This window comes from Scleropages formosus, chromosome 15, assembly GCF_900964775.1.
Source record: "Scleropages formosus chromosome 15, fSclFor1.1, whole genome shotgun sequence".
NCBI lineage: Eukaryota > Metazoa > Chordata > Actinopteri > Osteoglossiformes > Osteoglossidae > Scleropages > Scleropages formosus.
Window position 1 is genome coordinate 18,313,527 of NC_041820.1, and position 140,954 is coordinate 18,454,480.

General features: G+C 48.4%; 6 protein-coding genes across 22 annotated transcripts; 2 read left to right on the forward strand and 4 right to left on the reverse strand.

The window, feature by feature from the left end:
• Window positions 1-24,762: 24,762 nt before the first annotated feature.
• brf1b (BRF1 general transcription factor IIIB subunit b) lies at window positions 24,763-74,682 on the reverse strand. 2 transcript variants are annotated; one of them, XM_018727636.2, is made up of 20 exons: window positions 74,570-74,682; window positions 74,398-74,466; window positions 73,591-73,821; window positions 64,634-64,753; window positions 62,823-62,996; window positions 59,945-59,976; window positions 58,682-58,754; window positions 52,585-52,734; window positions 51,430-51,523; window positions 51,137-51,263; window positions 50,914-50,953; window positions 50,684-50,776; window positions 49,568-49,852; window positions 36,681-36,742; window positions 36,430-36,511; window positions 36,103-36,158; window positions 35,603-35,862; window positions 27,672-27,723; window positions 25,875-26,028; window positions 24,763-25,697 (listed from the first exon to the last, which is right to left on the reverse strand). In XM_018727636.2, exons 3-20 carry the CDS (start codon window positions 73,772-73,774, stop codon window positions 25,660-25,662), a joined length of 2,076 nt encoding a protein of 691 aa, XP_018583152.1. In that variant the 5' UTR covers window positions 73,775-73,821; window positions 74,398-74,466; window positions 74,570-74,682; the 3' UTR covers window positions 24,763-25,659. The 2 variants fall into 2 exon arrangements, with proteins under 2 accessions (XP_018583152.1, XP_018583153.1); XM_018727637.2 differs by having other exon boundaries at window positions 64,673-64,753; window positions 74,398-74,682.
• On the forward strand, window positions 54,215-57,974 carry btbd6b (BTB (POZ) domain containing 6b). Of its 3 annotated transcripts, none has more exons than XM_029258319.1 (5): window positions 54,215-54,293; window positions 55,549-55,840; window positions 56,124-56,214; window positions 56,296-56,414; window positions 56,574-57,974. In XM_029258319.1, exons 2-5 carry the CDS (start codon window positions 55,638-55,640, stop codon window positions 57,604-57,606), a joined length of 1,446 nt encoding a protein of 481 aa, XP_029114152.1. In that variant the 5' UTR covers window positions 54,215-54,293; window positions 55,549-55,637; the 3' UTR covers window positions 57,607-57,974. The 3 variants fall into 3 exon arrangements, with proteins under 3 accessions (XP_029114152.1, XP_029114151.1, XP_018583154.2); XM_029258318.1 differs by lacking the exon at window positions 54,215-54,293 and adding an exon at window positions 54,777-55,226; XM_018727638.2 differs by lacking the exon at window positions 54,215-54,293 and having other exon boundaries at window positions 54,777-55,840.
• Window positions 74,683-75,297: 615 nt separating the features above from the next.
• Window positions 75,298-82,516, reverse strand: zfyve21 (zinc finger, FYVE domain containing 21). Of its 4 annotated transcripts, XM_018727560.2 has the most exons (8): window positions 81,689-82,516; window positions 80,052-80,102; window positions 79,550-79,718; window positions 78,823-78,898; window positions 78,378-78,469; window positions 77,951-78,004; window positions 76,986-77,116; window positions 75,298-76,653 (listed from the first exon to the last, which is right to left on the reverse strand). In XM_018727560.2, exons 1-8 carry the CDS (start codon window positions 81,812-81,814, stop codon window positions 76,618-76,620), a joined length of 735 nt encoding a protein of 244 aa, XP_018583076.1. In that variant the 5' UTR covers window positions 81,815-82,516; the 3' UTR covers window positions 75,298-76,617. The 4 variants fall into 4 exon arrangements, with proteins under 4 accessions (XP_018583076.1, XP_018583078.1, XP_018583074.1 ...); XM_018727562.2 differs by lacking the exon at window positions 77,951-78,004 and having other exon boundaries at window positions 81,689-82,512; XM_018727558.2 differs by lacking the exon at window positions 75,298-76,653 and having other exon boundaries at window positions 76,666-77,116.
• A 65-nt stretch (window positions 82,517-82,581) lies between these two features.
• Window positions 82,582-112,142, reverse strand: klc1a (kinesin light chain 1a). 9 transcript variants are annotated; one of them, XM_029258540.1, is made up of 16 exons: window positions 108,109-108,131; window positions 105,760-106,021; window positions 105,238-105,468; window positions 104,383-104,461; window positions 103,174-103,405; window positions 102,556-102,643; window positions 100,300-100,401; window positions 98,594-98,767; window positions 97,988-98,087; window positions 97,449-97,501; window positions 96,243-96,310; window positions 95,777-95,885; window positions 95,293-95,454; window positions 89,763-89,893; window positions 86,580-86,646; window positions 82,582-85,473 (listed from the first exon to the last, which is right to left on the reverse strand). In XM_029258540.1, exons 2-16 carry the CDS (start codon window positions 106,018-106,020, stop codon window positions 85,408-85,410), a joined length of 1,923 nt encoding a protein of 640 aa, XP_029114373.1. In that variant the 5' UTR covers window position 106,021; window positions 108,109-108,131; the 3' UTR covers window positions 82,582-85,407. The 9 variants fall into 9 exon arrangements, with proteins under 9 accessions (XP_029114373.1, XP_029114372.1, XP_029114374.1 ...); XM_029258539.1 differs by having other exon boundaries at window positions 104,383-104,464; XM_029258541.1 differs by lacking the exon at window positions 86,580-86,646 and having other exon boundaries at window positions 104,383-104,464.
• Window positions 112,143-113,093: 951 nt separating this feature from the next.
• Window positions 113,094-123,324, reverse strand: coa8 (cytochrome c oxidase assembly factor 8). Its single transcript, XM_018727489.2, has 5 exons — window positions 123,077-123,324; window positions 115,231-115,428; window positions 114,355-114,418; window positions 114,109-114,199; window positions 113,094-113,643 (listed from the first exon to the last, which is right to left on the reverse strand). The coding sequence occupies exons 1-5, from the start codon at window positions 123,206-123,208 to the stop codon at window positions 113,535-113,537; spliced, it is 594 nt and encodes a 197-aa protein (XP_018583005.1). The 5' UTR covers window positions 123,209-123,324; the 3' UTR covers window positions 113,094-113,534.
• Window positions 123,325-123,832: 508 nt separating this feature from the next.
• Window positions 123,833-129,458, forward strand: bag5 (BCL2 associated athanogene 5). Of its 3 annotated transcripts, none has more exons than XM_029258230.1 (3): window positions 123,833-124,295; window positions 127,880-128,713; window positions 128,879-129,458. In XM_029258230.1, the coding sequence occupies exons 1-3, from the start codon at window positions 124,273-124,275 to the stop codon at window positions 129,417-129,419; spliced, it is 1,398 nt and encodes a 465-aa protein (XP_029114063.1). In that variant the 5' UTR covers window positions 123,833-124,272; the 3' UTR covers window positions 129,420-129,458. The 3 variants fall into 3 exon arrangements, with proteins under 3 accessions (XP_029114063.1, XP_029114064.1, XP_029114062.1); XM_029258231.1 differs by lacking the exon at window positions 123,833-124,295 and adding an exon at window positions 124,302-124,392; XM_029258229.1 differs by lacking the exon at window positions 123,833-124,295 and adding an exon at window positions 124,591-125,035.
• The last annotated feature ends 11,496 nt before the right edge of the window (window positions 129,459-140,954 follow it).

Genomic DNA, 140,954 nt, shown 5'->3' on the forward strand with positions numbered 1-140,954 from the left:
CTGCCATGATCCCTCATTTAGAGGAGGTTAAGTCTCTCTCCATCATGGTTATTTTTTCCTCCCTCCCATGTCATTCCAGGGCAATTAGGTACAGTCTCTGCAGCCGATCCCTATCTCCGTGCAGCCGCTCGCTCTTGACAAGGTGTCCCTTGCCGATAAGGTGCCGCACGCACGCGGCAACATTTACATACGTGAGGGTGTGAGATTTAAATGGAAATGTGGGACCTCGCCAAGGAAAACCACGGTGCTTTTTGGGGAGGGAAGCAGAGCTAAATTCGGGACAGCGACTGCACTGGCAGATGTCTCAGAGGTGTGAGCTAAAAATGTCCGTCAAGTGGAAATACAGAGGCTGGCACCGACGTGCATCAACACGCATTTCATTTATTAATTATTTTAAATCTTGTTAGGCTGAAGCCGGTTTTGGAATCGGTCTCGCAGAGGCAGACGGGACCCGGTGCCAGCTCTGCTGCCGCTCCATCGCGCCGAGCCCTTCCCCCACCTGGATGCGGAGAGGCCGACGGCGGGAGGCCCAGGAGAGCGTGGCGGCGGTTCTTTCTGCGTGAGCGCTCTCCAGCGGCAGGTTGCCCGGCGATCACGACGAGAGGGCTGCGATAAGCGGGGAACCGCACCGTGTTTCGGCCCTGAGAGGGGCACTTTTTCGGGCTCTTGTAACACTGAGGACAACGTAGCTCCTGGGTTACGGGTCCGTACGTTGGTTCGAACCCTGCTCCGTCCGTGTGCAGCTTGCATGTTCTCCCCGTGTTCATCTGACTTTCCTCCGGGTGCTCCGCTCTCCTTCCGCGGTCCGACGTGTTTGATCGGAGGTGCGAAACGACATGTTTCAGGCATTTCGGCCAATGTGATTCCCGTGTGAGTTTGTGTTACATTACTTTGCTGTATAAATGGGCAAATCATTATCGATAGTTTAACATTTAGCGTTAGCATTTAAATATTACTCGATAATAGCAATTGTACTGCTTCGCAGAAGAGCACATTCTAAATGAATAAATTTAAATGTAATTAAGTCTGAGGGGGCGCGGTGGTGCAGTGGGTTGAAGCGGGTCCTGCTCTCTGGTGGGTCTGGGGTTCGAGCCCTGCTTGGGGTGCCTTGTGATAGACTGGCGTCCTCTCCTGGGTGTGTCCCCTCCCCCTCCAGCCTTATACCCTGTGTTGCCAGGTTAGGCTCTGGCTCCCCGCGACCCTGTACGGGACAAGCAGTTCAGAAAGTGTGTGTAATTAAGTCCATTTCACACCAAGCATATGACATATACAGTGTGTGACCATTTTTTCTTCCATTGTTCCTGCATTAACAGTATTTTCCAGATGCCATTTTTTGAAGGTGACAGGTTCAGGGTTGAAGTAGTGCTTTGCAGAGCAATGCTTACCTGAAAATCTATGGAATTCTTAATTTGTATACTTAGTAAAAGTCAGACAGTACAAAATGAATGCAACAAATCAGTGTATGATTGATATATTCAATTACAATTACTGCATAAAAATACCGTCTTGCGCACGTACGTGTACTGGAATCCTTCTTCAACTCCAAGTCTACATGTAGGACTGAGCCCATTTTTCTGTCTCAAGTGAAACCTATTAGCCCAACCCAGCCCTGCCCATCCATGCTGTGCCTGCTCAGTCATCCATTAGGTAAACCGGTCAATGACGGAGTCAAAACGTGTTTCTTGAGCAACGTTGTAAAGATGATTTAGTCCCCAGCCGACCTGTGCAAGATCCGTCTTGTCCCATTGGCTGTAGGGCTCCAGATTTCACCTGTCACTCACGATTCTCCCGATGCACACGAAGACAAAGAAGACACGCTGTAGCAGTGCAAAGTGAAACAACAGTGACGCGGGCAATCGCGGTAAAATGGCCCGAGACATATTGGTTTCATGGACGCCGGTGTGAGATCCATGCCGTGTTGGTCACTACGCTGGTACAGGGGTCCCGTGCCAAGGAGATGTGCGAAGGAGAGGTGGAGAGACACCGGTCAATTTGTTGCGGTCTCCACAATTACTGCCACTGCTCTGATTGCCACATGAATGTTTAATGTGCCCAGTGAAGTAACATCCATTTATAATTCATCGGCTTTCTGTTGCGTGACATCACTTACAGCCACTCGCAATGCAACTGTTTAATGCTAATGCTTGTTTCTTTTTAAATTTTTTATTTGCGGTTAAGCATATCTGTTCCTCGGGAAAGTATAGAGGTAGGTGTTCATCACCTTTTCGTTCATCCCTTTCCGAAAGCGTTTCGCAGGAGAACAAAACGGACTGCGGCATCGAAACAGCTATCTTATCGGTGGATTACGCCTTTGTCATACATCATTAGCATCCGTCGAATTCCCGTTCCGCATCGCCGAGTTGGGTTTCCGGCACGCTTGCCTTGTCTGTCCTGCCAGTGCAACCCACGGTGACGCGAACACATGAAGCACAAACACAGGGTGAGTCAGCGCAGTTGAACTCTACCCACCGGTGCCCATCCCATATACACTTAACGTGGGCCTCAGATATGGCTCTTGGGGCTTATATAACCCATAGTCTACCCAGCTGGCCAAGTGCAAGAGGAGCAGATTGGGTCGAGGGTTCCTCAGGCTCAGCACGTACTCTACGTGCAAAGAAGCTCGGAGCGTTTCTCTTCTAATGAAAGTCAGAACGTCCTTCCGGAGCCTCTCCTTTCTTCCTTGACGAAGGTTTCCAATAGATTCTGTTCACTCACACCTTCGTTCAGCTCTTCGTTCGACTTCCCGTCGGCGCCACCGTCTCTCTGATTGAGCTCTTCGGGTCAGGTCATTTGCCCAAGGTTTGAGGAGCGAGGTCATAGATCAGCTCCCTGAGCCACAGATCTGCTGCCTGGCCACTCGAGAGCGTTGTGGTTCGAGTAGCTGTACGTGTACAGACGCGTGTTCGTCCTTGGACCAATCTCTCCGTGCCTGTACCAAGTTAACGTCACAATACGCGTCTCAGTGACACCGCGTGCGAGTGCCATGTGGTGCAGCCACATTGGATCTCCCAGGGAGCCCGCGACAACCCCAGGCCCATCTCCCCTCGTGCACTATTTCTTTGAATCGAGTTGTGGGAGTAATTTTCCATTGCAGCAGCGACTGCACCCCCTTCCTCTCTACAGAGACAGCATCCCTGGAGACTCAGCTGCTGGCTGGCTTGGTTCAGGAGTTGCTTTGTATTCAAATGAGGAAATTAAGGCATATTTCCAGCGTGAAGAAGAAGGAGTTAAAATGCACAGGGTGCCTCAGGCCTCACGCATTGTTTGAATGTCCAGGAGTCGACTCCTCCGCACTAACTGCTCCATGTAGGTTGCCTCCGCAGGGGCCTGAATCTGATAAACTGCGGATGGGAAAGACAAATCAATGCCACGGTGAATCAGCAAACCAGCACCGCATTAGTGAGGTGTTGATTCACTCACACGCACTTTTCACCGCGGAGAGCCTCGGTTGACATTACTCCTAAGTCTCTTTGCTCCCAGCGAGCACTTCCTTATGGGAGAGCAAAGGAAGTCACACGAAGCCCTTGTGTCACAGCGCTCACAGGATTACCTTCGGGATTTTTCGCAATTGCCAAACCTTTCAGTCGCTTCACGCTGTTGTGCATTTGATCGCCATCGTCCCCACATCGTAAGCATCACGAAGGGATCTCTTAAGGGTCCTGCTGTAATTGCACGCTGTCTGCTGAATCTGCACCAACGTGTGCTCGACATGAACAGCGTGGATGTGCGATTAGGTGAAAACAAATGTGTTTTTTTTTCCCCCCCTTTGTGGCAACCTCACGTATCTAGAAATTCAAGAGAAAAAAAAAAAAAAGCAGTTAAAAGGCTTCCAACCAGGTTGGTGTCACGTCCACGCCCGCAACTCAGTCAACAGCACCTACCCTCTAAAAGACACTCCGCAACTCCCAGACCTTTGCGGAATCTCGTCAGGGACAACCGCCCTTTCCCGTGACGCTTCGTTCACAAGCATCGCTAGCTCTTCGTTCACGTCCTCCGTTTTTGACTCTTCGCTTCGTGTCCTGACCACGTCCACGGATCCTTGTTCCTGTCCTATTCGCCATTCGACCGACCCTTCGCTAGGTCCCCAGACCTCGTCCATGGATCTTCGCTCTGACCCTGACCGCCGATCGACCGACCCTTCGCCTGTCCCCGACACCCAGAACTCGCCTCATCCCTCGTCTCCGGACAAACGACGCTGCACTTGGGTCCAGCCGTCCCAGGTCCCTATGTTTCGCGCGACAGCTGATAGGGGTAACACAAAAAAAGTGAAGCGCCGGAATATCTCTTGACGGTGCGCAGGATCAGGTACGAGGGGGTCTTCAGCGTATCTGCAGACAGCCAGACAAAACATTTCCTCGTGCAATTCACCGACTGTGACTGAACCTGACCTGTGCGGGGGCATCAGGAAGGGGCAGATCCTAGCGCGCTTGCTGGAGTGTAGCAGAGCCAGTCGCGTTTGCGCGATGTCCCTGTGACACCGTGAGAGACACAGAGGGCCTTTTGATTGCTTAGACATGTTTTCTCTTCTTAGTCGTTAAAGACCAGCCACCAACACCCCCAAACTCTTGGTGCGAGATTGCACAAGAGTCATAAGATCATTTCATATATTGATTTCAGACTCCATCATAATACTGATTAAACTGCCAATCCCACTGAGGTTCGAGTCCTAGTTATAAATTCCATTATCGGGTCACAGTCACAGTCCTAGTCCCAGTATAATAACACTTGGTTTCACGTGGACGGAACTGTAATTGTTTTTTTTTTTTTTTTTGCTGATGTGGTTCTGAGAGAACCGGACTTCCCGGTGTTGCGCTGCAGCAGAAACAGAAGAGCGTCGCGCCCCTCCCTCGGTCCCTTCCCATCGGCAAAACGGCTCGGTGTACCGGTGGCCTCGGTCCTAGTCGGTCTCCGCTCGCTAATCACACGCTTCGGAGCCGCTCCTGGCTCAGACCAACCCGGGCAGCCACCGACTGTGGCCGAGTCTCATTTGGCTGCTCTGAGCCGGAGGTGGAAAACAGAGCCCCCGAAATGCTTTAGAGCTGCACTCTAACTCACAATCTGCTAAAAATGTTTGACTGCACATCAGCCCCTCGCTAGAAATGCTGCGCGAGTGCGAATCTCAGAGGGCCGGCGGTTTCGCACGTGTCCTCGCGCAGCGGACGGACACGTCGCCGGAACAGCTCTCGCGGGTCTGAGGTCGGACCGTCGGCAGAATTTGGTTTCCGCTCGGGTTTGTTGAAGCCTATCGGCTCGGCACGTCGGGTCCCTCCCCAGGGAAAGGCAATCGTGTTCTCCACGGCAGCAATATTGGCAGCCCTGTGCGCTACCGGAACAATAATGTGAAAAAACCCGACTTGCGAGCAGAGCAGCCGTGCACTTCTGCAAAGCGTCCAAATGCACTGTAACGCTTTGAAAACATAACTAATTACTGCGGCGGCAAATCCCCTCGGGCTCCGCTCGAATCAATTAGCCCATGTGCCGTACGGGTGAGCTCAATCCATTCTCCCTTTCTCACGATCCAGGGGATCTGGGAAGCTCCATCCACCGCCTGTGCCTCCATCCTTGCGCTGCAGCTTAATTAGCCCCCCTCCTCTTTCCTGTTGCACCAGAAAACGCCCCTAAATGAAGGGCTTCTGCTCGGGGTTCAGCTGCACTACTGCCCCGGATACCTACAGCCACAGCAGGGCCCCGCCGAGCAACACGCCGTGTAATCGTGCTGGCCTTGGTTCTCTGGCAGAGGAAAAAAAATGCTAATCAATAAACTTTGCAAATATTTGGACATTTCGGCAGCATTCCCCTTTCTTTTTTTTGCCTGGGTGGTGGTGTAGGGGCCACACCGATCGTTGTCTCGGGCCCAGAGTGGAGCCTTTGGCTGGGAAGCAGATGAGCGGATGAGCAGGGAGAGAGCAGTGCCGAGAGCTTTAGTGGTTTGGGTCCAGGAAGGGAGCCCTGGATTGCCTTAGATGGCCATTCTCAACCCAGCAGAGACGCAACCAGGTGTTCTGATGTTACCCAAGCCAACGGAGACGTACCCCCGTGTACATACACACATTGATAGTGCCATACCAGCGCTGTTTTAAAATGTTTTATTTCGGCGAAACCGGAGCCGCAAAAGAGCCAAGTCCATCGGTGCCTCAAATTGAAGGGCCCCCGTGTCGGGGATCCAGCCTCTAGGGTCGTTTGTACCAGCTTACCTGGTACCAGCCCTTTACCAGCCCTTTCGGAGTGACAGAGCGAAGGAGCACGCTCGCTCACGGCACAGGAGACGGCTGCCGCAGATGTTTGACTTCCTGCCAAGTCCGTCCCCGCACCTGGGCGCACCTGGTGATGCCCGCTGTGTGAGCAAAGAGAATGCAGGCCTGCGCTAATCACCACTTGCGTCCTTCCAGCACAGCATTCTGACCTGCTGTGAGCGCAGTGTGCACGGGAACATCGGCTGAAGTCTCGCCCTCCGCACGTGAGTCGATCATTGAGCGGGCGGCTGCAGGTGTTGCTAAAACTGTGAGAGCGTCCATTTGCAGTGTGCTTAGCTGGGTGATCCGATACAGATGCTATAAAACACACACACACACACACACACACACACACACAGAATCTGAAACTGCTTGTCCCAAGCGGGGTCGCGGCAAGCCGGAGCATAACCCAACAAACACAGGGTGCAAGGCTGGAGGGGGAGGGGACACACCCAGGACGGGACGCCAGTCCATCACAAGGCACCCCAAGCGGGACTCGACCCTCAGACCCACCAGAAGGCGGGATCCGGCCAAACCCGCTGCGCCACCGTGCGCCCCCTCTGTAAAATAGAAACGCTCAATATAGAGGGCACCCTACCCAGAACTCAAGACAAGCAGTCTTATGGCGTGCGATGCATGGAGACACAGACTGGTGTCTGTTTGCTGGTCTTCCACTCCGTGCTGCTCAGCCTCGTGGGAACAGTCTAAACAACACAAAAGTACGCGAAGCATGAAATTGTCCTTTGTGCTGTCCGCTGTGCGTCAGCACAGGTTTAGCATGGCTGCGGGGCGGTTGACTCAGTCCTGACAGATATACCTCTGATAAAGAAATACGCAGCTGGGCACAGACCTGCTCGTGTCCCAAAGGTGAGACACTCTGAGATCTCAGGATATCATTAAGAGATCTACAAATGTCTGCGAGGACACTGACGAAGTCTGACGGGGCATGCTGAAGTTAAAAAACGCTTCTTACGATACGTACCGCATGATAGGAATGAGGTGAATTCATTTAGACCAGACTGGAAGCGAGGTTGTGCTTTAGGTCAAAAACACTTCTAACACACAGTCCAGTTCATGGGTCCCTGCTACCGGTTGATGTATCCTTTTCAAAATTCTGGACCGCTGAGGCTCCAAGAGGACAGTACACAAGAAGCGCCCCTGTGGCTTTCCTCAACTCCTCCTCATCCAACGTCCCAACTAAAATTAAAGACTTTCTGCCCATAATCCAAACAAACAGGTCCTGGCATGGTATGCAGGGTAAGGTGGGCAGGAAACGTAGTGATGACTGTAGGTTGTGCCCTTTAAAGCATAACCGCAGGGAAGACAAGAGCACAAGTGGCCGAGCAAGTGGCGCAATAGGTCATCATGGGCTTGAGCAGTGAGACATCTCTTGTCCAGCTTGTACCTGGTCCATCCGCAATGGAGAGGTCCATTTGCGCTGGGCAGAGACGGTGACCGCTATGCCCTGCCCTCTTCCCTCTGTACAGCACCCCCTTGCCTACTATGCTGTGTTCCAGCCCCCACGATGTTGCTCAGACGGATGGCACTGAGCGTGCATGTTTACTTTCGCACCGTTTGAAACCAAACGAGCAGATGTCTTCACGATCGCTTGCAGAATATCAAAAAAAAAAAAGCGCCCATCTGATGACCAGAATACCATGGAAAACGTCCTGAGCGGAACTTCTTGAAGCAGTGACCCCTGTTTCGCTCGGTCTCTTGTCTCCCTTCGGGTGGTTTCGTTTTTGGGGATAGCTTTTAGAGCCATTGTCCTCATTTCTCCAGTGTCGCCCCAATGGTGAGATAAGAGCGTGACTCACACATTCTTACGCTCGGTGACCTTGGCGTCTCCTGCCAATGCAATTTGCTGTGCTCTACTCTGAAGGAGCACGGCCGCAAGCAAAGCCTCTGGGCTTTCAGGCTCCACTCGACCACTCCACTGCAGCGCTGCTGGTTACGCTTCGCAATCTGGGAGGCTCGCTGGGACGGACCTGGACTCCTCAGGGGTCCGAAAGTGATTGGTTTCTACTGACAAACCCAGAAGTGAAGACGTAGCAGACCATATTCGGCAAAAGTTGCTTTCGTAACGTATTCCCTCCCGTGACCTTGACACTCAGTCCCGTCCCCCTACCCAAATGCTCTCATCCGAGGGGCCTGCTGCAGAATCGGAGGCAACCAGCAGGCCTAGTGCAGCAGAACTGACATTATATTGCTCCACCTCGATAGCTTTTGGTGAAGATGTTGGGTTTTGGCTCTGGGCCTCCTGAGAGGTCGCTCCGCATTAGTGGCGACTCGGGCAGTCACCCTCCCTCGCTCAGATGCTTCCTGATTTTATTACTTCTAATGGAGAAAGGTGGGGGTTGGCAGGGGGGTCGTGGCTCAGGTGGTCCTTGCACGAAGCGGTACAGATGGCGCTCTGCACAATCCACCAGTAGCATACCTCCCTTTCCTTGGCTGGGGCTGCTCTTTATTTTTTAAAATTTGTTTGTTATCTCCACCAAAGGTAGCACATATCTATTTTTTACAAGCTGTCACCCCGCTGCCACCCCACTGTGCGTTTTGATGTTTGCCGTCACTGGTTTTCTAGGCCGTTACGCGAAAGATTTTTTTTGGGGAGGGGGTGGATGTGCGCATTCTGCCGTGTTGTCGTATGAGATCCCCAGAGATCAGCGTGAGTTGCGCGTGTAACAATGGCGCTTAACCAGAATCGTTCCACAACGTATGAATGGGCAGCGTTGCAAAGTCGCGCGAGCTAGGCGCGCCGAAGAAGCGACGACACGTTTCCTCCATCCCTGCCAATGCTCTTGAACGCACACCTGGCGCTCACAGCGGTGGGCTATGTGGTAACTGAGTTTTGACAGCCATCGCAAGCAGATGTACCAATAGAGATAACAAGCAGCGATGCTAATTGGCTCCGCGCACCCGCCCACCGTAAGCGGACCCCAACAAAGGGACATGTCGGTGCCTGTCACTCAGCCGTCACTCATCTTTAATACCACGAGCCCCTTTGACCCGCTGCGAATGAGCATCGCCGCTAAATAATGCATAAGGGAGTGAGCTCCGGCTCAAGCGGATGGGTTTGGACACGCTTCCTTCTAATATGCTAAAGGAGGCAAGCAAATAGACTCGTAAAAAAACGCAATCAGGGGCAGAGGCTTTGAAGTGCGGCGAAATTTAAATGAGAGTTTAGACGAGCGTGAGACTAACCTGACGTTACCCTCCGTCGGTCTCGCGCCGCTATTTCTGCCAATCTGCGAGACAAAATTTAATTGTATGTGTCACGTGTGATACATACTAATTCGAAATGTTAGGTCGGTTCACGCGGGCTGCTATGGAACACATCCAGGTTAATAGAAACAATAATGGGCCGTTCAGCCTCCCAGAGCTACGACAGAGCTTTCAAAGAGGTTTCGGGTGACATTCCAAACGTCTCAAATCTGCGCTATTAAATATTGATAATTGCCATTCATTCGTCTTTTCGGTTTTTACACATCATTACCTGTGGAGGACAAGTATAAATGAATACGTTTCTCCGCTAATTAGACGGACAGCTGAGTTGGAACCGTCACCGGCAAGCAGATCGCCCTTTGTGGGAGAAGCGGTCCGGGTCCCTTCGGTTACGGCCTCGTTCTGAAAACGGAGACTTTCCTTTATATACAGCCCCCACAGGGCTTCCTGGGCCATCTGCGTTTCTGCGTTCCCACTTACATAACCGCTCTCTCCCTTCCAGTCTGCCACAGGAAGGCTCTGCCTGTTTATGCCACTGTCATGATTCCCCGCAAAGTGGGAGCTGATACGAGGAAGTCCTACGTGCAGCTTCGTAAATTAGAAACGTGCATTTAAATGGAAAATGTGGTCTTAAAATACGAACGGAGGTCAACGAACGCAAGCCAGTTCCAAGCAGGGGCTTCGAAGGCAACAGCCATTAACATGAGCTGGACCTGAAAACGGGAAAAGGGCACCGTTACAGAAGAGTCACACCCGTACTTCAATCGTCATTCCCGCCCACAGGGTCATCGTCCAGGATTTTTGGCCGGGAGCGGCGCGGCAAAATTGGCACATTACCGCCACCGTTGCACATGAAGACCGGAGCGTGCAGCCAGAGCCTACGACAGACCTGGGAACGGCTAAATGGAGGTGCTTGTTAGGAGGGGACGGTTCGGCAGAAGGGTCACACCTAGGGACCCACCCGTCTCCTTCCTACACGCTCTAAAAATAAACGGAAGTCTGCTTGTTAAAGACACGGAGCGATGGATTGCAAAAGGGCGGAAAACATGTGGAACCTGACAGCTCATATTTTGGAAAATGTCAGGAGCACAGCCAGACACTTTGTGGGTAAGCGTCTTGTACCTCTTTAAATTGCAAAGCAGACATACAACAGCATATCTATCAGCATCCATAAATACCAGCTGTTAGCATATTTATGAAAGCAGGGAGAACATGGAAGCTTTGGGGACGTTATCAAACACCTAATCCTCCAAAGCAGGTTTTTAACCGAACGGCACCGTGTTCCTGCGTGCCGTCTTCCGGCATCCATGGGAGGGCTTGCGTGTAGGAGTAGGGCTTGTTGATGGCCGGGCGTTTCGCTGTGTGCTGTGAGCATGAGCGAAACGTTGGCAGAAAGGCCAGCAACAGGAACGCTGCCATCGTAGGCGGCCCTGTTCGGGAGAAACAGCCACGAACGCAACGTGTGTTTTTCTGCGATTTTGCAGTCATTCGCTAAAGCACCTGGGTGGACACGTGTCAGAAGGGTTTCAGACATTATCTCACTTTTGTTACACTCCACAGAGCTTCTGCTTCCTTGGGTTTTAGAGACAACTATATATTAAATATGCCCTGACATGAGGTATGGAGGAAGGCTAACTGTTCTGCCTCTCCCGTCCTCGCCTTCCGTGTCCTCCTGTCTTGCTCTTCTTCTCCACCTCTAATAGTGAGGAGGGGGTACACAACATGTCTTCAGGAGCCTGATCATTCGAGCCCCAACCCCAGATTAGATCCTGTGATGGCTAAGTGAACCTTTCTCCGGTTCTTCAACCTCCTACCCCAACGCTCTACGTGGAAGAGCCCGTGAGGCTACCAAGAAGACCGCGGGTCCCTTTTGGAGCTGCACCATCAAACTGCTGAGGTTCAGACGTGTGGAAGGAGAGGTGTGAACAAAATAACTCAGCCCACACTCTGCAAGGGTTTGGATCGTGTGGTAATGTTGGCACGGCTGTGAAGTCAGAGGTCACGCGCAATCTGAGACAGGACGAGGGATTCTCCATGCCGTCTTCACCCTGAAAAGGTTTGTCTACGACGGCAAACGAAGCAGACCGACCCCCGGATTCGCCCCAGGAAATGCTGGAGGTGGAGCTGAGGACACGCCGCAGCTCCTCTGGAGAACTTGTAAATGTTTACTGGCGCATGCTTCCTCCTCTCCGAGACACCGTAAATCCTTCAGCCATGCCAGACGCTCTCAAGTGTGATTCAGCGTGGGAGAAGATGCCACAGCACTGTTGGCTCATGGCTCTCACTGATGATTTATCATGTCTGAGCAATGGAGGGCAGGGGCATGTCCAATCAGGCCAGGATGCAGCTGCAGCACTCCCGGTAACAGAGTAAGGGGGGCGCCAGGCTCTGACGTGAGACGATGGCATGCTTTTCTATCTGCGTTTCACCATCAGACAACTGTCCACGGCTTGTGTTGCTGTTCCCACACTGCGCTTCCAGAGCTCAGTCAGCGGCCTGAGAGCGGAGGCTCACAAAGCAGCCGATTGTGCGTGTGATACAAACAGGGATAAGCACACCCACCACATTTCTGTCCTAGGACCCAACGGTGAACATATGGACTTAAATGCTCCTCCTCTGCTTGCACTTGACATGACGCTTGCCTAGAGACCATGTAGCGAAGAACGGGAAGATGCCATACGGTTGAACCCATACAAAGCGAGGGATCGAAGCATGGCTGTGGTTTGTAACAAAGCACAATTTTCCAGCGCTTGATTCATTTGTTATTTCACACAGGAGCCATGAAACACTTACATTTATGCATTTAGCTGATGCTTTTCTCCAAAGCAACTTAGTGTTAAGGTTACAATTATTCACCCATTTAGGCAGCTGCATAATGTTCCTGGAGCAATTCAGGGTAAGTACCTTGCTCAAGGGTACTACAGCTGGAGATCAAACCCACAACCTTTGGGTCCAACAGCAGAAGCACTAATCACTGCGCTACTAGCTGTCTCGTTCAGCACTAAACCTCTAGATGTACACCTGGTTGAGGTGGCAGAGCGACAAGGGATAACGGACACCTTCGCCTCATCACAGTGCTCACGGTGACTCCAGACATGGTACAGTGAGATTGAGACCTGTGTGTGGTACCTACACTGTACTCACTCCATTTATTCAAGTCCAGCATCTCTCAACAGCTTTAATAACGGGATAGATTTCACTAAATTGTGCTTATACTGCTAATTTACCTGTCACTCAGAATCCAGAGTGAGGCATCACAAAGCATAAAGGAATGCTCTTTCAGTGGGGTAAACCAAACATTTAAATGTGACTTTATGCACTTACAGTTCAAATTGCTTGTCGGAGGGAAGGAAGGATTAAACAAGTACAGAGCAACAAGAGCACACAGACACGTTGAGTTTGTTGGGCGTGCTTGAGCTTCCAAAGCATTTTCATTAGTGAACTACTTCCTAAAGTGATATAGAGAAGGGAGTTTGTGAAAGTTTCCCCCTTCACCCAAATGGTTACCTTCCAAGGACAATACCTTCATCTGTCATTTTGTGGTTATTCATACCTGGGCTGGGATGACTGTCACGTGGTGTTGAAAGCCAACTTAGAGCTGGTCACTCTGAAAGATCTGCTTAGACGGGGGTGTGTGTAGCTCGTACTGCCAGTGAAATGAGCCCTGATCGCAACGTGCAGGCATCAGGCAATAGGCAGAGTGGTGTGAGAAGGTGACTGGCTGGCCGCAGAGCGGACTCAACCAGGGCTTGGGACGACTTGCACCAACTGCAAGAGCAGGAGCTCCCACAACTTCCTCTGCTGACGTGCCCCTTTCATCCTTTCTCGACCCACACACATCTGTTTCCTCACCTTGTTTAACTCAGCAGCAAGGGCGTGCTTTCCCTGGGCGCCCCTCGTACCGCAGCCCCAGGTGTCTTTCCAAGGCTTTCCTTTCACGTGCAAACTCCAAGACCCTGTTTGCAAAGGTCATGAAGAGGGTAGGGCTTTAGGTGGGTGAGGTCACATAACTCATCCTGAGACAACAGGAACATCCTCATGGGAGGGGGGACTTCAAATGGCCTGAGAACTGCCAGGCGGTTTTAAACTGAAGAGCAAAACACTATAGTACGCATTACAAACAAGAGTCCAGGTGCTAAGAAGAGGGTCAAGAGGTAGCGTAGCAGTTAGCGGTGTTGCCTTTGGACCTAGTGATCACAAGTTCAAATCCTCCGTCCAGCAGTAGCACCCTTGGCAAGATACTCACCCTAAATTGTTCCAGTTAAATTACCCAGCTGTGTAAATGGGTAAATAATAGTAAGTAACATTGTAAGTCACTTTGGAGCAAAGCATCAACTAAAAGAATAAATGTGATGTAACAGAATAACTCATGAAGTGCTTGTTATTAGTGAAAGATGAGAGGCTGCTTAGTGCTACATGCACCTGAGGTGGCTCCGTCACACCGGCTCCAAAAGTATCCTTATGTACCCTGCAGCCGCAAGCGTTGAAAAGTGAACCTCACTGATTGATCTTCTCCAATGGAGAAGTCTTCTGTGCCTGTAAGAGGAAAGCACTCTCCAGATTGAAGAGCAATAAAACCAGCATCGTTAATCCATCTCATTTTCACCCTGAGCTTTCCTTCACTGTGTATTTTAGCCATATAGCTGCACTTTAGGTGGGTTGGTCCAAAGGCCAGGTGTGCAATTTAGAGCCATCTATACATTCCACCTGCAGCAGCACTGTGGCTCTTACCATAATTACAGGGCTCTGCGACATTACTGGGGCCTAAGAAGTCAAAGGTTACCCTTTGCCTGACCTCCCCCTGACCTGCGCGCACACAGCCCCTGTTGTTTCGCTTACCGTCTCCCGGTTAGAGGACAAGGGTGCTGCATCTCAGTGGGTCTGGACCGAAGCCACATGCCTAGGGACATGACATGGGACCAGCTGAGGTTCAGGTTTGGATCTGATTACTTCTGCAGTCCGTGGTTAATCGGGGAGGGAGGCGGGGGTGCAATGACAGAGCTGCAAATACTCCGCGGGGAATCTCCACTGATGGGGGTCAGCGAACCCTTAATGAATTCAATTACGAAAATGAGCCCATATATCAGAGTGAGCAGGAGCTGCCGGCAAACTCATTTTCGCCATGCCGGAGAAAACAATTCCCGTTCCTCCTCCCCGCATTTGTTGAAGATGAGCGGGCGGCTGACGGGCAGGATGGATGTGGTGCGTCTAGGCATACTGGCCGCTAGGGACCAAGCCCTAGAGCTCATCCAAGTTCACCGCGCAAGGCAGGCAAAGCCTCGAAGACTCTGGGACGAGAGCCAGGGAGCCCCCGCAACCTCAGCCCAGGTAAAAATGCACGAAGCAGGGGGAACGTCCCACACCAAGCCTCATGCTGCTAGACACTGACTGCGGGCGACCCGGGGTGATGGAACTATGAATACTTTCATTATTTGACAGAAACAGCTTGGGGTAATCATGTATGAAATCATTTGTTCCAAGGCAGATTTTTTTTTTTATTTGGCAAACGCTTATTTTTCACCACGCTGCGAGGCAAAATTGATTGTCTGACTCGATAAGTGTTCCACTGTGACAAAAGCAATACAAAGGCGAAAAACGTAATCCCGAAGAGCCAGGGTACAGACTGCATGTATGACTCCATAGAGCGGCCTACTGAAAGGCAACCCGGTCCAACTCAAGCCCAGCTTTGGCTGATGGAAGCACAGCTTAGTGAGCTCCTGGAGGTATGTGTAGAACTCCTCCACTCACCCTGCATGCTCCCATCCCGTTAGACCATCACCACACCAGAACCATCTTACAAATGCTAGGAGAGATCTCCCTCCCTCCTTCCCTCCCTCCCTTCCTTCCTTCCTGCCACTGTATGCTGCCAGGCTGCCGTTGTACGAGAAGACTTGTCTGTCTTCATCCTCCCACATGGCTTCCTTTCAGAGCGCATTCTCCACACTGTTGGTTGCCCGTCTCCAGCCCCTAGCAGGGAACGCTTGGTAAATGCTCCTACAAGACCGGCTGGCAGCACTGGTTCTCTTGATCCCCGCTTAAGGACCATGAGCTGTCAAATCCAGCCTGGGCCTGCGGGTCATGTAGGAGGAGCGGTCCAAGCGCTCAGCTTCAGTCTAGTAAAGCCTCAGCCTGGAACGGTCTGCAGCATTGTTCATATCAACACAAGCATCTTCCCTGTAGGTGGAGCAACTCACTACGAATCTCCAAAAGCATGGGTGTATTATATTTCGGCAAAACTTTTTCACACAAATCGCTTAAATAGCTTACAGCTTTTACGCATCACCCATTTGCAAGGGTGCAAGAGCAGGACTCCTCAGGGCCTTAACTCAGCAGTCAAGTCAAGTTGCTGAAACCAGTGCCCTCCAGTTCTGGTGTTGGTGGACTTGGGTATATTGTGTTTTCAAAATGACATTGCAGTTAATGTGTCTTGACTGCGCAGTTGACTCTTTGAGTGGCACAGATCAAATAATGTTAAGCTAAAAACAGTTGAGGACCCACGGTAAATTGCGCTAGTCGCCGAGTTCACGTAATAATGAAAATGTTCAATTTGTGTATCGCTTTGGCTTGGAATTTCAATGAACCTGTGATTAAAATGAATGAACTCCATCCTGCTTAGGTTCCACTTAACAATCATTTAGATCAATCAGTCCATTTCATTTCAATTCCAATTCATTCTGCCTTTACACTTCACACATAATAAAGTAGGAATATGTTTTTTTAGTACAAACACATAAAATAGTTCTATAATATCCTCAATATAACAAGAATTCCCCTATGCAGTCTTCATTTAACATGATTGCAGCCTTAACAAGTCAACAAATAGTTTCTCGTGGGATGGAGCGATTTGTTTAAAGAGTAGCTTAGTGCAGACAATTAAGAGTTTACCTTACACACAGGGGCCCTCCAGGCCTGAACTGCTCATCTATCTAGTGCAGGTTTGACTCTATGGGTTTTCACCTGCACAACTGACAAACATGAAGGTTCTTGGACCGGTGGACCTTAAGGTAGCCTCAAAAATTTGCACACCCACAGAAGAACATGAAGTGTAGGGGTGATGATCATCCTTTAGGTTCTACATCTGAGAATCTCACACTGGTCCAGGGATGTCCATGTTAAGTGCGATGTTTCACTCACGTCATTGCTCTTAATCGCCCAGGAGAACAAGCTCAAGAACTGGGAAGCCTCAAAAGATAAGCCTCAGTGAGAACGGGTGCTTTCGGCTGTGGGAACAGTTTATTTGCCTCCCTTTTATGGAGGCATCAATATGCTGGAATGCAAGGAAGATGGGAGAGAACAAGCTTGCTGGCGCCTCTTGCATTCTTAGCAACTCCATATAGGATGGGCAGAAGCTCCACTGGTAGCTCCTTCCCTGGGATTTCTGTGCCATTTAACTCAGCTGAAAGCACCGCTCTTGTCATGGCACATGTCACGCCAGCGGAATCCGTAATAGAAAATTGTAGTTGTGAAAATCAAAGCGGCGGAACACAGGCAGCACTTGCGCATTAATGCACTCTGAAACAATTACCTATCGTAAACCTTTAAACCTTTGGCAAGAGCACAAGGCAAGACATTGGTAATAAAGGACAAAAAAGGCCGTCAGGGAGCCATTACCGTCTGCTCTAACAATCTATTAAGCCAAAACGGTGTGTTTGGTGACCAATTTTTCACCGGTCCACGGGGGGAAGGGACGTCGTAATTAATAGCCGAGGTGCAGACAGGCGTTAATCAGCTTCTTTTCCGGATGCGGGCCCCTGCCATCAATCAGCGCACCTTTGGGGGCCCCTTTGTGCCAGAGCCACATGAGTCGGAACCTTGCCTCGGGATACGGGACTGCTGCTCGTACATCTCTCAGGCGACTGGATTTAACCCTGATTATTCCAGCCCAGATTGATCAGCTGGCCTTTTGTCGCTCTTTGTTGCAATGACATCCCCCTGGCCCTCCGCCTCAACAACCACGATGAGTTTCTCGTACCAGTCAGGGGTACAGCGTCCTCAACTTCATCGCCTCCTACCCCCTTCGCAGACGCTCAAGATGCACCATTGGTGAACACTTTTGCGTGGGATCCTGAGGAACCGATAACACGAATGTGTATTTTCGATGTCTGGCATCTATATGTGCAGATATTCGGCACTCCAGTCAGTTATTCAGATTAAACCTGAACTACTTGCAGGAATTCAACATGTTTTCACATAAAAAAAAAACAAAAAAAAAAAAAACAAAAATAAAAACACTACAAAGAGTGGTTGGAATCCAAGCAGAACATCATCATCGTCAACATGTGTATCTGAAACAGCTGAAGAAACACGGCCAGTTCTCCGATGACAACCATCCCTTAACTGCTCCTCTGTTTTGACATGAGCAAATCAGCATCTATTGTGTGCTCTGGCATCTTCATGCCTGCAAGCAGAACCAGCATGGTCTCACCTTCTATTCTGTATGCCTGTTCAGTCGCACTTTGAGCACAGAACGTTGGCACGGTTAGGGTGCCTTCTCACATGTACAACCTGAAATCAAGACGAAGCTAGATTTCACATTACATGAGGCACATCAGTTCGCGCTAAGCAAGTTCTGCTCTCTGAAATTCACCATATTGTTGACAAACGAATGCAAAGAACATCCAGGCAACAACAGAACCTACGAAAAGAGGCAGTTCCTTGTTGGCGTCCTAAATTACCCGTGTTTCTGTTCACGGTCTGTGCTCTCTAACAAGCACCTGACAGTTGTAACACCAGCTTTGCACATTGATGGATGGAGCATGAGGGTGTTCGTTGTGGGAGGGGTGGATTTGGGAGCTGCTGAGATCCACCCACACAGACTTGTAGGGGCTCATAAATGCCGTGTGCAAGTTGACTGACTGCAGCCATCATGTTCACCTGTTCTGCCCTTGCAATGAAGGAAACGGACGTGTTCAGACTACCGTGCCCTGAAACACAAGAATATATGGACCTGCAGTGGAGCGTGTGGCTTTCGCAGTTTTGTTGAGTACCACAGGGTCAGTCTCATAATAGATGATGGGATGAATTATGCCTGGTCATTTCAGTTACTTAGCCTTAAACAAGTCAACGGTCTTCAACACCACTTTGCAAAACAAAGTATTTATACTGTGACCATTCATATTTTTAGAAGTAAAAATTTACAGAAAAATATATATTACTTTTTTTTACTATAAATGTCTGTCACGGTGTCATGGAAGCCGTCGGACCCAAGAGCGGAGCGTACGGGTTCAAAAAGGGGAATCCAAAAACCGTGGTCACAAGACGATCCAAGGGTCACCGATGTGCAAACGTAACCGGAGGGACAATCCGAAAGCAATAAAACCGTGAGACAAGCAGGAGATCGGGGAAACCGTGAGGTCCAGAGAATAAAGGGAAAGGAGATGGGAGAACAGGGCTGAGGATGGGAGGAACAGGAAAGGTAAGGATTCAGGAAGAACACACTAGAGCGATGATCAAGGCTGAACAAAGTTCCACGTCTGAGTGTGAAATGGCAGGAAGATTCTATGTGATGAACTGTTCATCTGTTTGACTGCCCTTGTGGCACCCTTGTCTTCAGTGGAACCAGTGCCAGGGCGCATCTGCGCTAACTCCCTGCCTTACACTGTGTACCTCTTTGTGTCGGAATTTGGACTATACCCTTGCCTGACCTTCACCGTTTCTTTTATGATGTTGGGAACGTATGAGTGACTAAGCAGAGCCAAGCCACGCATCGTTTTCACACCTTACTGGACTGTTTCTTTCCGTCCTAAACTGGACTAGGGAATAACTTCTGATCATGCAGCCGACACACAGTCTTTTTGGCATAAATACCTACCTTTTTGGGGGCAGGCTTGAAGCACTTTGTGGTACTCTGAGCTTTGGCAGAACCAACAAAGTATTTAACCTACTTGTTTTCTTCTAGTTACCCTTATAACAACATGGGTTCTCCTTACTGTAACGGGGTCTTGTTGAAAACCTTAATGAAGGCAAAATGAGAAATCATTTCCAAAGACACTAAAGTGCTTCATTTAAAGTTCATGACACTGACCCCATGACTGGTGACTTATCTGTAGTGGACTCCATCTATGGTGAGATGTTTCTGTGGGAGAGTAGACCTCTTCTCTACATCCTGTTCCACCCCAATCTCTCCAAGTGACCTTGGAGTAAAAGACACCAAGGCGCCGGAGGCCTGCAGACCCACAGACTAAAAGTGTGACGGCTGACTGCTGACTCTGGCCAGGATGGATCGAACCCTTGCTGATCCATTAGCAGTCTCAGGAAAACCATGTGGGCACCACGTGCACAAAAACTCATGCTCGGTTTTACGTGAGTCTCAAGTGTGCGTTACCGTTACTACCCTCTGCACAGAAAATCATCTGCATTTGAAGAGGCAGCTCACGTTGCACGAGGGAGAACTTTACAACGAGGTGGTTAAAAACCCTTACGACGTGTAAAGGAGAGCCGGGAGCCAAACGCGGAAAGCAAAACATGCGCGGAAGAAGAATTAGTCTGGGAATGCGCCAGCAGCCCGTCATTATCCCCAGGACAGAGTTCGCACCGCACTCCTGCCTCCACCTGCAGCTGTCAGAGCGAGAGAATGGAGTCACGACCGGCACGAGCTCCACCCTGCATCCATTTGTGTTCAGCGGAACGGGGAGTCGAACACATGAAGAAAAATCCCCCCGAGCACTTTGACATTAGACATCTTTCCACGAGGCATTACGGGAAAGCGCAACTTGCAAAAACTGCCGTCTTTCCCCTCCCACGGACACGCGGCACTTTCTTCGCTCGGCGCACCAAGCGACTGCGGTCGTTCCGCGAAAAATATTCGGATTCCAAAGGTCTACAGGAGGATATCGGCATCGCCGAGCAACTCCGCTACGGCTTTTGCACTTGTTCAGCGGTGGGGTGAAGAGCTGCAGAAAGGGGTGGAAATTGCAAATTCCTTTAGATGAAAGCATCAGCTAAGCAAAAAAAAAAAAAAGCAGCTCATGATGAATAGGTTCAGGCACGGGGCCCGCACGGCGAGGACAGCTCTGCCCGGCGCCCTCACGGAGACAGGCGCCACCGGGCTGCCAACATTTCGTCGGCCGAGGAGCCCGAGCGGCGCTGGGATGACAACTCACTTTGAATCTCTTAAGCAAGAAGGGTGTGTTGGGTTACATTTTGCTCTTCCGTGGCAGAATATAGGGATATGTTTTGCAGTGCGGGGGGGTACGATGGTGCAGTGGGTTTGACTAGGTCCTGCTCTCTGGTGGGTCTGGGGTTCGAGTCCCGCTTGGGGTGCCTTGCAATGGACTGGCATCCCACCCTGGGTGCGTCCCCTCCCCTTCCGGCCTTGCACCCTGTGTTGCCAGGTTAGGCTCCGGCTCGCCGTGACCCCACGTGGGACAAGCGGTTTCAGATGGGGTGGGTGTGTGTGTGTGTGTGTGTGTTTTGCAGTGCCCCCCCACGGCCAGATTGACAGAGGAACAGCATCCTACAGAAGGCAGAACCCAGATGGAGATGCTCTATCGGTGCAGCTTGGCAGAGCGACAAATAGCAGGGAGAGGAGAGCTCGAGCTTTCGTTCCTAATGGGCAGCGTTGCGCCCGAGCGCCTCAGTAGCTCGGCCGCCGTCAGCCCCGGCCCGAGACGCAGCCTCCGTGTGCCGTCATGGCAGAGAGAGGGGAGATAAACACTCGGGACACCGTGACTCCGGCTTTCACTTCAACAAGCACGTCACGCTGGAGACGGGGTCCTCGGAGCATGTCGGGCGCTGCCGCCGACGGAAATCTTCTCGAACGCACGCGGTCGCCGCGCGTCTGGAGGGCAGCTGCGGAAAGGCCCGCTTCCCCGGGGAGAGAAAATTAAGAAGGACGTCCGACAACAACCTAGCGGGGATCTCGCAGCCGCGCCTTCGCAGCGCAGCCTTACAGCAGTTCCGCTTTCAAATGCACGATAAGGGGCAGAAAACGGGAGCTGGGTCCTGATCTTCTGGTGCTTTGAGGAGCATCGCTTAAAATGGGCAGGGCGGCGATAGCTCGGAAACAGCCTTTGCTTCTCGGTTACCTGACCCGCGTCCGCCGTACGGACAGCAGCGCCACCGCTCTCCCCCACACCTTTTCGGTGTCACGTTTCCCCCACGCCGCTTGATCCGGGGCTCGGAAGAAACTCGAGCCCCTTCCATAGCGCGAATTAACTCCCCGCACACACACCCTGACACCAGATAGCCTTGAAGAGGCAGCAGGAACAGAACTGCCGTCACGTGAGCCTCGCCAAAATGAAGAGTCCATTACCGCCCGTATGCTTCCAAAATTGAATTTTGCTTCCTCCATTTGGAGACTGCGGGTTTGCAGCTGCTTTTAGCAGGTAATCGCATCCTGTTGGCCGCACTAGCCAAAGTCTCCGAGGCTTGCTCCTCAACGTGCCCTGAAACTTCATTTCAGGAGCCTTTGTATCACGCCTGAGAAGCAGATACAGCAGCCGGGACTTCCTTCGATTATGAGAAATAGGCTACGTGTGACTTTTAGGCGTGTAATTCAGAATCTTCGGCTCTGATGAAATTTCACACCTTGGGTTCGGCGTCCTGTCGAGAGAGGGCGGGAGGAGAGAGGAGGCAACCGGTAGAGGAATGAACTTCACATGAACAATGGCACATAAGAAAGTGACATCACGTGGCGGCCCCCCGGGCTCACTCAGAATCCGTGATTCACCGTCCATCAGAAGGCGGAGGAGGTGCAACTCAAGCAGGAGAAAGCACCCCGAGAAACCGTGGAAAGGGAGGGAAGAGTCAAACCTGATCATCGATGTCTGCATGCACGTGACATGTGAAAAGCTGCATTAAAAATAAAAGATGCTTGGGGCGTGACCGATCTGGAACGCAGCGAGACACCGGGAGACGGTGTAAACAGCGATCATCTGGTAAACTAATTGCTGCAGCGTCTGAGTTACGCGCGCTGGGCTTACCTAAATTATACACCACCCTTGCAGATGGATGATGTAATGGTGGGCTGGGACAGCCTTGGCGTGTTCCTTCTCCCATGACAGCTGTGCTGATGCGGGGGAGGGGCAGAATTACATGGAAGTCTGGTTCAAATGCCAGACAGTCACCGGTCATGGATTCTCATGAGTTGCCCAACGTGATTTGACAGTAAATCTGAAGCTGTCGTAAGGAGATACAATTTAAAGCACATCGTCTGAGATTTTGCTGCAAACCTGCACGTGTCAGAAATAAAAGTGACAATTTTTCACCTGTACAATTACCTGTAATCTCTAACGACAGGTTTACCATCAAGAAACCGCAATCTGTGATGCTAGAAACGTGCTGCGATTTACAATTTTACACTCCCAAACACGGACCACATTTGCTGTTCCCATACAAAATTTGACTATATATTTGATGTCCCTCTTATCACTAGGATGTGGAGGGCTCAAGGCAATCCTGCTTACAGAATAAATAATAAAGGAGATCAAAGAGGGTCAGACTCCTGGTCCTGGAGAAAGGTCATAAACACAGGAGAAATTTGGGATCGGAAAGTAACGCCGATGAGGGAAGACCTCGGGCAGATCAGCAATCACCTTCCTAATGTCTGCCCCTCTGGTGGAGTCATTAGAAATGACATTTCTCAGAGGACTCAGCATACTTCAGCTTGGAGGTTGATGACCAGCTGGCCTGTCACCCTAACCCTGCTTTACAGCTGATTTCTGCTTATATCTCACCGCAATTCACCTCCTGAACCCTCAAGACCCTCTCCTTGGAAAAGGGCAGGCTGCCATGCAGCAATACGGAGAGTAAAATGCCAGGAGTGCGTGTGCACGGGATGAACAAACTCGGCTTTGATTGTTGTGCAAAAGAGTGAGCGCTGGGGGAAATCGCCGCTAGGATTACAGAGTGGTGCTGAGGCTTACAAAAGGTCAGCATCACGGGGAAACAGGCATTTTGATTGGATTTGTTTTTAAAATGAGATTGAGAAGTATGAGAAAAGATGTCTGCATTGGGGAAAAGATCAATCATGAGCCTTCAACAGCAAAAACTGCAGAGGTCCATGGAGATGCATTATGGGTTGGGAATGTTCATTGTTCTAAGTGGCCGTGATTTCCAATTAAGGTGATGGGGGTACCAAGAATTCTGCCAAAAAAAAAAAAAGGGGGGTTTGAACAGGTGTATGTCAGGTCTTTTCCAGGCAAAAACATATCCCATTACTTCTTTGTCATTTCAAATGGAAAAAAAAATGGAAGCAACAGTTTCCAAGTGATGAGCAGCCAAGATGAGAGGTAAACTTCTGCACAAGTACGACTTTCTGACTGCCTTAGTCTGATGCACAACGAGAGAGAGAAGAGGTCAAACCATAGAGAAACTACAGTGCTTTTCATCCAGTAACATCAGAAGAACTGTTTGGTACATGGAGGACATTTACATCCACAGATTCCCTCTGCATAACCAACAGGGGATTAGAACAGCCTGTAAAAAAAGCTCACGGAAGACTCCTGCAATGGAACTTCAGCAAGAGTAAAACAGTATTAAGGACCGAGAGTCTTCAAAAAGCCAGACAGTGTTAGGGAAACATGCTGTAGGTACTACAGGACTAGTCAGTCATATGAAAAAAAAAAAAAGCAAAGACCACAAAACCAGGTCTGTTGTATAGTCATTTTTTATTGAAAAATATCAAAAGGAAGGTACTTCAGTTAAAGTGAGACAGTATTAAAACAATGACATTTAACATCTTTAGGAATGGGCACCATAGCTCTCTAAACGCAGAATGCAAATATAAAGTTGAAACATACTACAGACATAAATATTTTTATCAGTACGGGTGTATATTTACAGTACATTTACAATATGTACATCATCCCCTGTGTTTGTAAACGTCATCGACTCTATACAAAAATAAGAGACACAGAGAACCTCTACATCCGTAAGTCCGAATACGTTCTAGGCGCGCAACAATTACGACTAAATAAATAAATTCTGACTGCAACAACTCAAGTGGTATAGTGGGCAAAACAAAAAAAGCTGCCAACAGCTCATTAAGAGAGCTTGGAATACTACCTCAGTCCCAATGGCTGCGTCTCACATGGACAATGTCAGCATAATCTCACAATAATGTTGAAACAAGAAATAAACAACTAATTCTTATCCAGATCAGACCTTTCCACTGAGATTACAAATTTAAAGCTACATCATTTTGGCTCCAATTATTAAAATTTGCCACTATGTTTTAGAAGCTGTCTCCATAAAATGTACACCATCATCCGAAGTCAACCTGCCTGAGTCATACTTGTAAGGAACACGGGATCTGTAGCTTTGAAAGAGGTTCTCAAAAGACCGTGAAATGTAGGGGGGGGGGGGGGGACAGTACTCCTCACAGAGTTTCTGCAAAGCACAGAGGAGTATGAAACAGCTTGTATCAAGGTCCTGCTCCGCTTGAGATCTGGACACCTGGACATCATTATCAGTGTCGTACAATGGGGGGCAGTGGTGTGGGCAGCCTAGCAATGCTGCTAAGTGGATGTGATGGGTGACTGCTCTCAGTTCACAGGGGCAATAGCTAATAGCCCCTCTGGGCTGAGTGGATGAGCCTCGTAGTATGGATGCTAGAGCAGGCTAATTTTAGAGGTCATTTCTACACTGCCTCACTATAATTAGTCAACAGAGAATATTATGGAATTACAGGCATTGTGTACGCGTGTGTTTGGGAGTGCATGTAACACTTTTCCCATCTCTGTTGTCATTCAGTTCATGAGATGCACTGACAAGGAAACCCCGGAGAAGTGGAACGTGTCTTCCCCGAAGCAATGCTTTGCCACTGCTGTTTACCACGGTGAATGGAAACACATATGCAGATTCCGACGTCTGACTGGGTCACTCCTCGTACCTGTATCGTTGGTGCTGTGAAACCCCATTACCCACAAGGCTGCTCAACAACTCATCAATACCACTGAACTGAAGCTGGCAGACAAGTGTTTTCTGTGTCTCAGGCAAGAAGTCATTGACATCACTGCCATCTGACGAGCTAAAACACACTTGTTCTTTTCAGGAAGCACCAATACCATGCTTTCCAGAGGCCTCTCCTTCCCTCTGTTTGCCTCTGATGTCTTTTTGAAACACTCCTCAGAAGTAAAAAGCACAGATCCAGTTCATCTTCTGAAGTCCCACTTATTCATCAGCCTTGCTTTCACACCCCACGTGGTTAAAGGGTGGCAAAGGCACACAGGCAAACTGATGCAACATGTTCAATCCACCACTAGATCCCTTCGTCGTCATCAACGTCACATCCATAATCTGGAAAGAAAAAAAAAAAAAAAAAAAGGAGTGAGCTGTCACTGTTGAAATGATACTCTGAGTACATAATCCGACTCCCTGACTTTCACAGGGGGGCAAGGCCTTAGAGCAGAGGCACTGGACTGTAACGTAAATGGCTTTGCGTGTCTGTCTGGAAGGTGCAACTGGCTCACAAACCGTTGCCTCCCATGAGCTGCATGGCGCTGACACAGGGCTCTTCGTCTTCATCATCTTCTTCATCCGGCACATCCTCATACACCACCGGGCCGCTTTCCACCACCACTGGTTGTGAGACTTCGGGGGTCGGTGTGGGAACAGTACTAGTAACCCCCTGGTACAGGTTGAACAATGGAGAGCGTTAACCCCGTACGTCACAATATTTCATTTTACAACTTTAGAAGTGAGCACCACGTAACCTGCACTGACTACTGAAGTTGCTCTTTTCTGTTTCGAGTCAAACTAGCAAATAGCATTTTTAGATCAGTGCAGCTATCGACAAAATCTCAATCAGGTGAACAGAGCAGCTACTGTTCTCATCCGAGTAACTGCCTATGATTGTAAGTAGTGATCCAGAGCTGAAAGGTGGGCAGGAGGGCTGCACTGCAATAAAGGTGCTTTCAGCTCACCCTAGTAGACTGTATCAGAAGGGGAACCCAGGGGACGAGAGCGCAAGAAACAACACTAATAACCGAACCTCAGCTTTCCATCTAGAAACCACAAGACGGACAAGGGAATATTCTATCCTCGGTTCAGCTGAAAGCTATTTTTTTTAACCGGAGGAAGCAAAAATCCTGCAAGAACCGAAACCCAAAAATCAGAACCCACCCCTCCAAATGAGAACCAATCAGAAGGCTACACAACTGGGACTCGACTCTGGGCTGTGCCAGTTGGAAGGGGTATGGGAGCTGGGTACTGGGCTGCTTAAGGCGCTCTCATGGCAGCATGGGATTGCAGTCATGTTTAAAGCTGTTCCACAGGAAACTGGAAGCAGCTCAAATGTACAAGCCAGGGGGACCTTCTGCCACAAGAGCTGGGACAGTGCTGATTCAGGTCAGCCTAATGAACTGATTAAAAACCCATTTCTCAGGGAGCTGGAGCAGCCAGGCCACACTTGAACAAGGCTATTTAAAAATGCACCAGATCTTTCCACCATACGGTCGGACAGTTTAAAAAAAATGTAACAGCAGGACTTCTAACACTCTTAACCAATCCCTGAATTTGGCAGAGCGGTTTCAAAAGTGAGGTTTGTTTTTGTTTTCTTTTAAAATCATTTCAAACATGCCAGCTGAATACAGAGCGCTTTTTCTCGTTCTCGCCCTTGCAGGAATAAAGGCAACATTATGTAACACTGGCTTGCTGTTCATTCAGCTGCAGCCAGTTGGAAAGCCTCCCCCCTTCCCCTCAGAAGGACCTAGGAGGTGGTGTGGAGGGTTGCATAGCAACATGCTGGTTTGACCCCAGCCTCTCGTGGCGGTGTTTTCTTCCTGCTACGTGTGGAGCGAACCCCCACTAAGGGCTGCCAGCATCGGAGAATGCAGCACAAATCTGGCAGACTCGCCTCCTCCATGCAGAATCCACACCCAGCACAGGGATACATCTGTCACCTCAATGTCGTGCTTTTCTTAAACGCTGTTTTGAGCAGAGCTGAATGAGAGGATGACAATGCCTGCCATGACTGCTTTCGCTCCTTTGGCACTCTTCGCTGCTTGCTTTACTTACACGCTATAGGAAGAGCAATGAACAGCAACCTGAAGAAAATGCCCAACTGTGTAGGAGCAGTGTCGTCAGTGGCTAACCTGGGAACCCAGCCTTAATTTCCGTAAACTCTACCCTAAAACACTTTTTCAGCAGAAGTGACAGCCTACACTGAGCACGACTCCTCATTTGTGTGTTTCATGGGCTCGAACATAGTTACCATTATGACGCCGTGTTACGACTGAGAACGCACAGGAGGAAGGAGGGACGGCAGCTCACCTGGTCCCCAGCAGGCTTCTTAATGGTGGGGCCTGAAATCAGTGGTTTTAACCTGAAACAAACAGAGCACAAGCAGAGGAGTCAAAGAAAATCCCATCATCACCTCCACATCATACAATAAAAGCTGAAAACTCCTGTAAGGTATTTAAAACCCTCCCCTCCCACTAAGTATTAAGAACCAATTCATCAAAGACCATCAATTCTGAGACTTAAGGCCCATTGGAGCTGACTGAGCTTATATCTGCTAGAAATGATCTTGTCACCAAATAAGCTTGCTAATTTAAGATAAAATTAATCTGGAAAGATAAGAGGGTTAAAAGATGCCGTTCCCCCCAAAATGTTATATTTTTCACGTCCGTTCTCAGGCACAGCGAACAGTGAGTATGACTGCTACTTCTGGGAAATAAAGGTAAAGCAGGTGGCAAATGCACCCACCGGCAGGCTGTTTGACACGGGACGATGTATCATAAGCCCTGGATATGGGCCGCACGTCTCTATTGCTCCAGCAGTGCTAAGAGGACTCCAATGTCTGACCAGATAACACTAAAAATTAGGAGAAGAATGGAAATGCATGCAGGAAAAGATGGGGTAGAGAGTAAGGTAGGAAAAGAACACAACAAGCGCACAAATGAGTGCGCGCACGCACGCACGCACACACACAATGTCACACAAAGGTAAAATCTCTAGCAGTTCAAATTAGCATCTCTCTCACAGACTCCCTGGCGAGGCTTCCCCGAAGACTTGCTGTAAGTACTTTACACAATGATAAGGGAAACTGCATTTAATTAATCTGCTCAGGAGGAGGAATGTGTGTAGGCACGCGGGCAACTCCTCTGCCTTTGTCAGACATCATTAGGGAAACATCCGACGTTAGCCGTCTGCCAGCCGTCCCTCTCCCCCACCTCTGCAACAAGGAGCTCAGCACAGCCTACAACGGCCTGCTGACGCACCACGGTCGTCACCGACACAGAACGCGAAGATAAAGCACGCTCGGGTGGCTTCTGGAGGAACAGTGAGCCACGCTCCATCACAGCAGAGCTGTGCCCAATTGTCACTGTATTAATGCTTCTCTTTTAAGGACAATGTGCTTCTTGTTTACACTACGAAGGACACCTTATGTGTGAACAAGAAGCACATTGATTGGTGGAAACTATATAGAAATAATGACTAGCGACTATATGAAGACCTCAAACTCAGCTGTCAATCTGTGGCCACATTTTTTTTTAAAATTTAACCACTCTGACGTTTGTCATCTCCAGGTCACACAGAGACAAACATACAATTGTCCCAGTTCTCCAGCAGACCCTGGCAGGCCCACTTCAACAAAACTCAATCTCAGATTAAAGCCTCCTATTCATGCAGCAATGCATCCTGGGATCGACCAACACTTGGCAGGACTGCATGTTGCCAGAGCCAAAAGGATTGATTGTTGCACTTCCCCCAGCTACTCGCCTCAACCAAACACTGACACTATTGATTTTTAAACGGCTGTTTTTCCTCACACTGGATTAGAGGGAAATGTTTAAAAGAAAACATGTTTAGTTTGTATAATAACAATAATAATAATGGTCAGTGAGACAAAGGTCCAAAGCAGAGAGAGTTGAATAATGCCAGTCCCCTTATGGCTGGTTGTGGGAAGGTCTTAAAAAGCCCTAATGAGTAAAACACGCAGCTGTGACATGACAATTTTACAGGAATCGGTGGTAGAGCAATGATGCTTGCGAGACAGACGGAAGACAGCTTGTTTCAGGTTGCAAAGTTGCACTCGAGTGCCCCAGCAGGCCCGTAGATACCAGTCACTGAGCAAAAGTCAAACGTGGAGTGGCACGTGAACTGCACAGCACAGCCCTTCATGAAGCCTGTTTGAAAACACAACGCATGCATCCACATATTCTGCTGCCAACTCGAAAACGCAGAATCGTAACGGCCTCCGCAGCTGAACGCGTCATTCCTCTCCTCTTCACCGCAGACGCATGCAACACATTCCTTTCTTTTACCATCTCGAAACAACAACGCAACTAAGCAAGACAGGTCTGTCATCGTGAATGGCATCTGCGAAGCAGGTGCTTTTAAATGAATCTGCATGTGGCAGCCTGGTGTTCATCAACAATGTCACTGGTGGTACCGGGGGATGTGGACAACGTTTCAACGTAGCCTTGGCAACAGCCATGGTCGCCACCAGGTGACCCCTTACTGGTACCCCTTTGGCTCTAAAGGCACAATGAAGAAATGAGTTCACAGGAAGATTAATTTGTCACTTTCAATGCATCATTGTGAATGGGTTCCTCTGGGCCTCCGTGCAAGTGTTATAACCTTTATCAGAATACCATAAAAGGGGTTGGTGTTAGTGCTTACTTATCACCCAAGTTGTAGGCAAAATTAGTCTAGTGAGATTCTCTTTTCAAGTTATTATTTGTTGTTGTAGCCACTACTGGAGTCCTAAGGGAAAGAAACTAATTCTCTCTATCTGATGGGTCACTTCAGTTCCTCGCAATCAGTCTTCTGTCTAATTGTGGCTCTATTATTTTGATAATTACAGTCATGTCCAATCTTCCCCTGAGTTCCGATGGTATCAGCCGACTGAGAGAAGGCGTTTATCTCCATGGTAACCAATCGGATGCGGGTACGCAAGGGGGCAAATTGGTGGCAGTGAGGAGAGACATTTAGGACTGCATTTAAAATCCAACTGGAAAAAGTAGGGCAAAACAAAGGCGTAATGTCCTGCTTCAGTGATTTAGCTGATGTGTTTGTTCAGGCAAGCCCATATGGCACTGCATCAATAATGCACGTCAGCTTATTCTGACACATTACAACAACGCTTTAGTGGGGTCAGTATAAGCTGATGACTGTAGACTGAGAAGACAAAATGCAACTCTAAGCATGGGGTTATGAGTCTGGTTTCATCACCTATGATGATGATGAAATATTGAAAAATTGCACACACATGTATGAACCTGCTTTTGAACCATCCCTTCATATCTCACTGCCCAACACAACATCATGGGTCACAGTGGTTCCCATCACAGGGTTGAGAAACACCACAAGTGTGTCACATTTCTGTGCAACTTAAGCTCTCCAACTCTGTGAGGGACGTGCCGCACAAGCTCCTTGACCTGCTGACCCCTCCAGATTAAAGAAGCCCTAAAGCTATAGATGTTAATAAGATATCCTGTGGTGTAAAAATTCTGACAGGTGACAGAGAAGGTAGTGCAAAGATTACAGCTGAAACAGTCCCACCACTCTCCCTCATCCTGCACGCTCAGTCCAGCTGAAACACAGACAAAGATTCACATTTTTACCAAATCAGACAAGGTAAGACAGCCAGGAGGCTATGTTGTCCTGGTAAAAATTGAAAATGGCATAACCTTTATAAAAGAAATGCAGCCTGGAACACAGTGCGCTGCCTTTCTCTGTACCGAAAACTTGAGCACACAACACATATATAGACAGATACAACCTGCCCTTCACATCCAAGCAAGAGAAGCACTGTTGACACCATCCCTGTTGAGCAAATACAAATGTAGCCCCTCTTGCAGACTACTCATTAAAATTAGCCATCTATTTGTGGCTTGGACATGATCTGTGTCATTTTCTGCCTGTTCATCCTCCGTTGTGGGAAAATAACTTGAGAGCATGAGAGTAGTCAGACAGCCATACTACGTTCAGGACTTTTTTTTTCGCTCTGGGGGTGGAAAAAATCCATCTTTGACCTAATATTAATTACTGATTTGTAGCCTCAAACATTTGATGTAGGATAGAGGCCAAGATATCAGTTCAGCTGAAATTTTATCCAAGTAAATTCTAATATCTAGGAAAAAAAAAAACAAAAAGCCAAAGGCTTACAGATTCCTGCTCAAACCCAATAACAGTAAATCAGAACTGCACCAGAAGGGAACTGTTAAAGATCTTCTAGCCACCTGACAAGAGGACATTTGAGGATGGGCGACCAGTGTTGGAGGGTAAAGGATTTAGTGGTGAAAGTTGGGTTGTGGGATGGAACTGGGGCGGGTAAGAGCTTCTGGTGTGGATTTTCCCTTCACCGTCAAGTAGATTGTTTGAGGGGCAGCAATTGTTTCAGATCCCACCACTGAAAACTGGACCATTGTTAACCGCTCTGCTCACTTGGCTTGGAGCAATTGTTTTCCCGACTGTTGCTTCGCAAATTAGGGGAAAGAAATGTCGCAGACGCTGTTTGCTTTAAGGTCTGCCACTGTGCCTTCATCTTGAGCACTGTAGACTTAAACTTGCTCAGTTATACAAAGAATGGTTAAAAATTAAATAAAGAAGTCGCCCAAGAAAGTGTTTAATTTTTTTTTTAGCGTGTGACTTCGGGAAAAATATGTGAACCTGTAGAGAGGCAAGTTCACAAACTGCATACTTTGAATTGGATTCAAAGGTAGCGGTGTATTGGCCCTGAGCGCTGCTCGCCTAAGGCAACATACGGCTCTATTCGCACCAGGAGTATTGTTCACGCCAGCAGGAAGCAGCTCCCGGGCTCCAAGAGGTGTCCTGCAGACAGACTGGCCCCCGGCACAAAGATAAATCACTGAATCCACACAAAGGGCCAAAGCCGTCCCCAGGATGGCCAGGCACCAAGCACCACGGTGGGCTGAAAACCTCAACCCATCAGACTTTAGGGCTCTTCATCGTTTAAAAGCACATTTCTCTCCAATACGCCCACAGAGACAGCCTTCCGCATGTGCGGCAAAACAAATGTTTCTGATACACCCAAACCAGGGAATCATCACTGACCACTCTTCACATACTGGACTTGCTGAAAAGGTCTTAAATTTTAGGCAGATTGATTCCGTTGCTCCTGTTTGCGTAACCAGCATTGCTGTATATTAGGAGGCACTGGGTGTTAAGCGCTTTTGTACTGCACCCCTGTCACTCGCAGGAAAAGTCATTCATGTTTTTCTCAGTGCTGTTCCATCACTGTTCTTCAAGTCCTTAGGACTGCCTCTCAGGCAATGCATGGAGAATGAGGGGTGAAGTTAAGAGAAAGGAACCTTTTGTTACCCCATAACAATGGTCCACCAGAGCGTTCAGCAGCTATCTGTGGCCAGCTAGAGAACCACCATACAGGACTGCAGTGTATTACTGATTCTCTTCTTTACCTAATTAAGAATATGATGGAGAGTTAAAAAGTACCCTCAATATTAAAAAGCTGGTTATTGCAGATACTTTTCAGAAACATCAATTATAAAACAGCACTGCGAACGACAACATATAAAGTTCCGACCGAACACTAAAATTCTCACGATTTATTCTTTTTTCTGCTCGGTAAGTTTTACTAAAGAAATTCAGGTTAGTACCTTCATCGCAGATCCTGCACCAAGAGTGGGGATTTAAACCTGAAGCCATTTGATTGTTAGGCAAAAACAACTACGCTAACCGTCACCTCTTACTTTCTATCCAAAGCAACACTGAAATCACCAAAATCATAAAATCAGAGATTGTTCAAATATAATGCATGTACACAACTAGTGTGTTAACTACCTTTTTCCAAAGGTAACACTACCGTTCCAACAGGCTACCCCAGCAAACCTTACAAAGGGAACTGGAACCTTCTGCCATGCTACTTGTGTGTTGAGAGGGGTAGAAAGATCTCACAGGGAAATGACAGAACGTCACTTTTCAAAAGCAGAATCAGCGGGAACGAGATCTGCAGCAGAGCTAGCAGACAGCAAACCTTCTAAAATGGAGTTTATAAAAGGCAATCGAGGCGCGTAGTTATTTTAAGGTCTGCACAGAAAATCTCTGAAATTCAGCCTTAACAGGAACTGCACGAGAGGCATTAATGTTTCCTTCCAAAATAATTTTGAATTCAAAGCAAAATTATTTGGCAACATAATATGCTGAAATTTTTTTTTGGGGGGGGAAGAGACATTACCCTGCTAACCTTAATGAGATTCTAAACTGTAATTCAAAGGCAACCGCTGCCACAATAGTCTAATTGTTGAATATTAAGAGGCAATTTTAAGCCTGGAGATTAAGTTGCTGTCAGAAAGAAAGAAAAGACAGGCCAAGAGACAAGACAAGAAAGAAAGAGCTATTGAGGGAGGGTAGAAGAGAACCAGGTCATTCATTGCTCCAGTCTGTGTGAAGGATAGAAATGGCAATCAGGTGTGATCCAGGGTGCAGGGCGAGGCAACCTGAGCGAGTAGCTTGTGGCTATCCCTCCGTGCTGAGCCGAGGGGAGCCGTGTAGAGGACAGATCCGTTTAGTCAGCAATGCAGACAGCTAAAGCCCAGCTGTTGCTTCCAGCAGGAACCAGAACAAAAGTTACTGCAAGTATATATATCTATCTACACACACACACGCACACGAATCTCCCAACTTGTACGTAAGAAAAACTTACGCAGTCAAACCTTTGTTGCTGCAGCCAAACTGGTCACAGAGAAAAGGGGGGTGAAAGTCTTAAAATAAATTTTAGGTCAGATTTACACTTCAAAAACCTAAAACAGACTGAACCGTTTTTGCAGCACAAAATATGCACACTAGTTTTCCAAAATTCAGGAACGAACCCTTGTGCGTTTTTTTTTTATTTTTATTCAAATAAAATAAAAAAAAAAAAAAGGCTTTCAATGAGGGAGCAGATGAAGGAGAAGAAAAAACAACACTACAGGGCAATTATCTTGGCTATTTCTGGAAGAGTGCTTCTCCATCCTTGCCCGGGTAGAGGAAACACAGGGCCTCTGTTTGGCAGCTGGCTGGGGAGGCGTCTGGAGGATGGAGTGTTGTGAGGTGGGGGCTGTGCTACGCTAGGCCTAGATGGGAGAGCTCCAGGTCCGGTGCTGTAGAGGCTTGAGGTGACAGAGGGAAGATGTGGAGGGGGGTCCACACAGACAATGCTTCAGTGTACCCTCGAGCACAATGGGCTCACTGTCAGGTCCTCACGGCACTCTCCTTTCAAAATGCAACACCGAGGGCAAAGCCTCGGCGTCCTTCAAACACCTTCCTTTACTCGCTTACTTGAACCTAGGGCTGCAGGCTGTTAGCCTCAGAAAAAATCCATTCAAGCTTTGTTACGTGCCTGAGAAAAAAGCACAAGGGCTCACTTTTCGATGGACAGGTTACACACTTTAAAAGCCTGCATACCTGTTCACATTGAGTAAAAAGCAAGTGTTGTACATATGGTATGAATGATTCAGTAACCCTTCCAGGTCTGCATTAATGATTCATTGTGGGGGGGGGGGGGGGTTAGAAACTTAAGGAACAGAGTTATCTGTAGAAAATCCATTCTTAAAAGCAAACAAGGTTTAAGGTGAAGATAAAAGCTATGTCATGGATAGCGCAACAAGTTAAATCAGAAATGTGTTAAGTGGATAGTACTTCTGAAGTATTCGAACCAACACTTTCCAAGGTGGGGGGACAAAAATGGACATACTAACAGTATTTCCCAGTAAAGTGATTCAAACGCTGGACATGGCTCGTTCAAAAAGCCAAGCGGCAGGGGTGAGAAAGTTATATTTGGGAGAGGGGGGCGGTGGTCTTATCCTTTGGTTGTCCCCACAATGACGAGGCCACGGAACTCAGCTGAAGCCCTGGAACCAAATATCCCTGCTTGCAATCTTAACTGCTGTCTCATTGGCACTCCTTTCACAGCTAAATTTACACACAGGACAGGCTATTTTTGGGCTGGCCACTCAAAGTCAGCACAGGGAGACAAGACTGGGGGTGCTGATGGTCAGGAACAGCAAACTGGAACCAGATGCTCTTATGATGTAGCAACAACTCAATGAGAAGAGTCCTATTACTAACCACCACCATGATCAGAAAACTGACAAAGACGGAAGTCAGTGAAGTACATGTGACTCTGCAGCAATACCCGACAACGCACAGTAGAGCGCAATACCTGCCTAAATCACCCCTGACCTTCCAGGATGCTATGAAGTCACACAGGCAGGCATCACCCAACCCACTCCTACCTCTTGCCCATGTTGCTGACTTGGTTCCCAAGGCCGAGGGCTGCAATGTTCCTCTTCCTGCGGCTGGCCAGCCTCTTGCTGGTGGGGCTGGTCACCGCCTCTTCAGACTGGTGGCTTGGGCTGCAGCCCTTCTTGTTGAGGTCACGCAGAACATCATAGTTAATTTTGCTGGATATCTTTTTCTGTTCCAGCATCTTTTCAATGGCTTCTCCTGCAGTGCTTGCGCGAATGGGTTCGCGCTTCTTTGGTGGCCGCTTGGGCTGAAAGAAAGCACAGGAGTCAGCCATGTCATGTTTTAACATAAAAAAAAGTATTCAGTTTCTGTATATGTCAAAGATCTCTACACCTCATTAACCCACAATGTGCAGATGCATCTGCTATCAAAATCCAATGTGAAATTTAAGTAAAATCAACTTAACATGTAGTAAGACTGTACTGCGACAAATAAGTCATATGTCAGCAGAGAGCAATTGTAACATGTTTAACACCAGGCCCTTCACCTTTTGCTCCTTGTATATCCCAAGTTCCTTCTCCTTTGCTATCCTCTCCTCTTTTTCTGAAACACAGACAGGATTTAAGTGCAATAGAAGCAATTAGCAGGAGGAAGAAAAATGAACACGCTTCACTTCTATCTACATGCCACAGGCGTAAAAAGAGAACTCCTAATGGTAATAGACATATCCCTTTCAACTGCAGACTGAAATCTGGGACTGAGCAAAGCATATCAAAGAGATAGAGTGTGAGAGTTCTCCCAATTCTCCGCAAACAGCTAAAATTAAAGTGGTACTCAGTTTTGTGTATAAGGGATGTGTCTTACTCAGCAGTACCTTTTTGCTCTTTCAGGTAGTCTGCATTCTGCTTCATCCACAGGTCCGTCTTAATTTTCACTTCCTTCTCATTGAGGATATACTACAGAGAAGGGCAAGAAGCTATGACAAGGGGAAGCATGTTCTAATGGAGCTTAGTTTCTAATATCAAACATCAGAGGGATAAATATAGTCATGGAAGAAACATGAATCAGATTCCGGGTCACAAGCTCCACACTGGACAACTGTGGCAAGACAGACCATCAACATACCCTCTCGATCTCCTCGTCATCGATGCCGTTCAGGTCCAGCTCTCCGTGTTCAGAGTTTTCTTCTGTAACCGGTAGGACAAACAGTCAAGGACAGTTATGTTTGTTTTCCTTCTCAGAAGCCTGTGCCCCCAGGCGTGACCGAGATTGTTTCAGACATAATGCCCAACAGGTAATTCACCGGAGAACTCATTTCAATACCAATTGGAAGATAATCTTCTTGCATGAAGACCACCCTGCTTTCATATATTAAAAACTGTATAAAGAATGTCACAAGTTTTATCTGTTAATTTATGCGTTACAGGTCCTTATAATATCGGCTAATAAGCTTAACAATGAATGGATATGTTTTTAGGATCTCTTCTCAATTTTTAAAATTTAATTGCGATTATATCGTGCACTAAGCGTTGGAGAAATGCTGCTTCAGAAAAAAAAAAAACAACACTTGAAAGGTACACCAATTAACATGTTAATGAACAAGGTGGGGGTCCATTTATAGTTGTATAGAAAACTGTTAATGAGAAGTGACTGTACAAGGAAAAAAAAAAGACTTCAAAGATTATTCACCATCAGGAAGAAAGAAAGAAATGAGATTGCAAACCCAGAACAGCTAAAGGGAGGGGGGGAAAAAAAAAAAAAAAAAAGCATTCACCTTTGTGCGAAGAAGAGGACCCCATTACATATGCTAAAGTTTACACAAGGATTTCTCAGAAGTGTGTGATGGTAGCATATTATGCGACAGGTGTTTCCAAACCTAGAATTAACTTGCTTGTGCTCAAAAAAAAAAAAATTCAAGTCACTCAAAATAAGTAAAAACTCATGTTCAGAAGTGCAGGAGACTTACAGAGACATTTTGCAGCTTTCAAATGCTGTCAAGGCCTCTCTGTCTGCTGCACCTTTCAAAACACCCCCTGGAGTCTTGTGCCTCATGCAGAAGCACCCTTTAAAAGTAGTTCTGTGTGCAGCGAACACAGATTTCTGAGGCAATTAACAGCAAGACAGGTGTACAGGTGAGGAAAAAATAAAAAAAATAAAAAAGTAAAATAAAAATACTGCTCCGCTTTGCCACCATGGGGGGTCTGCAGTGAGCTGCATGAATCGGAGCCAGGATTGGGAACTTCAGCAGATGCTCATTACCAGCCTGATCGAATCAAAGAGCCCTTCATCCGATCTGCTTGACACCACCACATGGAAGCTCACCTTCCAAATTTCTCGGCGTTTCTGAAAAGGCTGACTAGCGGGTGGAGGTCGGAGACATGGGCATTTCAAGAATTTGCTTGCTTGGGGTGACTCTTGGTGCAGATCAAGGAGGACCAGGAGAAACAAAAGGAAAAAAGCTACATAAGACCCACCAAGAATGATGGAAGGAGGTCACAATCTCTGAGCCCTGTCGCCTCCCACAAGCCCCTGCCTCATGGCTTCTACCTGCTACAGGCTCCATGCTAATGAAGAGTGGGGAAGGATCAGGCTGAAACACCAGTGCAGAGTCAACGTGGGGAACTGAATGTACGGGAAGATGAGTATGAAAACATCAACCTCTAACAGAATGAGTACAGTGACAGAAGCACAATTAGCAGTGCAAAAGAGAAGCTCACTCTAGTGAAGGATAAAGGTAAAGGACAAGTGGGTGCATCCTACAGAGAGACAGTAGCCAGAATTTCTTCCCTGATGTGGGTTGAATTCCATGTACAAGTTCCCAGCCGAGGGGTGTAATGGCTCCCAGTCATGGGTGTTTCTACTGTATGGTGGTTACATTACATTTACATTTATTTAACAGACGCTTTTCTCCAAAGCGACTTCCAATGAACTCTACGTAGTGTTACCAGCCCACACACCTTATTCACTAAGGTGACTTACACTGCTAGATACACTACTTACACTGGGTCACTCATCCGTACATCAGTGGAACACACACACTCGCTCTGTCACTCACACGCTATGGGGGAAACTGAACAGCATGTCTTTGGACTGTGAGAGGAAACCAGAGTACCCGGCAGAAACCCACGCAGACGGGGGGAGAACATGCAAACTCCACACAGGCTGAGTGGGGATCGAACCCACGTTCTCTCACACCACCCAGGCGCTGTGAGTGCGACTCGCTGTGTCACCGTGCACAGAACCAATGGAATTCATTACTCCACCTATACTGTAGAAGGCGATTACACAGCTTGTATTGATGTGTACTTAAAATTCACAATTCTCAACAGGTTCTCCGACAGCATGTTAGCTTCAGGACAGAGCAGCCTTTCCTCTTTCCAAGTCATCTGTGCTATCAGTGCAGTTGCTGTCACTTCTGCTGCTTCTCAGAGAGAAGTGGTGAAAGGGTAAAACACCATCGCACGTTTTAGGTCAGTGGACAGAAGAGGGCCCAGAAACCCGCAAAAAGATTGCAGAGCAGAATTCTGCAGCGAGAGACTGAGACACCAGGCACAGAGAATACTGGAGGAAGGGCCCCTGAGGGACAGATGGGGTGGAAACTAAAACAAACAATCTCATTATGGTGTACTGCTGAATGCTCTCCTATACCATACAATCTCGTAGCAACTGCTGAAGCCCCTTCCTTTTTCCTCCCGAGCAGCACTGTCCACTACGCTCAATCTACTTGTGCAACGTGTCAAAACTTCACACACCCCCTGTTGCCTCTGAATCTGACTTCAGCTCTCCCAAAATGGTGACAATCGGAGCACAAAAAGGGTGTCTGCACCGGTGAAGGAGAAAGCTGTGTAAGGTAATACCTCGGCAATCATCGGGGCTGGTGAACGAGGACAACAGTCACCAGCCGTCAACACTACATCAGAGCTAATGAGATGATTGAGGCGTTACTACAGACTGTTCATTTGCCACCCATGAGAAGACAGTGTGGACATAACCGCATATCACCGCCTGTCTGAAGCAAGCAAGCTCTTTAACCTAACAACAACTGTAAGGTCAGATGTTGCGCATCCTTCATGCCAGTACACAAGGGCCTCAGAAAGCGAGATGTGCTCCAGCCAGGGCTGAGAGACAGCACGAGCGAGCGACTCGTCCAGGCCCCCACAGCACTGGGTGTCTTGGAGGAGATAAAACTGTATTACAAATTGGAGCAGGAAAAACAAGCAGAATTAATTTGCATCTCTACCATAATCAGGGAAGCCAAAGCTTCCTCCACTGGCATACAAGGCAAATTAGGATAGCCATTTAACGGTAAAGGGTGATGAGGCGTACATATAAATTAGGTATTATAGGCACTGTTAAGCTTTGCTGACGTATTGTGTGACAGTTTTGCTCTCTTACTACTCAGTACCAGCAATAGCAGCTATACAATACCATACACCACAGCAATATAACAATACCAGCTATACAACCGAAAGTTTTGCTGTTTATGTATATGTATTTACATTTATTCACGTAGCAGACACTTTTCTCCAAAGTGACTTCCAATGAACTCTATGTAGTGTTATCAGCCCACACATCTTATTCACCAAGGTGACTTATACTGCTAGATACACTGCTTACACTGGGTCACTCATCCATACATCAGTGGAACACACTCTCTCTGTCACTCACACACTATGGGGAATCTGAACAGCATGTCTTTGGACTGTGGGAGGAAACCAGAGCACCCAGAGTAAACCCACACAGACAGAACATACAAACTCCACCCAGACTGAGCGGGGATCGAACCCACATCCTCTTGCACCACTCAGGCGCTGTGAGACAGCAGTGCTACTCACTGTGCAACCGTGCCGCCCAAATATCCCACCTATTTAGATATATATGTTCACGTAAATAAACAAATCAAATAAACCATACATGCCGTGCTTGTTTCATCATGGGGGCTATTTATTCCTCACTTTGTACTTTTCATTTCTACAAGTTCAAGCAGTTCCTGTTTAATTAATGGCCAGCCACGGTAAATAACATCCCAAGTTGGTGCAACGGCCAAACGCTGTCACGACTCCAAACCGCTTTTTCCAAGGCCAGACGTAAAGCAGTTCAAACTGCGCAGTTTGTCAGAACGTTTCCGCCGTCACACCGGGACTCTGTGCCAGATCAGCTCTCATCTGGGTTCCGTCGGCCGGTGTGGAAGACACTTGTCTTTGGAGGCTCTTTCAGGACCGGCCGACATCTGTGAGAATGCCGGCACTTTCATGTGGGCAACAAAAAGAAACAGTTTTCACAGATTCAAGTTCACACTGTGCTCTTCGCCTCTGGGGAGGACCCAAGCGTGAACCTCCCTGCCCCCAATCCGCCAATTCCTCTCCAGCCCCCCGCCGTTCTCATCTCAGATTGAGAGAAGGCCAGCAACTGGCCCTGAGAATCGATTCGACAAGCAGCGAGTTCCGGGCCCGTGCTACTTTCCTCAGCACCCACCCCCGGAGGGTACAGCGAGGCCCCTTGCAGAGGCAGGCAGAGAAGGTGTGGGCAGGGATTGCCGCAGGATATCCTTCACAAACAGCACACACAGGTGCTCTCAGGGAGGTGGAGCGCTGCACGCACATCTGAGGGACAGATTCTCTCAGATTTGTTTCAAACTTCAAGATCCTGAGCAGAAAAATAAAATTATAAATATATATATCAGGAGACTCGTAAAACGGAGGGGGCAGCTGTGCTTGAAATATCTCTTCTCAACGTGAACAAAAGGCTCCCTGTCCCTGACACTAAACGCTCTGCCTGTCCCCGAAGGGCTAAGAAAGCCACCCATCTGATGCTTGGCAGCTTAGATCATCACGCCAGCACAATATGAAATGAATCACACTTAGTTACTTATTTAGCTGAAGCTTTTCGCTAAAGCGACTTACAATGTTAAACTACTTAGCTTGATTTTACAGTTTTATTTCTTTTTTTTTTTTTTTAAAAAAAGTGATGTATAAAGAAATATCAGTAACCTGCCCCTTCCCCCATTCCGCACTGAACTAAAAATACTACTCCGCACATAGAAACACACAAAATGACCTTTCCCTTTCTTCAGAAAGCCAAGAGTAGAGCACCGCTTCCGCGGTAAACATGAGATTTTCCCCCCACCGGCATGGCGGCTAGGAGGGCCTATTAAAACGCCGCTTGCGCACTTCGGCTGAGTCCCAATGGCCTGCTCGCCCGTTAAACCACCTGCTACTTCCATCCACGAAGTCAGTCATGCCGGCAGCATGTTTATTGGTGGAGGCACACATACCCATGGATATCTCTTAGGCTGAAATCCCTTGGGACAGACATCCCGCTTCCCCATACATCACCCCTCTGACAGGCCAAGACCTTTGGTGGATGACTGAACAGACTGCACTGACATTCTTTCAGTCACCCGGGTTTACATCAGCAGCGGTCATTACAAGTTAACATGGCAACCACTTGGACCGATGTCACGGCGGTCTGCACCCTAAGAACAGATTCTGTTTAAAAACATAAATACGCAACCCCGCAAAAAAAAAAAAAACGAGAAAGGCCCCCTTACAGTTCAACAGAATTACTTAAAATCATGCGTCTGTTTCGCCGACCGGAATCAGCGCAAGAGTTCTTACATTTCTATTTCTCAGAAAGACACGGAGTCACTCTATTAGTCACTGTATCAAATTTTAAGGAGTACCAAAAGAAAAAGGAAATGATCTAAATACACGACCTGCTCATTCAACATCCACAGAACACCCACTGACCACCTTTCACCTACTGGTAACTGATCATACGAAGCGTGGGGGTGAGTGACTCACTGCTTTTTCAGGATGAGCATCCCATAACCTCTGATAAGGTCCCACTTCCACAGCCCTAACTTGAGTGCAAAGTGAAAGCTGGAGTTTCAGACACACAGGCAAGAAAGGACACCTTTTAAAATATGACACAATCTGTTAATTTATTTAAGTTTGCCAAATTATTTCAGCTGAGCTGTAAATAAATTGCATAGATGTACAGTTACTTGCTCAAAAACAAAGGATGGAAAGCACATGAAAGTTGAAACCTGAGGTTCAGAAACACTATAGCTATTGTTCGAAATGAGCTGTAGGCCTAAGCTAATAGTCTCAAAGGTTTTCATATTGCGTGGGTGTGCTCTGCCCTGACCATTGCAACACATCACAGCTGCTGCATGCATGCTCACGTACACAAAACCGTTAGAGATCTTGTTGACTTTGTCATTCCTGACAGTAAATGCTGAATTTGATACTGTGATGCTATAAACAAAAAGCAAAAACAAACTAGCTTCCACTGAGAAGTAAAATATTTTCCCTTTTACTCTTTAAATCTCATAGATGATAAAATGATATGCAAACACCCAAAGGTGAAATGCAATCGTCTGAGACGTTTAATTTGATCTTTTAGGCACACATATATAAAAAGAAATTCTTATTGGAACGCTATCTGTTTATGATGCAAGTTTTCCATATCATTTATTAGCGACAGCACCACCACGTTCAGATGGTCAGCTTCATGCCACAAATAATCGATTTCACACATCTGTTTCCTTTCAGCAGCTCCTAAAGCAACCACCAAACAGAAAAAAGTAAACACTGCGAAAGTTTCGCTTTTACATATTTAATGCTGTTTTCAGTATGATGCACATGTTATGTGACTTCACATTTGCAATGTTTAAGTTCTAAAGTTGACGAAAATACTGTATGCGGAGTGTGGGATTTTCAGCTCTGACCATTAACTATTCTCCGGCATTGCACTGAGGGGTGAAAAGGCCTCAATGTCCGAGCTAAATTATCTGGAGAAAACAGCCAACTGTTTGGGCCCTCAGCTCATCAACAGGAAGAAAGAAAGCAGTTTAAGGACTGCAAGCTGAAAATGAGCCCAAGCATGTGTGAGGTGGTTTACCCGAGTAGCCCCCCAGGATGCACTTTCCACAGCTTCATGTTCGCAGCTGGACTGAGAGCCAGTGGATCCCTTGCAGTAGGCAACAGGAGCGACAGAGAAAGCAAGTGTGGTGCTGGTAAAGGTCTCCTCCTTACAGGAGCTCCAGTGCTGCTCAGGGAAAGCAGCTGATGAGCGATGTAGGTAGGGAGCAGGGCCGGAGAGCTTGGTTGGAGGAGAGCGGGGTGGCTTTGGCCTGCTAAAGCGGACAAAGACTCACAGTAAAGAAATCCTACGCATGAAGCCACCTACACACAGACACACACGCACTGGATAAATTCATATTACTCCGCAGCCCTCACTGTTCACAAATAAACAAGGACAAAATTGTTGCTACACACAACTGCCAGCTGAAAAAACCAGACTGGTGCACAATGGGGAGATCCACTGGAGGCTGTCTTTCCAAGGAGCTCACGCTGTGCAGTGAAAGTAGTGCAAACTGTTGAGAAAAGTCGTTTTGGGATGTGGAGCCATGAGGGTGAAGAACAAACAATAAACGTGCATGGGTGGGGGATTAGCTTTACAAAGCAGTACAAATGTCACATTCTAAGCTGTTCTAAGCTATTACTCTCCCTACACTACCTAAAAATGATAGTAAATTATTCTTTCTGCTTTGAAATGTACCAGGGTGTATAAACCAGCCTGTCATAATGCAGCCCCACATTTTTCCGTGCGCCTATCAGATGGAACCACAAATTAAGGACGTACAGCAGACCACAAAGGGTTAAAAGCTGTGCCAACTGCGGCGTTCAGAGCCATGTTTTTCCCCAGTATCACGCTCAGATGGGTTACGCTCCTCCACACTTGGCTGTCAACTGTGAACATCCTGTTCTCTTAGTGCTTCACCTCGGGCCAGACAGCGATCATGTTGAATCACGACTTGCTCACGGAACCCATGCTAGCAATTACATTTGTGTTTGACTTGAGCCAAGCTATGTCACCTTGATGATGCGTCACCACAGAAATTCTCCCACAAAAGCAGCTTGATTTTGTACACAACCCATCGAACAAATCACCTGTAAATGGCCACAGTGAAGCCGGAGTAAGAAGTCCGCTTTGATCTGTGTCATGGTAATCAGACTGATGGACGACTTACATTTGCAAAAGGCAGAAGGCAGCTAGTGAAATCTTCCTCCTCTGACAAAAAACAGACCACGAAAGTCATTACTTCTGTATGTCAGCTGTAAGTTTAACTGCAGATGGAATATGAACCTGACTCAGAGTAGTGACTGCACCATTAACAACCAGGATGGGTCCAAGTCATGTATTATTATATGACTGCTCAAGGATTATCACTTTCCTCAGAAGTTGATGATCTAGTGTAGAAGTTTCTGAAATTACACTGTTCACTGTTCCAGCCCTTTAATAAATTCCCACACTGACCGATAACGACACTGATTGCACAGACTGCCTTGCTCACAGCTAACAGGAGTACTCCTCTTTCATGCGTTAAACCTACAACCCTTCGGCAGCTGAAGTCCGGTGGCTTTTGCCATCACCAGAGAGAGTTTCTTTTCTGGAAAGATTTTTACCACTGCGTTCTATTTGTGCCAGTTTTCTAGCATCTCCCACATCCAAGGTTGCAATACTGGTTCAAGTGGGGGACGGAGGAGGATGGGCTGGAGGGGAGAAGGGCCTCTGCCTCAACTGCAGGCAGGATGACCTAGAAACGGCTTCAAACGAATGCCTGTCTTCTCTGTGGCTCTTTGCCAGCGGGACGCCAGCAGTGCCGACAGAGGGTCGGCGTGGGAACCCACGGTTCAGGCTCAGCGCTTCTCCGGCTGTCTCCTCCTTTCACCCCTCCCCAAAAACCGCACCCATCCTAGCACCCCACTGTGGCCACCGGCTTGCAGCTGAGTGTGGGGGGTGTCCACTGTGCCATCTGCTGGCCCACACCCACCTCAACACCACATCGCTGCTTAGCAGCTCTAACATAGCACCCCTACAGCTCCTCCTATGAATAATTTACAGCATCATTTATAGCCCCAGCTCAAGGGAGGATCAGTGAGGTTAATCAGTCAGAAAGGTGCATCATGAACAGTAAGATAAGCACAACACAAAATACAACACTCCTACAACTGGTAAAAGAAGGGGAAACAGCACCCCAGCAAAGCAGCTTGTTCTGAAATCAGAGCTGTAAGAAGGAGTACAGACAACACAACCTCTTACGTAGCGTCGCAAAGTAAGGCCTCGACGTAAGAGTCCACTTCATACATTGGGGAAGAGTGATGCGGGGTAATACCTTAGATCAGGACAGACTACGTGAGATGCCTGTCTCTTTAAGATGAGACAAAGCCAGACATATGGCAGAGCCCCAGCTGTGATGTCACAGTAACCGAGCGACTGTACAGCAGCTGCCTAATTACATCATCGCAGGATCTGGGGCCTGCTGATCATGGCTGCTGTTTGTTCCTGCACCTGCAAGACCTGTTTACACAAAAAAGTCCAAAAAGAGACAGACTTTAACACTTTGAAGCACTGCACCCTCTAATGTTTGAAAATGAGAGGGATTCCTAGCTGTACAACTGTTCATATGTAAGACAGATGGAGGAACACCAACCAACCAATTTAGATAACCGCTCGTCCCAAGCAGGGTCGCAGCGAGCTGGAGCCTATCTCGGAGATATTGGGCACAAGGCTGAAGGGGTGGTGGCAGTGGGGCACACCGTGGACAGGATGTAGTCCATCGCAGGGCCACAACTAGGTATCCAGGCACACAGCCTGGAGAAGGTACCGGAGCAATTGCAGGGCAAGCACCTTGCTCAAGGGCACCACATCCGGAGGCGAGGATCAAACCGGCAACCTTCGGAGCCAAAGGCAGCCGCTCCAACCGCGACGCCACCAGCCACCTCATGGAGGAACACAGTAAAAACAAATGAAGGAATAAACATATAGTGAGCACAAATAAATGGCTCACTCAACAATGCTGACAAATGAAGAAATCGCACTAGAAGACAACCACAGCAAAGCCTCAGCACTAGTAACTACAGCACTCTTTGATTTCAAACACTGAGCTCTGGACTTCAGGGGGAGGTTTCTGCTGAAGAGTAGTAGGAAACCAGCAGCTGCTACAACATGTGTAATTTGGGGGAGAGGGCTGGTCAAACATTTGAGCAGAATAAGTCACATGGCAGCGACTGCCATGTCATTAGTCCCACCAAGAGAGAAATTACAGCCGACTAGAGCAGTTCAGAGGCAAAAGCTAATTATATAGCAAGGCTTTCAGCTTTCATTCAGGTGACCCTCCGCAGCTACACGTAAGAGAAAAAGAAAAATAGAGCCTGAAGAAGGGAGGGAGAAAAAAAACTGCAGGCTTGGGTTTGTTTTCATTGCTCTACCTTTTTAAAAATGCTCTCATTAGCTGCTCATTTACAAAGCAGACATACTGGCATTGAGGAAGCCTGGGCTACTTACAGCTAAAACAAAAACCCAGAAGACCAGGGTTCCAGCTAAATCTGGCCTCTCCTCTGGAAAGTTGTCTGCTTTAAACGGCCACTGAGAAGAAGGAGGCCGAAAGCAAGAGGCACTTTTTAGTGTGTATTCAGGTCAAACACATATAGCACTGGCATCTTGCCTGAATGTCTTGAAATAAAGCTGTCAGGAGTGGACTGTCAAGGCCTAAAACAGTGACGCTCCCTCTGGGGACAGCCATCGAGCGGAGGGACAGGTGACCCCAAGTGCTGGGCTGCTGTGGGGTCATACCTTCTGGGCACTGCCTGGATCCTACATGCTGGCCTGAGGAAAAGCCAAGCTGAGGTTGGAAGGTGAGTGAGGTGAGATCCACACATGGACCCAACACGGGAAGTGCTTAATGAAGCCCGCACTCCAAGTTGCATTTTGACTTCAACAAAGTGCACTGTAATCTTCTACACAACTCACACAAATAAGGGGCGTCTCACAGAAATCGCACCGATGAGAATTTTTTGTTTTAACGAGATAAATTTACACGGCTTCTTCATACAATGGTTCAGCTGTCGACACACAAGGTCAGGACTACCGTTTTGCGGCCTCCACCTGCTTGAGATGGTTATGCTGAAAAGATGGACATCGGATGTGTGCCGTTATGCGATTATGGGCCAAAACAACTTTTGTTCAATTACCTATCACTGTTATGGCCTTCTGGTTTGCCTTGAGCCAGGCTGAACTGCTTCTTTGTCTCACATGAGAAACCACCACAAGCCATTTAGGGGCCCTATAAAACTGTTACCTAGTGACAAGTCCAGACATCTTTAACTTGAACCTGTGACACTTAAGGCATCCTGAGGCCTAGTAAGAGGTGGTCTGGGAAGGGGATTTCAATTTTGCCAATTAAAGTACAGCAATTCACAAGGGAACTCTTATTTACTTCACCGCAGTAGTCGGGCAGCAAGGAAGGACTCAACAAACATGCCTGTCTTGGGGGAATCAAATCCCCCAACCCCCCACCCTCAAGAAACCCCCCACTGCAGGGGTGGGAGAGCCAGCGCTAATCACAAGGTACGCCTTCAACGGCTGCTTCAAAGCCTGAGTGGGGACTTTGAAACTGCGCTCCTGGCAACGGAACTCTGAGCCCAGTCGGGTCAGGACCACTTGCAGGGCCTCTGCAAACCGACACACAGAGGCAGAAACAACACGGCACTGCGCAAGAGAACAGGCAGCTACATTTAGTGCTCTCCAGACATATTATTCCACTCTGAAATCATGAATATTCAAACACATGGATACTGATACCGTGCATTAAGAAATGAGGGCAGGCAGCTGCAAAAAAGATGCCAGACAAATGACTGAAGTGTTGAACTTGGGCAATGTGCAAGAAATTCAACTATACTTTTACATATCAAATATACATTGTTTTTCATTTCAAAATAAAGCTTCCGTTTATATTCACAAGACCACTAATCGCATAAATGTCTATCTGCAGCTTTATATATATATATATATATATTTTTTTTTAAAGAAGCTCTGGTAAAACAGCTTAACGGAGAAGCAAATTGTGATGTGAGCAGTAGATTTTTTTTATATAGATATTTCTAAATGCACATGATTTAGCTGATATCAAATCTTTAATACTCGATATTTGCCACGGCAATGAAACTCACCTTGTTCAGCATTAAGCTTTCCTAGGTACTGAAAGCATACCTATCGACATACAATCCATGCAGGAAAACGTGAACCGAACACTGCAGACAACTACCGGCAGGGGTTAACCCCAGTGTCTATCGTCAGCGTGCTAATTAAGAGGAGCATATTTCCTAACTTAATGCGGCCCACCATCTCTTGACGAAGGAATGCCAAATGAGAGTCTGCCAAGCCTGCTTGCGCTGTTTACTATGCTCCGGAGGATGAAAATGCCTCATTTCTTTCCAGTTTTATTCAGGCACATCTTACTTCAGAGATGTCAACTGCCAGGGGCACAGTGGCACAAACAACTAGCATGGCAGTACACGCAGCTTGGGCTTAGCACGCGTTCCCACAGTCCACCCCACTCAAAACTCCTTAGACTGCAGGAGAGTTAGAAGGAATGGAAATACGGTAATATAAACATGACCATTGTAAGCATTAATTTGTTTAAACTGAGGGCCACGTTCCCTAATGCTTAAGACGTGGTCTTCATTAATGTGCTGCATATAAGGCTTCATGAGAGCCCTAAATATTTGCTCAATGACATTGGTAGACATTTAATTACACTGTGCACATTTTTAGGGTTAGATGTAATAAACATTTTTCATATGGCTAAACAAATTCAAGCCATAGATCCTCCTCAACCACCATGTTCGAAGTGGTCTGCACTGTCCAGAAGAAATAAACCTGTGGATGTGCAGCTTCATATACAGGCACAATCTAACTGCTCACTTACAGTGTCAACGTTCACTCTGTAAGTACCTTCTGCTCTGTTTTTGCTTAGATTTAAGCATTGACTCACCCAATAATAATCCAGTCCATTTCATTTAAATGGGCCTGTTGAGCAAAGGTTGGTTTAGTCCAAAGGGTGGGAAAAAAGCGGCAGTTACCGGAGATTCCTAACTTAGAAATGCAGCAATAAAAAAGTGAAAAGAGAAAGGCCAAAGGGAAAGTGGACCACACGTGCTCACCGTCCTCCTTCTCAGCGATGCACTGCCGTATTGAGTCGCTGAGTCCCAGGCTAGCAGCAGTGGGCAGGGGGCCTAGCAGAGAGGCCAGCGGCGGTTGTCTGGATGTGGTAGGCTGTTCTGACTCTGCTCCAGATTCCGCCCCCGAATCTGCCTCGTCCTGCTCAGACAGCAGCTCTCGGCAGAAGTCCTTGTTCAGGTGTTTGGCGGCAGCCACCAATTCCTCGTCCTCGCCATCCTCGTTACCAGGAAACCCAGAGGCCACGGAAAGCGTGTCGTCCTGCGTATCTACAGTGAGGTGGGGAGAGAAGGGAAGGCACAAGCTCTGAGAAGCTCACTTCAGGCAGTCCTCTGGAGAAGCCTGTGGTGCGCTTGCATGCAGAGCCCTCTCCTAGTTATACAACAAGATCCACATTTGCTCTCTGTATGCTAGTCCCATGGCTCCGACAGAAGCAATTCACATTTTTATTTCACTTTTGTCGCAAGTGGAAGCACAACAGCAGCATTTACATCACAGTTTGACTCACTACTGCATTGAAAACGGGGATGTTCGGCATATGCAAAGAACAGGCCACTGGTAAAAACAATCCCCTGCTTGACATTTCACTAAATAGTACTGCATAATATCAGTGTTGCCATGAGTGATTAAGAGCCTCATTAAAACGACCCTACAATGAAGCTTTAATTAAGACGGGGTAATTTTCTATAGAGCAGAGAAAGCTGCAGATTCCACCTTTGGGACACAGTTGCAGGCAAAATAGATGTTGAAAGGCTTCATTAGTCTTGCCTTTGTAATAGCATTGTGAAGAACCTACCTCCCAACTAAACTGGCATCAAGACGGCCAATTTACTGCTGATAAAACCATGTTGAATGTACAACAGTGAAGTTTCAGCTCTTTGTTCCACAGCAGAGGCAGATGTGGCACAAACACAAGGCTGAGATGATTGAGTGGGAACTAACCCCCCCAGAGCTCCCCTTCTCCTAACTTCTGCAGTGAGCAGTGACTACTGGGAAAGAAGGTTGGAGGATCATACATTTACAGGAAAAGTCTGAGGAGAAAGGATGAGCACGCACAAGCACGTGCGCGCACATAGACACACGGTCCCTCTGTGGCTTACCTTCCTTGGTGTATGAGGCATAGATCCCTTTTAACTTGGGCCTGCTGTTCTCCAACTCCATCTCAATCTCGTCCTGGTAGCTGCAGATTTCCCCTGTGGAGATGAAGCGTAGAACCCGCTGACACCTGCTGTTGGTATGCAGAGCCCGTTTGATGCATTGCCTGCCTTTAAGTCCATTTGGGGCAGACAAACACTCATTAATATTCATTTTCTTAGGTAAACAAAGTTACCTTGAACTTCATCAATCTTCTTAGCCAGTTCTTGTTCCAGCTAAAATAAGCAGAATCAGTTAAGATGAAAAAGTGAGTGAGTGCGCTGCAAGAGACACAAATTAAAGTCAAAAGCTATTGCTTCAGCTCCCAGGTGAAAAGGACACAGGGGCAGGGTGAGCTACAGGGAATGCACAAAGCCAGTCAACACCGGGGCTGCAGGTACGAAAAAGCAAAACCACACCTGCTGCAGTCGGAGTTTCCTCTGCCCGGCCGTAAAGGAAGGCGGATCGCATTCCTGCTCCAGGTCTACTTTCATGAATTCATCGATGGTCAGCTGACTGGTGGGGGTGTCCTCAAACTCAGTCAACCTAACAACATAATTGAGCATAATAACCAGCATGCTCCCAGGACAACAGAAAGCTGGACCTGCAGATCAGTGGGGGTGTAATGAAATTATAATAACAGGGGAAGGAGAACAGCAGCTACTCTCCTGCTGCAGCACGGCTGATATCCCACCACGAACCTACCGCTCACCTCTTCCGCAGCGTGGCCTCGCACACCTTCACGACCCCTATGACCTCCTTCACAGTGCGGCGGAACTCGTGCATCCGGGCGGCCACCAGAAGAGCTGAGGACACACACGCTTTCAAGATCCATCATCACAGCAGGCTTCCCTGCCTCTGCTCTCACAGAGACAGATGCATTGTAATCAGAAAGTGTTACACTAACACTAGGAAACACCGGTAGGAAGAAACAAAAAATGGGACTAAATGCTGAAATACACAAGGTAGGTGCAGTAAGTCAACATTGTACAGAGCTGTACAGCTCTCAAAATCCTGTTAAAATCTATGTCTGCGAAGCTACTTCAGTTACGGTTTACTGCTAAAACATGCGTCCTTCTGTTAACCGAGCAGGTTTCTGTGATTTTGTGGTTCTTCCAAAATCTATAGTTGAAACACTGAAGCAACACAGAAGGTTATTGACCACGGCCATGCAGACAAAGCAATGAATCCCAGATACACAACGACCCACTTGCACATTAATATATAATATACAAGCATTTAGCAGCTCTCCAAGTTCTCACTGCTGTGTAGCGGAGCGCCACTTTACAGCGGTGTATACAGTACCACCTGGTAAGAGTTCACAAGCTCGGTCAGAATCTATGCATTTCACGGCTGGCTTTCAACACAACATGCCATGACATTTCCAGAAAAACTGCTCACTTTATTCTGTTGGGGGGACCCGTTTAAACTTTCCCTTCCTCACTGTAAGCGGATGCTTTAAATGATTTATGACAAGTGATTAATTATTCAGATACTGCTGCAGCGGAAGGCCCACTGTGGACTGAAAGCCCAGTGTGTTTCTTCATGTACAGAGGCTGGATGCAGCCTGGCAAGCCTCTTACTCCATCATATACAGCGGTGGGTGATGCTGTCTTGGACTGGCCTGCACAGGATGATGTATGCTGGCAGCACAGAATGTGTTCATTTCTCATCTCATAAAATAAAACGTTCGTATTGTTCCTTCACAGCACCAAATTAATGCAGGCTCTGAACATCCATTTTGTCACAAAATTTCCATCACTGCTGCTTATGTGGTTGTTTGTTCATGACAACAATCGTTATCTGGTGTATTGCCGGCCTGTTGTCCTTGCCAGCCCTGGTAACAAGGCATCTCGGGGGGACATACCTGCGCCACAGAGCCCAGATGGGCGGCGACCTGTGTGCATCCAGTCACGCTTCATCCTTTGCAGCAGCCGTAGCGCTGTCATGGAGACCTCGTGGTTCTTGTCCCCAAACTCCAGCATGTGGGCAAAACGGGGGATGTAGAGGCAAGGATCTAGACAGGGTAGGGGAACAGCAACAACCCTGAGAAGGACGCAGCCATCTGCCTGCACCTGAAGTTCTCCCACAAGTAATATCCCTGCCCCGCTCTGCAGGCTACACACTGTAGAGTGCCACATGCAATGGGATTCATGATAGCAGTGCAGAGGGTTATTTCTGTGTATTAGACAGTTTTACCCAGCACTCATCTCCAGATGGAGGAGCTGATCACTTTAAACCCTGCAAAGTCCACACTTGTAACACTGGGATTAATTGTAAACCCAGAATGACTTTTTCCTCAAGATGCTTAATAAAATGTCAAACGCCACTTGAATTTTTACATTCAAATATCAGGTTGCTGATGGCTTTTATTTGCTGTCAGAAACTACCCATGTTACCCATTATAATAAAGTCAGCTGTATAATATAATATTACTGTCACTGAGACTTTACTCTGAAGCAGAATACAGAAACAGTGCAACTTTTACTCGCCGGACAATCCCTAACATTAGGAATGTCAGCCTCCATACCAGTCGGCACAATTCGTGCCAATAACCCTTCGATATGTGCTCTTCGACAATAATTTCATCATGTTCCATGAGAGATAAATTCGGAACATTACGAGTCACGGCACCAAAAAAGTACAGCAGCAAAGCAGACACATGAAGGCAAACCCAAAGACAAACACACAGCACAAGTGCTTTCATCTCCCAACATCACTGTACCATATCAATACAGAACATGATGTAATAAATAAAGACAGTATAGGATACTGTAACAACACAGTGATCTCTACAGCCGGATCATATCTAACCCCTTTGACGTTGGTATAATTAATTGTTACTTTGCATATAAAAACATGTGAGCAAAAAAAAAAAAAAAAAAAAAAAAATCAGCCCCCTCTTACTCAATCATTGCGAACGAACTGAATATTCCCTTTGCTGCTTCTTTGATACACAGATTGAGGGGATTTAATGAGGAGTGTGTCGTGACACAGGGGCACCGATGGGTACTGGCTGCATTCAAAGCGCTGCTGTTTTCAAGTGCTACCTTCTCTTAGGCGCGGCTGTGATTTTTACACCATTTAATACGTAGTCTAAGGGGAAAAAAAAATGTACTCGTATTGATGTTCATTAGGATGTCCGAAAACACAACGCCTTCACCACACATTTTTGACCCGACTGGGACATTTTGTATGTGTTACGTTATTCTTTTTTCACCCCAGTGAGCACCATAAAGTTGAGATTAAACGTATGTTTGGTGTGTGTGCGAGAGCCTGTGGGCCGAAGGCTGGAGTTGTTCTCGGTGTTACACGGGACAGCGCTCGTGCGCCACACTGTAAACCCTCCACCACACACACACACACACACACACACACACACACACACACACACGGTAAAGCCCCGCGCAGGAGCCCTCTGTCGGACGGCTCTGGGATACGGCAAACCCAGCCCCCCCACTGCCCTATCACCCCATCTGTGGATTTAACATGGCTTCTGGCTCCGTCCGGTTCTGAGGAAACCCAAATGGGAGATTTTCCCCGTGAGGTCTTGACGTGACGTGTCAGTTGCACAAGGTAAAGCAGAGTGTGTGTGTGTGTGTGTTTGTGTGTGCGCGCGCGCCGAGGCTCATCCTCACAATAAGGCGGCTGGGAACGCGCCTTTTGCGCTCCCGGGTAGCGACCCGACTCTGGAAATGTGCTCGACGCCGGAGACTGCGCTTTAATCTTAGAATCGTACTTCTACTGTTTGCATCACTAAAAAGCCACATCACCGAGCTGGGAGAATACAGTGTGTGTATTACGTGCGTAAAGTACGTACAGTACGTACTGGATCGGGAGGACGCTGTGCGGACTGACTGGAGCAGAACGTTAAGACCCGCAACATCTCATCTGTTTCACTTATCGATGAGGAAACTTTTAAATTGTGTCTGATAGCCAACTACAGCCTGCTGCCCGCGTACTGAAAGCAGTGACATCATTAACGGGCGCTGAAACGGAATTATTTGCCACAGACGCAGCCGTTCCCTCCTGTTTACGTTCGCTCGTAAACTACGGTGCTTCGCTCGCGCTCTGCAGTGAAACGGAGCCGAGGGGACGGCGACTCGGCCACAGGGGCGGAGTCTGCGCGGTACTGACGTCAGACGCGCCCGCGCATCTGATTCGGTGGAGACTCGCAGGGTATCCGCGAGCACGACGCAGCGAGTGATCCGACGGCGTCGACGGAGGAGAAAAGCGGCGGGTATTGTCGTCGTCATTCAGACGGTCAGCGAGCGCTCGAGTCCCGGGACGGAGGCGGCGAGGAGCGGGCGGCCACGGAGCCACATATCTCACGGTCCCGGGAGCACACTGTTCTCTACTCAAATTTCCATTTAAAAAGGGAATATAAAAGGGCGCGCGACGTCTGCGTGGAAGGATCATGCGATGAGAAGGAGAAAGAAGCGCTCGGGCTGAAGTTGGAATAATTCCGCCGGACGGATGTATTCATGTTGCTGTTTAAATGCATTCAGGGTTGGTAAAGACCTGCAGACCTCAGACTTACAGGCTACAGAATGTTGATTTTTTTCCCCCTACCCTTATACGCACTTGAGATTCTTTAAGGAGAACACGAAAATTGTATCCGCTAGTCGAATTTCCTACTGCCTAAGTGGATTTTAACCACGGAGCGTTTCGACACGTCATCCCTCATCTCCGAAAGAAGGACGCCTCGCTCCGCTCGCTCCTTCGGTTCTGTAATAATTTGGTTAAGGACCTGGCCCGCCGATGCCAGCGGCCCCAGACTGCCTCCATGGCCGCATCATGAAGTGTCTCACTTTCCTCCTCTTCCTTCCAGAAACGCTCAAGAGGTCCAGGAAGAGCGTGAAGCGCTCCGCCCGCCTGCCAGTATGTTATGAGATCGTGACTCTGTCCCTGAAGAAGAAGATGGCCGCGGAGCTGTACCCCGCGAGCACACAGACCAGCCTTCCCGCCAGCGGCACGAGCCTCAGCGCCCCCGCCAAGAAGAGCACGCTCCCCGTCCCGCACGCGACCCGCCCCACGGCCACGAGCGCCGCGCAGCAGAATATCAACAACAACAACGTCGAGACCACGAGCTGGCAGTCCGCGCACCCGACGCTGCGGGAGAGGTGGCTCATCATGCTCATCTTCACCCTCCTTTCGGTCTCCCTACAGCACACAGCTGCGCAGCCTCTCTCTCTTTCTCTCTCTCTCACACACACACACACACACACACACACACACACACACACACACACACACACACACACAGAGAGAGAGAGAGGGGGGGGGACCACTGATGGGATGCTAGTTACTGCTTAATTAAGGCTGTTCACACAATGGTGCATGTTTGTTGGGTGCTCTTTAAAAATAATAAGAAAAAAGTAATTAATATTGGCAATGTCGTTGCAGGAATGCCTTAATGTTCAACAACGAGCTCATGGCCGATGTCCACTTTGTTGTCGGACTTCCCGGAGAGTCTCAGAGAGTTCCGGCACACAAGGTGAGCACGCGCCCAGCATCCCCCACACGCGACACAGCAGCGGTGGCTCTGACTGACCCTCTGTCTCCTTTGCCCGTGCAGTACGTGCTGGCCGTGGGCAGCTCGGTCTTCTGCGCCATGTTCTATGGAGACCTCGCGGAGGGCGAGTCCGAGATCCACATCCCAGACGTGGAGCCAGCTGCTTTTCTCATTCTCTTGAAGTGAGTGCACTATACGCAGCATTAACGTCGCAAGTGTGCATTTAAAGCGCAGCCTTATTTTGAGACATCTGAGAAAGGTGTCACTGCTGTCTCCATTATACTGTCATGATTTGTTTTCATTAACACACAGCCTTCGCTCTCTTTCATCTTTCTCTCCAGGTATATGTACAGTGACGAGATCGACCTGGAGGCGGACACAGTGCTGGCCACTCTGTATGCAGCCAAGAAGTATATTGTGCCCGCTCTAGCGAAGGCCTGCGTTAACTTTCTAGAGACTAGCCTTGAGGCCAAGAACGCCTGCGTGCTGCTGTCCCAGAGCCGGCTCTTCGAGGAGCCCGAGTTGACGCAGCGTTGCTGGGAGGTCATTGACGCCCAGGCTGAGCTAGCGCTTTGCTCGGAGGGCTTCTGCGAAATTGACCGGCCCACCCTGGAGATCATCCTCACCCGTGAGACCCTCAATACTAAGGAGGCTGTGGTTTTCGAGGCTATACTCAACTGGGCCATGGCCGAGTGCAAGAGACAAGGGTTGCCTGCCACAGCGCGCAACAAACGCAGCGTATTGGGCCCAGCACTCTACCTGGTTCGCGTGCCCACTATGAGCTTGGAGGAGTTTGCCAATGGAGCGGCCCAGTCTGATGTTCTGACGCTGGAGGAGACGCATGACATCTTTCTGTGGTACACGGCAGCTAATAAGCCCAAGCTGGATTTCCCATTAGAGCGGCGGAAGGGGCTGTCACCACAGCGCTGCCATCGCTTTCAATCCTCTGCCTACCGCAGTAACCAGTGGCGTTACCGGGGCCGTTGCGACAGCATTCAGTTTGCTGTGGACAAGCGAATCTTCATTGCAGGTCTGGGTCTGTATGGTTCAAGTGGCGGGACAGCTGAGTACAGTGTCAAAATCGAACTCAAGAGGCAGGGCATCACCCTGGCCCAGAACCTGACCAAGTTTGTGTCGGACGGGTCAAGCAACACCTTCTCGGTGTGGTTCGAGCACCCGGTCCAGGTAGAGCAGGATGCCTTCTACACGGTCAGTGCCATCTTGGATGGAAATGAGCTGAGCTACTTTGGGCAGGAGGGCATGACAGAGGTGCAGTGTGGGAAGGTGACGTTTCAGTTCCAGTGCTCCTCGGACAGTACCAACGGGACAGGAGTACAGGGGGGGCAGATCCCAGAACTGGTGTTCTATGCATGAGTCCTGCAACCGCACCCATGTGTCGACAACATACCACTCCTCTTCAACAGGAGTGCCAGAACTTCTCCTTGCCTTGGAGTAATGTAGCAGTAAAACACTCTGGAACTAAGTTTTTAAATGAAGGAATGCTCTTCAACTATTTATTTAAAAAGACAACAATAATCAATATGATTTACTATTATTATTATTGCTGCAGCATGCAGTCCAATGTATAAAGTTGTATTGCACTTGTAGTGGACACTACTGTTAGTGCATTGTGTTTTGTACTTTTAAAGCCAACTGTATACAGCTTGAAGCTGACTGAGAAATGAAATGTTCTGGATTAGAGCTCATGAACTTAAACCATAAAAAGTTTTTCTGTGACTATAGTTCCAGGTGTGGCTGCTTGTCGATCTCTACCACAGGGACTGAAGCGAAATGCTCAACCGACCAAGATAATTGTGTCTTCAGTTACGTGGTCTTTATCTACCAGAGTCGGCCACAATCAAGACTTGTTTTGGCTCCATGTTAATGCCACCCATCTCTGCTCTAACTTCAGTAATGAATGAAGCACAAACCAATTACAGACCAGATTGCCTGGCTGAGCATGGAGAGGTTCCATTTAATTCTTGATCAAAAGGGAAATAATAAAGCCTACTGAACAATTTAAAATGCCAGTAAGACCTTGTGAATCCAGAGAATACTACTGATTTCCTGTTAAACTGAATTCATGAGGAGACAGGCAGGATATTCTCAATAATTTACTAGGTCAATGTCTTGTGTGCAGTTTCTACATTTTGAAAGACAAAGTGGAGCTGCTGTTTGCAGAACTCTCAGAACACAAATCAAATACTCTAATGTAAGTAAATACAGATTAAGAACATCATAGAAACGTTAGCAACATGCTGCCCTCTGTACAAACAGGAAAGTACTGCATTTCAGCCCTCTAATTTTTGTCTTACCCTATAGGTTCTACTTTGTGGCACACTGTTACCCTCATACTCTGGCTGCATTGAATATGCACAAAAGACAACAAAGAGTATGTATAATCTGAACTTCATGGGTAGAATGGAAAAAAGACATTGTAGCAGATTACCTATGGCTGGCGCGTTGATGCACAGTTCCCTGGCCAACAAGAGGAAGGTCCGTCCCAGAACATATACGTTCACCTGTGGGAAAGGGGACAAAGAGCCTGGTCGGTAATGCAACCAGAATGGAGTATTTAATCATATCTGCCTACCTTATTCTGCTGTGGTTGTCAGAAGAGACCCCTCCACAACACCACACGTGGGTTTGAATAAAGCGTTGGAAATAAAGTGTGGAATCAGACAAGGTGGCTTTTTTTTTTTTTTTTTTTTTTGCATAGTCTGGCACAACTGGAACACAAATAAGAAAGTCTCTTAAAAGCCATGTGTAATTACAAAACAATACCTGACTGAGCAGCACACTGAAGTGAGTCTAGTCCAATATCAGTGCCATTTACACATTTCAGAGCAGTATTGCTGTTGGGGTGTATCTGACAATGGCTAACCCCTGGAACCCCTTCTTCGCTGGGCAGTGTAGAGTTGCCCAGGCAGCAATGGGGTCATAGCCCTGTAGCCAGGATGCTTGAACTGAACCACCCTACTGTCTGCCTGGGTGGGGCTCCACTTGCATGGGATGGATGGAATATTTTTGGCCCCGCCCAGTCCAGGGCCCCTCAGATGCTCGTGGAGCGGTGGGGGTGTTCCCCTTGGACAGCTGAGGGGAGTAAAAATAAGCTGCATGCCAACTGAATCTCTCAGAAATGGCCCCTGCTGAATTATTCAAGTTAAAGCAGCAGACAAATGCAGGCCTAATTTTATAGGGCTGCCCATAGGTGTTTGGCCTCAGCCTCACATCACTTGTATAAAAGAGAAGATGTTGAAATGCAACGTGGAGTTTTAACACCGTGCAGGTGGTTTAAACAGGAGTCGATGCATTTTTCCAAAGGCGTGTAAGGGATGGCACGCTTCATGATGTGTGGCAGTGACTACGGTCTGAAAAACTGAAAAAATTAGCAACGGACAGCTCCCAGGGATAAAGCGCCTCCAGATGGAAGGTGCATCTCAAGGTCGGAGTCATTGCGTGATGAGGGATCCTCATCGTAAGGATCGGGAACATTTCAGCCTAACAGAAAAAAACTATTAAAACTGCCTCTATTTCTGAAATTCAGAGAGAAATTGGCACCGGAAAAACAGAACAGGCACACATTATATGTGGCTTGGTGGGGTGTTGCGTTACTATTTATATTATCATTTACTAAGTCTTTGTCCATTTTGTAAATTATTTCTTTTAAGCACACAGTGTCTATGAAATAGTGAGCGAAAGAAACGCTTACCTGCAGGAGGTCGCTCAAGTCCAGCAGCATATCTGCAGGGGAGTTAAGGCTAAACCAGCCTGAAGTTAAAACCATTCAAATAAAAATCGGATTGGCGCCGGGGTAGGTCGTCTCCATGGGCGACATGCAACCGCCCTGCTGAGGACGCCTGAGGACTGTTGGATGAGCGTGCAGCCACGCAGGGCCGCCACCAGTTTCCCCTAAGCACAACATTACTTACACCTCTTAACAGTTATGCGTCAAATTTAAGAGGAGGATTTTTAAATACCGTGTCACAGACTGTATGTATGTATGCGCTGATGTCTATTGTCTGCCAAGGCTGAATTTCCACTGATCAATGAAACACGGGAACCTGACGAAGCAAACAACCCCTCCTTTCCTCTGGGTCTTACTGCATTAAGCATAATGAGCCAGCTGTACATGGGAGGATGTGTTCATAGGCAGCGTTTTTAAAGGCAGCGTTTACTTTGAATTCGTGACACTTTCGGAAGACGGCAAACAACACTCAGACGTTCGGTCCCAGGTACGAGCTGGAGCACAGGCACTGTGTGTCTAGTGGCGATCAGCCCTTTTCAGCATTCTCAGAGAAATACCGTTCGCTGTGTTAGGGCTGCTAGCTACTGACCCGGAGCCCATTATCAGGAAATGCACGCTCCCGGTGCACTGAGAAATCACCCTCACAAGTGGGAGTTACTCAGCCTTATAAACAAACCTGATCAACCGGGCAATAGGCACGTTGACTCTGCTAATGCTGCTTCGGGGGCATCTGTCTACTGGCAGCAGAAGGGGACGGGCTGCCTATAAGAGGACGCAAGGGTGGATGGTCACTCCCCTCGTAGCCTGCTAGACATGTGAATCCCATCTCCAGACTGGAAACCTCCAGCCCAAGAGCCCCCGCAGCTGTGCAGTTTGGAAGACCAGGAAGGGAGGCTATATTTACCCCTCCCCCTCCCTGGGGAAGGCAGCGCCGTAAACAGTGCAGTGGGAAAGGCCTCCCTCCACCCTCTCCCCTCCAACAGCCCCTGATCCCCCTGCTGTGCCTCCTTCCTGTGAACCTCCTCTCTGGCACAGTAACTGTATCTCCTACAGACAAAACAGGGGAGAGAGCAGATAACACAGTCCAACATGTGGGAAAAACAGTTTAACCACTCGCCAACGGTCAAATGGATAGGCTCCCAGAAACGGGCGGCCGAAACAAACCCACGGGACAAATTCTCAGAGAACCGTGTCAACGGGATCATTCACAGTCAGCTGGTCCACCTGGAACTTTTACAATTAATTGGGCAAACGAGTCTCCACTATGGCGCGGGGCTTCTGTGGGGCAAGGCTCGCCCTAAACCCACTATAAGCGCTTCAGCCTCCATTGAGGCTGGAAACAAAATAAGCCTAACCTCTCGGGAGAGGTCACACCCTCGCACACTTCCTGTCAGTGACAATACAACAATCGGTGCTTTTTGGAACCACAACACACACACACACACACACACACACACACACACACACACACACACACACACACACACACACACACACACACACCAGGTCTTATCCGTTACTCTGATTGCTCCTGGGGTAAAGCGCCCCGGCTGGATGACCCTGTCTGGCACACAGATCCATACCTACTCAGTACATACACACATGGGATGGCTCTTAACATCTGTCCGCACAGAAGCACGGCAACACTCTTGTAATCCTCTAGTCAAATGACGTAATAAAGTTCTAGCCCAGTGCTTATCAATCGTGGTTCTGGCAAACTACCTTTTTTTGTTCAAACAGTCTCTAATTAGTCTTCATTCCACGCACCACTGACTAATTGCTCATCTTAAACTGCGTAAAACTAAAACATTATTTGCGCACTCTATGTTTGGTATCTGTTATTGAACCCCTGTAACGGTGACAAATTAAGTCGCTATGTTCTCTGCCATTGTTTTAGCCATGGTAACACTGCCATCCTGAAAAGTACCAGTCTGAATTAACCTCCCATCTGTAGCGTCTGCAGGGAGACAGTAGCAGGACTGCGATTAAAAAGCCAACATATCTGCTGTTGTTTTGCAAGAACTGGGATCGACACCTCCCACTCCTCTACTCATCCACATTCGTACCCCTACCAATCTTCACATGCACGCTGAATCTTCACTACCACTGTAAGAGCTAGAACTATATATTTATATAAATTTCTGTTTTGTTTCATGTACGTAAAAAAAAAAAAAAAACTGCACATGGAGCAAGAAAATATTATAGTTGTGTCGCGCGTATGCACGCACACACACACCTGGGATAACCGCAAAGGGAATACATTAGCCATCTTTTGTGCCAGAGCCTGTAAAGTGGTCTGAGACATGGGGCTACATGTCTTCCCAACAGCAGGCACAGAGACCTTCATCTGTGTCACCGCTCTCACTCAGACTCTCTGTGGCCAAAGCGTAAATTCATTACTCCCAGTCAGCTCATCAAGCTGCCCCCAATTGTACTGGAGGCCTGGCTGGGGTAGTCTGGGGGCAGCATCCAGACTGGGGTCTTTGAAGCCACAAGCTCAAAAGAAGAGGTTGCAACAGACAGCTGACTCGCTCCTTCATTGTCTGCAGGACACATCCTGCCTCTCAGCCCTGATTCATGCCACCCGCTGCCACCTGAGTCACTGGCCACACACGGTGCAGTTATAAAACCTGGTCCTTGGGCTACTTCATCCTTATTGTGTGTGTTGAACTGCATCTATATGAACAACTGTACAAAACTCAGACAGCATGAGAAGAAGAATGCACTGAGTGAACGCAGCACTAAAAATAAGAAATAAATTTAAAAAACAAAAAAAAGAAAACAAGAAAGTTGAGAAGGCATGTGCTGTGCTGCCCCCAGCTGGCCAATCCGGAAAAGATACGAGGTGTCCCCTCTGTCCTGCATACCAGGTAGAGGCAGGCAGCGATCACGTGGGCCATCTTGCGTCCACGTGTCAGATGCTTGCTTACGGCCATCTTGAAGAAGTTGAAGGCAGTGTCCAGGCAGTGCTGGTTCAGCTGCAGCTGGTGGCCCAGGTTGTTGATGTGCCGTTTCCCTGGTGAGAAACACACACACACACACACACACACACACACACACACGCCTCTCAGTAATGATAATAAGCTCTACACATCCTTTTACAACAAGCCCTCGTTCCTTTGTCTACGCAGATGTGCAGCTGCACTTTGTATTTAAAGCAAGCCGGGCAACCTTCCCTCACAGGTGCCACTTGTTCGGTTCCTGCTGACCACATCAATACACAAGCGCGGTTCACCTGAAACCGTGCCCAAGGCATTACGAGAGCTCCGTCTCTATTCCCGCTGAGCCACGTAGGAAGAATGTGCAGGAAGAGATGGAGGCGACACTGCTCAACCATGTGCACATCAGCTCTGAGCTTTATGTGCTGGACACCACATCGCCAGTCCTTCAGTTTCATCTGTCATTTCATTCATGTGCTCACCACATCGCTAGGTGCAAACAGAGCACGCTGTAATACACTTGTACACTTCTGGCTCCACATGCCCTGAGGCCTGCTTGCCACGTGACCTCACTCCAATGATGTCACCAACAACCACCAGGAACCCGGGAGAACCACGTGCTCGGATAACATTGGGCTTGGCGATAACAGAGCTGCCAGCATGACTCTTGAAAGCCGGACGTGCAGAAGAAAGGCCATTCAAGGTCTGCCGTGGCAGTACGTTCACGTAAAATGATGCTCTGCGATTACACGTGCTTCTAACAATTACCCTGCATCTATTTAAATTCTCTGTCAGAATGGTTACTACATTGAATCTAAGGTCAAATGTAAATATAAAACAAAGCCTGGGAAATCGCTGGTCTCCAACCCCTCCCTCTTGTTATCACCTGCACTCCCTGGGGGGGCTCAGTAGCAGAGCTCACTGGGGGAGACTGGTACAACAACATGCTGACTGGCAGAAGCTGCCCTCTGGGGCTGCAGCCTGTCTGACAGACTTCAACTCTACAGGTCGGCTTGGTGCAGATGGGAAGAGGCCACTGCAGCTCCACTTCAGCAGCACAAACCCTGATAGACTCGCAAAGTCAGCAGGCACAGCTTACAGCTCTGTTCACACCATTAACGCACTTAAGAGCACCCCCCTCTTATTAGCACTACATCACCTAGTGGGTGGGGGTGGTGCACGAGTTCTAGCACCAAGAGCTGTTCTCAGTAAGACCTCAAACCTAACAATGGGCTGACATTGGAAATACGTCTCACGCACACACCTCGGTATGCCTCGTGAAGCTCTGAAACAATGCTGAGATCCACGCAGATGTGAATTACTGCCTTCAGCTTTTGGCAGAGCAAAGCACATCTGTTCGCACAGGGTCACGTGAACAGGGATCGAATGTCCTGCTCATACCTCACATGTAAATCTTTCCGAATTTAAGAACAAGTCACTGCAGCTCTTGGTACAGAGAGCCCACCCACACACCACCTGCACACGCAAAAAGGTCACGGGTGAGAGTGTGAATCCCAGTACGGTACAGGTGGGCCTTGACAAGAACACGTGACAGTGAGAGGCAGGAGCGAGATGTTGTGCTCTTACAAGCTCATGGCATACAACAAAACCACATCAAGGCATAACTGACCAGCAGGACAACAAGCCAACATTTTAATAGACATTAGTCACTGACTGAGATGATTAAGAGGAAATGACACTGTCTGTTGCTCACTGAAGGTCTTCATGAGGGATAAGCTGATGAGACATTCACCATTTTGCAGAGTCTGAGTGCGGGACTCTTTTCCAATGCTGGTGTGGAATCCACTTCCAAGGACCGGTGTCTTGCCTGTTCCTGTGGGACCAGAACACAAATGAGAAAATTTGAGAAACAAGGACAATAACAAAGGGACAGCAGACAGCATAGCAAGAAAGCACATGGACTTTTAATTTGAAGGTTGCTCTTTCAAGCCTTACACTCTACTATAGGCAGTAAGGCCTCCAAAAGCCTTGTTAACACTGAAGATCTGAAGCTTTAGGAGGGTAAAATGCATTATAATCACCTCCTGGATAATTATATTTTTTCCTTCAACAGCATCAACAGGACAACAATGAGACAATGGGAGGGATGGCTTATCTAGAACCCTGCTCTGTTTACAGCTTTTCGTGTTACTGCAGCAACACTGATCTTGTGCTGCCCCCTGCTGGTGTGTCAGGGGGGCTGCCACCATAATAAGGGCCCAGATTTACATTCATGTTACTTCATTTAGCAGATGCTTTTCACCAAAGCAACTTCCAATGAACTCTATGTAGTGTTATCAGCTCACACACCTAATACTCACTGAGGTGACTTGCACTGCTACATAGAGTGCTTACAATGGGTCACTCATCCATACATCACTTGAAGACACACACTCTGCCACTCACACATTACGGGGGAACCTGAACAGCATGTCTTTGGAGTGTGGGAGGAAACCAGAGCACCCAGAGGAAACCCACACAGATACAGGGAGAACATGCAAACTTCACACAGACTGAACAGGGATCGAACCCACGCCCTCTCGCACCACCCAGGTGCTGAGAGACAGCAGCGTCACTCGCTGTGCCACTGTGCCCTGCTTATACAACTCATGCTGGGTGGTTAATAAAAAATGCCATCACAAGCACAATGACTACATCAGTGACAGTATGCAAAAATTATTTCCTTTATGTGTCATGTTCAAGGTTCTCTCGGTGACCTGAGCTGACACTACCTACACTTCCATCTAGAAAAAAGCTACGCAGTTTTAATAGAGCAGATGCCCATAATGTCATTGACCTCGGTATCATCTAACTGAACACTACGCTACATACATATACTGTACATACAAACGCAAGGGGTCGATTTACCAGTTTATTTTTACATGCATTGTCTTCAGCTAATTCCTAACATGTTTACCCAGCAAGCAGACAGCTGTCAGTAAAGCGCACTCACGGAGAATACAAATGTGTGCCTGCTGTGACTGCTTTAACTCTCCTCTAGCAGTTACAGCTCATACCTGGAGTGCTTGTGTGTAGTGACCAGTGACAAGGTAAACGGTACATGTTTATGGGGTGAATTACTCAACAATCAAGACTGAAAAAAAGTTGCTGGATACAATTTTTTTCCCCCTCATCACTTTAAATTAGTTTCCATTTTTATTTAGCTCAGAATTAACTAATTAACTTACAGAACCAACCCTTGTATAGATCGAGCGATACTTGTTATTAAGCTTTTACTAATTACAACTTAGAGAGCAAAACAAACTGAAGTTCTGAAGAAACTTCTGGTCTCGGCTCTGTTTGTAATTTGCGGACCCGACACACCATAAAGAGGATCATCCCACATGTCAACCTTTTGTAAATCTTATACTGAACATCTGTCATGGGTCAGACTCATCAGTGGACATAAAGGCACAAACCACGAAGACAACGTGAAAATGTTTCTATTCTGGACTGAAACACCAAAAACTGTCTTTCTATAACCTACTATGGCAGCACGGAACGGCAAGGAGCCCCAACATTTCCACCTATTCTCCTGACAAAGCTTACAGACAGTTGTTTGTAGCCTTCTATCCTGATTTTTTTTTAATTATTTTAAATGGTTTATTTTCTCAAGACATGTTTCAGAACTCTGATCATGTCTTTTGTACTCGGGCTCAATCAGTCTGCAGAAGCAACCCATGACAGGCGCTCAGTGAGAGGAGTTAAGCAGCAGTCAGTCGGTCGGTCGGTCGGTCGTGCTGGAAGGAGTCAAGGAGAGTCCATCTGTCAGTCTGCCGGCACATCACTCAGATCATTCAACAGAGAACCGAACTCAGAGCAGCCTGGGATTTGCTCATTCTTTGTATCAGCGGGCGCCAAGACGTCTCAAATGGAATGTGAGTCAAACAGAACGCCGCCGTTAGATGTCACAACTGGAAAGAGGCACAAGGGGTTTCTGCAAACCTGCTCATGTTGCGTAGCATCAAAAGGGCGGAAAGTTCTCGAGCAAGAGAAACCTTCTGGTGAAGTCGACACGCTGTTCTCTGTGCCTCCAGATGGAAACAGCTGAAAAGAGCACAGCATTCGTGGTCGTACTCTCCTAACAGCGAACGTTAACCACGATATCATTTTCGTTTGTGCCCTCAAGAAGAACTAAATGCTCCTATGACCCTGACCCCACAGTGCTGGTTGAGCATCACACACCCGACCCCAAAAACCGTGAAACACATCTCATCTCCGCAACACAACACGTACTGACACTTGTAACGGCAGAGAGTCACAGAGTTCAGTGACACCGAGCGAACTGTTGAGCCCAGCGAAAAGTACACTAAGGGCAACGACGTCATCTGCAAACGGAGAAGAACACATGAGCACTGTGTGAAGTTCACCAGACCAGTTTCGACACCGCCAGAACAGCACTTACCACAGAAATAACTCACAAGACGAGTCTGCGTAGAAGAAACATTTATTCGTGTCCCAGAAAGTCCCATCAGCGCAGAGGCAAGACGGACAGCCATCGACACAGGAACCTGGAGCATACTTTTGAGCACTCACTTCTTAACCAAAGGGTCTTGGGGTTCAAGCCCAGAGAGTGACGTTACCAACGACTGCAGACGTAAGGATCCAGTCAGAGAGAGACATGAAAATATTTTCAGGTGCATAGCTTTACTATGTTGCATATCTTTATGCAGAACTACGTGTGAGTGGTACAAGAAACGAAACGAGGTTGTGTATGCAATCATTATTTATTGGGCGACAAATCACGGCACTCTACAGATTCAATGGACTCATACACGGCAAGAATAGGGCGATATGAGAAGTATGATACGTGGTTGCTGCATCGCAAGCTGTCCAAATTTCTTACGAAGACCCATGTCGATGCACGAGCCGCCGAGTGTCGTAGGCGCCGTTGTCGAGGCCAGCCTCAAACCAAACGTGTGGCGCATGAAGTCAAGGAAGGCGGCGTTCTCGCTTCTGGATACGTCCACGTTGAAATTGCCGGCGAGCATGATGGGCCCCCTACCCCGGTCTACATTTAGGTTTTCCTGCCGGCGCGATACACGTCCAACAGTGCGCCTCTCTAGCTACGAACTGAGGTGCTGACGTCAGCACTATGACATGTGGTTCGAGCGTGGTGACATGTAGCGCAACGCACGGCAACTCCATAACAAGCCAAATGTGGGACATTTTCGCAACATTGCCAGCTCGCTGAGGCTCAACCGGCAGCGGCTGTTCATGTCGTTTGATGCGGTGTTCCTTCCTCTGTCCAACAGTATATGCACTGTCTCTCTGCGTCTTTTCATTTGCAAGCAGTAGCGGCGAGAGGGGGTTGCATATTTACGTGACGGTTAATTCCCAAGTTACCCCCCATACCTAGTGAGGAGAAAAACGTAGTTCTACGTCAAAAGTATTTGTCTTATTTACCTGTATATATTTGTATTTTCACAACTCCAAAATACACCCAGTTGAGTTAGGAGAATTCAGCTTTACTCGCAGTTGCGTGCAACACCCCTGCTTCTTCTTAACAGGAATCTTTCTCCGAAGTACAATGATATTATGTAGTGTTGAACTGATCCTTCCAATACTAAATACAGTGCACTAAAGCCTAAACTCATTCCATTCCCCCTTGATACTGTACAGCAATGGATGGAGTGTCAGTCCATCATAGGGTACACACACACACAGTCTGAAACCGCTTGTCCAATGCAGGGTCGCGGGGAGCCGGAGCCTAACCCGGCAACACAGGGCGTAAGGCTGGAGGGGACACACCCAGCATGGGATGCCAGTCCATCGCAGGGCACCCCAAGCGGGACTCGAACCCCAGACCCACCGGAGAGCAGGCACAGGCCAAACCCACTGTGCCACCGCACCCCTACTATTGCATCATATTTTGTAAATGTTTATTACATTTTTAACTTGCACAGCTGCAATTGTACTATAACATATTCCATAAGGTTCATGTAGTGAGAGGGTTTTGGGCTTTAGGCTCTGCATGAGCAGCAAAGCAATGTAACACACACACACACACACACACACAAAAATAAGCAACACAGTTACCAATTCACCTCAAAGATCTTTTTTGGACTGTGGGGGAGGATCGAGGCAGCTGGGGGAAACCCTACGTACAGGTAAACAACCAACCAACCAACTTCAATGACTACTTGTTCCGAGCAGGGTCGTGCTGAGTCTGAGCCTATCCTGGGAGCATTGGGCACAAGGCTGAGGGGGGGGTACACCCTAGATGGGACACCAATCCATCGCAGAGTTACAAGTAGTCACCCAGTGATACAGCTGGGTTATGTTACTGGAGTAATTTTTAGAGAAAGTACCTTGCTCAAGGGTATGACAGCCCGAGATGGGGATCGAACCTACAGCCTTCGGAGGCAAAGGCAGCAACTCCAACCACTACACCACCAGGTGCCACCCACAGCCATACAGTATTATACAGTAATTATTTAAACTGTCTTCTTATGATATTGTGATGACAACTAACTATTAAAGTGTGGCCATTTAATAGTATTTACTGATACTTTAGCATAAATGGTGTCACTTTTTGGGCTCAGGAAGGTATTAAAATGTTTCACCACTGAAACTAACGGCAATTTCATTTTAAAATTGTGAGAAATCATTTAAAGTTTTTTTTGGGTACACATTAACTCAGTAAGAAAGACAAACACTATCTATGCCTCTGTATTGTTATAACCCAGTCTAATTTGTTACAATACAATGATCCCAAGTACAACAGTAAATTATTTTTAAACTGCTGAAGATTCAGGATTTTACAACGGCTAAGTCCCTGTCCAGACTTCAACCCGACTGAGATGTTGTGGGACTAGAAAACATCACAGCAGTACTCTAAGGAGGAGTGTGGAGAAAGTGGTGCAAGAGGCTGATCAACTCATCCACAAACTGAGTACGTGGAGTCACGGCCGCTGAAGGGGGTCCTGCATGGTACTGATCCGTGGAGTGCACTTTCTCACACCGGCCTTCTGCATGCTGACTTACTTTTGAGTGAATAAATGACAACATGGTAAAATGTTAACTGTCACATGAAGATAAACCCATATACTCTTAAGTCTTAATGAGGACTAGGAGAGAGACACGTCCTAAATTGTAAAACCAAAGAACTGAAAGAGGGTCTAGTTCTTTACATTATTATAAGTGAGAACCCGACTGTGGCGAGCGTGCACGTGCACGTGCACGTGCGCGCGCGCACACACACACACACACACACACACACACACACACACAGAGAAGTATTTAGTATTTCTTTTTTACACAGAGCTATACCAAATAAATACCAATTTAAATTGTACGCCAAAGCGCCTCCCAATTTGCCAGTGGTCGATTGCTAATAGTAAGAACTGCCGTAAGTTTTTCAGCACTCTGCTCTTGCTCTGACAAGGGTTCTTTATAGTGCTTTATTATTTACAATGGGTCACAAATACCCAACCAGGACTCGGAGCACACAGGTTCGTACACAAGGCGATATTCCAGCCTGATTTCTGCGAGCCGCCGCTCAATGAGAGTGGGGGGGGCAGAGAGAGAGAGAGAGAGACCCACACTGCTACCTCTCAGCCTGTGGAGCCCTTTGGGTTGCTGACATTTATTCATTTGTCAAAACACTTTTCTCCAAAGCGACAAACAACCCAGTAAACAAAAGTTCTATGCACCGACAGACAAAAAAAAAAAAAAGATACATATATATGATTTTCAAAGTACTGCAACATACTCCAAAAACACACTACAGGAGTAAGGTTGTGAGCTTTTGGCTCACTTACACATTTAGCGGACGCTTTTCTCCAAAGCGACTTCCAATGAACTCTATGTAGTGTTATCAGCCCACATACCTTATTCACCAAGGTGACTTACACTGCTAGATACACTACTTACAATAGGTCACTCATCCATACGTCAGTATAACACACTCACTCTGTCATTCACACACTATGAGGAACCTGAACAGCATGTCTTTGGACTGTAGGAGGAAACGAGAGCACCCAGAGGAAACCCACTCAGACATGCCAAGAACATGCAAACTCCGCCCAGGCTGAGTGGGGATCAAACCCACATCCTCTCACCCCACCCAGGCACTGTGACACAGCAGCGCTACTCGCTGTGCCACCAGACAACAACACCTTGTGTCACATTCAACTAAAACATTAATAAACCAACTCTAGGTCCCAAAACAGTTTGTAAGTACGGGACCCACTGTGTTCCATTATTTAGCCCACACCTTTGCCTACCTTTGTAAAAATTGAAGCTTGTGTAACAAGCCATTAAGAAATATGTACACCTTTATGCAGCACTGTATTTATACTAGACTAGTTCAGGGTAAGACATGAGGCACTACAGCAGGAGCAAGGATTCAAACCCTAGTCCCACTATATCAAGCCAAGAGCTCTAAGCACTGCATCACTGCAGATACTGAACCTGAGAAAGGTGATGCAGCTCAAAGACGATACGAAGTAACTACTACAATTAAACAATCTATCAGATGCCACTACACTCTCATTCATGCATTTGGACATCGCTTTTCTCTAAAGAACCAAGAGTCCATTTGCAATCATTTAGAGCCTTTTCCAACCACAAAACATATACACTACATTGGCACATTACATGTCACTTTAAGCATTCTCAGTTTTAAGTACTCTGTCTGTCTATTGTTACTGTTATTTATTGTTATTAGCATTACTTATTGTTTTGAGCAGTATTATCAATTGTTCTTGTTCATAATCTGTGGAGAAGAATTTCACAGTACTTGTACCTATGACAGCGGGCGCGGTGGCGCAGTGGGTTGGACCGGGTCCTGCTCTCCAGTGGGTCTGCGGTTCGAGTCCCACTTGGGTGCCTTGTGACGGACTGGCGTCCCGTCCTGGGTGTGTCCCCTGCCCCTTCAGCCTTGCGCCCTGAGTTGCCGGGTTAGGCTGCAGTTCCCCGCGACCCCGTATGGGACAAGCGGTTCAGAAAATGTGTGTGTGTGTGTTGTACCTATGACAATAAACCTTGAAACTATATGAATACATACCCATCCATCAAACACACTTGCCAATGATAGACGGAGAAGTATCTGCTGCTGAAAACGTCTAACACTGTAGAATACCTTCACAAAAAAAGATTTCATATTTTTAGCAGTGCACACAACTGTCTAGTTACCTTCTCACTAACAGAACTTATCTGGAAGAGAGAGGGTGGAACGTCTGTCTTAGTACAGTTTCATTCATTGCGCAAGTAATAAAGAACAAATAAAGTGGTCGGAAACTGAGAAACCCTGTAAATGTTTGTGGTCTATAATTGGGATTGAAGAGAACATAATGAGAATTACATTTTTTGAGTAGTTTTACATGAGTTCTCATTTTAAATGTAGCTTGAAGAATAGTACAGTACGTGTTACATTGCAGTGGACTGCCAGTGTTTATCCTGCCTCGTGCCCTATGTTTCTGGGCCAGGCTTCGGCAATTATCGATGACAGATTATGGCTTTAAATGAGGTTTTTGTAAAACCTACCCTGCAAACAAATGGGGGGGATGTCTGCATTATGAAGCTTTTATTGAATGTGACCGAGTGGTAACTATAATGCTGGACTTATCAACAAATCCAGTTACAAACAGACTTCCAGTCTAAACTGTTTTTGTAAGGTGGGGAGCAAGTGTAGATGCAGTATACAGTGCGCTGTCACTATGGGGGAAAAATGCTTGAAGCATTAATATCTGCACCACACACCATCCAGGGTGTAGTTGACCTCACACCCTAGCTTCTTGGATAGGGTCGTGATGACCATGACCCCATACTGGACAAAACAATTATTCAAGATGGATGGCTGGATGGATGAAACGATCATACAGATGCTTCTCAACTTACGATGGTTCAACTTACGGTTTTTCGACTTTATGATGGTGAGCAGGCAATAGACATTAGTACTTTGAATTTTAAATACTGATTTTTTTCTAGGGCAAGCGATATGGGGTGCGATACTCTCTCGCGATGCTGGGCAGCGGCAGCGATCCGCATCTCCCAGTCTGTCACGCGGTCGCTATACAGATTCCCCCCGTATCCACGTTGCGTTTTGTGCATCCGTCATGTCACAGAAATGCCCATCCGTGTCTCCTGCTACTGGCAGGGAGAAGAAAAGGAAGGAAATCACTGTTGAGGAGAAACTCAAGATACTTCCCCAGCATGAAGACTGTAAGACCATATGGCCATCGCACGTATGCTAGGCTGTGATGTTCGGTAGGTTTGATGTATTAAATGCATTTTCGACTTACGATATTTTTGACTTACGATGGGTTTCGTGGAACGTAACCCCATCGTAAGTCGGGGACCACCTGTAGTGGCACAGCCCTGGTTTATTGCCGGACCTCAACTAGGCCAAGGTGTGCTTCACTCATCGTAAGTAGTGTATAGCAGTGTAAGTCACCTTGGTGAATAAGGTGTGCGGGCTGGTAACACTACATAGAGTTCATTGGAAGTCGCTTTGGAGGAAAGCGTCTGCTAAACGAAGTAACGTAACGACAGAAAAGATCGACGGTACTCATAGCTCGGGCTGTTGATCCGGATGTCCAGGTGATCACCGAGCTCGGCCTTTAGATTGCAAAGGTTTCGACAGCAGTCGAGGCGACATCATGCGAACACCTGAGGCTTAACATCTGCATCTGCAAGTAAGGCAAAGGAAGGTAGCGCAGCACTCACCGTCGGAGGAGACAAACTGGCCAACCGCAGAGGATCCCCCGCCGCTGTTCTCCACAAACGTCACCTCGGACACGATGATGTTGTCCTCGAGGACAGAGCCGCAGCCCATGCAGACGGCATTGCCGCGCGCCTGGTCTATGTCGATGTCTGCGCAGCCGCAGGTCTTGCACACGCGGGAGCTCATGGCGAGGCGCGTTCAGGGACCGGCGGCACGTAGGGCTGCGACTCTAACTGCGCACAGAGGGGGAACATAAGACGAGACGAGAGCGGAGAGAAGCAGCGCGCAGTTATCGACTGGAAGTCGCCCTTCACCTTTTGCTTTTTTGTGTCCCCCACTTGTTGATAAACTCACTGCGACCACTGTTTCCCAGAACATGAAAAACAACTAAGCTTCAGTTCAAACGACTAAACAGTTACTCCTCGCATTACCTGAGAAGTTCAACCACAAACCACAACATAACCCACGTTACATGACATGAATCATGATGTTGGACACCAGCTCAGCTGAGCTGTATGACAACTGCTATGCTCACGTGATAATTCAATTTGCCAGTCAAAATTTGAAACTGAATTTCTCGGTAACACCAGTATTCACAATGCATACCGGAACCAATACATTTTTGTATTTCACGTGTTTCTTTTCCCAACTCCAGAGTCGAGGCCGGTTGTCTATGTGTCACGCTAACATTTCTCACATAACTTCTCCGACCATCCGCCTGTGGTGTTGTTAGTATTTATGATTAAGTGTTTCTCCCATCAGAGCCGGGCTGTGTATCAAAAGCACCAGGTTAGATGCAAAAACCGTACCGTATGGGAAGCCGCCGAGCGCTTCGTCCAGCCGCACACGGGCCGCGCTCGTGTCGTGCCGCCGGGGACCTGCAGCAGGAAAGTCCGATGCCCAGGAGCACTATCGAGGGGCCTTCCGCCACTACACAGAAATATCTAATAATACTTTACTTTACTAATTAACAACGCTTACCGTGTTGCAATTCTTGTTGTAAATAATCAGTTTCTTCACAATAAGACGCTATTACACTCGGAATATTATGTTTAGGTTAGCGCTTAGCCGTCAATGCATGTGTGTCTAACAAAGATACGAGGGTGGAATCGCCCAACAAAACGATTCAGAGGGGGGGGACACAATTAATGATATAGTCTAGAAAATGTATCACTGTAGTACACCAACTGTGCATGATATACGTAAAACAAAAAAAAGGAATTAATACATTCTGAAAAGAATATTCATCAAAAAATTAATAGGAACGCGCAACTAACTTCATGTTCTACCCCTCCTTTAAACATCCTCGTGGTCCCGCTCTGTATGCAACGGGTATTCTGTGTCAGATGATGACGTAGGAGAGCACGTGGCCCAAGTGGCGGCAGAAGCAGTAGGATAGCCCCGCTGGACGTGGTCGGGAGGCTCGCGCTGGTATCCGATGCGTCCTAAACCGAGTTCGACGATACTTTCTTTGATGCACTCTGCGTTTATTTTTAACATAATGTACAGTTTATATTATGTCACTGGAGCAAGCGAGTATTTACTGCACAAAGTGGTGGGATTATTTTTAAAATAGATCCAGTGTATTAGATGATGTTCACGTGTGACGTCAAGTTTTTAAGCTTGGTCTTAAAATCTACATAGAAACGATTGAGACACAAACACTGAAATAACGATAACAAAAATAATTAAGTACAAATACTGCATTTATTTCAGTTAGGTATATGTAACAAAATTGAGCACTGTATGCACAAACATTTGTAAACTAATAAATTTACGTTTAGACAATTGCTGCAATAGTTAAAAATATAGCAAAGAGTTACAAAACAATCGTGTGTAATTGCGTCAATTGTTCCCATGTACGACTGTAGTTCGGGTCGAGTCGCCTTGACCCCGTAAAGCAGCGTGGAAGGTAGCGCCCCTGGTGGTCGTCTGAGAACTGCACATAGTAACACAGCTTCCCCACAGTCATCGGAATGACTGCAGCCAACAGGAGTCTCACACACTCACATACACACACTCACAGGGTCCACCCTTTAATGTCCCGGACACAAGGTCATGTGGTAGAAGAAAGTCTAGTTGTATCAATAAAAATCCATAAAACAAACCTCAAAACAGCCCTGCAGACTCCGCAAAGATATTTACAAGCCTCATCCAGGCAACAATCCACACGCACGCACGCACACACACAATGGTGCAATACAATACAGAATGCTTACACCTGAAGATCCAAAAAAAACATTTAAACATGCCTTTTAGAAAAGAAAATCTTGAATGTGCACCATCACAACTGCGTTTAAAGAAACGCTCCTTATACTAAAACCTTCAGCAAACATTTCTCCAAACTTGTTGATACAGTTTTCTTAAAGGGAACACTGGCACAAATGTGGATTATTTCACTTGGTTCCAACATGTATCAGATATTTGAAAAGGAAATAAATATAAATATCTATTCACAATTACATCGTTTTGGGCATGGTGGGCAATTAACTTAAAACAGTGATAAGCTGTGCATCAGGCAGTCATTTTGCACTGATAATGCTGAGCAATATTAGTGTACTTTGAAGGGATCCAGCAGCACACCTCAAAGTAAAGGGAGGAGGGGAAAAAAAAATAAGGAAAGCCACCCTCTATCCAAGTAAACATTAAATTCATCCTTTAGTGTGAGGGGGACAAGAGTTACATAAGTGATACAAAATAACTGTAATAAACACTTCAGCAGTAAAAAGTACATACACTGCATCTTCATTGTGTTAAAATAGGAATATTTAACAAAATAGTTTTTATACAAAATCCAATACATGACACTACATTTAAAGCATGTATTAAATGGTATATATTGCACTAGAGTCAGTGAAAGGCGGCAGATCGCAGAAGTGTGGCTGGCTCACGATCCAGGCCACTGGAGCTGGGAACAGAAAGCAGAGGGTACATAACGTGTTGGTCCCAGCATACGTGGAACATATGGGGGTTGTAGGAAACACTTGGGTCTCTCCTCAGTCTCTCCCTCCATCAGTATCTCCACTTGGTTACTGGTCCCGAGATTCATACAGCAGCTTTGCAGCCTAGTGGGCGTACAAGAGTGTACAAATAGAGAATTTGAAACCTCAACTTTTATTGAGTTCATTGTTCTATCTAAAGGAAGAGAGAAAGCCTACACTTTCACACCTTAATACAAACCAGTTAATACGGGTCCTATTTACTGAAGGTCTTCAGAGAACATTAGTTGGTTTTCCTTCCTGGGACCTGAACTAGCCAAGCAACGGTCTGAATACAGACTACAAGGAATCCAGAGCCAGTGACTATATTATTTGGTTGAGATTCAAGATAAGAGTGAGAAGGCTTAGCTTTGCTGGAGAGCATTCTGGAGTGTAAATGGCTTGTGGTGTGAAATTACTTTGTGCATGGCTGCCAGCCAGACGGACGCCGTTTTCCTGTCGTCGGTGGCTTCTAAACGCAGATTCTGTAGGTCCCGGGAGCCCACAGTCTTGTAGCGGAGCATCATGCTACTGGCTGGGGAGCTCGACCCTGCACAGGGTCACAGACATTACTCTCAAAGATGTGTAATGGCATATTAAATACAAAACCCAGTAAAATTAAAAAAAAAAGTTAGAAAACAGTGGCTAAATTCCAATATTCCTGTATCAACTGGACATAAGACTATGAAAGTAATCATTTTCAGCAAAGAATTTGTCAGGGCTTTCAGCCTGATTCCAGACTGTTTTGACAGTAACCGCAAACATCTAAATAACATTCACCATTTCCCATTTCTGCAGACAAGATACACCAGGCTCTCTGTAACCAACTGGTGCCACATTATAACACATGCATGCAACCACACAAGACAAGCCATCTGGCATGAACACATGCCACAAAATACAGAATTCAACTTCTGCTCCTGCACAAAACACACATTGTCCACTGTAGGACATGCAGGCAGTGCTTTTAACGAAGTTGCTTTTGGCTCCAGTTCAGGGTGGTGGAACTTAATGGACAGAACCGTGCACTCACGCAGCCAGACTTGAGGGAGCCTGCAATTCCCTGCTGGAAAGCACAGGCTGGCTGAGAGCAAGACTCATGGTGCAAAACATCTTAGGGTCTCAACATTAGAAATGTGCAAAAAGTACCACGCTAATGCAGCGCACCACAGGCTTCCCGCACAGGCAGCAAACATGCACATGCAACCTGTATCCAGGCAGAGCTGTGAGGGAGAGCTAAAGGCTCTCTGCCACATCTCCATGCTTCTCCTATATGAAGGAGAACAAGATGGCAGGGGGGGATCAACTGCATCACCAGAGACAAGTACAACCTCGTTAAAGGCAGAGAACAGCAAAAACGACTATTGGACAAACACCGCAATACCTTCCGATATGTATGGACTCTCCAGCAGACTGGTGTAAGTGTGAATATCTTTGTCTGAAGCCAGAGTGCAGGAAAGGTCAGCCCAGAGACAGCGAGAGAGAGGGGTTAATCAGCACAACAAAGCTCACAAGTACCCGCCTGCTCCAGACATGTTAGTGTCCCCGATACACAGTGCTGATGAGAGAATTTCACAGCCCGCCTGAGGGGGCCATGGCACCGACTGTCCCTCCCAGCCCTGCATGGTCAGCATTTCCTTTTCAGGGGGTTTGACACTGTGGCAGAGAACAGCTGGACCTCAGCCAACAAGAAAACAGTAGTGCTGTTGGGTTGGGTCAAGGAGTGCATCAGTTGGATTATAATAGTTGGAAGGACCCAGCTAGAGTCTTGTCCTCCACTGTGGAGGGTCAGCACGGGTGGTGGACATTACCTCCAGGAGGAGATCCCTCCGTCAGCACCTGCATGCTGGAAATCCGGGACAGCTCCACTTCAAAGTGGCTTTCGCCATCCAGGAAAAGATACCTGTGCAAACAAAGCCGTTATCTGACAGAGGGGACTAGCAGTGGCTGTGCAGGCGCATTCTGACCTCAAACACAAATAAAAACAGGGAGAAGAAAGAGCCAGAACAAGACATGTTGAAATCAGCACGGTCTCCATTTTAGGAAGTGTTACTTTGTAAAGCAGTTTGGACTGATCTTTGGTTAAAAAAAAAAAAAAAAAAAAAAAAAGGTGCTACAAGAACTATCGTCAACATCAACTTATTACTTGCAAACAGTAAAATCTTGCTCATTCAGCAAATACATTACGTAATCTCTGGATCGAAATAGGAGACTTCTCTGTGTGTGTAAATGTGTGTATGTGTAATAATTCCAAACCTGTGGTTGTTGGAGAGGCGACACACCATTGTTTCAGATTTCTCTGAAGTGCCAAGAGTGACCAGGAATGTGGCACCTACAGAGAGGAAGGACAGAGGGCCATCTGAGTCATGTGCGACAACATTTCTTCTGCACAAACACACAGCTCATGCAGAGAAGGAACTAAGGGTCCAGGAGTGTTCACGTCGAATGCTTTCGAACACGAACAAGCAGATGAGACGAGAACAAAGACCAAACAACATCTGCCCAAGCAGGCCAGCAAAAGTTAACGGCACGCCCGTCCTATGATGGAAACCGGACTTTAGGCCCCGACTTGGGTGTAACCAGGCACAACACAGCGTGTCTCTAATGGATGCTTCAGTACGTCCTGTGCACAGCAGTGTGCAAGGCCTGTTGGGGCCAGGGCTCTATTTATAGCAGCCCTTGGAGGGAGCTCCTCTCAGCGTTGCTACACACTGCAGGGAAGGAAGGAGGATGGAAGTGACAAGGCCACCCACAGAGGCCCGCAGTATAGCCTCAGATTCAGCACACAAGCCTGCAGACTCAGATTTCCACAGAGAGCTCTCCTCTCTGGAGAAGGACATGGTGTTAATATGCTGTCATTTCCAAAGCGACACAGCAAGAGAAACATATGGGCTGAAGTGACTGTAGGAGCTGACTGCTCAAAAGGCATTGCAGGAGGTGCAGTGTGCCACTCGCAGGCAGGTAGCCCCTCCCTTCCACTCACCTGTCATGAGCACCTTGAGCTGCTTGTCATAGAACTCGGCTTCCTTCTGGGAGATGAGGCCGCACTCGGCACACTGTCGCACAGGGTCCACAAAGCACATGCGCTGCAGCGCCACCTTCTTGCTGCAGCATTTGTCACAGAAGCACTTGCCACAGCGCCTGCAGTGGTGCTGCGCATGGACAAGGGCAGGGATGGTGGGAGAGGAGAGTGTCACCCAGGGTCCACAGCTTAGCACAGCTGATTTAAGTGAGCTAAAGGAACCTTCTTCTAAATATTGGCAGTGTTTAAAACTACGTCAGACAGACTAGTCTCCAACCACAAGAAATGGCACAACTGTTTATGACCAAGTCAACAGGCTATCAAACCTGTAATCGCTTATAGATGTGAAAGGGAACACAGGGACATCCAGCACTGAAGGCATACATGATAGATACTGTTTATTCATTTTGAGAAAGGACTAATTGCTCAGAAAGCACAAAATGGCAAATAGTGCATTTCTTACCTTTCTAGTAATGAAATCAAACTTCGTGTCGCACTGCATGCATCTTGGACACTGAAAAAGAAACACCACATTCAATTACGATTATCTCATTGAGCACTTTTAGTTACAGCGTTGAGCCTCTTGAAGCTGAAACACAACTCCAAGGGAATAATATCACCGAGAACACTTAAGAGCACATAAATGCCTCCATCAAGAAATCCTCACTGCCTCCGGGAAGAGATCTGACCTTTGAGGAGGAGCAGATATTGTTGGGCTCGAAACAGAACACAACATTACATGTTTGGCAGGGCAGTTCACTCATGTGCACCACACACACGGCACTTGGAAAGCAATCTTTCACACTTGTGCATGGCCACTGCCGCCCACGTGATCAGATGGCCACAAATGATTTCCCTGGCGCATGAACCACGGAGCTTGCGGACTGGACAGTACTCGTTGTCCCTGCGGGGAGGAGGGGCCCCAGCCATAAAAACGAGACCCTGCCGGTGGAAGGAACGCCCAGGCTGGACATTACTCGCTGCTGCACAAGGGACAGAACACAGACCACATTTTTATTTACATAACTGCTCCGTGTAGGGGGTGCAGTGGTGTAGCAGGTTTGGCCAGGGCCTGCTCTCCAGCGGGTCTGGGGTTCGAGCCCTGCTTGGGGTGCCTTGTGATGGACTGGCATCCTGTCCTGGGTGTGTCCCCTCCCCCTCAAGCCTCGCGCCCTGTGTTGCTGGCTCAAGCTCCCGGCTCACCGCAACCCCGAACGGGACAGGCCCTTTCAGACAGACAGAGTGAGTGAGTGAGTGAGTGAGTGTATATATAATTGCTCTGTGCCCAAGGCCACTTACAAGGTTAGGTTTGCGCACTAAAAACATTACTATTAAAAACTGTTTTACACAGAAGGTTATTTGAATTCTGGATGAAGGGAACCAGAGCAGTGGAATTCCAACAGCAACCTTTAGACTCTGCAATAGCAGAGCAATAAGAGGCCCTCAGTGCAGTGAGCCTCTGTGTGTCACTGAGAAGTGAAGAGAAGCACTATTTTACCCTTAACCGCCTCAATCCGTGAGTGAGTGAGAAATGTTTAGAAATTAAACCTGGCTCTCGTGTTTCTGAGCGGGAAAACAAAAGAGCTGATCGACAACAAAGGAAGGCAGAACACTTTCGGCGCGCGCGCGCGTGCGTGCGTGCGTGCGTCGTGTCACTTTCCCAGCGAAACGCGGCCGTGTGAAGGACACACACACACACACACACACACAGAGGGGGGCGACGGTATAGAGACGCGACTCAGAGACACATTTCAACCTGGGAGTTGGGCCCGGATAAGACTAAGAGCAGCGCTCACTCAGCCACCACCTCTTTTTCCATCGGAACTCACACCTCACTCACGCAAAGAGATTCCCAATCCAATGCAGGTCGTTTCTATGACCAGTTGCACGTGCTCCGTGTAAACAGTCGCGGCCGGACCCGCGGTAAGTAAAGGGCCCCGGGGACAGACTCGCCCGTAGCTCCCTGTGCCCGACGATCACGTCGTCGAGTCGCCACAACAACAACGCCCATCCGTTCACTCCTCTCCCGACAGCACACACACAGACAGTGACTAGCGCCGTAGCGGCGACAGTGGCAGTGGCGTCTGCTTCAGAGCTCACCTCTTTGTCCGGAACCCACTGTGGTTCGTCCAGGGAGAAGGGGCTGTTGAACGCCCCGTTCTCGGGCACCATGCGAAGTCCGCTCGGGCTGCGGACCAGCTTCTTCCCGTCAGGCGCGGAGGACATTTTCCCACCGAACTACGCTGCTCGCTCGCTCGCCCGCACGCGCCCGAGATATTCTGTTGATTGACTGCGCGGCGCAGCCAATCAGAATACCGGGTCACTTCCTCCAACGTCACGTGACGAGCTGCTGCGCCAGCCAATTGTTGGTACTGTTTACCGTTCCAGCTGTGGAAGGTCGCACTTGGAAAATGTGACGCTGCGCTGACTCAATGTAAGGACAGCAGTGAACGGGAAAGGACTGGGTCTAGAGAGAGTAAACACACCTAATTTTATTCGTGTCGTGGATATACTCTGCATCTACAGAAAACACAAAGATCCCACCTAAAGATCAAATACTAGTGTGTTTTAAATCCCTTAGCGGACGCGGTATTCCCCATGATTATTTACACGACTTGTCCAACTTCAGTTTCACTGAAGCAAATGTAAACTTCCGTCTTCTGTTAGTTCTGTGCGCTGTGCTGCAGCAGCAGGAGCGACTTCTGCTCCGGACTCACTGCTGCTTCCGTTCTACTAGCCACGCGCTGTTCTCAAAGTAAGAACTCTTTGCACGCGCGGTTGCTCAGCGAACCGCATTCTTTTCGTCCTTCTGTGTCTGCAAGGGAAACGGGAGGTTGAGAATTTAATGATTACTAGTAAACTAGAGAAAAGCACAACCTGTCCCCGACGCCCCGCAGTCCCTGCTGCGACTCGTCTCGTGCGGGCGCGCGTGCGCACCTGCGTCATCGCGCGACCGCAGAGAACCGCGTACGAAACAGACGAGGACTACAGGAAATGGACATCGTTTTTATTAGTCATTCTGAAGTACTTCACAATTTTTCAAAAATACATAAACACAGCTCGGGTACAAGGGAAGTGGTCATCGGCCCAAAGTGCGCTTCCGGCGGTGACCGAGCCGCAGCGGCACCCAGAGGCAAGAAGGTGAAGTGCAAGACTGGACTCCTCGATCGGGACTGCGGCGCGAAAGTCAGCAGCGGCTCCGCTCCTTAATCACTGACCCTAAAGTCACGCCGTGTCCTTCCACCTGAAAGTGTCCCCTCTCCCTTCTCCTCTAGAGAAACATCAGTGGAAAAAACCCGGAGTGATGAAAGACGAAAAAAAAAACATGGCCGAAACGCGCGCAGTTTTACCACCAACAAACCACACGATACACTTCTGACAGTATTTCAGTAACAAGTCTCCAAATTCCTTTGTGCAGTATAATTAAAAATTAATGCAGCCACTGTGATACCTTCTACAGTATCGCACGTTTAATAAAATAAAGTCATTTCAAACGTTAGGAACCCAACGGCCTCGTCAACAGTCCATACGCGGCTCCCTGGCCTCCGTTGCGTAGCACAAGGGCCAACGTTCGCCTTCTTTCCGCAACATTGTACGGCAACGTTTTCAGAGCTCCGCGGAAACATCGCTCGCATTTATCCGCCAGGCTTCAGTATAACAGTCTAAAGGTACTGGATCCAGAAGGATTGTTCCTTCCTGCACAAATGTGAAACACCGAAGGAGGTGTTGCCGCTGTAAAGGCCGATTCCTATATTGCACAGTCACAACGCAGCCATTTGGACCAAGTTTCAGTGTTAAATTGATCATGTGGGTAATTTGTAACAGCTTCAGTACATTTCCTCTTATGGTACATTCTCCCACCCGTTCAGCTTTAAGCAATCGCACCTCTTGCAAAGGTTTTTGGTTGTCCGACTCCTCTTAAATCTACGTCTTTGAGCGAGATGGTACGTTCGCTTATTTTTATACATTTACAGCCCAGACAATCAGTCTTTATTAAAAGTCATACTAAGAACACGCTTCTCTAAAGCAGCTAATGCCGCACTTGCATTTTCGTACTGGATATACTAACGTATCTAGTTGAGCATTTTCACGAGTGATATAGAAGGAAGGCTACAGTGCCTATACGTGATGTTCTTGGTTTTCAATAGGCAACCGGTCAATTACAAGAGCAGCAGCCTAACCGTTTCACTGCTTGCTTTCCGTCAAGACTTGCATCCCTCACCTCTCCAGCGGAGAAAGAAACATGAGTCCTGTGGGATGGGAGAATCCCAACACCATCGTGTGGTTGTAACAGAGACCGGAGCACTTCCCTTCTGGCCACAGCTAAGCTGTGATGCAGATGCAAAGGGAAACCTCTTTTCTTCCATCCTATTAACAGACCTGAGTCATTTGTTTGAGAGAGGCATGGGATAGGCAGGGTTAACTCTACGACTTAAGGCTATTTCTATTATCATTATGTGATTCTGTAAAGGCAGCAGGGTGAGTCAAACATTCCTATATCTCTAAGGACCGTCTATATTCTGCAGCGGCTACATCTACTGTCTCCCTTCTAGCAAACTTATTACTGTACAGCTACCAGCACTACTGACAATCCCAAGTTATAGTTCACATTCTCATTCAACTGTCACCCTGACGAACACTAGATGACACATTTAAACAAACGATGCATCACCACACTCGACCTTCTACCACAAATAAAGCTCATTTAAATATAGCCAGCTACTCTCCGATTATGGTAGCATGGTAGTAAAATCAGACCTTGTTTTTTCAAAGGTGCAACAACTGAACAGACGTGATGCAAACTGCTTGATAACAGATATTTTGAAAGTTTGCTTTTGTGCCAGCTACATTTCCTAAAGCTGATACCATCACATAAACCAACTCGTTGTGTACTTAGAATTCCAAGTAATCAACTGGCGAAAACAAACTTGGAGTAAATGATGGAGTCATATGTTCCTGCTTAAAGTAACAAGTACAGCAGGAATATATTTAAAACATTCATATTAAGATGTACATGAAAGTAACAGTTAATAAAACTGTTCTATCCTTTGTTTTTACAAAGGGGAGACCAAGAAAAATATTGGTTTTAGAGTCAATTATGCTTTTGATTCTAAAGTGCCAAAACCTGTACACCTAAGCAATCTGTTTCTTTGCACACACACAGCTTTTAGGCCCCCGCAACAAAACACTTATTCCTAATTACCTAGTCCCAAAAAACGAGCTAAAACAAAGAAAACAAACATAGGTTTCACAGCCCAATGTAAACAGACTTTCATCAAGGTAGCTCTTGACCAGTGAAAACACAGTAAAGAGCGAAACAGTGACAAGGATGTCGCCGTACAGCCCCTGGGTCTGAGCTGTTAACTGTAAATCAGAAATCATTTGACATCCAGGTAAAAAATGTAGATTAGTGGTGTGAACTGAGACAGGAGTAACAAAAATGAAAAGCTTTTTTACATGAGCACCCCAAACTACAGTGAATACAGCATATTGCCCCATAACCACTCTTATTAACTGAGTTTTCTTCCAGTCCTGCACCTGTATCACAGTGGCTGACATTCTTAACAATAATAATAAAAAAAACTAATACTAAAGTCCACCCAGGAAAACCAGCAACTAGATGCAGTCATTATGCAGGCAGGGAAAAATGGCCTAAAAAGACCTAAATGAGAAGAGAATGTGCTCATTTGATGGTATAGAGTCCTGGCATGGACCGATGGACCGGAACAGCCGAATATGAAAGTATGAGTGCCAAAAGGGGGCGGGGGATTGTGGGAGCCTTCCTTCCACTCTCCGTTCATGTCGCTCTGGCCAGACCGTCAGTGCGCCAGGTCTGTGTGGCTGGCACTCAGGTCTCGGCCCTTCCTCAGACGACTATTTCGTTCCTGTAGTGGAAAGAAGCAACAAAAACATTGTGAACAAAGTAAAAAACCATTTTCTTTGACTTACCCATAAAGGATTATGTGCATAGTCAGAGTGAAAAGTCAACAAAATTACAACTTATATCAGAAATACTTAAATTTAACTCTCTCTCTCTCTCTCAAAAAAAAAAAGGCTATCTACTGAGAGTCGATGAGGTTTACTCTTTCTATCAATGCCACAGAGCACTGACCCAACAGTACACGATTAGACCCCACACTGCTGTCCTTAGATGAAGCTTTCAGATGATGAACGAGTATGGATGACATTATCTTTGGTGGTAATAAGGTGATACAGAGGTGCAGAGCCAAATCCACCCTGGTACAGATCAGAAACACCTTGTACCAGGTAAGCAGAATCAAAGTGATTCTAAAAAGGAGAGCGAGGGCTACTCTAGATTCTTTAGAGCAATGTACTCTCCCTGCTGATGCATATTTCTGTGTGTGCCAGGACTGAAGGACTGGATGTCTTCACTGTAAATGCCAAGCGCAGCACTGCACTCCACCTCCACCTCTCACGTCAACACTATCTGCAGCCAACCAACCAAAACACTGAGAATGAAAAACACCGGTCACAGGTGAACACAGGTACTACCTGGTACACTCAACTGGCTTTTCCGTTGATGTTCGATCAGACGTACTCATTATCCATCATGAGTGAACTTTGTAACGGGAGCCGCAATACGCAAGCCAAATAATCTGAATTTTTACGAAGGCAAGGAAAGTGGAGACAGTCAACATCTGACACTCCATTCAACCTCAACAGGCACCATGCCCTAGTCCCTCCATTTATAGGTGGAAAACATCCAAAATTCTGCAGGAGAGTAGAGATGGGTTTGTTACCGATTCATGAGCACCTCCATGGCTTAAAAGCAGTAGTTAACACCCACCCAGCAGGTCACAGTGGTGGTTATGGTTTAGTGACAACAGCAACATAACATCAGCCTACAGACCACACTAATGTTACACAGATATTCCATTATCAGTGAGCAGAAATGCTGCTTTTCACAGAGAGGATGTAAGGGTGGGGGGTTAAGGGATGAAGCAGAGAAAGAGTAACACAGGCTCCTTACTTGGACGGTTTCTCCGCGAGCCTTGTCCGCCACGTTTAGAACACCCATTGAGCTGGCACGCTTCATGCTGCATCCAGGACGATACATGCAAGGACAGGTCAGTGAGAAAGGGGAGCAAGGCGATGAGTCACCACGGCAACGCTGCATAGACAGACGCAGCTGCGGTGCAGGGTGATGCCGTGCATGCCTGCCTGCGTGAAGCTGTTAAGCCATGTTAAGTTTACTTTTTGACGGTTAGTTTGTCCCTTAACCGTACCCACATCTATCATCGCAAATACGAAGCCCATTGCCTCAAATGTGCCGACAGCTGAAAAAACAGCCTTAATGTCTGTCAGCAGAGAAGTGAAGATCCCATGGAAAGCTGGAAGAGCAGCTGGGGCACACAGAGGAACAGCAGTCTTAGGAGATATCCCCAATAGAGACATGTCTAAAGTAAACTGTCTTGGGAAGCTTGCCAGATTCCAAACTGCTTAATTTGTTGGCAGCGTTCTTCATTCGAACTAGGTACCAAGGCTAAACACCAGTACTATTAAAGTAGCTTTGTGAATGACCTGCTTCAGCAGCAATATACAATGGGCATTCGTGTGTAGACACCCCATTGGTATTCCGTTGCACACAATGACTGTGTGTTGGGGATATCTTTGAGCTAAATGGGTGCCAGGGGGTTGTTAGTATAACTCCAACAATTAACTACTGTTTCTTTATGGCTCTATGGCTGTCAGTATGAGTGAGGCCTCCCTGACCAACATGATGCATGGCCCACATGGAACGGCAACATACTGAAGTACATTCTGGCAAAAAATTTTAATCAACTACGAAATTTAGGTCAGGGGTGTCCACGGAGGGTTACGGTCATACGGTGGTGTTTGCGCCAACCACTTTGTTCATGTATTGTAGTCAGTTTCACAAATTTCTAGAAAGATCAGCACAATGCGTTGAGTATTTCTAGAAATATGTGGAACTATATAGGATATTTGTGGTCGAAAAACTGGAGCACCTGACACCAGTCAATTGGTTGGAGAAAACCAGCATAAAAGCCAACCCTCCAAGGACAAGGTCTGACAGCACTCATTTACAAGAGATCTGCAAACTAGAGGGGCAGTAAATAATTATGGAACAAGGACCAAACAGTGAATGGTGACAGTCTGAGGATGACACAGGAAGCAGTACAGCTTGCAGCACACAGAGCGAGAAACCAAGAGCAGTACAAGGAGCAAAGGCATGCACTAATGGCCATGTTGCTTTGAAAGTTATTTATTCACATTAAATAAGTACAACAAAGCACAGAGATATTCAAATAAAGTATTCCAACATACACTAAATATGCATGCACATCCATGGACAACAGAAATGAAACGGGTACTTAAAATATGTGCACTGACATTAACAGCTTAAAAAAAAACAATATAAAATGTAACAGAGCATAAAAAACAGAAGAGCTGTCGAAATGCCTCTTGTCTGCTGAAGAGCTGCTGGATTATTTAGCACAGATGGACGACCCACTGGAAAGCGATGTGGCTGCTGTTCATTAAAATGTGGCAACAGTGTCAGTGACTAGAAACAAAGCACCACGGAAAGCCACTGGATCTAAAGCAAGATCCTTAACCACCAGACCGCCCATTGAGCACAGTAGCACACATTTTTGCCACTGTCCAACAGGGCCCTGTTTATTCCAGCAGCTGGTCAGCAGACAAACCTGTAGGCCACACATAGGAGGCAGAGAGACAGATGAACGGACACAGACAGACAACCTCGACCTGTCATGGGCTTCCAGCATTGCAACTGAACAGGCCTGACTGAGCTGTTCGTTGAACCAGAGTACTTATGCTAGCTACTAATTGGTAGGGGGGCACGGTGGCGCAGTGGGCTTGGCTGGGTCCCGCTCTCCAGCGGGTCTGGGGTTCGAGTCCCGCTTGGGGTGCCTTGCGATGGACTGGCGGGACAACCACGTCCTGGGTGTGTCCCCTCCCCTCCAGCCTTGCGCCATGTGTTGCCGGGTTAGGCTCCGGTTTGCCACGACCCCACTCGGGACAAGCGGTTTCAGTCAATGTGTGTGTGTACTAATTGGTACACCAAAATTATTTCCAATTAAGCCAAAGGGAAAACTTTTGTTTGTTGCTCATACATCCAACACACATTTGAAGCCTTTAACAGGTCTGACATTCAGGGTGTTCTGTAACAGTCCAGGGAAGTCTTGTTAAACAAGACAACGGCTAAAATCCAAACCAACACACATATTAGAGGGTCTCCAGAAGCAGGGATATAGCATCGTTTTGTGATATTACTGGATAATGTAAACCTCAAGTTGACAGTTAAAAGTATAAATATTGAGCACTGAAATCGCCATTACATTTTTGAAATCTTACAAAGTGTTGAAAATGCTGACCGTAATGGGTGAAGTTGGAAATTTAAATGCAATAATGCCTTACAAATAGCCAAAGCGAATGAAGAAATGTATTACCAAGAATAGAGCATGAGGGTACCGAAACGCTTCTGCAGAGACCACAAATGATGGTATGTATGCTGCCGTGGAACCAGCAGTAGTTGAGAAGCACCACTCAGGCAGTATTATGTGCACTCTTAGGATCGTGGCTCAAAATGTGCCATTATCATACAGGGAAATCACAGTGGCCACTCATAAAATTCCCTTTAATTACCAATGTTAAACCTTTGACCTCTAACAAGAGAATAGCAGCCTCCGCAGATTCCCCAATATGTAAGCATGGTATAAAGGCCAGCGTTGTGTAAAGGTAAACATGCTGTACACACACATCTCTGGAGCAGACACAGAAACCGAAAGCTGAGGATTCTCTTTGGCACCGAACCCCCGATACCCTGAGAGCCAACACAGAGCCTCAGAACCATGCACAGTCCCACATGGATTGCAGACCTGTTTGGGAAAAGAGAACCAACATCCACTTTCTCAAGCAGGTCCCAGAGAAGCAACGTTACCAAAACCAAGCGACTGCTGACATTTCAGGCAGCTGCCTCCAACTTCTCCCCGAGCAAGGAGTCCTAGCAGCCCAAATCACCCCATCACCAGGGGTTTGCAGCTTTTGATGGCAAAGCATCAGCTCCTGCTGAGGAAAGTGAGGGCTGGGCTGCCGCATATGAAACCTCTGGAGCAAGAGGCAACACGGGGGCAGTGACTGGAAAAATGGAGGTGGGGTGTCGGGTAGTTACCCAGGGTTCTTGGGCTCGTTGTCACGTGACCCGCCACCCTTCAGCTTACGAACGAGTTTCTCACTGCTGCGGCGGAGCGAGGCGCGGAGTTTGCTGAAGGAGCCGCTGCGCTTGAGGGAACCAGAGCCATCCTGCAGAGAGAGGGCAGGGGGCAATTACACACACACACACACACACACACACACACACACACACACACACACACCAAAAAGGGCATGACAGCACTTTCCATTGCTCCCTCTGTCTGTCTCTCTCTCTCTCTCACACACACGAGTTTGGTCTCAGTCCCATGGATTGATGAAAAGGGCCCCCCCCCCAAAAAAAAAAAAAAAAGATCCCCCCTTCCTCTGAATTAGCTTGAGGTCAGGTTTACATTGGTTTGCTGAAATGGGATTTCTGTTCTTTTTGCTGGCAAGAGTCAGCTATGTCTGCTTCATAGTGATTTCCTCAGGTACACGTACTAACCATTCTGGTTTATGATTCAGTGAGCAGTTTGATGATTACTCAGATCACCAATTGTCAGGTTCCTCTTAACATTACAAGTCGTAAAAAAGTATTTGTTTTTCAGAACGTCCTTCACTGCAGCATTTGCCCTAAGTCTAAAAAAAAAAAAAAAAAGAAATGTGACATGTGTCAACAGTAGACTGCATGATTTCCATAAAAACTAGACCGAGATGACAGGCACAGGCACAGCCACACAGACCCCTATTGCACCAAGCAAAGTTCTTCTTTTGGCTAAACTTCTACACCACTCTTCTGATCTGGCTAAACTATTCCAACTCCAAAGATCCTGCTGCCAAAGAGTCCCAGGGGTCATACCACAGCCCCAACAAATGCCAGGGGACTTAAGCACTTCATTAAACCACCTTGATGTGTAAGCAGCGGAGGAAGGTTTTCACGGTACGGCCTCACTGACAAGCCTGACCTTCCCGCAGGCCATTATGTGCAGCCTTTAGGGCAAAGGCACTTCCACACGGAACACGTGCAAGTTCTGCCATCCTGAAGGTTGAGATCAATTTTTTGCAATTCTTTCCATACCAAGTCTTGCATCCAGGTGTCCAACTTCACATCAATCATTTTCCAGCATAAAACATATCAGATAATGTGGAACATGCTTATTGAAATGGCTGAAGCTTATTAGTTGTCAAACTTCAAATGTCACTGTTGTTGCCAGGTAGGTTTTCTTACCAGCTATGAGAGAAAAGTGAGGTATTGTGCTGCACTGCCTAAAACCATACAAAAAGGTAATAAAGTTTTTATAACTGTACCAAATTAAGTAATGATAACAGATCAAATTTAATATTTATGACAAATACGTTTAAAAGATGCAACACAGACATGTTCCCCTACATAGATCAAATAAACTGCAAACTCTCTATGATCTCTGACCTGGTCCACCTCCAAGAAGTCACAGGATAAAAGAGTAGGGGTCACACTGTCACAGCACCAGTGTAAAATTTTACACCATGTCAGTTGTGGGTAAGTCGAGAAGGAGGGGTTGGAGCACAGAAATTGAGGCACTTAGCAAGAGAACACAAAGAGGCAACAGGCACAGACACGGGTGAGTAAAGAGTGAGTTTTATTAGAAGTTAAGAAAGACAGGTACACCAAAAACCACAGCACACTGGGAGAGATTAGTAGGAACACACAGAAGAAGAGGAGTGTCATTTCTTGAGGCATAGGGGCACAGAGAGTCCCTCCCCCCGCCCCTCCCCATACATATATCCTTCTCAACAAGTGTGCTACAATCAGTGTGAGTCTGACATTGAAAGTTACAGTCAAACACTTGACACAGAAGACACAGCCAAATCAAAACAACTGTTCTCTGCAAGCTTAGAGATCATGCCATAGGATGGGGTACAATTGTAAAGGGTAGAAGCTGTTAGTGGGACACCACACTGTATGACTGGGGAGAAACTCTCCCGAGGACCCTACACTATGTGTAATGAGGGCGTTCTTGCTCTCAACATGGTGAGTGTAGCAGGAGGGAGTTCTAAACCGTAGGAGAGCTGCTGCTTTGGCGAATGCTGTTAAGAGAGGTGAGTGGCTGGACGATCTGCCTGGTGAGAGAGCGATGGGGTCGGGGGGGAAGGGCCTCGACAGAGGAGAGTCAAGCCGGAGAACAAGATAGCTGTAGAAGCTGGAGGGCCGGTGTACATCCGTCATGCAGAACACGTTAGAGAATCACGAAAAGCATCTCGATCTAGGCCTGCCAGGCAGACAGGGGCAGAAAGAGTGAAAGGGTGAGAGAAAGAGAAAGAGAGAGAGAGCAAGAACACCAGGTCAAACTGTTGCATAAGCCTCAACAGTTTAGTTTAACCAGAAACAGTATTTCTCCATGAAGCGCATACTGACCCCACTGTTAAGCAACAGGGCAAAGAAACATACGAAATGAAATCCACAGCACAACTACTGGAAGAACAAGAAGTGAAACCCATGAAGGCATGTGATCATATATGAGATCCATTCCAACAGTGAGGTGAAGTCGGACTGGGAAAGCCACTCAGCTCTTCTGCTTATTGTTTGCAGCTCTGTGACCCTAAAGCAGGGCAAATGAGCCAAAAGTATCTCACCCTGGAGTTAAACTTCTACAATTTGTGACCTCTTAAATTTAGTCAAGCCAATCCGGGTGCCACAGTTGGGAAATGTAATCTCAGGACCTACTGAATCATGCGACTGCCAAAATTGTTTCCTCACTAAAGTGAAGTACAACTGATTAAGCTGAAGCCATTATTACATCTGTAACTGAACATTGTATCAAGATGTCTCCCTCATCTCCTACTATGATCAGTATCTGCAAGAAACAAGGCCAGGTTCACCATGACAATATCAAATTTTCAGTACATTCCAGCAGTAAGCACCAAGGCATTAAAGCAACTTGAGGGTGCACACACCACCCTCTGGTCTTCTTCTACTGCTTCCACAGGCAGGGTGTATCCTGTTGACAGCAGAGACCAGTATTATTTTTATTATTTTACTGTCCAATTCCAGTGCTTACACCATATGCTCTTTAGGCTTCAATATCTACCTCAAGTTGAGCACCTTTATGTCTCCGATTAGCTGTGTCACCTCCCTGGGCCTCAAACCCAAAATCCTTTGGTTAAGAACTAGATGTTCAGGCTTCTGGTCTATGTTGCTGTGCTGACAAGATGAGATCACCTCCTGCCTGTCCTCGTGAGAATTACAGAGAAAGGCACAAACAATCTCATCATACATTAAGACTATGGCCGGTTTCATTTTGGATCTGGTGAAACAGGTTTAGTGAACTTGATGCATTACTTATTTGTATTTGCAAACTACCCCCAAAATCGTAGGAATGAATGCTGGAAAGTGCTAGGAAGACTGAAAGCTATGGAAAAAACAGCTTAGAAAAGCAAACCATGTGTCAGCTGGTAAGTTCAGCAAGTTAGGCTAAGATTCTTTTAGCCCATCTAGGTATCTTATATATCACATCCACTGCAGGAATCAAAACTTCAATACTTCAATTCTACCAATTTAACTATGCTTTAAATGGCGAGTTACCCATTTGACATTTGCTTGCTCTTTGAACCTCATGATGTGTGAATGGGCTGATTTGATGTCTTTTGCAGGTAAATGCCACTGACACTTAGAAAAGCAGAAGTGGGGGGGGGGGGGGGGGGGGGGAAAGATAAAAGGACCATGCAAATGGTTTTACTGTACAAAGACCAGGAAATACTGTTTCTGGGCCATACTCTCAGCATCTGCATAAATAAAGAGCAACTCCACTCAAAATCTTTATATTTCAGTAGGTAATTTCTTAATTATATTTTGCATTAACCCTCTATAACAACTGATTGCAAAAGGACTTTAATGCTCTTTGTGAGCCAAGGATTTCCCAGAGGTCTCCTCTGTTTCTAAGATCAGGGAATTTATCACATCGGAAATGGTTGGTGTCCTCATCAATGATGAGGAACCGGAGTCAGAGTACAGCTAAGAAACCAGGAAGGTTAGTCTAGTGCAATAGTTTTACATTTAAGTGTATTCAGCTGACACTTTTCCACAAAGGAACTCACAATGTTACGCTATTTGCAGCGATTTACCCATTTAGACAGCAAGGTCATTTTTTACTGGAGCAATTCAGGGTCAAATACCTTACTCGAGGGTATTAGAGCAGGAGGTGGGATTTGAACCTGGGTCCTTTGAGTGCAAAGTGGTAGCTCTAACCAATGCATTAGCTGCTGCCCCTAGATAAAGATGGAAATGATTTTGAATGGAGTTTCCCTTAAGACATTACAAAACACAAGCCACAATGTTTTGTACAGGGAGAAAGGTTGGTCATTCAGAGCATGCTCATGGGAATGCAGAAAAACCTAGGCCCAGTGGTGTACAGTACACAGTGCCCACATATGGGTATGAACGTGGAGCCTCCTCCAAGCAGGTCTGAGGGTGCAGCTTGCCCCAGGAGATGCTGATTGGTTGTCTTGGTGCTGAGGCTACTGTTTCTACAGAGATAGGACAGTTCTGAACACCAAAAAAAATAAAGGCTGACACTAAACGGAAACACCATTCAGGGCACAGAGAGGCAGCGGATGACCACCGCTAAACTATGCATCAACTACGCAGCATGTTAGCAGCATACTTTTCAACCTGAAGCTACATCCGGCAAATATTGTTGACAGGTGTGCGGAATTTAAGAAAAATTCACAAGCAGTGCCCCTGTGATTGGCCAGTATAAAACGTAAGCATCTCAGTATGAGTTTGACCTGCTTGATGTGTTTTCAGATCTATTCACAGCCAGAAAGTTGGAGAAAATACCTTTTTCCGGCAGAGAAACAAACGCGCGTGTAATTTATATACCTCAGTACCTGGAAACTGTGAAAAATACCTCTTATAAAAGATCTTCCAAAGATGTACATGCACCTGTATCCTATACTAGTTGAGTCCTTCTGCACTCTGAGCTGAAGAACACTTGTCAGTCTCTTGTGGATAATTCCCAGTTGAAATGATCATCCTCTTAAACAGCAGTTAAGAAAAAAAAAAAGCAAGCGCATGTGCTCTAATGCTGAGCAAAACAGACATAGCCGTGAAAAACCACAGAAAGTGTTGGGGTAACTCGCAGGTTAATTGAGGACTGTTACTGTTAGATGAACAGGTCTGAGGTAGTGTCATTCGCTCTCTCGCACACAGGCACACAGCTACAACCTGGACAGTCAATCAGCATTGATGTGACACCTCTGGCTGTCTCCATAGTCAAAGCAGGAACTCCATCCATGGGCATCTTACACAGAGGGCTTTGTCAGAGTGCCCAAACTACACAGTTTTACCTGCCTGTAACCCATTTTACAGGAAACGTATGCCTCAAGTCCTTCCGCAGCTTATAGCTGTAACTGAGGATAAAAGGACTTTGTGCTCATATTTTAACCTAAAACAGAGCAAAGGGACTAAAATGATGGATTTATTAGAAGTGAGGCTCTCCAGAAGGGTTAAACTTGGAGAAGTCTAGAATTTTTCCTCACTAGTGCACATTCCAGACCCACACACCCACACCCGGGCTGTGTACTGTACTTACCCCATTCCATTCCACGCTCATACTCACTTCCTCGCCACCGTCTGGGCCACTTTCATACTTCACCACATCCGAAGTCAAGCTCTCGCGGCTGCGCTGCTTCTCCCGGGCCTCAGGATCACTCAGCACTTCAGCAACACGCTGCTTATGCACTGTGTCCAGACCCTTCACATAAACAGGAAAGCAGTGATCCGTATTAAGAGATTCGCCTGCTGACAGTAACTACTAGAGACTTACAAAGAATTTCCTACTGATCAGAGCGATATACCACAAAAAAAGGCTATCAGTGCAGTATAGCTTGTGTTCACAAATACTTAAATCCATTGGAAAACTGCAACGATGGGCTTAACTATCAAGAAAAGGTGGCATGGCGTGGCGTAGCGTGACATCCTATCCAAGAAGAGAAACACAAAATGACAGAGAGCCACCGGGAGGAACTGAAGGTCGCAGTACTGAGGCATACCATCAGTAGACAGTAGACACTTGCCTGCTTCCGAGAGCGCATGGCAGCCTCCTCTAGGGTCTCCGCAGCCTCAAACTTGCCTTGCCGCCTGTAGAGGGCACCCAAGTTCTTCAAGGTAGTGGTCACTGTGGGGCTAAAGAGGAGTAGAGAACCACCTGTTACAGGAAGTCTGCAGTGATTAAGACCCTGATTTCTCACAGTCCAGATATACTATATTTTAAGGATTTCTCTTATGGGGAAAGAGTTTAGTTTGACTAGATTAATGCAAGGAGTCCAAGAGCTTCATCTACAAGCAATGGATATAGCGCTGGTGGATTAATAAGAAGTAGGAGCCTCATTTTCTCAATAAAAGTACAAACATAATCCAGCTTGTTCATCACCCACACTAAACCCTCTCCATCACTCTACACAAAAAAGCATCAGGAATGCTCATCGCAGATGGGAAGGAGCTGGCTTTGCACTCCATTCCGTGAACTTCCTAGGCGCTCACCTGTCGACTTTGCATGCCTTGTACCAGCCACCATACTCCCCAAAGGGTGAGCCATCTTTCTGTTTTCCCTGGAAAGAGTGGGAGTGCAGAAAGATAACCACATCTATCCAGTTAAGCCATTTGTCAAGGTGATTTAGCAATCAGAACTTTGTGTAGGTTTGAAATGCCAAACTTCTGTAACTCAAAACAAGGACTAAGAACATTATATGTATTCTGAGCTTATAAAGAGAGATAATAAACATATGACCTCAAAACAAAGGCTTCACTGGTAAGCAGAAGGCATGAGTGTTTTAAAGCAATACCAAAAACAAAGAAAAGAGATTATTCCATCTGTCCAACTGAGCCCCTATTACTTAAGTTTACACTTTCAGCTGCAATCGTGTATAGTGTAAACGTTCATGCACCGTAACGTCATGATTATCCCCAGATAAGCCTTTACACAGCCGCTACTCCGGCATTGTATGTGAATGTTTGTTTGTGTACCTTATTATATATATATATATATATTAAAAAAAAAAAATTGTAGGAAGGTTATCAAGATTCATCTATCCTGCATTTTATGCACCTACTCGAGCGATGAACATTGGTGCATCAAGTGGAAAGTAACAAACTAGGTTTACTTAAGAATCACATCTGCAGCCATGTCTCTTTCTCTTAATTTAATGCACAAATTTGTATTTTTGCTGAGATGTACGTCGCTTTGGAGAAAAGCGTCTGCTAAACGAATAAATGTAATCAACACAACGATGTGGCCACAAGGATCAAGCAAACTTGCAGACCGAGTGGCAGAGAATCCTACAAGGGTACACCACCATGTAATAAGATTTAAAATAATAATTGGTGACAGAACTCCCAACAGCTTAAAAATGTGTAAAATCTCCCTGGTCAGCACTCTCCTGCAAACCCATCAGTTTGCAGAGAAATGAGGGATTAACTGCTGGTCACAGGCACTTCAAGGTCCAGTCACAGCACATCTCATGGTCACGCTGTCTCACTGAGACTTAGAGTCCTGCTGTAAACACTCCTTTTAGCTCAATCACAAAAGCTGCGACTCCATCTGAAGTCTGAAGCTTATTCAAAGCTGTATCAGACTCTCTACAAGAGCAAAAAATGATCAATTTTGGAAACACTGCAGGAATAAGTATGATTCTGTGCAGCTCTCTACACCTTGTTATGAGTTTTTACATGTGTGGAAGTCTCACTTACCTTGCTCTGCTCCTCTCTTTCCTCTGCATGCATCCAGATGGGTTTGTTCTCATCTACATATATGAGGGGAAGACATGGTGAATCAGACGGCACATTGGTGGGGGGGGGGGGGAATGTTCACAGATCATTTGCTTTCAAGACTATTTCAAGGCAACCAGCCATTCGAGTTAATGAGAGCAGAGTGAAAACCCTAACCTTTGTCAAAACACAAAAGGTTTTAGACTGCAAATGTCAACTATGCAGTGGTTCGACTGGAAAAGAATTTACCTCACAGAAAGTCTATTCCAGCCTTTCAGGTTTTCTGCTCTTATCCATTTACTGCCAGGCAGTGGCAGGAGTGGATTAGAGTGTAGGAGTTCTGAGCCAGTTCAATGATAAATCTCTGCCCTAATATGCCTCAGAAGGCAGTAAATACAGTCCCTCAACAAAGATACCAGGACTGTAGGTGCCCGGCCTGTCGAGTGCTGATAAACGGCATCTGTCTGGAAGCAGATAAACATGAGACGACGGCAAGAGGGGAAAGATAAAGAGAGTCTTACCGTCCACAGAGCCAAATTCCCTCTCATGAGCGCGTGTGAGGATCTCTTTGTACAGCGTCTCAGCCTGTTTGAACTTCCCCTGCTTGAGGTAACAGGATGCCTACAGGGGCGGCAATGGGGATTTTTCACCCATGTTGCACAGAGTCAATCCCAGGACACACATGACAAGTGACGATGCTGTGCAACGATGCCTAGCTGGTTCCTGGGCTTACACAAGCCTTGACAGTGCTATGGTCCAAAATCCCATTACATTTTTTAAGTGTGACAGCATGGCTGATGCTAGCCATCAAGAATTAGGGAGAGGTTCTCTCCACTAGGGTTTAACGCTATTGCTCTTTTATTCAATGGATCTATTCTGAAGGGAGCAGAAAAAATATCAGGAGACCATAAAATAGGCTTTGGAATAACTAACCATATCACCCTTTGACTCCCAGGGATGGATGCCTTACAGAACTTTCTCGCCGGTCTATCTGAAAGTCTGAGTGACAACTGCTATACTTTAAACTAAGAAGTGGATGATGAGTTTATCAAAAAATTTCTTGGCACTAACATGTTAACCGGAGTCCCTCAAGTTTGTTGTGCTCTCATGGGAGCACCATCTCTCACCAGGTTGTTCTTTGTCTTGGCCACATTGGGGTCATCTGGGCCCAGCTTGGTCTGGTAAATGTCCAGTGCTCGCTGGTAGTAGTACTCCACTTCTTGGTACTTGCCCTGATTCTGGCACAGCAGTGCCAAGTTGTTTAGCTGTTTGGCCACATCAGGATGGTCCTTTCCCAGCACCTAGAGGAGATTTAAGGAAAGATTCAAGCCTTGCCCACTTCTTTGTTAGGAATCAAACATTAACTGCAGCCATCGGTTTTCGCCAATGTTTCGACTACACTGGCTTCTTGTGCTACAAACATTCGAGTTACAAATTTTCAAAGATACAAAGCTATATTTATTTACTAGTACTGTAACTGGATTTAAAATTAAAACTTAAAATTGCTTTATCCAAGACTTTTGCAAAACCTAACCCATTGAATTCAGGGATATCTTAAGGTTTTTAACTGTGATGTAGATTTGAAAGTGAATTTAAATTTACAGACAAAGCAAGTTACGAATGGAGATCCAATCCCAACTGCATTCTTCAGTTGAGTAGCCAGTGTACAGAAAAACCTCTATTTGTGGTGGGCTTGATGGGAGACATTATTTAAATTAAAAGTACCTATCAACACACACCATAGTACGGCTGATAGCTACACAGGAAGAAGACCCACTCTCCAAACATTAATGCATCACTTGTACACTTAGAGAAGAGGCAGATGGGGCTGTAGGGAGGGTATAAGAGACTGAATTCCTGGGGCACTCGTAAACAAGGAAGAAGAGGAACAAATGGATTGCACTCATTACTGAGCAGGAGTATTATCAGGCCAGGGGGAGCTTGTTAGAAAGACTCAAAGCTCACCGATCGCTATCAGAAAGAGCTGTCCGTCAGCCTTGAACACCACCTTTTTCTATGAGATGTACGTCGCTTTGGAGAAAAGCATCTGCTAAATGAATAAATGTAAATGTAATAAATGCAGCAGGAGGGCAGTAGGACCACCCACTGCTGCAGCCACACTGCACTCTAGATGTCTGAGTGGGAGAGGTGGCTGGGAGAGTGAACTACAACAAATCTCCCCATTTGCCTCTGACTCCACTGAAGCCATGCAGCAAATCTTTTAAGTGCTTCTGAGAGTCATCATCAGGAAGTTCCCCTAAGAGGCAGGTGCTTCATTAGAATGGTTTGTGCAGCACTTAAGCACCTTGTTCTGGGGCCGCACGAGCTGTCAGCTCGTACACTGACCCCTGAGACAGTGACAGTAGTAGTTAGACAAAGAGTGTGACACTGAGACTTTTGCAGCTAACAATACAGCCAACTGCAGACACAGGGTGAGACAAGGTTTAAAAAAAAAAAAAACACTCCACATTTCCCATGATGCTCTTAAACTTATCTTTCTTTCTTTGCACCGCATTAGCAGCCAAGCGAAAGGAGAGGGAAAAGAGGAAAAAAAAAAAAAAAAAAAAAAAAAACATCCACAGTATGCTTCCCTTGGCTTTTTGAGGATTCACGTTCAATCAGAATCAGAGTTTCAGTCAGAAGCTCATGGGTGGGTGGGGTGGGGGGGCAGAATTGGGGATAATTTATGGCTGTGACAATAAATCCAGAGGGAAGCAGGCAAGGAAGGAAGGAGTGAATGCAGCAATGCACAGCACAGGGAAGGACAGCGTACGCAGGACATCAAGGACACCCAGGTAGCTAATACAAATGACCCCTGCGCCTTTTAACTCACCTGCTCACGGATCTCCAAGGCTCGTTTGCACAGCGGTTCTGCCTCTTTGTACTTGCCCCTCTTCCCGTAGAGCACGGCCAGATTGTTGAGGGTGGCAGCCACCTGTGTAGTGGTATATGGAAGAGGCACAAACATAAAAATGGGTAACAAAGGAACACGCCTATGAGCAGGAATGAACCGGTCATATGTGTGGGCAAAGACTGCACCCACGTGATTGACTGATGTGTGGTACCATGCAGAAAATAAAGTGGAGCACTGAGGAGAGCTGCGGATACACACACACAGAAAATGAGATCTAATTTTACTTTTCAAAATCAGCATAACTGATCTACTGCATCCAACATAACAGGGATTTTTCTGACTACAGCACGCAGTCTGTTCTTTTTGTGGCAGCGAAGTGGTGTAAGTGAACAAGACTCTGACCCCTAGAGGGGAGGAAGGCAGCACAAGCTTGGAAAAGGACATGTAATGTTAGAAAAGTATGTTTGCACATGAACACACACACAAAATGAAGTCAGATTTTTTGTATTTTGCCTTTCACACAAACCCAGATCACCAACGTGACAGATGTCAACCTAAAAAGAAGAGTAATCCTTGAACGTAAAAGCAAGTTATATCAGAAAGTGGAAAAGCAAAAATTTTTTTTTTTTTTTATTACTACATATCAAGTGTTTTGGGTCCATCCAGTGGTGTGAGGTTTTCAAGTTAAATCACATACAGGCAGCTGGATGTTGACAAAGAACATTAGTTTCAATTAAAAGCACACAAAGACGTGTTTATCATCAAGGGGTGTTTCAAGAGCGAGCAGCTCAGAGAAATAAATGCTCCCTGCTCCCATTACCCACATCCACACAGGGCTTCTTGTATTCATGCCACTATCATGCAGGATTGGTGATTTCTTTCAAAAGGAAAAACAAAAGCGGATTTCTTAAATTTAAATCAGATTGCTCAAGATTAAAAAAAAAATTCTCTGTAAACTTGTGTTTATTTTAATAGCAACGTCACCAAAATATTTGTTTTCTTACTGAAAATTTCTAAAATTATTTAAAATTGTTACATTTTAAATGCTAAAAGTGACATCATTGATGTGGAATCCATAGTTGCATCCTCTGCAGGCGGAGAACGTGTCTTTAGAACATATAGACTTGTCTAGTCTAAATTCAGGAACATGCTTGGCACAGAAAATGCAGCAAAACTTAACTAAGGTCCTAAACAAGAATATTTTGCCAGGTGAGCCATAAGTAACGGATACTTCCAGTAAAACTGTTGGTATCTGTGAATGAAGGACTACAGTATTATAATAATTATACAAAATCTGACCAAACCAAAACAATTTTTAACACGTTTTTGATGGGTTATAAACTGTTTAAAGCTGACTCGTGTGTTAATATTAAACACCAGTTTAATTATCCTACAGTCATTATTCATTTCCTTCATTCATATTATTTCAGCAGTTTGTGCTGACAGTTTCCTGTAATTTAAAGTGCTTCTAGATATTTTACCAAATAAACCTTCTACGATTTAATTAAAAAAATATATATTGGGGGAAAAAAAAATCTGTAAACTTGATTTAAATCAACAAATTACGACATGATTTAAAAATCGGCCAAACCCTGCTGTCATGCCTGACTGACATCGATGACATGATCTGAGGGACTCTTGACATGGCCTGCAAGCATCTATCTGCTCCTGAGTGCATAGCTCTGGAATCTCTCAGCATCTGGGCTACATGACTGGGCAAAGGTTCGATCCATGCTTAATCTGGGGGCGAGCTTGCATATTGCCCTGCTTGCTTGGTTTTCCTCCAGGTGCTTCAGTTTTTCCCCCACAGGTTTCAAATGAACTCGTGACTCAATTGCCCATAGTATGCATATGTGTGTGTACGTTACACTGTTCAGGTATACAAGTGGGTGAATGACTGTAGGGACTTCAGGGCAGTGTATCTAGAATTGTCAGTCACCTTGGAAACGTGTCAGCTAAATGCTATATAGTAATCACTACACATCGCTTTATAGTGAAGCACCTTCTAAATGAATGAACACAAATTTTCTTAATAAAAAAAGAGTTCTAAAATAACAAGCCATTTAATGCATGTGTCAAGACAGGAGTTAACTTAGCTTCTCAGTAACACATCAGCTTGTTGCAGAAGAAAAAAAAAAACAGCAGAGGGCAAAGTGGGTTTCTCTTCCTTTTCCAGCAGCAAAGAACACCTCTGTAAAGGAAAACAGTCACAGACGTACATGTGCTACCACTCACCGCTGGGTGATCCTTTCCCAGAGTTTTCTCTCGGATAGCCAGGGCATCATTCAGCAGGTTGGCTGCCTCCTTGTACTTGTTCTGATCCCTGAAGGAAGAGGAGGTAGGGATCATTAGCGCAGTTCTCTCTATGGCAACTATGATGGCACACACAGATTTGAGCTTTTAACTCTTTCTTTAGTGCTGACCTTGCTGGGAAAGCCAGAAACAGAGAAAATACTCTATGGAAAACAAGAGCCTATCTCGCACACCTGACACCCAATTAGATTTGCTCTCCAATGCTTATTAGTAAGAATGATCCTTCTCCTGATATCCCTAGGGGAGAGACCTGAGATGCAGATTTAAGCCTTCTTAGGTGTCTTAATAATTACAATGCTGGACTTAAGAAGACTAGAGTGTTTCACATTTAGCTTCAAGTTGCTCAGCTGCAGTTAACTACTTCCATAAAACGAAATGAAAGTTATACATGCAAAGACCTGGTTTAAAAAAAAAAAAAGGGGAAATGAGCCCACTGATGCTCATTGTGTCAAACAAGATTTCACCCATTTCTACTGTGACACTAAAGCCATGCCTGAGCTGCTACACAGCACCGAAAGGTGGAGGAGCCAGAGTATTTACCTGTAGACCAGGGCGAGAATGTTAAGCATGGTAGCCACGTCAGGGTGGTCATGGCCTGAGGTCTTCTCAAGGTCTTCCAGGGCCTGCTTGCAGAGTGGAACGGCCACCTCATAACGGCCCTGGGAGGCATACTGGATTACCAGGTTGTGAAGGGTGCGCAGACGGGCTGGGATCTCATATCCACCCTGCTGGGCAGCAGCAACAGCCGCGCTGCTGGCATTATGCTGTGGAACTGAGGGCAAAATGACAGAAAGAGATGGGTTTTTGACGACTAAAGATGACAGACGTTTCACTTTAATGACATCACCTTCATGCGACCATCTTTCTAATGACTATACAACCACAACACTTTCATTCAAACAGAACAGAGAGAGAAGAGGAGTGACCATAAGAAAGAGAAAGACAGCAATATAAAGTTAGTACAAGGGGCCAGATGAGGCTCTCATTTCACTTAAACCATAACTATGCTTATGGGGAGACGGGGAATGGATACAGTAAGAAAAAAAATGATGGGAAGGTGGGAGGTGTGTGGGCGAGACAAGTGGTACTTTCACTCATTAAAGCAACAAGCAGAGTTTTTACATTTGATGAGCTATTCCACCCACACGAGGCCGCTCGCACTTTGATGCCGCTTTCTATGGCAGGTAATTAGGGGAGCATAGAGGATAAACACGCAGCAAGACAGGAGGCCAGGCTTTCTGCGAATGTGTTTATACACACTGCCTTGTCTCATTCAGCGGGCTTCTGTCACACACCACAGAACCGGAGGTCACAACTGCAGGTACATCACTCTGTATTAGGAGTTCATGCCAACGCATCAAACAATTTACCACACTCGTATGCCAGGTGCCCAGCTGAGCCTTGTGACCCACTTTATTTAGCCTTTTATAGCTGTAATTGAGCCTGTTTTCTCCTCTGTCCCAGGAAAACATCCTAGCCTGGAGAAACAGCTGGTAGTAGTTCGATTAGAGAGATCCAATTAAAATCGTGTGGGGATTAAGGGCTCTGCATAAAGCAGGAGTGTGCGATCCCAGGCCAGCGCAGGGCTCTCAGCTCACTTTAATGGGTTAACTACCTCAGCAGTCAGAGGAAAGGCTAAATTATCTCAGTAAAGGAAATAATTAGATCCTTTAAGTGCTCACACTACCAGTATCAGGAGAGAGAACCCTCAAACCCTTAGCCACCCGCCACCCATGTGCCAGTGCTTACTGCCAGGACCTTGTTCATCCTCATCATTGGGAAAGAGGTCATCCAAACTCTCCTTGGTGGAATCAGAATCCTTTTCTTCCTGCTTTGTGTCAGAGGTGGAATGGCAGGGGTGGAAGGGACAGAGAGAGTTTCATTATGAAAGGACCAGCACACATTATTACATTGTCACATGTACAGTGCATTTGTTCCACCACAATTAAAGCAGATGTTACACGTCCGGCCAAGATTCAGCTAAATGCAGCCCATCAGTTCTAACACAAAGGACCCTGCACTCACTCATGTCCAACTGGAGCAGTCTTCCAGCTCAGAGTTCCTCAAAGTGTGCTCGAAGCAGTGAAAATGCATGTATTTATTTATAATGAAACCCACTATTGATATTACCTGCACTCAAGCCCAAGCTTCAACACCCATGGAAAAGAAAATATTCCATAGCAGGAAGGTGGTCTGGTACCCTTTACATTGGCTAAAACTTCTGTTTCCACTGCCATTACAGAACTGATCTCTAGGCCGAGACACTCGTCTTCCCTCTGAAGCTGATGCAAATTAAGCTAAGGATCCAGATCTGGCTGCAATGATGTTAAGTTATTGTGCAGAGAGTCAGTGGATCCAAGCACTGTTTTCCTATCATGCTACATTTTCGTGTGAAATCACTGCTCCTTCTTTCTTATAATGTAAATCCATGTGAAAATATACTGCGGTTAAGAATTTGGACTTGAGCAAAAGGGTAAAGATCTCTACCCAATGAGCAGTACTCATATTGTACTCTTGAGGAAAGGTACTTAACATGACAAGCTTCTGAAAATACCCAGACTTATAATTGGGAGGAGTGAGGATGGGTATGCAGGCTGTACTCACAGAGGGCGAGAGGTCCTCGTCATATTTCTTGAGCTGGTTCATGAACTCCAGGTGCTTCTTCTCCTCCTCCAGCTGGGCCACACTCTGCTCGCTACGCTGCAGCTTCTGCTGGGTGCCTGCCAGCTCATCACGCAGCCATTGATTCTCCTGGCACAGCCGCCGCACCTGTGCGCGCAGCTTCTGTTTCTCTGACTCCACTGAGCTCAGGTGCCCTGACAGAGCCATCATCACCTGATGCGGTAGAAAAGGTTGAGAAGGTTGGACACAAACCAACAAAATGAATGAGAATGATTGAGAAGGTACACTAACATCAGCACCAATTTTCCTTTCGTCCCTTATTAAACAAATTCCTAACCCTTCTCACCCTAGACTAATTAGACATTAGTCAGTCTAAAATTATCTCATTTGGATGTTACTGGACCTGAGCAAATCATAGTGAGGAAACTGTCTCATCTTGATCACACCTCAATTCAGGAACCTGGAAAAACAATGTTCCTTAGAGGCCTAAGGGCGGAAGATCACCTGTGCCTCGCTCAGTCCCAGCTCCAGCATCTCCAAGGACTTGCGGATCATCATAGACTTCTCCTCCACCAGGCTGCTCTCCTCGTCCTGCTTTAGGCAGCGCAGTGTCTGCAGGAGGCCATCCAGGATGGACTGGTGCTCGTGCTTCAAAGTCTCCAGACCCTGGATCACCTGCTTGGTCCTGGAGATGATCTCCTCCTGGGACAGCTTCTCACCTGGGTCCTCCTTCACGCACACCATCGTGGACATGTTCTCATACATCCTGTGGCGTAATGGACAGCGCAGGACTCAATTGCGCAGCTCACAGGGGACAAGGTCCTTCCCACGTAGTGCAAACAGAATCCAAAATCTGAACACAGTTATCAAACCCTTCACTACTGCCATCCTTGTCACGTGTGGTACATAAGTGCACTTTGTGATTTGAAGTAATTCAGCATGCGAAAAGTGATGCACAATTACCATTTTCCACATCTACCATCTGTAAATAAAACACAAAAAGTCTCCACGGAGGCTGGAAACTTTCAGACTCGTTTTCAGCGGCTGCATCAGCCTGCCGTTCAGTTGACAACAATCTCGATCTTTTATTTCCTACTAATTGAGCACTGTTACTTATCTTGTACACGAAACAGGAAAAGAAACTTAATGTGTTTTTAAAATACAGTTGCTATCTTTCACGCTGAACACAGGACACGAGAAAACGGTCACTGATAATTTGCTTGGCTTTATGTAAACCACTTCACCACCCTCCTGGCAAAGCCTGTATGTGAAAAGCATCCCAGTGTTGCCATGGACAAACAAGACATGCAGCGGATGCAATACATCACAGTACCAGATGAGAGCAGACATAACAGTCTACAAAGTTGTTCTAAAGAACTCCTGTTTGAATGAACCCTTAAATGATGAGTTAAAACCAACGGTCAACATGAAGTAGATCAGGTTCCTGCTCTCCAAGAGCCTGCACAGTAGGGTGGTAATCAGAGCCCAGGGACTGAACTATAAGCATCCATGGAGAATAAAGCACTGCCTTCCCCAGATCTTGAAGACCACCTTTCCTGCCACAACTTTAGCCCTTGTCCCAACGCCATCCTTCGTCCGAAGGCTCTTTCATACGCAGATTTGTGCCCCATCTGAGAAATGGAACACAGAGTTTGTTTTTTTTTTTTTTTCCCTCCTTATTTTAAGAAAATCCCCAGAGCAGAGTTCTGATAAAAATAACAATCCCAGTGTTCAAGCCCTAAAAATAAACATCAAACATAAACAATAAGAACTAGACTGATGTTTTCGAAAAGCATGGCGTTGTTATTAGGAAGTACCTGGGGAGCACGCTTGAGGTAAACATGCTCACATCAGAGTGCAAACAGAGAACATTGCAGGACATTTACATCTATGCATCTGCCAGGAGAGACTTCCCTGCCAGTCAACCGTAGCACTCAAACGCAATACAGTGTACTGCAGATGGACAGATAGACTGACCGCCAGCCAAATAACTGGATAAACAAATGACTCAATGTTCCTGCATACCGGTAGTGTAGAACACAGTACGACACAGAAAGCAAGCATGTTGCACTAGACTCCTCACTTCCTTTTTGTTCTTCCTTCAGTCATTGAGCCATTTAATGAAGCACTGCACACATCACGTTCGATTAAGTGAGGATGAGGATTAGTCGGAACACCAAACGAGTGCCCAAGCGTGACAAATGCCATCAACCAACCACACCTTTTTGCTTCTGCATGGTTTAAATGGCAGCAGCTCGAGGCACCGCCCGCAGCCATTCCACAGATGACAACACGACCGCAGAAACAACCGTGAGAGCGCTCCCGTGGGACCTCGACTGCAACCCCTTGGTGCAACTCAAGCAGAAATATATTTAAAAGCCAGCGTGGTTTGCTGTTCTCACTGGGTTCAAGCAAGGTTGCAGAGCTTTTCATACACATGGTATGCTGCTGCAGGAGATCTGCAATACAAAACTGTGATTTATCCAAGGCAGCAGTTATCTGCCAATAGCGCTATAGAATAGTGTTTACATTGAAAAAAAATGGTCCGACAGATGTTGGCCTTTTCCGTACTGTTGCCAAGTCACCAGGCAGAGTTAACGTCAAGAGAAGCTGCCAGGATACAAGCTGAGAAAAGCCTGATGTTAATACAAAGAAAGAGAGGACATAATTGTAATGTATGTTGAAAAATGAAAAACAATAATTCAAATTCCACTACAGAAGACTGTTACAACAGTAAAACGGCAGTAACTATGAAAACAGCAAAACAAAAACCAATGAGCACGTACTGCAACACTCCCATAAACACCAGAAATCTACATGAACACAGCAGCGAAACAAAGGGTCAAAACTTACACCTGCCCCTGTGCATCTTCCTTCAGAAAATGCGCGTCCATATTTTCCACAGGACGCCCCTGTCCAAGCTCTTCCTGCTCACATGCTCCCAGGATCGGCAGTTATCACGACCTGTCAGCCCAGTGTTCCACTGTCGCATTGTTTCAAACTCTCCGCCCCTGGCGCTTAAGGTTGCCAAGAGACACAGCGACAGTGACGCATTTCAGGAACCCAGGCCTGCATGACAGAATCACCTCTGTCTCTTCAGTGAGATCTTCCTGCTTCATGGACAAGCTCACCAAGACAGCCCACTGTGTCTCCAGGAACAAAGTCACATGCACTGAAACAGCACTGGGAAGCTCCCGGCCTCTCAGGAAGAGTAAGTCGGGAAGGACTACAATGTTTCCACCATCACTGGACCACCAGGGAAAATGGATGCGACGCCAACATACCCCCTACATAGACCCTTCTTTCCCATCACATGACCGCAGCAAGTGACAGCACACATGAACAAACTGTCTCACTAACATACATCCAAACATCTGATCTGAACCCAGACAGGAGCTTTCTAGTATAATGGACCAATTAATATTAATTCTGTCTTCAAACAACTAAAACAGGAAAGCTTAAAAAAAAAAAAAAAAAAAAAAGTGCCCCAGCAAAAGCAGCGAAGCACTTCCACGTTTTCCTTTGAAATGTAAATATATATCGCTTACATGGGGACCGCGCGGTTCCTGCGCTTTCAAAAAAGCAAAGCAAATCGGGCGTTGAGACTGCGAGGCCATGTTTAAAGCTGTGATCCCACACACCTCCTCTTCTGAAGAAGTGCTGTTACTACTTCTCAGGAAAGGGCCACATCAAACTTTGGCTGGAAGGGGAGTAATTTCTGAGAACACCTGTACAAAGAGAGATGCATCACCACAAAAAGTGATCCAAGGAGAGAGCTGTGACACTACAACAGAGATACTTCATGCCAGGTAGATGAACTCCACCTCTACAGAAATAAGTGATCCCAGGATGGAGGCAACCTTGATACCGCCTTGTTAGGTCTAGGTGCCAGTGCTTCCTGGCTCATGTGCTCTTACTACATCTCAGGAAAGGTGTGTCCTAGAACAGCGAAAGAAGCTGATCCTTCCAAAGCTGCCCCCTTGCGCAATTCACCCTCTCTCTCTCTCAGTAGGATAAATTCATGAATCAGAAAAAAAGCTCTCAGCAACCACTTCCTTTTGACTGGACAAGCCAGTGAGTAAGAAAGGGAGAGTGAAAGAAGTAGAGGGAGATCAGCCAGCCCCTGAGCAACTCCAGGACTGACCATCTCCCTTGCAAAGCCTTGAATCAACAGGATGTGTCTTTAAGCAACGTGTTTGAAATCAGTCACTAGGGGCTCAGATGTTATGCATTTGCAACCTAGTCATCGCAGTGGTATTGACAAAGGAACACGCGCAAGAAACACAAAATGCATAGGAAGACATTGGGTGCCTTAAGACAAATGAAAAACAGGGACAGGGTCAAAGGTCAACACAGCAGTTGAGGAGCGCCCAGACGAAATCACATGGAAGCAAGCGACCGGATCAGGCATGCGGAAGGACAGCTGCACCCGCTAGCATAGACCACCACAACTGCGAACTTGATGGTTGAAGGTTTTATTGAAAAGAAAAGAAAAAAAAAAAAGGTTATCACAGTTTAATGCAACATCCACACGTTTCATCGCCACGGCCCCCCAACATACACAAGCGAGGTGTTTGCTGGCCATCACCCAGCCAATATAATTTCACCTGAGGAGCTGAAATGCATGAAGGTACCACCTCCCCAACGAAGGCCCAGCACAGCGTGGGCTGCTCAGAAGATTCCACCAGACTGCCGCAACCCTTCAGGCAACCCAGTATCCCATTTCCCCACCCCCTCACAATCTGCATTTTCAGGGAGGAGCCCACATCCTCCCCACTGCGGCTACGCTAAAATTCTTCAGGGAAAAACCGAAAGGGTTTCCTGTTGGCGGCAAGAATCCTGAGAGATGCCAAGGATATGACCCCTAACGCTCGCTCTGACATCACCATAAGTAAAGAGTGCTATGATTCATGACATCAAGTCATAGAGGACTCATGTCCTACACATGCGGGTAACAAAGACAAGACCCGATCAACAGACATCCAGTCCACAGGGTCCTCCCTAACTGACTGGTTGTTCTGTCACAAGTTCATCTGGATGTGCTACTTCTGTAGTTCCGCACTCCTGTGGTTGTCAAGGCTCAGGACCACCAAGGTCGGTCAGTGATGGTGCCAACACCCCGCCCCCCAACGGCCCTCTCCAAGATGAGCAAGCAAAACGGCAAGAGCCAAAAGCAGAGTGGTCCAACACTGACTGCACCGAGTGAAGAGGAGCACTTAAAAGGAGTGGTTTTTCCAACTGTTCGAGGAAAAGGAGAAATGGGGAGAGCGCTGAGCTCAGCTTGGGCTGAACACAACCTTTCCTACTCCCTGACTGGGCAATCTTCGCGAGCCTGAGGGGAGACCTTGGACACCAGCTACCAGGAAGCAGATCCAAAACTCGCAGTCACGGTTTAGTCTGCAGCACTAAATGCCTGGCGAAGCTCCAAAACCATGTAAACAGCACCGAAGAGGAAGCATCTCGCTACGCCGAGGGTCGCGGGGCTCTGAAAGAAACACGACGGGAGCGGATTTTTAGGGTTGGGACGGACTTCGGAGAGGAAGCGCAGGAGCGCAGCTGCGACCGACGCACCCACCTGTCAGCGTGACACACTGGGCCCTCAGTGTCGGCACCCGAAGAATCAGCACGGCCAGGCACACAGGGGCTGCTTTCAGTGCACGAGCGTCCTCCTGCAAGACCTTGTGCCCTGAATTTCAATCACTGCTGCCAACCCAGCGCCTCTTCAGCGCAACCCCCCCCCCGAAAACAGCAGGACTCTCCATTAACACCAATCAAGACCCACAAGACCCCCTGTGCACTTGCCCTTTGTACAGAGAACAAGGGCGCACATCAAACCCCCGAGTTCGCGACACACCTTACGAACCACGAGGCGATGTGAAAGAACTTCCAACACCGAGTAGTGTCTCGGGAACCTTCTGGAAAGCGTTTACCAGGGTGCAGATCGCTCCGGCCTTCCGCTCCCGACTGCTGGCCTACCGTGAGCGATGATCCCTAACAAAACTGTTAGGGTCCTGTCCAAAGCGGAACGGCAAAACTATTACAACGCATGATTTGTCTCAACTGCCTCCTTTACATGAGGATCATAAAAGAGGAAGATCAGTTGAAACGCTGTTTCATTCATCTGTCACATCAGTGAGTGATGATGAGGGCCTGTGTGTGTTCAGCAGTGTGTCACTGTTCTTACTGATAACTAACTACCTGTGTATTTCAGTGCTTGTTAGTCCAGGGTTCGGATGCTGTGCCGTCCATCCCATCGCCGTGAACGAACACACACACACACACAGTAGTAGATGGAACACAAGAAGACTAGAGGTGGACTGGACTCGAAGCACACATCGCCGGTCCGATTCCCCTCCTCGTCATCCTCACCGTGACCGTCCCGCTGAACATCCACTTCACTTGTCACAGCCAGGCTGCGCCTGCGGGCGGCTCTTCTTCTTCTCCCCGCCTTCTTCCTCCACTCGACTCAGGGACTGCACCGCTCTGCCGGGGACCCCCTTCTTTCCTCCTTTCTTCTCCTGTCCTGCTGCTCACTCGAACAACAACCCCCGGCGCCGGCGCTCGGCTGCTCCCTCGTTCTCTCTCCGCCCCGTCTCGTCTGTCTGTCTGTCTCCCCCCAGCCCGTCGGGATCCGGGCGGACGGGACGGTTAATGACGGATGATGATGATGATGTTGCTGCTGGTAAACACGTCCCTCCGCTGCACAGACGACCGTCGCCAGAGAAACTCGAGGACCCGCTGCACGTCACATATTCGTCGACTCATTAAGGGTCGGCAACACGTTCTCGGCTTTACTTTCCAATCTATAACGCGGCTGACAACGTCTCCCGACGGCTGACAGACAGAGCCGGACCCTGCGCGAAAATGGCGTTTCCTCGCGCCCCACAATTCCCTTCTTCCTCTATGGTGATGTCATCGGGAACGTCTTAAAGGGGCCGCACTCTAAACGGGGAGCGGGGATTGGGACGGCACGGCCAATGAAACGAGCCATGTGGTCTCACTGTCTTTAAGGACGTAAAGAAAGTAGGAAGAGGAAACGAAAAGACAACATCTGCTAAGACGTTATTTGCAACAACGGCACTCAGAAGACGAGGTACTGTTTCAGAAGTGCTTCGCAGAAATCTTGGGTTGTTATACACATTTACATTCATTCATTAGCAGATGCTTTTCTCCAACGCGACTCAATGGTCATACTGTGTTGTGTTATCAGTCCACACACCTTATTGACCAAGGTGACTTACACTGCTAGATACACTACTTACACTGGGTCACTCATCCATACATCAGTGGAACACACTCCCTCTGTCACTCACACACTGTGGCTGAACCTGAACAACATGTCTTTGGACTGTGGGAGGAAACCAGAGCACTCAGAGGAAACCCCACACAGACAAGGGGAGAACATGCAAACTCCACACAGACCGAGCGGGGATCCAACCCACGTTCTCTTGCACCACCCAGGCGCTGTGCCGCCCCACACACCCCCATGTGTGTAAGACTCCATGAGACTGATTTCACCAAGCATTAAGTGTAAGAAAGTGAAACAGCAAGAGGATTGCAGAGCTAACATGAGGAGCTGAAGGCTTTATGTACCTACCTACCAGCTTGGCAGTGAAGGAAACTGTAAAGAATGGACTCTTAAAATGTAATTAATACAAAGGAATATTTCATTCCGGTGATGTATTTCATCACAATGGCTTTTTCTTCAAGTTACCAAAAAGCAGAAGAACAGGACAATAAGAGGAAGAAACCTGAATGACAGCTTTGTTCCAGTTTGAGAGCACACAGTGATATGACAGGGTCTGTATTACATGGGTTATGGACAGTGACTCAGTGAAGAATTTATAAAAGAATGTTTTAATCCCCAACCATCATACTTTTAGACACTACCAGGATGTCTAGGAAAACACTGTAAGTGAATAACAAAGCAGAGAAAAATCTGTTATAAAACTTCTACATATCACTGTTTCATGACATGATCTTTCTATATTGATTTACAATGTTTAACCATACCACTCAAGCCATAGATAACTGTAGTGCAAAAAAGTCTGAAAACACTCATGCTACAGCTGCATCTCTTGTCCATTTTCCATGTGCATCCACCAGCTGCAGGGAGCTGCGTGTTCCCGTTTAGCAAACTGCACTGCAGCAGGTATCCCCCGTCCCATTTCTGGATCTGCTATTAGTCACCTGGCTTCTCAGCAGTGCCTGAAGGAAGACACCGTCCAGATACGAAAAGAGGCGCTCTAAGAGGTTTCTTCATTAAGCACCAGACACGATCAGGCTCGGGTGGTTCTCCTCCACCTTCCAGCCAGCCTGTTCCAGGTTCTGTGCAGGAACACCTTCCCCATTAGGAATGTGATGGTGAAGTTCCGTCTGTACCACTCCCTGCAGACAGGGGAACAAAGGCACATGCAGGGCCATTTGCCATTTAGAACTGCCATAGGAATCACAGAAGTTTCACAAAACTTGAAGGCAGAACCCAAAATTTCTCTCCCTTCTGGTCCAATGCTGCTTCACTGCTGGGTCAAGTTACAGTGTGGTTCCAACAGGCCCTATTTCAGCTAAATAATTGAGGGGGGACTGAACAGAAGAATGTCTACTGAATGCCCTGAACAGGAGAGAAATATAACCCTTTTGTGGATTCTGCACGGCTGAAAAATTTACGCTCCGACTGTAATCGGTTCCTATTATCTGTCTCGCTGCCTTTAAAGCCTCTAATTTGTTCGTTATTTCCACAGAGCCTGTACCTTTTAACACTGTGACTATTATTCTGTAAGCCCATAAGAAATACACTCCACCTCACTAAGGAGTGGTATACACCTAATTGTACTTCATCCAGGGTTAACTCACTTGTTGTAGCTGGCATGTTTCCCACGGTTCTTGTCCAGAAAGTCTTTGTAAAAGACGGCCATCTCTTCACTGCTCAGCGTTCTCCTCCTTCCTGAAGGCACACACGTAATGGTGTCTACATGAAGGCAAGTCGCTTACAGTGTTTCGATGTCGCTGCAGACTGCACAGAGTTATTTCAGGGAAAAGGGTACTGTGGGAACAGGAGAATGGCTGAGCTTAAATAGGATGTAAACAGCATTTACTCACCATTCTCATCTCTAATGCTCAAGCCTTTTGCTTTAAACTGAGACTGGATGAATTCTTCTTTTTCCTTATTGGAAAAAGTCAGACACATACATTTTCTTAACATTAATGAAACAACCAATACCAGTTCACAACAACCAACACCACTCTGAAACAACCAGAACCAGTGCAATTTTTTTTACAATGCAAGGCTGCCGCCTGCTGGTAAAAACATACAATTACAATATTTTTCATTGCTATGATATAAAATGAATTGTTTTCAATTCTGTTCAATTTTCCTTTCATTTACAAAGAAAAATACACCTTGCACATATAAGGTTCTCTTGAATGACTTTATTCTCATTTTCCAGCATAATAAATATTTTCTTGTAAGACTATTCCCTTTGTTTTTTTTTTTTTATTTTAAACTTTTGTCACTCATTCTGGCCATCTCACTGTTATTTTTATTCTGACATTTCATTGTAATTTTGTTTGCCATGGTTAGTGTTTCCTAAATTGTACTTTTTAATCTTATATTCTATAGGCTGCTACTTAAGTCATGTGTACCAGCAAAACGGTAGGATCAGAAAAACAGTTTGACTAATAAACTACTGTTATGTGCAGAATGTCAAATTGCAGTTAAGGCACTGCGCCTGACAGGTGAGTTATAAACTCAAAAATTATCAAGTGCACCATCAGCATATACTTTACCAAGGTACCTCACCAGATGGATATCACAAAGTACTTAGGTCTGCAAACTGGTAAAGTTTACCACTGTCAGAGCTACAAACTTCTTTGGTTCGGATAAATATCTTTCTTCTAGTTACAGCCACTCCAGTAAAAGTATAGTAAAATGAGCCACATTCTGAGCAAACACCTCAGGGCATAAAAGGCACTAACCTTGCTGAAGGTGATGTTCTGATTTGTCCAGAAATTATGGTTCCAATCTTCAGTCTCCTGTCTCAGGTGCCTCAGCTGCCTCTCTAGTGGACTCTCATTTTCAGGGATGTGGTAAACAATTGGCCTAAGATTTGACAGCCTGTCAGGGGGGCCAATCCAGTCGTGTTTGGAACCCGCAGCAGGGATGAAATCAGATCTCTGAGGGGACAGAAAAAAAGTCACCATAAGGAAATTAGGACACGTAGATTAATACATATATAATACCTCATACACAAAAGTAGACCTAAAAAGCAAAAGCCTCTGCCTGACAGACATGCCGGGCTTTTGTTCGAGACACATCCACGCAGGACCCCAGTCACCACAGTAGAATGCCCGTGAGGGGTGGGCAGCCAGTTGTACATGTGCCCCAGAACTTTATTCTTCTCCTTTTCTTCTCAGTGGGAAGGGTTTCTTGTTTTCCTCTCCTCAACATCCAGTTGTTTTATCCCAGTAGTTAGTTATAACTGCTGCATCTGCATTGTATTTTGGATTTCCCAGCAGAAATTGAATGAAAAACACAGGGAAAAAGGGCTTTGAGAGCACAGGCAAGGAGCCACATTATCTAATGGGGAAAAGAAGCAAATGGACACTCAGCTCTTATGTAATAAAGAAGCCTGAAGGGCAGTTCTACTAGTTCACTGGATGGCACAGAATAAAAATGCTTAAAAGGCCAATTTATATTTAACTGCTAAGATACAGAATGTTATGAGCTTAAAATACTGTACACTGGCTACCCATGTTACAAAAATTTGAGTCACTAATTTAAAAACTATTTGTTTATTAATTGCACTTAGTGACTATTGTATTTTCAAAAATTTGTCTGGTGCATAGCAAAAGGAACCCATGTTTCTGCTCTGTCATTAGTTCGCAGTAAAATAGACCAAAATAGGAGTGTGGGAGCAACTTCATTCAACTCAGTTCCACAGTGTTTACAGCTGTGTCAGGTATTCCTGAATGATGCCCAATCAATAACAAGAGGAAGCACAGTGCACGTTTATGACATTAGTCAACGGTTAACATTAAATAGGAATTTGTGGAGAAAAGCTATTTTTATTTTAATTAACTATAAATTAGGCTTAATTTTAATGTCACTCAAAGCTAATAATGTTAAAATGAAAGTTCTAAGTATTTTGTAATGTTAGTTACACCCAAGATTTTTACAGAACATCCATCCATCCATCTTCCTCCGCTATCCGGGGCCGGGTCGCGGGGGTAGCAGTCCGAGCAGAGTCCTCCAGACTTCCCTCTCCCCGCACACCTCCTCCAGTTCCCCTGGAGAAACCCCAAGGCGTTCCCAGGCCAGCCGGGAGACATAGTCTCTCCAACGTGTCCTGGGTCTGCCCCGAGGCCTCCTCCCAGTGGGACAAGCCCAGAACACCTCCCCAGGGAGGCGTCCAGGAGGCATCCGGAACAGATGCCCGAGCCACCTCAACTGGCTCCTCTCGATGCGGAGGAGCAGCGGCTCTACTCCGAGCTCCTCCCGGGTGACTGAGCTCCTCACCCTATCCCTAAGGGTGCGCCCAGCCACTCTACGGAGGAAACTCATTTCTGCCGCTTGTATCCGCGATCTCATTCTTTCGGTCATGATCCAGAGCTCATGACCATAGGTGAGGGTAGGAACATAGATCGACCGGTAAATTGAGAACTTCGCCTTACGACTCAGCTCCCTCTTCACCACAACAGACCGGTACAATGACCGCATTACTGCAGACGCCACACCGATCCGTCCGTCAACCTGCCGCTCCATTTTTCCCTCACTCGTGAACAAGACCCCAAGATACTTAAATTCCTCCACTTGAGGGAGCGGCTCCCCCCTAACCCGGAGGGGGCAATCCACCTTTTTCCGACTGAGAACCATGGCCTCGGATTTGGAGGTGCTGATTCTCATCCCCGCCGCTTCGCACTCGGCTGCAAACCTCCCCAGTGCAAGCTGCAAGTCTTGATTTGATGAAGCCAACAGGACCACATCGTCCGCAAAAAGTAGAGACGAGATCCTGCGGCCACCAAAACAGACACCCTCCGTTCCCTGGCTGCGCCTAGAAATTCTGTCCATGAAGATAATGAACAGAATCGGTGACAAAGGGCAGCCCTGGCGGAGTCCAACATGCACCGGGAACAGGTCTGACTTACTGCCAGCAATGCGAACCAAGCTCCTGCCCCGGTCATACAAGGAACGAACAGCTCGTAGCAGCGAGCCCCGAACCCCATAATCCCGAAGTACCTCCCACAGGATGCCACGAGGGACACGGTCGAATGTCTTCTCCAGGTCCACAAAACACATATGGACTGGTTGGGCAAACTCCCACGAACCCTCCAACACCCTAGTGAGGGTATAGAGCTGGTCTAGTGTTCCACAGCCAGGGCGAAAACCGCATTGCTCCTCCTGAATCCGAGGTTCGACTATCGGTCAGATTCTCCTTTCCAGTACCCTGGCATAGACTTTCCCAGGGAGGCTAAGGAGTGTGATCCCCCTATAGTTGGAACACAATCTCCGGTCCCCCTTCTTAAAAAGAGGGACCACCACCCCGGTCTGCCAGTCCAGAGGCACTTTTCCCGAGCTCCACGCAATGCTGCAGAGGCGTGTCAGCCAAGACAGCCCCACAACATCCAGAGACTTGAGAAACTCAGGGCGGATCTCATTCACCCCCGGAGCCTTGCCACCGAGGAGTTTTTTGACTACCTCAGCAACTTCAGCCAGGGTAATGGACGAGTCCCCCTCCGAGTCCCCAGCCTCAGCTTCCTCTACGGAAGGCGTGTCGGAGGGATTGAGGAGATCCTCAAAGTACTCCTTCCACCGCCCGAGGACATCCTCAGCTGAGGTCAGCAACGCACCACTTCCACTGTAAAGTGTTTGTGCAACACCGCTTCCCCCCTCTGAGTCGCCGGACGGTTTGCCAGAATCTCTTTGAGGCTGACCGAAAGTCTTCTTCCATGGCCTCACCGAACTCCTCCCAAGCCCGAGTTTTTGCCGCGGCGACTGCCAGAGCCGCGTTCCGTTTTGCCCGTCAGTACCGTCAGCTGCTTCAAGGGTCCCATGAGCCAGCCAGGCCCGATAGAACTCCTTCTTCAGCTTGATGGCATCCCTTACCTCCGGTGTCCACCACCGTGTTCGGGGATTGCCGCCGCGACAGGCGCTGGAGACCTTACGGCCGCAGCTCCAAACCGCCGCCCCGACAATGGAGGCATGGAACATAGTCCATTCAGACTCGATGTCCCCCACCTCCCTCGGGACCTGGTTGAAGCTCTGTCGGAGGTGGGAGTTGAAGACCTCTCTGACAGGGGCCTCCGCCGAACGTTCCCAACAGACCCTCACTATGCGTTTGGGCCTGCCAGGTCTGTCCAGCTTTTTCCCCCGCCATCGAATCCAACTCACCACCAGGTGGTGATCAGTTGACAGCTCAGCCCCTCTCTTCACCCGAGTGTCCAAGACATATGGCCGAAGATCAGAAGAAACGACTACAAAGTCGATCATCGACCTCCGACCTAGGGTGTCCTGGTGCCAAGTGCACTGATGGACACCCTTATGCATGAACATGGTGTTTGTTATGGATAAACCGTGACTAGCACAGAAATCCAATAACAACTCACCGCTCGGGTTCAGATCAGGGAGGCCGTTCCTCCCAATCACGCCCCTCCAGGTGTCGCTGTCACTGCCCACGTGGGCGTTAAAGTCTCCCAGTAGAACGAGAGAGTCCCCAGTGGGAGCGCTTTCCAGCACGCCCTCCAGGGACTACAAAAAGGCCAGGTACTCTACACTGCCACTAGGCACATAAGCACAAGCAACAGTGAGAGACCGTTCCCTGACCCGAAGGCGCGGGGAGATGACCCTCTCATTCACCGGGGTAGACTCCAACACATGGCGGCTAAACTGGGGGGCTATTAATAAGCCCACACCTGCCCGCCGCCTCTCACCCTGGGCAACGTCAGAATAGTGGAGAGTCCACCCTTGATCGAAAAGAGTGGTTCCAGAACCCAAGCTGTGAGTGGAAGTGAGCCCGACTATATCTAGACGGTATCTCTCAACCTCCCGCACCAGCTCAGGCTCCTTCCCCGCCAGTGAGGTGACATTCCAAGTCCCAAAAACCAGAGTTGGCGCCCGAGGTTTGGGTCGGCCGGGCACTTGGCCCCGACCACCGCCCAAATCACAATGCACCGGCCCCTTACGGTCTCTCCGGCAGGTGGTGAGTCCACCGAAGAGCGGCTCCACGTCATGGCTTCGGGCTGAGCCCGGCCAGGCCCCGTGGGCATAGACCTGGCCACCAGGCGCTCGCATGCGAGCCCACCCCCCCCAGGCCTGGCTCCAGGGTGGGGCCCCGGTTACCCCATACCGGGCAGGGTAAACGAAAGCCTTGGTTTTAGTTTCTTCATAAGGGGCTTTTCAACCGCACTTTGTCTCGTCTGTCATCTAGGACCTGTTTGCCATGGGAGACCCTACCAGGGGCATATAGCCCCAGGCAACATAGCTCCTGGAGTCATTCAGGCACTCAAACCCCTCCACCACGGTAAGGTGGCGGTTCACGAAGGGGTTTTACAGAACATATCTCACAAATAAAATGAGGGGCCTCGTTTCTTAATCTTTCATTCATTGTGTAGATAATAAAGTTGAAACTGGCTAAAAGCTGGCAAACACTGAACATGGTTAAGTGACAAATTGGGACGGGAGGTTGTGGAGATTAAATATTTCTTTTAAAGTAATTTAAAAAATGTTTTAATGTACCTTGGAGTAAATAGAAATGTAAATGCAAAGTGTCACACTGCAATCAGCTGGTACCCCACCCAGGGAGTGCCCGGCCTCACACCCTGTGCTTCTGGTATAGGTGTTGAGCGATAGGCATTCCTACGTTCAAGTTCAAATTGTTATTATCATCATTCCTCTATAGAGCCTGTGTACAGAGGAACAAGATGTTTCTTTGGAGACCATGATGCAACACAGAACATGGCACAAGAAAAATAAATACACAGAACAGGACGTGGACACAGGTATGGCTGTGAGCTGTAAGCAGTTGTGGTGTAGTGTAGTGCTGAGTTAACTGTTCGACGGAGCCAGATGAGTGTTGGGAGGTAGCTGGGTGTTGAGTAGTCCGATTGCCTCAGGGAAGAAACTGTTGGGGAGTCTGCTGGTGGTGGCGCGGATGCTCCTGTACCTCCTGCCAGATGGCAACAGGGCGAAGAGTCTATGAGAGAGGTCATCCACAATCCTGGTGGCCTTGCGGATGCAGCGGTTTTTGTATGTGGAGTCGATGGCAGGAAGAGGAACTCCGATGATCTTTTCAGCTGTCCTTACCATTCATGCATCACTGTGGGGTCTTGCGGTCAGAGACTGTACAGTTCCTGTACCACACCGTGAGACAGCTGGTCAAGATGCTCTCTATTGTCCCTTTGTAGAAAGTAGTGAGGATAGGAGGGGGTAGTTTGGCTCTCTTCAGCCTTTGTAAGAAGTGGAGACGCTGGAGGGCCTTCTTGGCTAGGCAGGTGGTGTTCAGGGTCCAGGAGAGGTCCTCTGTCATGTGCACACCAAGAAACTTGGAGCTTTTGACTCTCCACAGTTGTTCCATTGATGTGCAGAGGTGGGTGGTCTACCCAGGTCCTCCTGAAGTCAGCAATTATCTCTTTAGTCTCATCAACATTTAGAGACAGACTGTTGTCTTTACACCATTCTGCAAACTGGTTCACCTCCTCTCTGTATACTGACTCATCATTGTTGCTGATGAGGCCCACAACTGTAGTGTCGTCAGCAAACTTGATGATATGATTTGAACTGTACTTTGCAGTACAGTCATGAGTCAGTAGGGTAAACAGCAATGGACTTAGCACACAGCCCTGGGGAGTGCCGGTGTTCAGTGTGCTGGAGTTGCCAATCCTGACGGACTGTGCTCTTCCAGTCAAAAAGTCCAGAATCCAGTTGCAGAGGGAGGTGGTCAGACTCAGCAGGCTCAGCTTTGGAATCAATTTCTGAAGGATGATTGTGTTGAATGCTGAACTGAAGTCAATGAACAGCATCCTTACATAGTTGTCCTTTTTGTCCAGATGGGTCAGGGAAAGGTGGATGGTAGCAGATATGGCATCTTCTGTTGAACGGTTGGTACAGTAGGCATACTGGAATGGGTCCAGCGTGGTGGTGGAAAGACTGCTCTTTATACGTTTCATGACTAGCCGCTCGAAGCACTTCATGATGATAGGCGTGAGTGCAACCGGTCAGCAGTCATTCAGACAGGACACAGATGATTTCTTCGGCACAGGGATGATGGTGGTCGTCTTGAAGCACACAGGGACAACTGCCTGGCTCAGGGACATGATGAAGATGTCTGTGAAGACATCTGCAACCTGAAAAGCACATTCCACGAGTACCCGGCCAGGTGCGTTGTCAGGACCCACAGCTTTCTGTGGGTTGACTCCGGAAAGAGTCTTTCCGACATCTGCTGCAGACAAAGTACCGGGTTGGTGGGAGTTGGGGTGGCCTTACCTGCTGGCATGTTGTCCTGTGCTAAGTGTAACTGTAATAAATATGGCAAATATATGTTACTTTTGTACTAGCTCGACCTGGGGCACTGAGTAGCAGGATTCTAATATTTTTAATTAATTAAATACTTAATGTAATTGAAGGAGAGCATTGGGAGAGCTCACAGCGGACACAGCCATGCAGCTGAATCAAGGTCACTAAGACCTGAACCTGGGTAAACTATCTGGTCGAGGGGAGTGTCCAAAAGCCCAGCTGGAAGGGCTGCGCTCAAAGTTCAGAGTCCAGAGATGCGGCATCTCTCAAGGCCACCAGGACTTCAGTGCGAGATACCCAGCACTGAGAGCAGTGTACGCCAGGTAAAGGTCTCATGGCACACTTAAGGTTTCGTCACGAGACTCCCATCAAGAACGGTCCAGATACTAACATTATTACCTTTAACTTACTTTCAAAACAAGGCTTTTTAATGCTTCGAAAATAATAATCCTTTTTGCAATTTTTGAAAAATTCTGGCCATATTTTGAAGGAATTAAATTCTGATTTTTATTCTTTTACAAACATTACATCCCCACAAAGCTTCTTCATATTGCTTTTAACATTACTTTTGGGAAATTGTCACGCTTTACTGCAGTAGAAGAAATGAACAGGCGAGCAATTTAAAAACTTTTCTGTTCTGTTGCTTGGTGCTGACAGTTTCAATTGCCGTTGTTCTTCCCTTCCACGTAGGGCACTTGAGAGGTTTTTTTTTTTGTTGTAGTCCAGACCTGTCTTTGCAGCCTCCAGGAACATCACTGACAACACTGTGCTGTGAAGGAATGTTGTGACTCTACCGCATTACCCTCAATTACAATCGGTGCAGAGCCTCGCTGCACATGAGGGCCAGAGGGCACGCACACACACACACAGACACAGACACACACACACACACACAGGAATGTGCTCCTAGTACAGAAGGTGTGCAGCAGGGGGCGGAGTGGTTAAGAGCAGGCATTTATAATCTGAACGTTGCGGGTTGTCTCGCCCCGACTGTACTCCTCTGAAGGAGTTATTAACCCCGGACAAACACAGTAACTTAACAACACCCCGAGGAGGTGCTCTGCAGCCAAGTATTAGTAACTGTAACTTAGTGTAAGGACTGTCTGTGCAGCACGCGCTCCGGCGACACACTGCGCTCGTGTACGGGAGGGGTGTACTTCTGCTGTGCTGTGGACTTATGATAAGCAAAGTTTATCCACGTGAGAGAGAGAGAGAGAGAGAGAGAGAGAGAGAGAGAGAGAGAGAGAGACAGACACACACACACACACACACACACACACACACACACACACACACACACACACACACACGAACCTCGCTGGCTCTGTGCTTCCCACTCTTCTTCTCACTCCCTCTGCGAGCCGCCGGGCTGCCGGAGAAGCTCCTCAGGGATTCACAGAGGCTGCACGACCTCCAGAACGCGGAGCGGGTTCTTCTCGCTAACATTTCGCTCCCATTTACATCATTGACCTCCGCTGCAGGAGGAATAATAACAACTCGTCTTCTGCTCCTTCTTCCTCTTCGGTGAACCGGAACAGGAAACGGCGCGCACCGCCCCCTAGTGTCACACATCCGCTACAGCGAGGCGCTCGCGCTGAAATCCTCTAGAATGTACGAACAGTTCTGTTCGCACTACTACTCGTAGTGGCAGCTGGGTTATACTGTACCACATGTTGATTTGACCAATACGGGTTGTATTAAATAAACAAATTGAAAGTCTGGGAAACTGATAATGCGATGTATTTACTTAGAGTCACCCTCTCATGACTATGATGATCGATTATCAGAATGAAACAATGTAAAGACATTTTTATTGTTTATAATGCGTGAATTGTTTTGAAGGGTAGATGTGACGTTCACGTTACACCGTAGTAGACGCTACTTTTCAGTTTTCTCCGGAGCGATATTTACATTCAGACCCAAAAATTCCTTCAGGGGCTTCAAATACAAGCCAAGGACAAGCACATGACCCACAACATTTCTCTCCGTTTCTGTGTGCACTGCTTTGCTGGTTCTTGTCACTAATATAAATATTAAGGAACAGAATGTGATAAATACAAAGCACCGCGCTAGGCAACCAGTTCATCGCAGCTCAGCCTCCGAGGGTCTCTGTGAGCAGTCGCAATTGTGGCCGACCAAAACATTCAACGAGTTACGCTCGATTCCAGAGATTACTCGCAGCTCAGTGAAAATGTATCACTTACTTTTCAAGTATTCCGTAAATTTTTCTAAGTCTGTTGCAGGTGTCTATTGGCAGTTGGCCAGCTCACATTGCGCTCCTTAGCCAGCAAGACAAGAACAAAGCGATTCAAAGATGTACAGTATGAACCTGGTTGCTGGGCACTCTTCGTTAACAAGGCCTGCGGTTCGCCACCATTGCTCTACAAACTGGGCTTAACAGCCGTTCCCGGTATTATTTCGGTCGGCCAGCCAGCCGCCCTTACTGCGTCCCTCCCTGTTGTTAGGGTGATGCCGATTGCCCCGAGTTTGTCTGTTTTCTTACAGCTCAAATGGCCGTTCGCTGGTTATGCAGGTAAGACTAGGCTTTTAACAGCTCTCGGGCATCGCAACTGTCGTACTGTCGACGTAGGGTGTTGTACAGTATTGTTGCCGTTTACGTGGCCGAGCAGGTAACTATCTTTTAGCTACGCGCCGCTGTGCTCCGCCGCGTAACACGCTGAGGCAGGGAGGATGATGACCGATAAATCTGTGCCTTGGCTTGTACAAAAGCAGTGCTCTGGCACCGTGGACGCCGCCGGTGTGATGGGTTATCGGTGCGGGTGTGGGAAATCCTCCACTACCCATCGGCCCGATACTCCCACTCACTGAGGGCGGCGGAAGGATTCCCACGGACGGACACGCGCTGCTTCCTCGCCTCGCGCGCGGCGACGAGCGTCCGGTCCGTGTGGCTTCAGAGACGTTTCCTGTCGGTGCCGCGGCGCGTGGCTGTTCGCGACACACAGATGAGACGGGCTGCGGCCGATGCCCCCCATACAGCTACAGTGGTCCCCACCTTCCCCCCGCGCGCGTGTGTGGGAGGGGCGGCCAGTGCGGGAGAGAGTCGCGGAGCACATAACTCCCTCCACACACACGGTACGCATCGCGGCTTGTTTAATTTAAGAAAAAGGGGGGGGGAAAAAAAAAAAAAAACCAATCGAATCGATCGTCTCCGGACGCCCCGCCACGACGACCACCACCACCGTGACCGCGACCGCGGAGCGAGACGGCGCCTCGAGCCATCATGTGCGCGAGCGTGTTCGGCGTGCTGAGAAGGTGAGCGCGCGCGGGCCCTCGTACCCGGGGGTGGGGCTCCGTGCCGGAGGGCGCTGCAGGTGATCCGCTTACTGTACACAGCGGAAGAGGGTTGTGTTTCCGCGAGGGTGCTGCTTACACACAACACAGTGTGTGTGTGGGGTGGGGGGGTCTCGAGCCGAGCCACCGCGCCTGTCAGAGGACTCACGATCCCACAAGCAGCCGCGTCTCCTTTACCCTCAGAACGCGGCGTGAGTGTGGGGCCACGTGGAGCGTGTCATGACGCTGCGATCGCGGCCCTGTGGCGGGAAGCCTGGCCTCCTGTGCAGCACCAGAGGGACACGTGTCTGCGAACCGCAGCCTGGGGACCGCTCCGTCCCATCTGCGTGTGTCCGAGCGGGCCGCGATCCAGCGTCCCGCTCCTCGCCGTGCGTGCGAGAGCACTGGCTTCCCCGCAGGGTAAACACCTCGAGGCAGGGGAGCGTTCCGCCGTTCGCTCGCCACTCTGACTCATCCACCGGTGACCCCTAGCGCTTCTCCCCTGCCCTTCCATCGGTGCAGGAAAACACCGTGACTCACTGTGTCTTCCAGCCTCCGGCTCAGCGCGGCGAGGAGGCAGGTTGGCCGGAAGCGTTTCTTCCTGCCGCGTTCCGGAGGGCCGAGGGCGTCTCCGGGCGTCCTCAGCAGCCGCGGTTAGGCGGTCGTTTCGGTTACGGGCCGCGCCGGCGGAAAGCCTCCCCTCCGTGCGTCTGCGTCCCAAAACACATCTGCATCGCTGCACCCGTGATCTCCGAAAGCGGATTTTAATACGGTGCTGTCAGTGGCGCGGCAGTGCCGATGTAGGCCTTAGAGAACCGCTTATGTAAACCCAGCAGAGAGGCTTTTTTTTGGGCTCTCGGTGCCTGGGAAGAGAAGTGTTTTTTTTTTTTGGCAGAAATTGCCGGATGCTGCATATAATAAAGACGCTGCATTGTCAGGTTGGGTGTGCAGACAAAAGGTACCGCATTTCTCAGCTAAACCGGGTACAGGGGATCACAGGGAGGCTCCTGTATGTTTTTCGTGCATTTCTTGGAACAGATAGATGGACCGCGCTGAAGAAAAGAGGCCGTGTAACCCCTGGAGGACCTGTGGATGCTGTCGCTGATCCGGGCTGAAGTGTATGCAGCTGCTTATATGTAAACCCACCCCCAGTTGAGCTGCGCTGTCCCTTTAAGGGTTCTGTTGTGACATCAGACACGTTGCTGTACAATAGCAGCTGCAGTGCTGACTACCGGTAAAATGTTGTACGGTCACCTCGGTCCTCAAAGTCTGGGATCCAGCGACACATAACTTACCGATGTCTCTCGATAGGATCCAGGTTTTAGCAGCCTTTAGTCTCAGTCATCGAGTCCTCCCTCCGCACTCTTTGTGAGCAATGCCGCGTTTACCACGTTTCTCTTTTTTGCTTGACTTTTTGCCCATCGTGAAGAAAAAGTTCTGCGCTGCGTGCTTTTCGTTTTCACGTGTACGCTGCCACACCAAGGAAGAGACAGTCGTCGTGTTTAGATGTGGCCTCACTGCTGTGTGAGAGTCCATGAAATGTGGTAAGAGTGCAGCATGGTGGCGCAGCGGGCAGTGCTGGTGCCTCTCGGTACCTGGGCAGCACTGTTGGATGTAGATGCAAGTCTCACTCAGTCTGTGTGGAGTTTGCATGGTCCCCCTGTGTTCATGGGAGTCGCCCCCTTCCCCCCACAGTCCAGAGGTGTGTTTCAGGAGAACTGGTGGCTCTAAAATTGCCCTTAGACTCTGTGTGTGTGGAGACAAATATTCATTTACATTTATTCATTTAGCTGACACTTTTCTCCAAAGTGACTTACAATGTTAAGCTACAAAGTTATTTACCCATTGCTATAGCTGGGTAATTTTTACTTATTTTACCTTGTTCAGGGATACAACAGCTGGAGGCGAGAGTTGAACCTGCGACCTTTTGGTCCGACAGCAGCAGCTCTAATTGCTATGCTACCAGCTGCCCGTGTTTATAACTTTTTATGACATGTTATTAAACTGTAACCAGTGTCTTTATGTGGAATGAACTTCCCCGGGGGGCGCAGTGGGTTGGACCGGGTCCTGCTCTCCGGCGGGTCTGGGGTTCGAGTCCTACTTGTGGTGACTTGCGACAGACTGGTGTCCCGTCCCGGGTGTGTCCCTCCCCCTCCAGCTTTATGCCCTGTGTTGCCGGGTTGGGCTCCGGTTTGCCGTGACCCCGCTTGGGCCAAGCGGCTTCAGATGATGTGTGTCTGTGCGTGTGTCTTCCCCAGTGCTTAAATATTAATCTGACCTAAGTATAATTTCAGTGTGAGCAATAGTGAATTTCCCGCAGTAATACCACTTTGGTTGTAATTAACCCCGAGCCGCTTGTTCCCTGAAAGGCAGGCAGTCGCTCTGCCAAATGAGCGGTGGCTTTATTAGCAGAGCGTTAATCAGTACCTGGATGGACCTCACCCAGCAGAAGAGAGGGAGCGATTTGTCAGGCGGTTGCTATTTACAGGGAGTGTGGGGGTGGGGGTGGGGGTGGGGGTGGGCTGGTTCACTTCAGCTCCCAGCATGCCACACAGTCTGAGCCAGCACTGCACACCTGAGACCAGTCACCTGTCTTGTCCTTACAAGTGGAAGAGCACCGTCACTCGGACCACCTTGCACAAAACAGGAATGACTCGTCCGCCGTCTCCGCCCACGCACTCCTTTGTTTCCCGTAACAAAACGAGGCATAACGGAGGTGTCCGTTTGGGAGCTCGGCTCGGATGCGGGCTCCGCTCAGATCCCCGGAGCCGTCGGTTCTGCGCCTTCCTGGGCTGACGCATGCTAACGGTACCTCTCGTTTTGCAGCCTCTTCGGGAAGCCCTTTGACGGTGGCAAGAGGATGGAAGTGAACAACCAGCACCCTTCCATGGCACGTCTCCTCGAGCTGCAGAACCAGGTGTCCTCGCTGGGCCAGCAGGTGTGCGCCTTCAGCGGGCTGCAGAGTGACCGCGAGTATCGGCGCCTGGAGCGCGAGCTGAGCCGCCTACAGGTGGAGGTGGACCAGGTGGAGACGGAGGGCCGTGCCCAGCTGCAGCAGGCGCGTAAGCGGGCGGCCCAGGAGGTCGAGGGGCTGCTGCGGCTCCTGGAAGAGAACGCAACGCACCCTTCGCGTCTGGCCATCGAGGAGCTGAGTCAGGAGGCCCAGCGGCTGGTGGACGAGGGCGTGGTGGCGCCCCAGCGGGCCGGCGCCGCCGAGATCAGCGACGAGCTCGTGGACGCCCTCCAGGAGCTCGTGCTGCGGCTCACCCAGGTGAAGACGGGGGGCCGCGTGTCCCTGCGCAAGGCCCGTTACCGGGCGCTGACCCGCCTCTGCGCCGTACAGGAGGTGGTGGAAGGCCGCACGCGCCAGCAGACGCTGCCTCTATCGGAGGACACCCACGCCGCCGTGCAGCACATCAACCAGGTGATGGTGCAGGTGAGCAACGCCCGCAGCCAGTTGGTGGCGCTGCTCATGGGCCTCAGCGGGCGCGACAGCTGCGCCCACCTGTCCCGCGTCCTCACCGAGATGCTGGTGGAGCTGGACGCCCTGGATGTTTCGGACAACGCGGCAGTGCGCAACTACCGCAAGCAGGTCGTGGAGGAGATCAACGGGCTGCTCAAGCACCTGGACCTGGAGGGCGAAGGGGATGACACGCACAGGTGGGGCACCTGTAGCAGCATCAGAGACGGGCCGCCTGGTCCCGGTTCGTAGGCCGTGTGGGGAGCGCACCTGAAGTGCAGCCTCTAGCCTTCTTTTATTGTGATCTGTGTTCCTCTGTAGGTTACAAATGCTCTGACTGATAAAATGCTTTCTGCGCGCGGCAGGTACGACCTGGCTCAGAACGACTCCATCCGGCAGATCGAGGCCGTGCGAGGCCGTGTCTTCCAGCTGCAGGCCGAGGTGCTGAGGCAGAGCCAGACCGGCGAGCTCGCTTTCCGGCCCAAGGCGGAGCTGCAGGGCCTCCTCACCCACCTGGACGAGGTGGACACCGCTCGCAACCCCTGCATCCGCGAGGCTCGCCGGCGCGCCGTCCTCGAGGTACAGGCCGTCATCACGTTCCTGGACCTGTGGGAGGCGCTGGCGAGGCGGCTGCCCGGCTCCGAGGAGCACCCCTCGCACCGGGCCGTGTGGCAGGTGCTGGCCAGCCTGTCGGAGCTGCAGGCCCAGGTGCTGGGCTTTGATGGCAAGCGGGCCGACAAGAGCTACATGATGTTGGAGGAGCTGCTCACTAAACAGCTGCTGACCCTGGACGCTGTGGACACCCAGGGCGACGAAAGCACCAAAGTGGCCCGCAAGCAGGCGGTCAAGATCGCCCAGAACATCCTCAGTTATCTTGACATGAAAACAGATGAGTGGGAGTACTGACCCATCTGAGCCCCCCCCACCCCCCAAACCCTCCACCCCCCACCCCTCCACCCCGTTCTTTTTACCTTCATCTCAGACACAGGAACTGAACGAGAGCTGAGCGGCTGGGGGACAGAACTGTATGTGCGCCAAGACCATCCGTGTGGAGAACGTGTAAATGCTAACATGGTCACGCTGCAGTGGTTGTCTCTCACCGTCCTTGTTAATGATGTTGGCGAAGCAACTGGATTTGGCGAGAAAAAAATAGTCACGGCGTTATTTCATCGTGTGCTTTAAGCAGATGCGTCGCCTCCCGAAACCTTCCCCGCTAGTAGCGCTCATCGTTGAGCTCCAGTGCCCAAGGACGAGTACTGACCCACTGAGGGTCTTCCATGCTCCCTGCCATTCCCGTATGGCTCTCCAAAGGGCCGCCATTGCACAGAGATGGCATCTCATCTCCTCTATTCTTTACGTGTGCCTGTCCGCCCGGAGCGGTGGCGCTAGCTTCGCTTTCCCGGCTCTGCAGGCCCTCCCTTCCTCAGCTGTCGGCGGCTGTGGCTCGGATCGTGCGGAACTACTTCCGCTTGATTGTACGTTGTTACTGGAAAGAGCTCAATCTGCATCTTTAACCCCGACAAGTAGCGCAGAGGGTACGAGTACGAATCGCCCCGCTGACGACACGTTGACCATCCCAGGATTCGCAAGTAACGCTGGTTTGGTGCACATGTTGGTTCGTGGTACTTTATTTGGTCGGACAGTTGATGGCGAGAGGGTGAAGCCCAGGGCTTGGCGATTTAAGCGTCAACGTGCTTTTATGGGAGACGTGATCGAAGCAGGCATGACGAGCTGGGCTGCCGCTCTGCAGACCGCAGGGAGCTATTTATAGTCCAGTGTAAGAAGCACCTCTATCTCTGTGCCTTCCTTGTCATTGTCCTTCCTTTGAGAGCCTCCTCTCCTGCCTCAGCGTCATGGGGGTCATCGCCCCGTGGACCGCGCCTTGCGTCAGGGCAGCGGAACCCAACCCACAGCTCACCGAGGACGGGGTGGTGTTTCTGTGGATCCCGCAATGGTCCAGGAAGGACCGAGCACACGCTGCTGGCTGAGATTTGCACTTACGAATAATGCAGCATGATTGTAAATCCTACCGAGCCCCTCTGCTCCACTCGTAGGTTCGGGTCACACAGCCAACACGCAACCTGCCGCACTGCCGTTGCATCCGTGGAGACGGACGGTCGGCCAGCGGAAATCCCAGCACCCGCTGCTCTGAGCTCACCGCTCCGGGGTTAGACAGGTGTCGCGGGAGGGTGGCACCTGCTTTTCCTCCCAACGGACTGGACCGGAGTTTTTCCTGAGGATCCAGCGAGTTTCATCCGCTGGCACTCCGGTCCATTGCCGTTCCGTCAGTTTCTAGGAAAAGGCTCCACGCCTTGCGGTTTTGTCTAGAAAGTGCATCTATACAGCTGGTCGACAGGGTCGGGACGTAAAATGAAACGCTCGTTATTAATTCCCGTGATCTATGAACCAAAATCTTTCGAGAATGTTTAGCTCGGTTACGATCGATTTGCTAAATCTGATGTTCTGACCCCGGAGGAGGCGACGACAGCTAAGTGCCTGGAGAACACAGCGAAGACGAAGCAGCCAGTAAATGAGTTCCCCTGAAGAGCCTGTGAGCTCAGCGCTGTGGCCGTCCAGTCCGGGACTCCCATCTGGGCCCTCAGGTCGCAGCGGTCCCTCAGCGGTGCACCTCGGCTCCCTTCCACCTGCGGCTTCCCCCTCCCTTACAGGAAAGCGAGAGTTGACAGTGAACGCGGAATGTAGCTGAAGAATGTCTCGGTTACGTTACATGTCCCTACTACCAAAGCGTATCGTTTCCTTGCGTCGCTCGGAAAGTGTTAAGCTGCACGCTTCACCGTCGCCGCGTCCTCCGCGTGTAGGAAGCCGGCGGTAGAGGTGCGCAGCATCACCTGGCGTCTGCTCTTCTCTTCCAGCCGCACGGCCGAGGACGGAGCGCCTCCCGTTTACACACCATACGTACGTTTGTTTGGCTGCTATTCATGACAGGAGTTTGTTTTGTTTCGTTGCTGTAAATATTTTGAAGTGACAAATGTGGTATTTAAGTGCATATGAAGGTGGCAGGTGTCGTCATTTACCGAGCTGATCGTGGTGAGGAATTTTGTGAACGTTGTGAACTGGACTGGAAATACTTGTTCGATAAAAAAAAAAAAAAAAAAAAGCACACTGGGTTTCTAACTGCGTGAATGCTTTGATGAAAGCCTTCTATCGTGTACGTTTGGTTTTCTTTCCCAGCCCAGCCAAATAAAGTATTTATCTTCATGTATGTCCTGGTGAGAAACGTTATCTTCCCCTCCGCTTCCGGAGCTGTACGACGAGGAACAAGGACGCATCAGGCATGGGCACGTGTATTGAAGTGAGTGAAAACAAGGGGACGGTCTGGTCCCCGGTGTCACTGCTCTCCTGCTCCTGTGTGCACCGTGTGTCAAAGTCCAAGCTGTTCTTACATCCCCCTCCATCTCTCCGAGATTGCAGAATGCGACTGATACGAGTGGAAGAGTGCTGTGGTTTCCCCGCGTACCGGAAGAGCAGGAGGTCCCTAGAGAGATTGTGGGGAGGGGAGTCCCCCGCTAAAAGACCGGGAAGTTTGTACTTATTACACCTCACCTTTCGCACATCAGCCCTCAGCTGTCTGTTGGCGCCACCCATCGAGTGCAATCGTGTTCTCGGCTGCCGGACGAGTCACCCCATAGTCCGCTTGAGAGAACCTCCAAGTTCACTTTGATTCTCACCCGGTTTCCATACATATGCGGCCGTGTAAATACGGCCGTCTCGCACGAGGGATGCCCAGCCGCGGAGAGCTGCAGATCATCAGTCTCCGTGACGAGTCATTTCCGCACACTTCCCCATCAGAGCCGCTGGAGGTTCGGGCGGGCCGTGCTGGAGCTGCGCTCGGCGCGGATTAAAGTAAAAACAGTCCGGCGATCGGAGGCATGTAAAACGACAGATGGCGGATTAAGCGACTGCAGCACGCATCATCAGTGCAGCTCAGGAGCGGAGCCTTGCGAACATCTGGGTGCCGGAAGAGAAAACGCCGCCACGCGCACAAACGTACGAGGAGTCAAAGCAAAGTTCCTCAAGTGGCCACCAGATGGCCTGCAGGAGTCGCCCAGCGTAGCATCATGTGGCATTTGACGTGAGGTTGGCCCTAGGAGGACTGTGCAGCACAGTTCCGGTCTGTACCAGAGCGGCGCGTTCGACCTCTCCAGAGGAGTGGAGAATGCTTCAGTATGCAACACACACACACACATTGACTGAAACCACTTGTCTCAAGCAGGGGTCGCGGCGAACTCGAGCCTAACGCAGCAACGCAGGGCACGAGGCTGGAGGGCGAGGGGACGCACCCAGGACGGGACGCCAGTCCACTGCGAGGCACCCCAAGCGGGTCTCAGACCCCAGTATGAAACAGATGGTGTGAAATGGAAGGGACGGTCTCAGGGACGAGTGTCGCCAACAGCGTTCCCCAGGCTAAGCGCAGGGCCTCCCCGCTACGTCCGCCTTGTTCCCGAGCGAAGGGCCGCGGTGCGAGAGACGCGACCGTCCACTGTTACACCGTACGGCACAGCAGCCGCTGCGCAAAAAGCAGGCGGATTCGCCTAAGAGAGATGGTCTCGTCGTGTCGTCTTATAGAGCGTGGCCTACAAATAGCGAGCGTAAATGTACTGCCGCACCAGGCCAAACACGCTCCACGCTGCCAGAAAGAACTGGGTGAGAAATTCTCCAGCAAGGGTTTGTTGGTGGGAGCGACGAACAGAGCGCAGCTATGACATCGTGCGTTTTGTCTGTCTCGCCCTCCTCTTGAGCCGCTATCCCGTGAGCGTTGTTATATGGGCTCAACCCCCTCCACCTCAAATCTACGAGCAGTAAGAGTTTGCGTTGGGCTGCAGTTACAGAGACCAGGAGAAATGTCCTCACGTGCGCGCACACACAACTGGACACGCTAAGCTGCCTTACATAATCCCTCCAGGCCAGCGGCACATGCCAACGCATCTGTGCGGTGAGCTCAGCCTCCACTCGCACATCCGCACCGGACCAGGCTCGAGGCTTGACCTTCCGTGGAGGAATTCCTGGACTCTCGTCTTTCTCGCGCAGGATGGAGGACAGATGCAGAAGCCGGTCTGAAAGACAGCAAAAGGATTCAAGAGGTGTCTAGGAGATCTGAGTCATGAGCAAAGAGCTTTCCTCCTGGCTGCCCTTCCGATATCTGATGGTCTGAATGTGAACTCTTTAGGACTAAGGGACAGCTGGTATTACAGGGGTTAGAGCTGCTGCCCTTGGACCCAAAGGTCACAGGTTTGATCCTCACCTTTGGCTGTAGGACCCTTGAGCAAGGTACTTATCCTAAATGGGTCCTACTCTCTGGTGGGCCGGGGGTTCAAGTCCTGCTTGGGGTGCCTTGACTGAAACCACTTGTCCCAAGTGGGGTCACGGCAACCCGGAGCCCAACCCGGCAACACAAGGCTGGATGGGGAGGGGACACACCCAGGGTGGGATGCCAGTCCATAGCAAGGCAGTCCAAGTGGGACCTGAACTGCAGACCCCCTGGTCAAACCTGCTGTGCCATTGTGCCCCTGCTTTGGAGAAGTGTCAGCTAAATGAACATACTCTATGAATACGAAGATATAACTAAGCATCAGGACCAAGAAAGAAAGAACGTGGGCGGGAATCATCTGTCGCTCCTGGTTCCTGGAGGGGCCCTTGGGAGGAGCTCAGAGGCCCGGCTGTCACCCTCTACAGTTACGCGCGCTTACCAAGAGCACCGCCAAAGGAGCTCATCGAGAGGCGTAGCTGCAGAGCGACTCCCTCTCCCTGGTCTCTGCAAGAAACTCCGCAAACACTGACCTGGCAGCAGAGCCACTAAATAACACCGATGTAGAGATGCTTCCTTCTCTCGGGGGGGGGGGGGGGGGGGGATTAAGCCTAGAACCCAGGGCGTAGAAGTCACGCTTGAGTGGGAGCTGCAAAACTGAAGTCTAAGTGTGTGTGTTGCAATCCTGGATCGACAGTGTACTGTACTGTACTGTCCTGTCCTTCCTCATGGTAAACAGTAAAGGAAGAAGAAATGCGTGGCAGCGGCCGCAATGCGGGTCCCGTCCCAGGGGGGGCAGCGGTGAGCGCGCACGGGGGGGCCGTCCCACGGCTGCCGAGCGGGGACACGGAGTATCGGACAAACGCCGGTTGTGTTACGGAACAACCGCTTACGTCACAGACCCACGCAAATGACGGAAAGGCCGTCGACAGCGATACGGGCGCGACGTAAGTGCGGCGTCGCCGTCACGTGACCCCGCTCTCCGCCGTCCCTCTTCTGCGGACGAAGAGAACGATGCCGCGTCGGGGGACTCATCCGATGGCAGCCTACACTTCGCGTTTCTCTCGGTTCGCGAGGCGTTCGGCGAGGACTCCTCCCTCCCGCCGCCGACGTCCATTTTAGCTCCGGACGCCTACGGCCGAGGGCCCCCGAGCGGGTTCGAAACTCGGTACGCGGCACGGATGAACGTACGGCGTCGTCCGTCTGCCTGCCAGCTCCGCTCAATCCCACCCTGTTTTACCATGTTTATAAGTCTCCAAGCTGCCGCTGACCGCTGTTTAAATCATCCGTAAACATCCAGGCTCCCCGTCAGCGGGCCTTCGCCTCCGCCCTTCTCCTCTCACCCTGCTCCCCCGACCGCGAGGCTCCACCCAGACAAAGGTACACTTATGAGTCAGCAGAGCGAAATGTAGCCTGGCGGACAAGCGGGCGGTGGCCCGGGACGAACCCGGGACGAACCGGGGACTGCAGCCTGGACACGAGTTCTCTTGCCGCTATTTAGTACTTGGTCCGACGCCTGAACGGTGTAGATTGGAGATGAGCGCAGACTTGTGTTCACCTTATGAGCAAAATAAATTAAAAAAAAAAAAAAAAAAAACCCGACTGCACGGCAGGAGGCATCTGTTTGTCCAAGAGGAAGCTGTGAACAAGTGAACAAACATTCTAGATCCAGCAAAGCTTTTATCCCAGCGGTCGGCGTGTTGGGGTGTGAGGGTGCGGAGGGTGCGGAGGGTGCGAAGGGTCCCCCCCCCCCCCCCGAACGCACAGACAAGTTTACGCACACCACCCTTTCCTGCGGAGCAGACGGGAAACTTTGACTCCTTCGACATCTCCTCCCAGCAAAGGCTCAGCAAAGCAACAGCATAACCGCCATCGTCCCGTTCGATGGAAATCTGGGGTCGCGAGTGCTGTGTTTCACCGCCTAAATACCGCAGTGTACCGTAAACTGTTTCTATTGCAGCTCGGCGCTTCGAACACGTGAAAATATATCCATTAGCAAAGTTGTGTGTGATACACTTTTCCAGGAAATGCAGGAAAAAAAAAAATTAATACATTTGTGCTGAACATTATTTCGGTTATGAAATAAATTGATGTTAATGCTTTGCTCCCTGCTGCCCTGATTGGAATCACCGTCAGAGAAATTTCAGAAACACCTGTCCTGATTATTTTAATATTATAGGACCAGGTCAGAGGGTGTGGTGGTGCAGCGGGTTTGATCGGGTCCTGCTCTCCGAGGGGGTCTGGGGTTCGACTCCCACTTGGGGTGGCTTGCAATGGACTGGCGTCCCGTCCTGGGTGCGTCCCCTCCCCCTCTAGCCTTACGCCCTGTGTTGCCGGGTTAGGCTCCGGTTCGCGGCGACCCCTCTTGGGACAAGCAGTCACAAACTGTGTGTGTGGAGCAGGTCAATTAACCCAAATTATACTGAACATAATAAAAAGATATAGCGATCGTTAATGCAACGCATCGAAAGGAAAAGGGATGGGCTCTCAGCTGTGACCCGTCTGCATCAGGCAAAGTCCAGAATCATACCGCACGCTTTATCTAAAGCAAACATGGTACGGGAGGTGCGCTCGTGTGCCTGCGTGAAAGAGAGCGCCCTTCTCCCGTGCAGAAACGACCTTACCGAACAACGGTCACCGAGTAACGCAAGGGCTGTTGGAAGGGGATTCTGGGTAAGCAAATTATCCAGCTTCTCCAGTCCATAAACCAGTTGGATGGACTCAGCAGGTGCCCCTACTTTGGTTGATCACGTATCTTCGCCTCACATCGCGCTAAAGCCACCGAGGACTTTGAGGGGCATCGGATGTTCACGCGAGCAGCCGTCAGAGGATCGCGACATCACCTCGAGCCAATCGTCTTCCGACACGACTCTCCAGCTGCTCGGACCGCGTCGTCCGCTTTCCCGACCTTATCTGCGGTTCGGCGAAACGCGTACGGGCGTACAGAGGGGAGCGTTCGGAAGGATGCGATTCGCATTTAAAGGGCGGGTCTCCGCAGCAACCCGGAGCCTCGCGCCAAACTGAGCACGCAGACTGAAGGCGGCGGTTACGGTACCTGCATGCGAGCCCGTGCCTCTCGAGTGACCCCACGTGTCGTGCCGTCAATCACTTTCAAACTTCCTCCGCCTCTACGGCTACGACTTGCCGCTCAGCCTCAACGGTTCCGAGTCGGCGATGAGCCGCGCCCGGTTGCGCGGAAGCTGCACGCGGTCTCAGCTTCGCTAAACCTTGACGTGCGCTGCATGGTCGGTGATGGTCCAGGCTGGCAAGGCCCGGATGAGAGGAGGAATGCGAGCAAGTCCTGCAGTACGGCTCGCTATCCCGCGCTTCGGTGCGAGGCTGGGAGACGGGTGACGTCGCAGGCCGCTCAAAGGTCGCAGCGGATCGCGGCGACCTTGGCGAGACCATCGGTAGTCCTGACATTTCCCGACTCCGGTGACCTCCCCGTTTCACAAAGCACCGCATCTCAGACAAACCAGGAAGGAGTTAAAGCCACTAGCGCCATCGCCTCCGTGTGAAATACCTGATAGAGACCAGTGTGGAGTCACACTTCTGTGTCCCAGGACTGGACTGCGAGTGAAAGTAAGAGAAGGTCACACTGAACCTCCGGTGCAGCTGCAGTTCAGCTTTATCCGAGCCTTTACCCATTTTTACACAAACAGCATTTAGGGCGAGTGCCACGCTCAACGGCACTATAGCAGAAGGCGATATTCAAACCTGCAACTTCGAGATCCGAAGGCGGCGGACGTAACCACCGCGCTGCCCGCCGCGCCCGTTTCTGACAAGTAAATCTATTTCAGTGGCTTTTAGTGTGTTTTTGCTGCGGGAATGGCGCGTCGCAAACATCCGTGATCGTATCAGCCTGCGCTTGCCCCTCCCGCCTAACCGGAGGCACTATGTAATGACCGCGTTGATGAGATGTGCTCTGTGTTCGAGGCAGATGGACGATTGCATTAGAAGCTGCATCAGCATTTCTATCTGGAGCAACGGATCATTAGACTTAAAAAAAAAAAAAACTCATATCGACCCCATATTCCAGCACACACACACACACACACATCGTCTGAAACTGCATGTCCCAAGCGGGGGTCATGGCGAGCCAGAGCCTAACCCAGCAACACAGAGCATAAGGCTGGAGAGGGAGGGGACACACCCAGGATGGGACGCCAGTCCATCACAAGGCACCCCAGACCCACTGGTGAGCAGGACCTGGTCCAACCCACCATGCCCCCCCCCCCCCCCATATTCCAGCCTCTAGTCCAATTCTTTTTTAACTGAAAGGACAGAAGTGCTGCAAACCGCCCCCCGATCCCTAACGCATTTGTGTCGAGCCAACATGTTCGCGCGTGGTCTTGCTCTCGTCCAGTTGGTCCACCTCAGAAAACCTTGCTCCTTAGTGTCCCTGCACCCAAGATCCCGAAACACCCCACAGGACAGCCTCCCTCCACCACGTCCCTTTCAACAATTGCTCCGGGGCACGGAACCACGGCAGCACCGGCCTACGGATGCCCCGGCACTCGGCGCGATACTCGGGAAGCTCATCCTTTCCAGAGAACCTGGCGTGGCCTTAGCTTTTATCAGGCGCTCATCCGCAAACATGAAATGAGGTGCAGCTCGAATGTCTGACTTGGACGAGGTTGACATGGGGGGAAAAAAAAGAGGTTCCGCTTTTCGTGAACTGAGCTCACAGTCAGTCCTACCTGCAGGTGCCCCCACCGCCTTGTGAGGGAGGCGCTTGTGTCGCGGTAATGTTTTCCCCTTGTGTTTTGTTTGGGAGAAGCACGGGGGCAGATCTCCATTCGGAGTATTTATTAATAAACTGGGTAGACATTTAGTCACCGTCTCATTTCCCCATTTAGAACACCATCTATGGGAAAAAGGCGTCACGAGAAAGCCTTCCCTTGGGCCGATGTTCCTCAGAAATAGGCAGCGGAGCCCATCGGCAGCCAGGAGGGAACAACACGCATATGGGTTCCGCGAGCAAAGTGACGAGAAACTCCACGCGTTTCGTGCGTTTGTCCACACGTAGACACCGGCGACACTCTCGAGCGCACGGTCCAGCCTTTACTTCAGGCTTTCCGCATCCTCCGCTTTCTCCCGCCGGACCGAAACGTGACGTTACTCGGCCACGCACGCGGCCGTGTCTGATCGACATCCATCTCATCTCTCCGCCGCACTCGCGTGGCGTGGAAGCAGCGGAGGCCAACGGCTGGAGGCGCATCTGGTGAACTTCATTTTCCGCTCCATCCTCTGTCTTGAAACACGAAGCAGCGAGGATGGAGGGGATGCAAACATCAGCGCGGCACAAACTCGTTCGACGTGCGTAACCACCGAGCCACACCCCGTGGGGACAAAGGAGGCAACGGCATAGACTGCACTCAGGCCGCGAGCCAATGGTGGCCACGCTGGCAGCAGACGGCCGTCACTAATGACCCAGAGCTTCCGTAAAGCAGAGATCTCCGGCACGCTCAAGGTGCGGAGATTGAGGCTTCCGAGGAACAGCCTGGGGAGGGCGAAGCGGCTGACTGAGAATCCGAGCTCTGTGCTGGGGGGGGGGGGGGGGGGGGACGGAAAATCACAGTCTCCCCGGAACAACAGAGGGCGACACCCACGCGGCGAAAGCTCAAACCAGAGCCGCTTGCGTAACAGGTTAACTGGAAGGACGGAGGGTCGACGCCGCACGGCTCCTCCTTTGGCCGTTTAATCAGATCAGACAGTTTATTTCACGGTTATGACCAGCTTCTTCAGGATTAGGAGTTAAGACCAAGCGAGGAGAGAATGAGAGCATAAAGGCGGACAAGCGAGGCCAGGACTTTTATCGGTAACTGTCACTAGAGAGGGGTCCCATAGGGTCGTATCACGTGTCATATCACAGGGGTCATATCATGAATCTCTGCGCCTTATATAATTCAATCCAGAACACAGAAGGCACAGTTTCACCGGCTCCAGTTCCTCCATTCCTAAGGTGAGCCATTGAGGCGCAAGTGAATGTCAGCCGGTGTAACCCCCTCCGCCCCCGCGTAACGCCGAAGGCCACAGCTTCACTTCCTAAACAGAGCAGCCCTGCGTGTCATCAGGAAAGAGAAACAACAGATATCAATGGATCCCCGGCGCTCCGGGTACTACCTCCTGACACGTGCCGGCGAGTCCTGTGCCGCTCATCCTGCCGCACTTCTTCTTGGCTTAGATCTGTGTTCAGCCCAACTCTCAGGAAGAGGACAAGGACAAGCTGATTAAGAGCTGGAGAACCAGGCGCTCAAGATTGCTATTCCCAGCCTACGGGCGAGGACTAAGACCCCCTTAAGCGGCGAGTGTCCCTAAGGCCACGCGTACACTACTGTATAAAATCTGAACGCGGGAGGACGCGTCACATTAAACCACCGTATTTCCAGGAACGTCCCACGTCTTCATCCCGACGTTATGCGCAACAGGGACAAAGCACTGGAGTGCGGGGGCAGAATTGCACATTCCGACACCTGGGATGTGTGTGTGTGTGGTTTGATTTTGTGTTGCGTCATGGATGAAGCCAAACGATTACCTGACGAAAAGAACACGCTGACAGCAGACGGACTGAAGATAGACAACCGACAACTGTCAGCGCTCGCGTGCCTCCTGGCCTTCGCGGAAAAGAAGAGAAGAACTTAAATTTGAAGCGCGGCAGCAACGCGCGAGGTCTGACGCACACGTTTTTCCATGCTGCGACAGTCGTCCGAAGACCAGCCAAAAAAGCAGCGATGCTCCCTTTCACCTCCCTACTAGAAGCGGCGCAGGGCGTGCGGACCCCCCCCCCTCCGTCCCATCATTACAGCTGTCGGCCGATTGGCTGTCGCTGGCTCCTGCTCGCATGAGATGTCACTCCTAATCTCAGACTACGCGAGCGTGCTAGCGGGCGCTCCTCTGGTTACATAACTCGCATCGCTTCTGCTAGCTCTGCTTCCAGCTTGCTCCGTGTGTGTGTGTGTGTGTGTGTGCGTGCATGTGGGCAGTAGTCGCTTCTTCTCCGCCCAAACTCCACCGAAGGCTAAAGACTGGAGGATGGGGTTCACTTAACATCTCCACCCAGGACTACCAGTCAGATTTCTAAAACTCACATTATCATCTTTTCCAAACAGAGCCCTTGCTGCAGTTTATGACCTTATATGGTGCGGAGATCTGAGGGCTAACATCAGCCACGA

Coding starts and splice junctions, on each gene's coding strand:
- btbd6b (XM_018727638.2), top strand. CDS start 55,479: ATGCCAGCGGCCCCAGACTGCCTCCATGGCCGCATCATGAAGTGTCTC. Junction 55,841..56,123: donor CACCCGACGCTGCGGGAGAG/GTGGCTCATCAT, acceptor ATGTCGTTGCAG/GAATGCCTTAATGTTCAACA. Junction 56,215..56,295: donor AGAGAGTTCCGGCACACAAG/GTGAGCACGCGC, acceptor TTGCCCGTGCAG/TACGTGCTGGCCGTGGGCAG.
- brf1b (XM_018727636.2), bottom strand. CDS start 73,774: ATGAGCTCCCGCGTGTGCAAGACCTGCGGCTGCGCAGACATCGACATA. Junction 62,997..64,633: donor ATCCCTCATGAAGACCTTCA/GTGAGCAACAGA, acceptor GTTTCTCACCAG/GGAAACGGCACATCAACAAC. Junction 50,954..51,136: donor GGAAACTCCGACTGCAGCAG/GTGTGGTTTTGC, acceptor TGCTTATTTTAG/CTGGAACAAGAACTGGCTAA.
- zfyve21 (XM_018727558.2), bottom strand. CDS start 81,814: ATGTCCTCCGCGCCTGACGGGAAGAAGCTGGTCCGCAGCCCGAGCGGA. Junction 80,103..81,688: donor AGTGGGTTCCGGACAAAGAG/GTGAGCTCTGAA, acceptor TTTCTTTTTCAG/TGTCCAAGATGCATGCAGTG. Junction 78,899..79,549: donor GCTCAAGGTGCTCATGACAG/GTGAGTGGAAGG, acceptor TCCTCTCTGTAG/GTGCCACATTCCTGGTCACT.
- klc1a (XM_018727553.2), bottom strand. CDS start 106,020: ATGTATGAGAACATGTCCACGATGGTGTGCGTGAAGGAGGACCCAGGT. Junction 105,469..105,759: donor TGGGACTGAGCGAGGCACAG/GTGATCTTCCGC, acceptor CTACCGCATCAG/GTGATGATGGCTCTGTCAGG. Junction 102,644..103,173: donor ATTCTCGCCCTGGTCTACAG/GTAAATACTCTG, acceptor CTCTTCCTTCAG/GGATCAGAACAAGTACAAGG.
- coa8 (XM_018727489.2), bottom strand. CDS start 123,208: ATGTTAGCGAGAAGAACCCGCTCCGCGTTCTGGAGGTCGTGCAGCCTC. Junction 114,419..115,230: donor AGAACATCACCTTCAGCAAG/GTTAGTGCCTTT, acceptor TTTTCCAATAAG/GAAAAAGAAGAATTCATCCA. Junction 113,644..114,108: donor AAACATGCCAGCTACAACAA/GTGAGTTAACCC, acceptor CCCTGTCTGCAG/GGAGTGGTACAGACGGAACT.
- bag5 (XM_029258229.1), top strand. CDS start 125,004: ATGTGCGCGAGCGTGTTCGGCGTGCTGAGAAG. Junction 125,036..127,879: donor GTGTTCGGCGTGCTGAGAAG/GTGAGCGCGCGC, acceptor CTCGTTTTGCAG/CCTCTTCGGGAAGCCCTTTG. Junction 128,714..128,878: donor GAAGGGGATGACACGCACAG/GTGGGGCACCTG, acceptor TGCGCGCGGCAG/GTACGACCTGGCTCAGAACG.